Source organism: Bufo bufo, chromosome 3 (assembly GCF_905171765.1).
Source record: "Bufo bufo chromosome 3, aBufBuf1.1, whole genome shotgun sequence".
Taxonomy (NCBI): Eukaryota; Metazoa; Chordata; class Amphibia; order Anura; family Bufonidae; genus Bufo; species Bufo bufo.
In genome coordinates, this window is record NC_053391.1 from 704,348,513 (window position 1) to 704,479,894 (window position 131,382).

At 45.3% G+C, this 131,382-nt stretch overlaps 3 protein-coding genes across 3 annotated transcripts; all 3 read left to right on the forward strand.

The window, feature by feature from the left end:
• Positions 1 to 22,035: 22,035 nt before the first annotated feature.
• Positions 22,036 to 29,688, forward strand: LOC120994140 (homeobox protein 2-like). The gene is made up of 4 exons (XM_040422594.1): positions 22,036 to 22,075; positions 23,263 to 23,976; positions 28,913 to 28,920; positions 29,152 to 29,688. Exons 1-4 carry the CDS (start codon positions 22,036 to 22,038, stop codon positions 29,686 to 29,688), a joined length of 1,299 nt encoding a protein of 432 aa, XP_040278528.1.
• An 856-nt stretch (positions 29,689 to 30,544) lies between these two features.
• On the forward strand, positions 30,545 to 64,642 carry LOC120994141 (uromodulin-like). The gene is made up of 5 exons (XM_040422596.1): positions 30,545 to 30,584; positions 31,375 to 31,473; positions 31,575 to 32,288; positions 63,526 to 63,920; positions 64,517 to 64,642. Exons 1-5 carry the CDS (start codon positions 30,545 to 30,547, stop codon positions 64,640 to 64,642), a joined length of 1,374 nt encoding a protein of 457 aa, XP_040278530.1.
• Positions 64,643 to 73,648: 9,006 nt separating this feature from the next.
• LOC120994142 (uncharacterized protein K02A2.6-like) lies at positions 73,649 to 77,770 on the forward strand. Its single transcript, XM_040422597.1, has one exon. The coding sequence runs from the start codon at positions 73,649 to 73,651 to the stop codon at positions 77,768 to 77,770; it is 4,122 nt and encodes a 1,373-aa protein (XP_040278531.1).
• Positions 77,771 to 131,382: the final 53,612 nt, after the last annotated feature.

A 131,382-nucleotide genomic window follows, 5' to 3' on the forward strand; every position in this document is an offset into this window, starting at 1 on the left:
TTTCTTCTTGTAAATCTTCTCTCCTCTTTTACCTTGTTGATTTCCTTTATGTATTTAGCAGTTTCTCTCATCTCCCCTCTGTCTCGTCTTTCTTCCAAGCTATACATGTTAAGGTCCTTTAATCTTTCCTGGTAAGTTTTATCCTGCAATCCATGTACCAGTTTAGTAGCTCTTCTCTGAACTCTCTCCAAAGTATCAGTATCCTTCTGGAGATATGGTCTCCAGTACTGCGCACAATACTCCAAGTGAGGTCTCACTAGTGTTCTGTAGAGCGGCATGAGCGCCCCCCCTCTGTCTACTGGTAATGCCTCTCCCTATACACCCAAGCATTCTGCTAGCATCTCCTGCTGCTCTATGACATGGTCTGCCTACCTTTAAGTCTTCTGAAATAATGACCCCTAAATCCCTTTCCTGAGATACAGAGGTTAGGACTGTATCACTGATTGTATATTCTGCTCTTGGGTTTTTACGCCCCAGGTGCATTATCTTGCACTTATCAACATTACATTTTAGTTGCCAGATTTCTGACCATTCCTCTAGTTTTCCTAAATCCTTTTCCATTCGGTGTATCCCTCCAGGAACATCAACCCTGTTACACATCTTTGTGTCATCAGCAAAAAGACACACCTTACCATCGAGGCCTTCTGCAATTTCGCTGATAAAGATATTAAACAATATGGGTCCCAGAACAGATCCCTGAGGTACCCCACTGGTAACAAGACCTTGGTCTGAATATACTCCAGTGACTACAACCCTCTGTTGTCTGTCCCTCAGCCACTGCCTAATCCATTCAACAATATGGGAGTCCAAGCCCAAAGACTGCAATTTATTGATAAGCCTTCTATGTGGGACAGTATCGAAAGCCTTACTGAAGTCTAGATAAGCGATGTCTACTGCACCTCCGCCATCTATTGTTTTAGTCACCCAATCAAAAAAATCTATAAGATTAGTTTGACATGATCTCCCTGAAGTAAACCCATGCTGTTTTTCATCTTTCTATCCATGGGATTTTAGATGTTCCACAATCCTCTCCTTAAGTATGGTTTCCATTAATTTCCCCACTATTGATGTCAGGCTTACTGGCCTATAGTTGCCCGATTCCTCCCTACTACCTTTCTTGTGAATCGGCACAACATTTGCTAATTTCCAATCTTCTGGGACGACTCCTGTTACCAGTGATTGGTTAAATAAATCTGTTAATGGTTTAGCTAGTTCGCCGCTGAGCTCTTTTAATAGCTTTGGGTGTATCCCATCAGGCCCCAGTGACTTATTTGTATTGACTTTAGACAGCTGACTTAGAACCTCTTCCTCTGTAAAGACACATGCATCAAAAGATTCTTGAAGATCCAGTGGGGCTGATGGCTGTACTATACTTTGCAATGCAAAGTATAATACTTTCAAATGTCCTGTAGATGGCAACACCGGGCGATTTTGCAAAGCATCCGGTTGCCATGGCAACCATCGGGCGCTGCCATCACAGCGCGGCAGCCCCGATGGTTGAGAGAGGGAGCCCCCTCCCTCTATTAACCCCATGGATGCCGCTACCGCGGCATCTAAGGGGTTACAGAAGAGTGTCAGCATACAGCTGACACTCGCTGCTGATGTCGGCGGCTCAGGAATGGAGCTGCCGACATCAAATAAAGCAGGGGGACCGCATCGGGGGCAGGGGGCACAGATGTTGGCAGCGCTGTAAAGGGGGGGCATGGCCAGCAGGAGGGGGCACATTTGGGGGCAGGATGCATGCATTGGGGGAACGCATCAGGGGTACAATACATGGATGGGGGGGCGGGGACCGCATCGGAGGCAGGGCTCACAGGAGGGGTGGGGGGGTTGGAGGCATACAGGAAGGGGGCAAAGATCGGGGGCACAGATCGGGGGGCTTCATTACACATTACCTGATTTCAGGCTCTGATCTGCAGAGCGCAGATCAGAGTCTGGAACAGGCACTTTTTCACTGCCACAATCCGATTGGTTAGTCTGCACAGACTAACCAATCGGATCGATTGCTGGCAAGGAACCACTCTGATTGGTCCCTTGCCGGCATTACTGAACTGTGTGCTGTCCGTGACAGCAGCAGGGCAGGGAAAGAAGCTTCAATCCAAGCGCTTTGCAGCGCTTGGATTAAAGAGCTGTCTGACGTCTATACACGTGCTATCTGCACGGGGCATGTGCAAATAGCACGTATATAGACGGACTGCAGTCGGGAAGGGGTTAAGAACTTTATGATCTCTCTGAGAGGTATATATGAGGTCTAACCAATAGTTCACTTGCTCTACTTGGTTTGCAATTTGATCTATACAATTTCTTGTAAGAGCAGTTCGCATTTGTATCCAATTTGTTTGGATTGTATGATTGTATGGCTCAGTAGTTCGTTTGTATGGTGGAACTGTAAGTAAACATACATATAACCAGTTCAATATACAGTTCTAATCACTACATTAAAAGTAGGAACATTATATAACTGTTTTAAATACCAATTTTGGCCTCTTGCTTCCATAAAACACAGTGGAGTGTGTGTCTGTTCAGCTTCTCTCTCTGGTGAATAATGATTCCAGCAGCTCCTGCTAGGGGAATTTCCCACACAAGCTGTGTGTAAGTCTGTCAGTAATCGGTCAAAACTCCTCGGATGTGTGAGGCTAGCTAGTAATTGGTTAAGACTCCTGCCCAGCAACAACAGCTTAACTCTATGCTTTCTGTTGTTTTTGCTATGTAATTGAGCTTACCTTACATTATATAATGAATCTTAAAGGCATATTATCTTTTCTGCTTCTGTGAACACAATATATATAACAGTTTCATGACATCCAAACATGAAGTCACTGTAAATAACACTGCTTTTGTCTTTAACACACAAACATAAGAACTGTATTAAGGTTATTGGCAGGTTTAGCTGTATAAACATATAAGCTATATTAGCAACCTAGGACAGGTCTTAGCTGGCCAGCTAAGCTATGACTCCAGCACACCTATATCTATGACTCTAAGACACCTGTACCTATTTCTCCAGCACACCTGTACCTATGACTCCAGCACACCTGTACCTATGACTCCAGCACACCTGTATCTATGACTCCAGCACACCTGTATCTATGACTCCAGCACACCTGTATCTATGACTCCAGCACACCTGTATATATGACTCCAGCACACCCTGTACCTATTACTCCGGCACACCTGTACCTATGACTCAAGCACACCTGTATATATAATGCCAGCACACCTGTATCTATGACTCCAGCACACATGTATCTATGACACCAGCACACCTGTATCTATGACTCCAGCACACCTGTATCTATGACTCCAGCACACCTGTATCTATGACTCAAGCACACCTGTATATATAACGCCAGCACACCTGTATCTATGACTCCAGCACTCCTGTATCTATGACACCAGCACACCTGTATCTATGACTCCAGCACTCCTGTATCTATGACTCCAGCACACCTGTACTTATGACTCCAGCACACCTGTATCTATGACTATAGCACACCTGTATATATGACTCCTGCACACCTGTACTTATGACTCAAGCACACCTGTATCTATGACTGCAGCACATCTAAACCTAGTTGCTATGTTTCCTACATAACTTTATCTATGACTTCAGCAAACAACTCCCTATAACTCCAGCACACCTGTACCTATGAGTCGGGCACACCTGTATATATGACTCCAGCACACCTGTATATATAACTCCAGCACACCTGTATCTATGACTCCAGCACACCTGTATCTATGACTCCAGCACACCTGTACCTATTGTTGTAGAAATTTGCTTGTGTCAGACGCACATAGCCAATCTAAGCTTAAAGTGCGCCAAAGTACAACAACCACAAATAATTTCTCCCGTGCTTGAAAGCACGTGTATCAAGCTCTTTTGTGTAAGGAAAAGTAACACTCATCAAAAGTCAGACAAGGTTTTTCATCGTAGAGCATCTGTTGAGCACTCCTCCTCCTCCTCCTGCCCAGTCTCCTCACTTTTATTTTATAGCCACGAAAGGGGTAACAATAGAAAGGGGCAGGCTCGTCACCCGACCACTTCCTTCATGTACAGTAACAAACATACAGGAAGTGATGATATACAGGAAGTGATACAGGAAGATGAGAAACCACCATCACTTCTTCAATACAATAAAATAACATAGCCAGCTAACAAAACACATCTATACAATAATTTCCCATTACCACTGGCGTGAACTTTATCCAGCCTTGCTCAGTGATCAATGTCCAATAAAGTTACTATGATCCTCATGCATGCTTATTTACAGGGATGAGATCAGGCGCAGTAGAGACAACAAACGTACGTTCCTTTTATATATTGTTCTCTTAACAAATGTATCCACACCAAGCCAATAAATCTGCGCCTTGCGCGGGGGCCCTGGCCGGCTTCCATACATCAGCCAACAAAACACTGCTCTGCTGAACACATCAGTCTCCCCCGGCCCACAGCCCAGGGCATAGCACATGGACCGTTCACCAACGGAGACCTCTGCGCCCGGCGGCTGCGTCTCCACATCCACAGGAAGATATCCACTCCAATGGTTTACACATGATGACAATATATAATATATTAAACAAACATCCTAATAAAATATCCACAACAGTCCCTCCTCTTTGTCATATGCTCCCCAGTGTCCCTCGATGAATCTCGATCTTCTTCTTTGAAAAAAACAGTCTCTTTTCTACGAAAAGTCCTGAATCCATAAAACAAAACAGATAATGGAAAACAGAGTCAATCTTGACATGTAGTTATTTTTTTGGCAAAGAAAATCAATATTAAAAACAAATCTTGACTCAGAGATTCTTTTCTTCGGGAAGTGACTCAGGAGGTGGCGGGTTGCGTTGGTCGCCGGCTGGTTTGGAATCCTCTGCATCTGGTCCATGATTTGGTCTCCAGGGCGCCTCGTCTGTTCGGGCTTTGGTAACTCGGACAATTAGACATCAGGAACATCTCACTCCGGCGTATAGAAGGAATGGAAACAAAAAAAAATCATAAGTCCATGTCCTATTTCCATTAGCTCGGATCCAATGGAAAACCAGTGAGCCCCAAGACCTCCCAATCGGCTGCAACGTAAGATGCAGGGACAAGCTTCACCAGAACACATGGACCTCTGGCATCAGGGGGAATTACCTTATAAGCGGCTAACCCGCATAGGAAATAGTACGGACCTGTCAACTCCACACAAGAACTTCTGACGGTCACGGGCCTCCAGTAATAACTGAATAGACTGGGGGATTGCTCCCTCAGTCTCAACGTCACACCCTTCTTTCCAGAAGATATAATCTGGTCTATGGGTGTTAATAAAGAGATCGGGGGTTTCATTAGTAAGGTTGACCGTTATACCTTCCTCACAACTGGAGGATCCCACAAACCTATCTCCTTTACCATATCTGCGGACCGCCTAGCTGCCCGGACACCCATACAGGATTAACAAGCGAGGAGCCAGAGCTACTATTAAACCTATAGCTGATATTACCCTTTAGGAATGTATTGTTATGTGTTATCAACAAATGTCTGCTTGTGGCCCTGGCTAGTTTGAGGTGCGTTTCCCTCCCTAAAAACGAAACTAAACAAACGAAAGTGATACTCTTCATTCTTTGACGTATTGAGCAGCCTCTTGCAGTGACCGGAGTGCATCCAGTTGTCTCGTCCCTCGAACTTCAGAGAGGTTGGCATCATCAGCAGCACCTGTAACAGCCAATGATATCTCGTCTCTAGTCCCGTCCTCGGGTGTTTCTTTAGCATGACCCAATCACTTGGTTGACTAGAATGAACACTGGTTATTGAGTCTGGGTCTGGGAGAAACTCCCGGACACGGTGGTGGACACCGGGTGATAACCCGTGGGGCTGCCTGGGGGCATCCCTGATGGAATAAAGGGCTACAGTGGAACATTCAGGCCATGGATCGGCTGTGATTTTTTTCTTCTTTGCAAAAATCTGACCCAAGTACCGTCAAAGAAAAGGCAGTCGTGATAGTTCTCAATGTGATTCCCTACTAGGTTAGATAATTGATTGACAGTTGAGAGGTTAGAATGGTTAGTAAAAAGTTTGTAAATTGTTGTTTTCTGCACCACTCCCCCCCCCCCCTTCTCATTGTCCTCAAAACCAGGAAGAAGAGAAGCTGGATTCAACATGGTGCATCGTCTCAAGGTTAGATGGAGAGATGAGGGAGGGATGAGAGAGAGAGAGATGAGGGAGGGATGAGAGATAGAGAGAGATGAGGGAGGGGTGAGAGAGAGAGTTAACTGCATTGGTGACAGCAGAGACATCTGAAAAAACTACAACAGTCTAGGTGGATACAGCCTGCCTTAGCAGAGTTAGCTTAAAAAGAGCCTCTTCCGCTTCAGGAACTGAAATCGCCCTCTGTATCCCCTGCTGGTTTACCATTATTGTCTTCTGAAGCTACAGCTGAGCTACATACTTCCAGAGGGATACCCTGAGCGGTACCCTTGGACCACCTACTCCATTCTTTAAGGGGCTTTGTGGCATTTACCCCATAACTAGATCTCATGTACTGAGCAGCCATCTGACCCCTCGAGGGGACTATTCCCCCTCCCCCGAACATGGATCTGCCACAACCCATCCATGGTTAACCAAGCCGTTACTAGTGTTGCCTGCGTCCATGGACACGCTTTTGACAGTACACGGAGGGTACCGCCCGGCTCCTTCTCACGGTACGTCTGTCCGACTCAAAATTTTACACAGCCTATGTCGGAAAGCTAGAAATCTCGTGCACTGAGAGCGGCCTATTGCTACTCTCAATGCTATTTCCACTACCACAGGGCCTTCAGGCCAGAGCTCCTTTTGCTGGATTCCCAGTATGCCTCCTAAAGGGCTATACACACAGCTGAGCTGCCTGTGTTTGGCCAGCAAAGGCTACCCAATAAATGAGACCTGGTTTTCTCCAGCTCAGAGTGGCTCCTCCAGTATACAGTTGTTAATTGGGATAGCCTTCTGCTGTCTATTTACTAGTTGTACGATGTCTCAGTACAACACCTGAATCATTGTCACCCAATGAAAAAAAACGCCAAAATAATAAAAATATCAAACAGTCTGGGCGTAAAAACAAAAATTAATCTCTGCGTAAAGCAACTCTATTCCAATAAAAGCGTGTTATTCCCGCTTACACAATCCGCCTATGGAAAGTAAATATAAAAAGAAAGTTTTAAAACCAAATCCTTTCTTTTTTACCGCAAAACCCACAGTAATGCGATACTATACAAAACACAGCAAGGTTCTAAAACACAAAACAATGGGGGAGGGGGCATGAATTGCCCTCTCAAGAATCAAAAATGCCCAAAAAATAACATGAAAAAACCCCACCACTGAAGCCCATTCTCTACCCAAAAATATTGTTACAGGAAGTCTTGCTATATACATTCAGATACAGTAAAAAGTAAATTTTAACTTAAAAAAAAACCTTAGGAACACATAGAATTGTATAGGACTGAATTAACGCGTCAATGTCTTGGAGGGTTCACCTGAAACCGTAAACACTGGCAGGAGAATTTCTTCCCAACCAGTCATTGAAATGCCAATTTGCCCAGCCCAAAACCAACTTCAGATTCATTTTACCAAAGAAGCAGGATTTAACATTACAAGGTCCCAAAACCGGTTTCCAGGGGAAGGGAAAAGTCAATTTAGACTTAAACTCTACTGAATTCCAGGAACCGATCTCTTTCCTAGCTGAGCTTCACATTTTAACCGTTCATATTGGGATTTAAAATCTGCTTCCTGGATCCATGACCTTGGCTGTCCCTGGGGTCTCTGCCTTTGCAAAGAACCATGTCTGGGACCATTACCCCACCTTGCTGAATAAACCACTTTACTTCTAGGTGTGGTTCTGGGGTACTTAACATACCTGTGTCTGTTGCCATTAGCGACGTCACAATATCGTGCAATGTGCCCGACTTCCCTGCATGCAAAACAACGAATATCTTGTCTCCCTGCACAATACCTTCTCTGGACACATGGTGATCTGCCTTGCTGCACAATATTAACCATCCTAGCATGACTAGATCCCACACTACCATCTGTATTGAGTCCACTTACCACGGACTCATCTGAGGAATCTTCTGGCATTGTGTTAACACTTCCAACTCCAGGGTCAGACACATTGTCCATCTCCATCCCTGAGTCGGATCCACTATGTGACCCACAGTCCTCAAACTTCTCCATACTTACAGCCCATACATTGCCTCTAACCCCAGACACATTACTCTCTAACGGTTGTTTCAATGACTCTGGCTGCGCTAAGCACTTAGAATGTTCAACTTCTGTCCTCCTGCAGAGAGCAGACAATTCCCTTACAGCACCGCGTGCGTCAGCCTTTCAGACAACCATTCATTCTCCTTGCGCAGCTCAGTATTACACCTCACAGTACATTCATACTCAGGGCTAGCTTCAGCTGCCTGCTGGATATTAAGTTCTCAAATTATCAATTTCCACTTTTAAATCTTCCACTTCTCCTTCCAAACTCAGCTTCAGCCTACAAGACTCCTGATATTTATCCGCTATCCCCCCAGCAGCAAAAATCAGAGCATACTTGCCTTTTTGTTTGCGCCATTTTCTGGTACCGATCAGGTTTGCTACAGAATTCTGAGCCTGCAGCCATGGATCAGTAGATCTCTGCATAGCTTGAAGAATGGCCGCCTTGTCCATCAACTTTGCAACTTCTTTAGGCTACTTTCACACTAGCGTTCGGAGCGGATCCGTCTGATGTTTCATCAGACGGATCCGCTCCGATAATGCAGACGTTTGCATCCGTTCAGAACGGATGCGTCTGCATTAAAACTTAGAAAATGTTCTAAGTGTGAAAGTTGTCTGAGCGGATCCGTTCAGACTTTCCATTGTAAGTCAATGGGGAACGGATCCGCTTGAAGATTGAGCCATATGGTGTCATCTTCAAGCGGATCCGCCCCCATTGACTTACATTATAAGTCTGGACGGATCCGCTCGCCTCCGCACGGCCAGGCGGACACCCGAACGCTGCAAGCAGCGTTCAGCTGTCCGCCTGGCCGTGCGGAGGCGAGCGGAGCGGAGGCTGAACGCCGCCAGACTGATGCAGTCTGAGCGGATCCGCATCCATTCAGACTGCATCAGGGCTGGACGGAAGCGTTCTGCTCCGCTCGTGAGCCCCTTCAAACGGAGCTCACGAGCGGACAGCAGAACGCTAGTGTGAAAGTAGCCTTAAAAATGCTTTCCATTGTACAGGAATACAAACACCACAATGGTTGCTACAAAAAAAAAGCAAAACACTGGTACCAATTTCTAGGAGTTGTCCCAATACTTTTGGCACAGAACTACAAGCACCTCCTTTCTACACTGTAGTACCCGTATTAACTATGCCAAACGATTCTACAATCCAGTGTAACAGCCACAGATATACAAACATTAAGCAGAATCATCAACTATAGGTCAATTTCACCGCTAAACTGCCACTAATGCTCACACAATGATTCCTGTATCAGACTGGTCACTGAGCTATACCATAACCGAACACTCAACCGATATCCACCACAAAACTTACCAAAACAAAATCAAACTGTACATAGAAAGGTTACAAAAAGGTTACAAAAAGACAAAATAACTATTCTGGACAAAACTGACATTTGAGGAAAAAACAAACAAATCGCTTTCCATAGACACCAAAACTAACGTCACGGTGGGTAGGATACAAGATACAATAAACACACAGAAAACCTCAAAACAAGCATCTAGGCCAGAAGCTGGGGATAAAGGTCACCTCCTGACAATTCCCTACCAGCTCTCCCTGGACTTCTGTGCCCACGTTCAGACCCTAAAGGTGGGAATCAACGTGCCCCCGTGCCTAAGGCTGAAGATTCCCTAAAATCCCTAAGATGGTGGTAAGGGGGAAAGAGGCAGCCAGCTTCCTCAGGTCCTGGAGGAGGCAGGTGTCTCTCTAACAGCCTAGACAGAACACAAAAAGGAAACCAAAACCAACTTATCTTGTAGCAGAGCAGAAACAGAAAATCTACCTTTCCTCAGAGCAAGATAGAAGCTATAACCCGCACAGGACACTGGGAAGGAGCGTAATTTAAACTCACACAAACGACCCCACCCAGTGCACTTGAAGGGAGGCTGATACAGCTCAACTCCAAACCCAAAACAAACAAAAAACTACACACGTGCTGGCAGACCTCCGCACATAACCTGAGCAGGGCATGACAGTACCCCCCCCTTCTACGGGTGACCTCCGGACACCCCGGCCCAACTTTATCCGGGTGGGCCCTGTGAAAGGCCCTCACCAGTCGGCTGGCACTAACATCCACAGCCGGAACCCACATCCTCTCCTCGGGGCCGTATCACCTCCAGTGTACCAGGTACTGAAGGGAACCCCGGAGAACGTGTGAGTCGAGAACCCTAGAGATCTCGAACTCTAAATTGTCATCAACTAGAACAGGGGGAGGAGGCAATGGCGATGGTTCCACCGGTTTCACATACTTCTTCAGTAAGTACACATCATGGATCTTCCAGGTCTGTGGAAGATCCAGACGAAACGCCACTGGATTGACAACCGCAGATATTTTGTAAGGTCAAATAAATCTTGGACCCAGTTTCCAAGATGGTACTGTCATGCCCTGCTCTGACTATGTGGGGAGGTCGGCAGAATAGCAGCACGTGTTTAGTTTTTTGTTTTGTTTTGGAGTCGTGCTGGATCCGCCTCCCTTCAGGTGCACTGGGTGGGGTCATTGGGAAGGAAGGAAGGATTGTCTGTTCCAGCTCTGATAAGATAAGTTTGGTTTCTGTTTTTGTTGTTTGCTGTCTAGGCTGTTTGTGTGTCGTCTGTCCCTATTCCCCTTTCACCATCTCAGGGATTCTAGGGTATATTCAGCCCAGGCATGAGGACACATTATTCCTACCTTCAAGGTCTGAATGTGGGCTTAGCAGAGTAGGGAGAGAAGTCAGGGATGTGCTAGGAGGTGACCTTTCCCCAGCTTCTCGCCTAGGAACTTGTTGTTGGTTTATCTGTGTATCTGAGATCCCGTCCGCCGTGACATTATAACCCACCAATACTTTGACTGTCATTGCTCAGCGGTTTTGTGATGGCGTCAATTGATGCATTAGTTGACCGCATGCAGGGGCTATCCCTAGAGGTTGCGGAGCTACGTAATTCGGTCACACAGTGTCAGAATACTCTGGCATCAGGTGCAGGTCAAATTTGTGGGGAGCCTAAAGTCGCTCTTCCTGATAGATTTGCAGGGGGTACGGATGACTTTATCCATTTTAGAGAGTCATGCAAATTGTATTTTCGGCTGCGTCCATCGTCGTCTGGTGATGAAAGTCAGAGGATAGGTATAATCATTTCTCTGCTTAAAGGGGACGCGCAATCCTGGGCCTTTTCTCTGCTGCCCGGTTCTCGGGCCCTCCGGTCAGTGGAAGAATTTTTTAAGGCACTGGGATTAATCTACGATGACCCAGATCGGGTCTCAATGGCGGAACCGAAATTACGTAATTTATTACAGGGTGAACATACTGCAGAGGCTTACTGTGTTGAGTTTAGGAGATGGGCTACCGAGTCAGAGTGGAATGATCCCGCGTTACGTAGTCAGTTTTGTCAGGGGTTGTCTGAGAGATTGAAAGACGCCCTTGCTTTTCATGAGTACCCGGATTCTTTGGAGAATGCAATGTCTTTGGCAGTACGGTTAGATAGACGTATTAGAGAAAGGTGTAGGGCTCCCTCCTCGCAAGGGATCCCTTCTGTGAGTGGTATCGTGTCTACTGCCTCTCAGGGTGATGTTACAGGTAACTCTAGGGTAGGGGAGGAACCCATGCAGCTGGGTCAGGTTTCTTTCCGTTCTGGTAGTAGAGACTTTAGGAAATTGCACAAACTATGTTACTACTGTGGGAAAAGTGGTCATTTTATTTTTGCTTGTCCTTTTATTAAACCGCATGTGGAAGTGAAAAAGAAAAAAAAAACTTTCCTGACTCTTGGTAGCGTGAATGGTGTGGTAGAGCAGGCAGGTATGCAAGCTCCCTGTAATACCCGTTTTCTCCTTCCAGCTATGGTGGCTCTAGACTCCAGAGAATTTTTTGTTGAAGTATTCCTTGACTGTGGTGCTGGGGTAAACCTTATTGACTTTCTTTTTCTTCAAAATCTGGGTCTAAGTACTTGCACTTTAGAAAGAGAGATTCCGGTTTTTGCAATTGATTCTTCCCCTCTTTCTCAAAGGAGTCTCACTCATATTGCTCATGGTATTCACTTAAGGGTGGGTGATTCACATGTTGAAATTATGTCTTGTTTTGTCATGAAGGATTTGCCGGCTCCTATAGTTTTGGGGTTACCATGGTTGATTAAACATAACCCAATTATAGATTGGCAAGCGAGACAAATTATTGGTTGGAGTGAGTTTTGTTCGGACAATTGTCTTGGCACATCTATCTCTGGTGTGTCCACTACGGCTTTACCTCAGTATCTCTCAGATTTTGCGGATGTCTTTTCGGAGGGTGGGGCTCAGGAATTGCCCCCTCATCGTGACTATGATTGTCCAGTTAATCTTATCCCAGGGGCTAAGTTGCCTAAGTCTCGGCTTTACAATCTTTCTCAACCCGAAAGAGAGGTCATGCGAAAGTATGTCGCCGAGAGTTTGGCAAAAGGTCATATTAGGCCATCTAAGTCTCCGGTGGCAGTAGGTTTGTTCTTTGTAAAAAGAAGGAAGGATCGCTGAGACCTTGTTTGGATTTCCGGGAATTGAACCGTATTACGGTCCAGGATCCATATCCCCTGCCTTTGATCTCTGACCTTTTTGATCAGATTGTTGGAGCCAAGGTGTTCTCCAAGTTGGATTTGAGAGGGGCCTACAATCTGATCAGAATCAAGGAGGGGATGAGTGGAAAACGGCCTTCAATACGCACGAGGGTCATTTTGAGAATCTGGTTATGCCTTTTGGGTTGACGAACGCGCCAGCGGTATTTCAGAGATTCGTCAATGACATTTTTCATCACTTGGTGGGGAGGTTCGTGGTAGTTTACTTAGATGACATTTTAATTTACTCTCCTGATCTGAAGACCCATCAGGATCATGTGAGACAGGTTTTGACGATCCTTCGGGAGAATAAACTGTATGCCAAATTGGAGAAATGTGTGTTTTCGGTGCAGGAGCTTCCGTTCTTGGGATATCTGCTTTCTGACTCTGGTTTTCGTATGGACCCCGAAAAGGTCCGGGCGGTTCTGGAATGGGACCGACCAGAGAATCAGAAAGCTTTGATTTGATTTTTGGGGTTTACTAATTATTATAGAAAATTTATTTCGAATTATTCTACCATTGTAAGACCTCTCACTGATATGACTAAGAAGGGCGCTGACGTCTCTGTCTGGTCGGATGAGGCATTGCAGGCCTTTTCAGCTATTAAGGACTGTTTTGCGTCTGTTCCCATTCTGATGCAGCCCAATGTGTCTCAGCCATTCGTGGTGGAGGTTGATGCATCAGAAGTGGTGGTTGGAACGATGCTGTCGCAGGGTTCATCTCCTGGCAAATGGGTCCCGTGTGCTTTTTTCTCCAAGAAGCTCTCGGTCGCCGAGAAGAATTATGATGTTGGAGATAGAGAGTTGCTGGCTATCAAGTTGGCCTTTGAGGAATGGCGTCACTGGTTGGAGGGGGCGTCTCATCCCGTTACAGTATATACAGATCATAAGAATTTGGCTTAACTGCAATCTGCCAAGCGTCTGAACCCTAGACAGGCCAGATGGTCACTGTTTTTTACCAGGTTCAATTTTGTGGTTACCTTTCACCCGGGGGTTAAGAACGTCAAGGCAGATGCCTTGTCTCACAGCTTTCCTGGGGGAGGTGATTCAGAGGATCCTGCTCCGATTTTGGCTGATGGGGTGGTGGTCTCCGCTCTGTACCCCGAATTGGAGATGGAGGTGTTGGGAGCCCAGGAGGGGGCTCCTGGTTCTTGTCCCCCAGGGAGGTTGTTTGTTCTTGAATGTCTGCGATACAAGGTATTCAAAGAACATCACGATACTGTCCTTGCTGGACATCCTGGTGGTAAGTCCACCTGTGACCTGGTGTCCGGGAGGTTCTGGTGGCCAGGGTTACGTAAGAGCATTGAGGATTACGTGGCAGCTTGTGAACTCGACCGGCTGGTTCACTTCTTCTATTGTCTATTCCGTCTCGTCCTTGGACGCACTTGTCTATGGACTTTATTACGGATCTGCCGAGTTCCTCCGGGAGAACAGTAATTTTGGTGGTAGTTGACCGTTTCAGTAAAATGGCTCACTTTATATCATTAAGTAGTCAGCCTAATGCCAAGACTCTTGCGCAGATTTTTGTTGATAATATTGTGAAATTGCATGGTATTCCTTCGGATGTGGTCTCTGATAGAGGAACCAGTCTCAGAAAAGGTACCAAACTGAGGATGAACACCGTATGCGCCAAAAAATGGCGACTTACCCGTGGACTCCTGCCTACGGTTATTCAAAGCAAACTCTGCTAGAGATAAGAATGAGGACCAGTCCTCCTGGTTCTCAACCACAAACACCTCAAGTAGGTCTCCAGGTTTTGGTTAGTACGCTCTGTCTGCCCATTCGACTGTGGATGAAAAGCTGAAGAGAACGAAAGTTGAACACCAAGACGAGAGCAGAACGCCTTCCAAAACTTGGAAACAAACTGCATGCCCCTATCTTAAACCACATCCGAGGGAATGCCATGTAATTTCACGATGTTATCAACAAAAACCTGAGCAAGAGTCTTAGCATTGGGCAGACTAGCTAACGATACAAAGTGAGCCATTTTACTAAAACGGTCCACAACCACCAAAATCCCGGTTTTCCTGGAGGAACTCGGCAGATCAGTAATAAAGTCCATAGACAAGTGCGTCTTCAGTACGCCAGTCCTTCAGGGTGAGCGAATGTGAGGTCACGGGGTAATAGGCAGAACGAGGGTTGCTCTTATTACTCACAATTTGTAGAAGACCCTGGGCAGGCGTACAGCAGTGATAGAGAGGCTGGCACATAGATCCTCTGGGGCACTCTCTGAAATATAGGGAGCAGGCCGGGTGGTAGGTGAGGTGCCCTGGGTGTTGGAAGTTTAGTGTGCCGGTGGCAAGATCCCTTACAGTTCGTGACGCCAGTGCCGGTAACGGTGGCACACCGATTTGTTGGAGGAATAATTGAGGTACATACGTTTATGGTGAACTAGAACTCCTCTTTACTGAACAGTTCAACTATATACAGGCTTCAGACAGTTCCATATGAAGTAGATTTGGTAACAGGCAGGCTTTACATTAATGACAGGTATAATCCTAGCAAGATTACTCAGAGGGAATCAACTTACAGATCAGGCTGTACTTTCTGCAGAATCCTGTCTGACTTTCTCCAAGGCCCGAATGCCTGATAGCTGGCTTTATCCTTGGGTAGGGAAACCTTCCTCTGGTATAAATCCACTTGCTGCAAATAAACTTCTGCCCTTCAGCTTTCTACTTGGCTGGATACAATTAGCACTTCTCTGTACTTTGCTTGATGCAGGATAACTTCAGGAGGAAACTCCTTCTCCTGGAAACTGGTTAGGATCCTGTGCTATCTTGCTGCATGTTAGAAGCTGGACCTCAGCTCCTGCCTGGCTGAAGTAAATCTTAGCTTCTGACTACACACCCTTTCCCTGGACTGGACCTGTCTATATACACTCACCTAAAGAATTATTAGTGCCCCCATACTAATACGGTGTTGGACCCCCTTTTGCCTTCAGAACTGCCTTAATTCTACATGGCATTGATTCAACAAGGTGCTGATAGCATTCTTTAGAAATGTTGGCCCATATTGATAGGATAGCATCCTGCAGTTGATGGAGATTTGAGGGATGCACATCCAGGGGACGAAGCTCCCGTTCCACCACATCCCAAAGATGCTCTATTGGGTTGAGATCTGGTGACTGTGGGGCCATTTTAGTACAGTGAACTCATTGTCATGTTCAAGAAACCAATGTGAAATGATTGGAGCTTTGTGACATGGTGCATTATCCTGCTGGAAGTAGCCATCAGAGGATGGATACATGTTCTCATTCTGTTTACGCCAAATTCGGACTCTACCATTTGAATGTCTCAACAGAAATCGAGACTCATCAGACCAGGCAACATTTTTCCTGTCTTCAACAGTCCAATTTTGGTGAGCTCGTGCAAATTGTAGCCTCTTTTTCCTATTTGTAGTGGAGATGAGTGGTACCCGGTGGGGTCTTCTGCTGTTGTAGCCCATCCGCCTCAAGGTTGTGCATGTTGTGGCTTCACAAATGCTTTGCTGCATACCTCGGTTGTAACGAGTGGTTATTTCAGTCAACGTTGCTCTTCTATCAGCTTGAATCAGTCGGCCCATTCTCCTCTGACCTCTAGCATCCACAAGGCATTTTTGCCCACAGGATGGCCGCATACTGGATGTTTTTCCCTTTTCACACCATTCTTTGTAAACCCTAGAAATGGTTGTGCGTGAAAATCCCAGTAACTGAACAGATTGTGAAATACTCAGACCGGCCCGTCTGGCACCAACAACCATGCCACGCTCAAAATTGCTTAAATCACCTTTCTTTCCCATTCTGACATTCAGTTTAAAGTTCAGGAGATTGTCTTGACCAGGAGCACCCCCCTAAATGCATTGAATCAACTGCCATGTGATTGGTTGGCTAGATAATTGCATTCATGAGAAATAGAACAGGTGTTCCTAATAATTCTTTAGGTGACTGTATATTAGGGGGTTCCCTAGCTCCCTCTACAGCTTGGGAGGAGAAACTACACCCCTAACAGGCCTGGTACACAGGAAATAACATTAAAATACACATTATAATGTAATACAAAATACCATGACCATGTTCCACAGGAGGTGGAGAACAACGTGACCCAATTGACCCTTGAGTAGTGCCCACCCTTACGTAGTGGGACACTACATACCCCGCTACTTTGAGGTTGCCCGACCTCGGCGCAACATAGGGGGACCGCCCAGCTGGACACTGTGACCTGAAAGACAAAAATGCAAAGCAGGCATATACAACAATCACTACATTTGCAAGGAAAATATCAGGCATCTCCGCTGGCAAAGGACAAGTGCGGTGAAAAGGGGCGTCGTTCTCTTCATAAGTTGGTGCTTGGAATGGGGGCGCTGACCTGGTACAGCGTATCAGGAATAACCAGGATAGTCCATAATAAAATACAATAGTCCCATAAAACAGCATCTCAGAGGCCCACATGCATTGTGGTCATCTCTGGGCACAGTTCTTGAACTAATATTGCATATAAAAGTCACAGCACAGAACTCTACATCTCAGGAATACTTTCCCCTGGCAAGTCCTGGTAGATAATGCTATTATTGTGTAAAACTTAAATAAATAAGAAAAAGTAGACATATTAGGTATCGCCACGTCCGTAACGATCTGCTCTATAAAACTGTCACATGACCTAACCCCCTTAGATGAACGCTGTAAAAATAAATAAATAAAAACTGTTCCAAAACAGCCAATTTTTTGGTCATAAAGTGTAATAATGAATGATCAAGAAATCCTATGTACCCAAAAATGGTACAAATAAAAACCTCAATTCTTTCTGCAAAAAACGAGCCTCTGCAAAAGACGATCGGCAAAAAAATAAAAAAAATATGGCGTTCAGAAAATGGACACACAAAAACATAATTTATTTTTCAAAAATGCTTTATTATTTAAAACTGAAACAAACAAACAAAGAAAGTAAACATATTTGATATCACTGCGTCCGTAACAACCTGCTCTATAAAAATAGCACATGATCTACCCTGTCAGATGAATCTTGTAAAATATTAAAAATAACAAAACGGTGCCAAAACAGCCATTTTTTGGTTACCTTGCCTCACAAAAAACTTAATATAGAGCAATTAAAAATCATATTTACCCCAAAATAGTACCAATAAATCTGGCACCTTATCCCCCAGTTTCCAAAATAGGGTAACTTTTTGGGATTTTCTACTGTAGGAGTGCATCAGGGGGCTTTAAATGGGACATGGCATCTAAAAACCAGTCCAGCAAAATCTGCCTTCCAAAAACCATGCGGCGCTCCTTTTCTTCTGCGCTCTGCCGTGCGCCCTATACATCAGTTTACGACCACATGTGGGGTGTTTCTGTAAACCGCAGAATCAGGGTAATAAATATTGAGTTTTGTTTGGCTGTTAACCCTCAATGTGTTAAAGAAAAAAAATTAATAAAATGGAAAATCTGCCAAAAAAGTGAAATTTAGAAATTTAATCTCCATTTTCCTTTAATTCTTGTGGAACGCCTAAAGGGTTAACAAAGTTTGTAAAATTGTAAAAAGTCTTGAGTAACTTGAGGGGTGTAGTTTCTACAATGGGGTCTTTTATGGGGGTATCCACTATGTAGGCCCCACAAAGTGACTTCAGATCTGAACTGGTCCTTAAAAAGTGGGTTTTAGAGGGGATCCCTCCACCAATCGAGTCTCCACCTGCACCTATAGAAAACCCAGGGCAGGGAATACCACACTATATGCGACATCCTGTCATCCAAAACATGTAATTGCCAATATACCCAGGGGGGAAATAATACGTGCAAGAAGGAACTGCACGGAAGAAAAAAGCTTTTTTGATGAAGCTAGAAATATCTCCCATAGACTGGGTGGGTAAAAGAGCTTATGGCATAAAACATGTAGAGGAGGCCATACAACAGGTCTCAACCATTGAAAGGGGATCCCTTCTTCATCCTAGACAGGAAAAATCACTGCAAAAAGAAGGCTCACCGTGTAATACAGGCAAAAGAAATAATAAAAATGACAACACTAATGGCAGCGGCAGGAGAAACAATTTTTTTGTGACTCAATATAGTACAGAGTACCTACAAATATGTCACATTATAAAAAAACATTTTCCTGTCCTGGCACATGACAAAGAATGGACTGACGGTTGCAGATGGGGTTAAATGTGCAGCTAGAAGAGCGCCCACCATCGCAAACTATGTCAGCCCCAGCCTGTATCAGGAAGAGAAAAAATGGCAACCAGTCTGGCTTAGGACCAAGGGGAGCTATAGGTGCGGACACCACAGGTGCATCTGCTGCACACACATGTTAATATCCAAGACCTTTGCTTCAGCTTCAAATAATAGAGTCTTCCCAGTGAAAGCATATCTTAATTGTAATACAACCCATGCTGTCTATTTGATTACGTGCAAAAAATGTAATATTCAATACGTGGGTTGTACTGTCAACGCAATTAAGTCCAGAATACGAAAACACACATCTCTGATGTCCCCACCATGGCAATCGCAATGTATCTGCGGCTAGTCTGCATTCTGCTGTCTGCCATGGTGGGGACACATCCGACATGGTGGGACAAGGTATAGAAAAAGTCTTCTTGCCTAAACGTGGAGGAGACCATAGAAGAAAACTACTAAACAGAGAGTCTTTCTGGATTTTTGCTTTGAACACACGTCAACCAGACGGCCTAAATAATCGTTTAGATCTGATCCTGCAGCAATAATTTAAACACTATAGTTCTAGTGCAATAAAAAGAAGAATTTCCTGCCCATTTTTTGAGAACATTCCCAGGAGATTTTTTCCTTTTTCTCTTTGTATGTAATATGACTTTTATTATACCCCACTATTTTTCAGCAAAATAATTTGTATACTTCTAGCATATATATTATGCGTATCCCCTCATTTCTTTCTCTCCCTATTTGCATAGTTAATTTTCACTATGTATATGTATGGTTTAATGGTTCTTATGTGTTTTTTCTTTCATTTTATTTTTCATGAGAAGAGTTAATTGAAGGTGTGGCCCCTTTTCTTGGGGGCGGGTGCAGTGAAGACAGGTGCACCTTCCCCTTTAAAAGGTCTCATTTTTAATGTCTTACTGTGTCATGAGGAAGGGATGAAATTTATCTTTGGTAGCCCGAAACGCGTAGACATGACTGTCATTTTTGTAACTGATGGATGAGATTTTACCGCAAGCAAAATAAATTATTTCCTTTATCCAAGTGGAGCTGGATTTCTTTTTCCCTTTTTTTATATATGCTAACACTATCTAAAGAGTCTGATCAGGAGATCAGGAGAGGCATGTGTGGCGTGAAACGAACGCCATGCCTGTCAATGTGAAGGAGCCTTGCTGTTTCTCACTTTTAAATGGATGTAATAAAGTAGGAAGCTGGATATTAGGGCGAGTGCCATATTTTAAGTGAATTTTTCTGCTGGATGAACCATACTCTCAAAAGCATGCTCATTGTTACTCACAAGTGTAAGATGGAAGTGAAGTTTAACTTTACCAGCAGTGAAGGCTATTTGTGTAAGGAATTCAAGCAGGGGATACTAAATGATGTCTGCTGGAGTGTGGGGACCTACAGATTTTCACATTTTCATGTAACCTGAATTCCTGTAAGGTTCAGGCCACCTTCACCATCACATCACCTTCAAGGGATGAATATTATAGTAAATGTTCCTGACTAAGAAAGTGTTTTCTGATCTTGACTTTCACCTATTCCTCAGATATTCCAGTAACTAGAAGGAAAAGCCATCTACAGTATAGTACCCTCATGAATAGTAGCAGACAGTATGACTCCGTAAATAAACCAGCTACCGCATCCCTGTAAATAATGCCAGACGGTATGCTTTCTTAAAAAAGTACCAAGTTTCCAAGTCAGTACTCAATATGCCTGATATTTCTTTATTTCAGATCCAGTCATGAATTTCCCAACAACTACAACGACAACTACAACAACTACTAGACCAACCACAAGTACAACACCAACCACAACTACAACACCAACTACAACAACAACCACAAGTACAATACCAACCACAACTACAACACCAACCACAACTACATCAACGACAACACCAACCACAACCACAACACTAACTACAACTACAATGACTACAACACCAACCACAACTACAACAACACCAACCACAACTACAACACCAACCACAACTACTACAACACCAACCACAACACTAACTACAACTACAACACTAACTACAACTACAATGACTACAACACCAACCACAACTACGATGACTACAACACCAACCACAACTACAACACCAACCACAACTACTACTACACCAACCACAACTACTACAACACCAACCACAACTACTACAACACCAACCACTACTACTACAACACCAACCACAACTACAACACTAACTACAACTACAATGACTACAACACCAACCACAACTACTACAACACCAACCACAACTACAACACCAACTACGACTACAATGACTACAACACCAACCACAACTACTACAACACCAACCACAACTACAACACCAACTACGACTACAATGACTACAACACCAACCACAACTACTACAACACCAACCACAACGACAACAACTATAAAACCAACAACGAGAACAACTACTACAACAACCACAACTACTACAACAAGTAAGTCAACAAAAATGTTCTCCAACCTGTAGACAAGAAAAATGTCAACGAATTGTATCTCCAGTATAGATTATCCAACATATAAACAGCAAGTACCTCACTGCACCCTCACTGAATATAACAGTTATATGATTATATAATCTCTGAGGCTTAGATTATACCGAGCAGCATGAAGTGTCGGGGTTTGTTGTGTAGAGAACCTTTGTTTTATAGATTTACAGTAACCCGAATCTTCTCATTTTCTCTCTTTTTCAGAGTTCACATCATGTAAGTACCTGATCTTCCACCTCATGCTAAGGTTCTGAATGGAACAGTGTCTCTTGGAGGTGCAGCACATTATCTGGAACAAGGACTTCCATAACTTTGTTGCATATTTACCATTTGACATGGCTTGCAATTGTCCTTATATTACAAAGATTAAACAATATATTATTATTATTATTATTATCATAATGGCCTGTCAGATCTTCTATGGCCAAATTGTCTACAGTCTGTCCCTATTCTTTATTTTTTTTTACCATTGACTGTATTTGTGAGTTATAACCTCCCTTCTGATCCTCAGCTGTTTTATGTGACCAGCAATCTGACTTTCCAAATAACACAGCATCTTATGAGTGGAAAGGAAGCCGGTTTCTCTATGTATTCCTATGGGAGCCTCAATGTCAACCTCATTGGACATTGCTGAGGATCAGAAGGGAGGTTATAACTTACAAATACAGTCACTGCTAAGACGATTACCTTCACTACAGTTTGCATAATCTAACTTTCTAACAGGTCAGAGAATATTGTGGCAGTCCAGTGTCTCTAGAATGTACTGTCTTCTGTTCCACCAGAGTGCCTCTTCCAGTGTCTCTAGAATGTCCTGTCTTCTGTTCCACCAGAGTGCCTCTTCCAGTGTCTCCAGAATGTCATTTCTAATGTCTCTTGAATATCCCATCTTCTGTTCCTTCAGAACTTAGCATTTATTTTCATTTTCCATCTTGTCTGTCTATAAAATGTTACTTCTAGTATGTTTCCAGAATACTCTGTGCTTCTCCAAAATTTCTTATCTTACTGTATGTTCAACCAGAATGTTTCCTGTTTAATTGTATGTTCTTCTGGAATAGCCCGTCTTGCTTTCCTTCAGAATGACTTGTCTTGGGTTTCTTCTGAATATCCCATCTTGTGTTATCCCAGAAAGACCAGTCTTTTACTTCTTCTGAATATTCCATCTTCTGTTACTTCTACAAAAACATTTTATATATCCCCACAATGACCTGTTACTTCAAAATGTCCATCTTTTTTTTTATAATTGTGTTTTTATTGAAATACAATGGCACATATTCATTTCGCCATTTCAGAATGTCCATCTTGATTCTCCAGAACATTAAAGCTTGTGTTCCAGGGTCTTCTGTACTAACTGTATTCAGAATGTCTGTTTTGTTTCTCCAAAATGTCTCCATCTAGTGTTTCCCTGAAATATCCTATGTTGTGTTCTTCTTCTTCTGTCTAGTCATCTCAGAATGTCCTGTCTTGTTCTTGTCTATTCGTACTGTCTATGCTGTGTTTGTCCAGAATGGCTTTGTGTTTGTGCCGTATATAGAGGGCGAGAGTATCAGAAATATTGTCATTTGTGGTCCTTGTGTATAAATCATTTCATTTTATATTGGTACAGTCAGACCTTAGATGCATATTGCTTCCTAAAACATTCAGGCAGTTTGGTTTATTGGTCAGATAGCCGGTTGGTCAGCTCCTTGGTTGGTTGATGAGATGGTTGACCGGCTGCTGTTTGATGATTAGTCTTCAGTGCTCCGTTTTCTCTTTGCCTGAGTGGTTTTGGTTCTCATGTGACTCACCCTTTAATACAGCATACAAGTATTTTAATTATGTTTTTATGCCTCAAACAGATGCAAAATCCTGCAACTTCTGTAATTCTACAATTTCCACCATCTGTAACGTAAGGAGCGGCTACGTCATCTGTTCCTGCGCTGCTGGCTACATTGGAAATGGGGTGGACTGCACGAGGATGGTATTCTGTGATACAAACAAGTGCTGTCCTAAGGGATATAACTGGGACTTGAAGGTGAAGTTATGTGTGGATATCAACGAATGTCTAAGCCCAACTCTGAACACGTGTTCCCCAACAGAGACCTGCAAAAACCTCAATGGTGTTTACCTCTGTGTTCCCAACCCCTCAGCCCTCTGCTCCGGCACTGCTTGCTCCAGCGACCAGGACTGTCTGCAAATAAATGGCAAATATCAATGTGCTGATCCCTGTGACTGGAATTCTCTGCTGAATGGGGACGATAGACTGTCCTCCATTGATTCCGCTGGCAGATTCAGCACTGACAGATACAACTTTGGATGGTTCCGTTATGTTGGAAAAAACACTGCCAGCTTGAAAGTTGGAACCGTGGGGCCCTTAAAATGTGGCTCCCTTGAACCATTTTCTCTTGGGGACGTTCATCCAAATATTGGTGATGGGATCAAGTTGGTGCCCTTAATCAGCAATTCCCTGAGTGGAACTATAAATGCTGGTAATCTTCCAGTGAAGGCCTGCCCCAAAGGATACTACGTGTACAAGTTCTCAGGAATGCTCAAGCCTGATGTCTACTGCACAGGTAAGACCTCAGCACACCTGTATATATGACTCCAGCACACCTGTATGTATGACTCCATCACACCTGTATGTATGACTCCATCACATCTGTATGTATGACTCCATCACATCTGTATATATGACTCCAGCACACCTGTATGTATGACTCCAGCACACCTGTATATATGACTCCAGCACACCTGTATATATGACTCCAGCACACCTGTATGTATGACTCCATCACACCTGTATGTATGACTCCAGCACACCTGTATATATGACTCCAGCACACCTGTATGTATGACACCAGCACACCTGTATGTATGACTCCAGCACACCTGTATGTATGACTCCAGCACACCTGTATCTATGACTCCAGCACACCTGTATCTATGACTCCAGCACACCTGTATGTATGACTCCAGCACACCTGTATGTATGACTCCAGCACACATGTATGACTCCAGCACACCTGTATCTATGACTCCAGCACACCTGTATGTATGACTCCAGCACACCTGTATGTATGACTCCAGCACACCTGTATCTATGACTCCAGCACACCTGTATGTATGACTCCAGCACACCTGTATGTATGACTCCAGCACACCTGTATCTATGACTCCAGCACACCTGTATCTATGACTCCAGCACACCTGTATGTATGACTCCATCACACCTGTATGTATGACTCCAGCACACCTGTATATATGACTCCAGCACACCTGTATGTATGACACCAGCACACCTGTATGTATGACTCCAGCACACCTGTATGTATGACTCCAGCACACCTGTACATATGACTCCAGCACACCTGTACCTATGACTCCAGCACACCTGTATCTATGACTCCAGCACACCTGTATCTATGACTCCAGCACACCTGTATGTATGACTCCAGCACACCTGTATCTATGACTCCAGCACACCTGTATATATGACTCCAGCACACCTGTATCTATGACTCCAGCACACCTGTATCTATGACTCCAGCACACCTGTATGTATGACTCCAGCACACCTGTATCTATGACTCCAGCACACCTGTATCTATGACTCCAGCACACCTGTATCTATGACTCCAGCACACCTGTATGTATGACTCCAGCACACCTGTATGTATGACTCCAGCACACCTGTATGTATGACTCCAGCACACCTGTATCTATGACTCCAGCACACCTGTATCTATGACTCCAGCACACCTGTATGTATGACTCCAACACACCTGTATATATGACTCCAGCACACCTGTATGTATGACTCCAGCACACCTGTATCTATGACTCCAGCACACCTGTATGTATGACACCAGCACACCTGTATGTATGACCCCAGCACACCTGTATGTATGACACCAGCACACCTGTATGTATGACCCCAGCACACCTGTATGTATGACTCCAGCACACCTGTACCTATGACTCCAGCACACCTGTACCTATGACTCCAGCACACCTGTATGTATGACTCCAGCACACCTGTATGTATGACACCAGCACACCTGTATCTATGACACCAGCACACCTGTATGTATGACCCCAGCACACCTGTATCTATGACACCAGCACACCTGTATCTATGACTCCAGCACACCTGTATATATGACTCCAGCACACCTGTATGTATGACCCCAGCACACCTGTATCTATGACACCAGCACACCTGTATATATGACCCCAGCACACCTGTATATATGACTCCAGCACACCTGTATGTATGATTCCAGCACACCTGTATCTATGACACCAGCACACCTGTATATATGACCCCAGCACACCTGTATATATGACTCCAGCACACCTGTATGTATGATTCCAGCACACCTGTATCTATGACTCCAGCACACCTGTATATATGACTCCAGCACACCTGTATGATTCCAGCACACCTGTATATATGACTCCAGCACACCTGTACCTATGATTCCAGCACACCTGTAGCTATGACCACATCACATCTGTATGTATGACAGATGTTGAGCTGGTGTGTGGTCATCATCTGAGTTCCTGTTCATCCATTTTATATTAAAGATAAGTGTACTTCTCTTGGTATTTTGTTGCTCCCATTTGCTTGTTGTTTACTAGGTCTCAGGGAGATGCTGGTTCGTTCATCTGGGAAGAAACCAGTAGTCTCAGGCCCTGTCACTAATCTTAGGGCTTTTCAGGATTACTAGGGCCTAGATTTCTGGTGTATGAATATTCCCACCTTGAGGTTCTATTCATACTGACAGAAGTCAGGGCTAGGTTTAGGGTTTCCTTAGGTGGTCACCATTTCCCTTTCCCTAGCCTTGAGGCCTAGTTCCTGGTCATTTTCCTTCTGTTGTTATTCTGGTGTTCCTCCCCTCCCCCTGCACTGTGACAAAGGCCCAGTGTTCTACACCACTATAAACACTCTCTGCAGCCAGGAAATAGACTTTTTTTCTGTGATTCACTGTGAATATATTCGGATCGAACCAAATTTTTTAAAAAAAATTCGGCGGACCGACCGAATAAATTTTTAAAAAAATTTGCTTATCTCTAATGAATATGTAAGCTAAAACCCAAAGGTCCCGAATATGCTGGAGAATTACCTTCCAGTTTTATCTTCTTGTTCGGCAGAATATTTATAAAATTGTAATTTACGTAAGGACACAGACAGCTCCAAAGCCTACAGATCAAAACTATCAGAAATACAATCATCTAAACCTTTAGATGACAAGTCTATACAATCCTGTTGGGGGACAACCCCCTGATCTGCTTACTGCCACATTCAATCACTTCCATCCATCCAGATGTAAAGCCTGCATTTCATCTCCATCAACAGTCCCAGAGTCCATTGAATCCCCAACTAGTACTTTTCTTATTTTCTCTTCAGGTTCTTGGACCTCTACTTTTCCTACTTGCACCACGAGACTTGTTTCTGTTTCATACCTCTTCTTCTTTCCTTGTTTTCTCCTCCATCATTGTCTCCACTTCACGTCTTTCCCCACCACCTCAAGGGGCTCCTGCCACAATAATATCTTTTTTCTCCTATTGGACGTCATGATCCTCTGCAGCGTTTGAATCTGATCCTGAATTGGTCTTCCAGACTCCCAGGATTTTATTAATCCTTTGCCGTCGAGTTTTTTTCTTCTACGTCTATTGATATGAATAACATATTTCCCCACTTTTTGGACGGTCAAAGAGGGACACTTATGGTTCATTGTGTAAAAGATCCATTTTCCTGCACATCTATATACTTAGTTTTCTCTTCCAAAAAAATTCTCTGAATATAGACATTTCTAAAATTCAGATTGCATCCAATAATGAAATAATAAGCAAGGAAGGTTCTAATATGCCCATGGGAACCAGCCAAACACTTTCTGGATCCATATTGTAAATGCAATAATGAAAATCTATACCTCAGATCATAAAGAGGGACATTTATGGAGCAAAGAGGGACAGGGGGACTTGGGTCAAAAAGAGGGACTGTCCCTCCAAAAGAGGGACACTTGGGAGGTCTGGAATAAACACTCGAATTGTGTCAAAATCAGTTTAGTCTCATGAATTTGTCTCGTTCATTATGTCACTTTGTGTACAAATTAATCTCAACTCAAGTCTCTGACAGAATCCTTCATATTGTGACTTGTTAACCGGGATTGCAGCTCATTCCGTAATCTCCTCAGTTCAGCTGTAATTATTGTACATTCTCTCTCCGATCCTTGCAGGCAGGGGCGTAGCTATAGGGGGTGCAGAGGTAGCAGTCGCTACCGGGCCCAGGAGCCTGAGGGGGCCCAAAGACCCTTGTGCCGCATAAGAAGACACCAGTATTATAGAAAGTGCATGGAGGTCAAGTTATAGCTCTGGCTGGAGGAAAGGGGTTAGGTCAAGAATCACCGATACCTTCAGGCAGCATGAAGGCTATGTGCTTCCCTAGCCACAAAACACTGAGGGAAGGGGGGCCCAAGCTGAACCCTTGGACCAGGGCCCATGAGCCTTTAGCTACGCCCCTGCTTGCAGGACTATATGCCTCAGAGCCAGGGGATGTTTGAAATGGGTTTCGTTCCATTCTTCTACAAAATCCAAATCATCTGCATATTGGGAGACTTATTTGTCCATAAGAAATCCCTTTGAGCTACGACCACATTCACTATAAGATTTCAATGATTTAATAGTCCAAAGCAAACTTCCTTTTCTGCTCATTTACTTTTGCCCAATGTCCTCATACTTAAAGTAGGTAGACAATCTCCACTGCTGCCTTCAGAAAAAACAAGGCTGCGTCTTCAAGACCCGCTTGACTTATTCATCAGTAGTGGGTTTACCAAGAGGGCAGGACATCCGGTTTGAGATTTACAGGTCTACAAAGAGTTAAACATAGGAGCAGGAGACATGAATTGCTGCTAGAAAAGGATTCAGCCTTAGTTATACGTACTGAAGCATTGGGGCCAATAAGATTTAATCAGCGAAACTCACTGAATTCCCTTCTTCCCCTCTTAGTTTGGTGACTATGTATTGATCCTATATATGCTAACACTATCTAAAGAGTCTGATCAGGAGATCAGGAGAGGCATGTGTGGCGTGAAACGAACGCCATGCCTGTCAATGTGAAGGAGCCTTGCTGTTTCTCACTTTTAAATGGATGTAATAAAGTAGGAAGCTGGATATTAGGGCGAGTGCCATATTTTAAGTGAATTTTTCTGATGGATGAACCATACTCTCAAAAGCATGCTCATTGTTACTCACAAGTGTAAGATGGAAGTGAAGTTTAACTTTACCAGCAGTGAAGGCTATTTGTGTAAGGAATTCAAGCAGGGGATACTAAATGATGTCTGCTGGAGTGTGGGGACCTACAGATTTTCACATTTTCATGTAACCTGAATTCCTGTAAGGTTCAGGCCACCTTCACCATCACATCACCTTCAAGGGATGAATATTATAGTAAATGTTCCTGACTAAGAAAGTGTTTTCTGATCTTGACTTTCACCTATTCCTCAGATATTCCAGTAACTAGAAGGAAAAGCCATCTACAGTATAGTACCCTCATGAATAGTAGCAGACAGTATGACTCCGTAAATAAACCAGCTACCGCATCCCTGTAAATAATGCCAGACGGTATGCTTTCTTAAAAAAGTACCAAGTTTCCAAGTCAGTACTCAATATGCCTGATATTTCTTTATTTCAGATCCAGTCATGAATTTCCCAACAACTACAACGACAACTACAACAACTACTAGACCAACCACAAGTACAACACCAACCACAACTACAACACCAACTACAACAACAACCACACCTACAACACCAACCACAACTACAATGACTACAACGCCAACTACAACTACAACACCAACCACAACTACAACACCAACCACAACACTAACTACAACTACAATGACTACAACACCAACCACAACTACAACAACACCAACCACAACTACAACACTAACTACAACTACAATGACTACAACACCAACCACAACTATGATGACTACAACACCAACCACAACACCAACCGCAACTACTACAACACCAACCACAACTACTACAACACCAACTACAACAACACCAACTACAACAACACCAACCACAACTACAACACTAACTACAACTATAATGACTACAACACCAACTACAACTACAACACCAACTACGACTACAATGACTACAACACCAACCACAACTACTACAACACCAACCACAACAACCACAACTATAAAACCAACAACGAGGACAACTACTACAACAACAACAACAACTACTACAACAAGTAAGTCAACAAAAATGTTCTCCAACCTGTAGACAAGAAAAATGTCAAAGAATTGTATCTCCAGTATAGATTATCCAACGTATAAACAGCAAGTACCTCACTGCACCCTCACTGAATATAACAGTTATATGATTATATAATCTCTGAGGCTTAGATTATACCGAGCAGTATGAAGTGTCGGGGTTTGTTGTGTAGAGAACCTTTGTTTTATAGATTTACAGTAACCCGAATCTTCTCATTTTCTCTCTTTTTCAGAGTTCACATCATGTAAGTACCTGATCTTCCACCTCATGCTAAGGTTCTGCATGGAACAGTGTCTCTTGGAGGTGCAGCACATTATCTGGAACAAGGACTTCCATAACTTTGTTGCATATTTTCCATTTAACATGGCTTGCAATTGTCCTTATATTACAAAGATGAAACAATATATTATTATTATCATAATGGCCTGTCAGATCTTCTATGGCCAAATTCTCTACAGTCTGTCCCTGTCTTGTTTCTTCAGTGTGCCTTCTAACTTGTGTCTAGAATTTCACATTTTGTGTTCCTCTAGAAACTATCATCTTATGCTGCTCCAGAATGATTAATCTTTTGTTACTTGAGAATTTCCCATCATGCATTCCTCTTTAAAGAAGCACTTCCTACAAAAACTTTTATCCCCTGATCTATTAGAAAGATAGATGATGTAAATTGTAGTGAAGGGATTTTTATTTTTTTACCATTTACTGTATTTGTGAGTTATAACCTCCCTTCTGATCCTTAGCTGTGTTATGTGACCAGCAATCTGACTTTCCAAATAACACAGCATCTTATGAGTGGAAAGGAAGCCGGTTTCTCTATGTATTCCTATGGGAGCCTCAATGTCAACCTCATTGGACATTGCTGAGGATCAGAAGGGAGGTTATAACTTACAAATACAGTCACTGCTAAGACGATTACCTTCACTACAGTTTACATAATCTAACTTTCTAACAGGTCAGAGAATATTGTGGCAGTCCAGTGTCTCTAGAATGTCCTGTCTTCTGTTCCACCAGAGTGCCTCTTCCAGTGTCTCCAGAATGTCCTGTCTTCTGTTCCACCAGAGTGCCTCTTCCAGTGTCTCCAGAATGTCATTTCTAATGTCTCTTGAATATCCCATCTTCTGTTCCTTCAGAACTTAGCATTTATTTTCATTTTCCATCTTGTCTTTCTACAAAATGTTCCTTCTAGTATGTTTCCAGAATACTCTGTGCTTCTCCAAAATTTTTTATCTTACTGTATGTTCAACCAGAATGTTTCCTGTTTAATTGTATGTTCTTCTGGAATAGCCCGTCTTGCTTTCCTTCAGAATGACTTGTCTTGGGTTTCTTCTGAATATCCCATCTTGTGTTATCCCAGAAAGACCAGTCTTTTACTTCTTTTGAATATCCCATCTTGTGTTACTTCTACAAAAACATTTTATATATCCCCACAATGACCTGTTACTTCAGAATGTCCATCTTTTTTTTTATAATTGTGTTTTTATTGAAATACAATGGCACGTATTCTTTTCGTCATTTCAGAATGTCCATCTTGATTCTCCAGAACATTAAAGCTTGTGTTCCAGGGTCTTCTGTACTAACTGTATTCAGAATGTCTGTTTTGTTTCTCCAAAATGTCTCCATCTACTGTTTCCCTGAAATATTCTATGTTGTGTTCTTCTTCTGTCTAGTCATCTCAGAATGTCCTGTCTTGTTCTTGTCTATTCGTACTGTCTATGCTGTGTTTGTCCAGAATGGCTTTGTGTTTGTGCCGTATATAGAGGGCGAGAGTATCAGAAATATTGTCATTTTATGTGGTTTTGGTTCTCATGTGACTCACCCTTTAATACAGCATACAAGTATTTTGATTATGTTTTTCTGTCTCAAACAGATGCAAAATCCTGCAACTTCTGTAATTCTACAATCTCCACCATCTGTAACGTAAGGAGCGGCTACGTCATCTGTTCCTGCGCTGCTGGCTACATTGGAAATGGGGTGGACTGCACGAGGATGGTATTCTGTGATACAAACAAGTGCTGTCCTAAGGGATATAACTGGGACTTGAAGGTGAAGTTATGTGTGGATATCAACGAATGTCTAAGCCCAACTCTGAACACCTGTTCCCCAACAGAGACCTGCAAAAACCTCAATGGTGTTTACCTCTGTGTTCCCAACCCCTCAGCCCTCTGCTCCGGCACTGCTTGCTCCAGCGACCAGGACTGTCTGCAAATAAATGGCAAATATCAATGTGCTGATCCCTGTGACTGGAATTCTCTGCTGAATGGGGACGATAGATTGTCCTCCATTGATTCCGCTGGCAGATTCAGCACTGACAGATACAACTTTGGATGGTTCCGTTATGTTGGGAAAAAAACTGCCAGCTTGAAAGTTGGAACCGTGGGGCCCTTAAAATGTGGCTCCCTTGAACCATTTTCTCTTGGGGACGTTCATCCAAATATTGGTGATGGGATCAAGTTGGTGCCCTTAATCAGCAATTCCCTGAGTGGAACTATAAATGCTGGTAATCTTCCAGTGAAGGCCTGCCCCAAAGGATACTACGTGTACAAGTTCTCAGGAATGCTCAAGCCTGATGTCTACTGCACAGGTAAGACCTCAGCACACCTGTATATATGACTCCAGCACACCTGTATGTATGACTCCATCACACCTGTATCTATGACTCCATCACACCTGTATGTATGACTCCAGCACACCTGTATATATGACTCCAGCACACCTGTATGTATGACTCCATCACATCTGTATGTATGACTCCAGCACACCTGTATATATGACTCCAGCACACCTGTATATATGACCCCAGCACACCTGTATGTATGACTCCAGCACACCTGTATATATGACTCCAGCACACCTGTATCTATGACCCCAGCACACCTGTATGTATGACTCCAGCACACCTGTATGTATGACTCCAGCACACCTGTATGTATGACTCCAGCACACCTGTATATATGACTCCAGCACAACTGTATATATGACTCCAGCACACCTGTATATATGACTCCAGCACACCTGTATATATGACTCCAGCACACCTGTACCTATGACTCCAGCACACCTGTATATATGACCCCAGCACACCTGTATGTATGACTCCAGCACACCTGTATCTATGACTCCAGCACACCTGTATATATGACTCCAGCACACCTGTATCTATGACTCCATCACACCTGTATCTATGACTCCATCACACCTGTATGTATGACTCCAGCACACCTGTATATATGACTCCAGCACACCTGTATATATGACTCCATCACACCTGTATGTATGACTCCATCACATCTGTATGTATGACTCCAGCACACCTGTATATATGACTCCAGCACACCTGTATATATGACCCCAGCACACCTGTATGTATGACTCCAGCACACCTGTATATATGACTCCAGCACACCTGTATATATGACCCCAGCACACCTGTATGTATGACTCCAGCACACCTATATATATGACTCCAGCACACCTGTATATATGACCCCAGCACACCTGTATGTATGACTCCAGCACACCTGTATATATGACTCCAGCACACCTGTATATATGACTCCAGCACACCTGTATATATGACTCCAGCACACCTGTATATATGACTCCAGCACACCTGTACCTATGACTCCAGCACACCTGTATATATGACCCCAGCACACCTGTATGTATGACTCCAGCACACCTGTATCTATGACTCCAGCACACCTGTATATATGACTCCAGCACACCTGTATCTATGACTCCAGCACACCTGTATCTATGACTCCAGCACACCTGTATATATGACTCCAGCACACCTGTATCTATGGCTCCAGCACACCTGTATCTATGACTCCAGCACACCTGTATCTATGACTCCAACACACCTGTATCTATGACTCCAACACACCTGTATGTATGACTCCAGCACACCTGTATATATGACTCCAGCACACCTGTATATATGACTCCAGCACACCTGTATCTATGACTCCAGCACACCTGTATCTATGACTCCAGCACACCTGTATCTATGACTCCAGCACACCTGTATATATGACTCCAGCACACCTGTATCTATGACTCCAGCACACCTGTATCTATGACTCCAGCACACCTGTATGTATGACTCCAGCACACCTGTATGTATGACTCCAGCACACCTGTATCTATGACTCCAGCACACCTGTATATATGACTCCAGCACACCTGTATCTATGACTCCAGCACACCTGTATCTATGACTCCAGCACACCTGTATATATGACTCCAGCACACCTGTATATATGACTCCAGCACACCTGTACCTATGACTCCAGCACACCTGTATATATGACTCCAGCACACCTGTATATATGACCCCAGCACACCTGTATCTATGACTCCAGCACACCTGTATCTATGACTCCAGCACACCTTTATCTATGACTCCAGCACACCTGTACCTATGACTCCAGCACACCTGTATGTATGACACCAGCACACCTGTACCTATGACTCCAGCACACCTGTGCAGGTGGGCTGGAATCATAGGTACTATTGTGCTGGAATTATAGATACAGGTGTGCTGGAGTCATATATACAGGTGACCCCAGTACACCTGTATGTATGACTCCAGCACACCTGTATCTATGACTCCAGCACACCTGTATATATGACTCCAGCACACCTGTATCTATGACTCCAGCACACCTGTATCTATGACTCCAGCACACCTGTATCTATGACTCCAGCACACCTGTATATATGACTCCAGCACACCTGTATATATGACTCCAGCACACCTGTACCTATGACTCCAGCACACCTGTATATATGACTCCAGCACACCTGTATATATGACCCCAGCACACCTGTATCTATGACTCCAGCACACCTGTATCTATGACTCCAGCACACCTTTATCTATGACTCCAGCACACCTGTACCTATGACTCCAGCACACCTGTATGTATGACACCAGCACACCTGTACCTATGACTCCAGCACACCTGTGCAGGTGGGCTGGAATCATAGGTACTATTGTGCTGGAATTATAGATACAGGTGTGCTGGAGTCATATATACAGGTGACCCCAGCACACCTGTATGTATGACTCCAGCACACCTGTATATATGACTCCAGCACACCTGTATATATGACTCCAGCACACCTGTATATATGACTCCAGCACACCTGTATATATGACTCCAGCACACCTGTATCTATGACTCCAGCACACCTGTACCTATGACTCCAGCACACCTGTATCTATGACCCCAGCACACCTGTATCTATGACTCCAGTACATCTTGTTGTAGAAATTTGCTTGCAACAGACGCACATATCCAAGCTGCTCTAAAAGTGCGCCAAAGTACGGCAACCACAATGAATTTCTCTTGTGCTTAAAAGCACGTGTATCAAGCTCTTTTGTGTAAGGCAAGGTAACACTCAAGAGTCAGACAAGGTGTTTCATCGTAGAGCATCTGTTCAGCACTGCTCCTCCTCCTGCCCAGTCTCTTCACTTTTATTTTATAGCCACCAAAGTGGTAACATTAGAAAGGTGCAGGCCCGTCTCCCGACCACTTCCTTCATGTAACAAACATACACGAATTGATGATACAGGAAGATGAGGAACCACCATCACTTAACATGTCTCAGACCTTTTACTGGGCAATCCCCACCCTCCACGGCACATGGCCGCCCAATAATATTACAGATAGGCAGGTACAATCCACCTCATGCCTTGACCAATAGGAATACACTTCAGAACTAGAAGTGACATATTTGGACACCTCCTGAAGGTGCCGGTGGGTGGGGCTCAAACATGCTCATGTGGCCTGCTGATCACAATCCATCACCTCTCCCAGGACACGTGCAAATGCCTCCAAATGGATCCGCCTGTCCAATAATCAGACAACATCCATTTAGTCCAGTCCAAGTCTCCCACCGACCCAAAGTGAACCTCTGTTAGACATAGTTCCGAAAGGGGGGATCAGTCCCTGAGGAAGGTCTTTTAAAACAGGGTCGACCAAGAAAGATGATATAGCATTCACATGGACACCAGTCCCACCAACCAATGTTTAGCACTATGTTGGGGCCCCCATGGTTGAGTGAGACCGGCATCAGTGTGCTATACCCCACTGTTGCTGATGAGGACCCGCTGGCAGCTTTCACTAAGAACATTGCTCTGAGAGCCAGCAGCCATTAGATCCCCCTCAAACCAACGGTGGCGGCTTTCACATGGGGGAGTAGGAACCCGAGTGCTGATCTATAGAATTTCCCCAGTACCATCCTGACTAGGGATGAGCGAACCCGAACTGTATAGTTCGGGTTCGTACCGAATTTTGGGGTGTCCGTGACACGGACCCGAACCCGAACATTTTCGTAAAAGTCCGTGTTCGGGTTCGGTGTTCGACGCTTTCTTGGCGCTTTTTGAAAGGCTGCAAAGCAGCCAATCAACAAGCGTCATACTACTTGCCCCAAGAGGCCATCACAGCCTTGCCTACTATTGGCATGGCTGTGATTGGCCAGTGCAGCATGTGACCCAGCCTCTATATAAGCTTGGGTCACGTAGCGCTGCACGTCACTCTGCTGATTGAAGCATAGGGAGAGGTTGCAGCTGCGACGTTAGGGCGAGATTAGGCAGATTAACTCCTCCAAAAGACTTCATTCTGTGATCGATCTACAGCTGTGGATCATTGAAGTGCTAATATTGACTTGCTCACTTTTTTGAGGCTGCCCAGAGCGTTTTTAGATCACTTTTTTTCTGGGGTGCTCGGCGGCCATTTTGTGACTTGTGGTGCGCCAGCACGAGCTACCACCAAGTGCATTTAACCATCAATAGTGTGGTTATTTTGTGCTATATCCTACATCAGCTGCAGGCTGAGCCTGTGTCACCGAAGTGCATTTAACCATCAACAGTCTGGTTATTTTTTGGCCATATACTACATCTGGTGCAGGCTGAGCCTGTGTCACCCAAGTGCATTTAACCATCAATAGTGTGGTTATTTTTTGGCCATATACTACATCAGGGGCAAGTTGAGCCTGTCACCCAGCGCCTAAAAAATAGACCTGACATTTCTATTCAACCAAATCTGTAGTGTTTTAGCTGGTCAAGTTATTTGTAATGACCGTAAAAGCAGACTTCTTGTTCTGGGTTGAAAAAATATTCCCAAATTTGCCATTCTCAAAATAACTAGTTTCTGGTATTTGAGGCCTACTTGAAATCTATCCCAAAAAGGATATCTTACATTGAAGGTACTGATAGTGTCATTCAGAAAAACCTAAGACACACGCTACCGTGCAGATAGAAGTGTCATTCTGTGATTAAACCTATACCTGTCACACAGCGCAAAAAAAAACAGGTCTCACATCTCTATTCAACCAAATCTGCACTGTTTTAGCTGGTCAAGTTATTTGTAGTGACCGTAAAAGCAGACTTTTTGTTCTGGGTTGAAAAACTATTCCCAAATTTGCCATTCTCAAAATAACTAGTTTGTGGTATTTGAGGCCTACTTGAAATCTATCCCAAAAAGGATATCTTACATTGAAGGTACTGATAGTGTCATTCAGAAAAACCTAAGACACACGCTACCGTGCAGATAGAAGTCTGATTCTGAGATTAAACCTATACCTGTCACACAGCGCAAAAAAAAAAAAGGCCTCACATTTCTATTCAACCAAATCTGTACTGTTTTAGCTGGTCAAGTTATTTGTAGTGACCGTAAAAGCAGACTTTTTGTTCTGGGTTGAAAAACTATTCCCAAATTTGCCATTCTCAAAATTGTGGTGAACGGGAACAATGAGGAAAACATCTAATAAGGGACGCGGACGTGGACATGGTCGTGGTGGTGTTAGTGGACCCTCTGGTGCTGGGAGAGGACGTGGCCGTTCTGCCACAGCCACACGTTCTAGTGAACCAACTACCTCAGGTCCCAGTAGCCACCAGAATTTACAGCGATATTTGGTGGGGCCCAATGCCGTTCTAAGGATGGTAAGGCCTGAGCAGGTACAGGCATTAGTCAATTGGGTGGCCGACAGTGGATCCAGCACGTTCACATTATCTCCCACCCAGTCTTCTGCAGAAAGCGCACAGATGGCGCATGAAAACCAAGCCCATCGGTCTGTCACATCACCCCCATGCATATCAGGGAAACTGTCTGAGCCTCAAGTTATGCAGCAGTCTCTTATGCTGTTTGAAGACTCTGCTGCCAGGGTTTCCCAAGGGCATCCACCTAGCCCTTCCCCAGGGGTGGAAGAGATAGAATGCACTAACGCACAACCACTTATTTTTCCTGATGATGAGGACATGGGAATACCACCTCAGCACGTCTCTGATGATGACGAAACACAGGTGCCAACTGCTGCGTCTTTCTGCAGTGTGCAGACTGAACAGGAGGTCAGGGATCAAGACTGGGTGGAAGACGATGCAGGGGACGATGAGGTCCTAGGCCCCACATGGAATGAAGGTCGTGCCACTGACTTTCACAGTTCGGAGGAAGAGGCAGTGGTGAGACCGAGCCAACAGCGTAGCAAAAGAGGGAGCAGTGGGCAAAATCAGAACACCCGCCGCCAAGAGACTCCGCCTGCTACTGACCACCGCCATCTGGGACCGAGCACCCCAAAGGCAGCTTCAAGGAGTTCCCTGGCATGGCACTTCTTCAAACAATGTGCTGACGACAAGACCCGAGTGGTTTGCACGCTGTGCCATCAGAGCCTGAAACGAGGCATTAACGTTCTGAACCTTAGCACAACCTGCATGACCAGGCACCTGCATGCAAAGCATGAACTGCAGTGGAGTAAACACCTTAAAAACAAGGAAGTCACTCAGGCTCCCCCTGCTACCTCTTCTGCTGCTGCCGCCTCGGCCTCTTCTGCTGCTGCCGCCGCCTCGGCCTCTTCCTCTTCCTCTGGAGGAACGTTGGCACCTGCCGCCCAGCAAACATGGGATGTACCACCAACACCACCACCTGCGTCACCAAGCATCTCAACCATGTCACACGGCAGCGTTCAGCTCTCCATCTCACAAACATTTGAGAGAAAGCGTAAATTCCCACCTAGCCACCCTCGATCCCTGGCCCTGAATGCCAGCATTTCTAAACTACTGGCCTATGAAAAGCTGTCATTTAGGCTGGTGGACACACACAGCTTCAAACAGCTCATGTCACTTGCTGTCCCACAGTATGTTGTTCCCAGCCGCCACTACTTCTCCAAGAGAGCCGTGCCTTCCCTGCACAAACAAGTGTCCGATAAAATCAAGTGTGCACTGCGCAACGCCATCTGTGGCAAGGTCCACCTAACCACAGATACGTGGACCAGTAAGCACGGCCAGGGACGCTATATCTCCCTAACTGCACACTGGGTAAATGTAGTGGCGGCTGGGCCCCAGGCGGAGAGCTGTTTGGCGCACGTCCTTCCGCCGCCAAGGATCGCAGGGCAACATTCTTTGCCTCCTGTCTCCTCCTCCTCCTACTCAGCTTCCTCCTCCTCTTCTTCCACCTGCTCATCCAGTCAGCCACACACCTTCACCACCAACTTCAGCACAGCCCGGGGTAAACATCAGCAGGCCATTCTGAAACTCATATGTTTGGGGGACAGGCCCCACACCGCACAGGAGTTGTGGCGGGGTATAGAACAACAGACCGACGAGTGGTTGCTGCCGGTGAGCCTCAAGCCCGGCCTGGTGGTGTGCGATAATGGGCGAAATCTCGTTGCAGCTCTGGGACTAGCCGGTTTGACGCACATCCCTTGCCTGGCGCATGTGCTGAATTTGGTGGTGCAGAAGTTCATTCGCAACTACCCCGACATGTCAGAGCTGCTGCATAAAGTGCGGGCCGTCTGTTCGCGCTTCCGGCGTTCACACCCTGCCGCTGCTCGCCTGTCTGCGCTACATCGTAACTTCGGCCTTCCCGCTCACCGCCTCATATGCGACGTGCCCACCAGGTGGAACTCCACCTTGCACATGATGGACAGACTGTGCGAGCAGCAGCAGGCCATAGTGGAGTTTCAGCTGCAGCACGCACGGGTGAGTCGCACTGTGGATCAGACACACTTCACCACCAATGACTGGGCCTCCATGCGAGACCTGTGTGCCCTGTTGCGTTGTTTCGAGTACTCCACCAACATGGCCAGTGGCGATGACGCCGTTATCAGCGTTACAATACCACTTCTATGTCTCCTTGAGAAAACACTTAGGGCGATGATGGAAGAGGAGGTGGCCCAGGAGGAAGAGGAGGAAGAGGGGTCATTTTTAGCACTTTCAGGCCAGTCTCTTCGAAGTGACTCAGAGGGAGGTTTTTTTGCAACACCAGAGGCCAGGTACAAATGTGGCCAGACAGGGCCCACTACTGAAGCATGTTCACAGCGGGGTGGCACCCAACGCAGCTCGGGCCCATCACTGGTGCGTGGCTGGGGGGAAACACAGGACGATGACGATACGCCTCCCACAGAGGACAGCTTGTCCTTACCTCTGGGCAGCCTGGCACACATGAGCGACTACATGCTGCAGTGCCTGCGCAACGACAGCAGAGTTGCCCACATTTTAACGTGTGCGGACTACTGGGTTGCCACCCTGCTGGATCCCCGGTACAAAGACAATGTGCCCACCTTACTTCCTACACTGGAGCGTGATAGTAAGATGCGCGAGTACAAGCGCACGTTGGTAGACGCGCTACTGAGAGCATTCCCAAATGTCACAGGGGAACCAGTGGAAGCCCAAGGCGAAGGCAGAGGAGGAGCAAGAGGTCGCCAACGCAGCTGTGTCACGCCCAGCTCCTCTGAGGGCAGGGTAAGCATGGCAGAGATGTGGAAAAGTTTTGTCACCACGCCACAGCTAACTGCACCACCACCTGATACGGAACGTGTTAGCAGGAGGCAACATTTCACTAACATGGTGGAACAGTACGTGTGCACACCCCTCCACGTACTGACTGATGGTTCGGCCCCATTCAACTTCTGGGTCTCCAAATTGTCCACGTGGCCAGAGCTAGCCTTTTATGCCTTGGAGGTGCTGGCCTGCCGGGGGGCCAGCGTTTTGTCTGAACGTGTATTCAGCACGGCAGGGGGCGTCATTACAGACAAACGCAGCCGCCTGTCTACAGCCAATGTGGACAAGCTGACGTTCATAAAAATGAACCAGGCATGGATCCCACAGGACCTGTCCATCCCTTGTGCAGATTAGACATTAACTACCTCCCCTTAACCATATATTATTCTACTCCAGGGCACTTCCTCATTCAATACTATTTTTAATTTCATTTTACCATTATATTGCGGGGCAACCCAAAGTTGAATGAACCTCTCCTCTGTCTGGGTGCCGGGGCCTAAATGTGTGACAGTGGCCTGTTCCAGTGGTGGGTGACGTGAAGCCTGATTCTCTGCTATGACATGAAGACTTATTCTGTGCTGACATGAAGCCAGATTCACTGTTACGCGACCTCTCTCCTCTGTCTGGGTGCCTGGGCCTAAATGTGTGACAGTGGCCTGTTCCAGTGGTGGGTGACGTGAAGCCTAATTCTCTGCTATGATATGAAGACAGATTCTGTGCTGACATCAGGCCAGATTCTCTGTTACGGGACCTCTCTCCTCTGCCTGGGTGCCTGGGCCTAAATGTGTGACAGTGGCCTGTTCCAGTGGTGGGTGACGTGAAGCCTGATTCTCTGCTATGACATGAATACAGATTCTGTGCTGACATCAGGCCAGATTCTCTGTTACGGGACCTCTCTCCTCTGCCTGGGTGCCTGGGCCTAAATGTGTGACAGTGGCCTGTTCCAGTGGTGGGTGACGTGAAGCCTGATTCTCTGGTATGACATGAAGAATGATTCTGTGCTGACATAAGGCCAGATTCTCTGTTACGGGACCGCTCTCCTCTGTCTGGGTGCCTGGGCCTAAATATGTGACAGTGGCCTGTTCCAGTGGTGGGTGACGTGAAGCCTGATTATCTGCTATGACATGAAGACAGATTCTGCGCTGACATAAGGCCAGATTCTCTGTTACGGGACCTCTCTCCTCTGCTTGGGTGCCTGGGCCTAAATGTGTGACAGTGGCCTGTTCCAGTGGTGGGTGACGTGAAGCCTGATTCTCTGCTATGACATGAAGACAGATTCTGTGCTGACATAAGGCCAGATTCTCTGTTACGGGACCTCTCTCCTCTGTCTGGGTGCCTGGGCCTAAATGTGTGACAGTGGCCTGTTCCAGTGGTGGGTGACGTGAAGCTTGATTCTCTGCTATGACATGAAGACAGATTCTGTGCTGACATAAGGCCAGATTCTCTGTTACGGGACCTCTCTCCTCTGCCTGGGTGCCTGGGCCTAAATGTGTGACAGTGGCCTGTTCCAGTGGTGGGTGACGTGAAGCTTGATTCTCTGCTATGACATGAAGACAGATTCTGCGCTGACATAAGGCCAGATTCTCTGTTACGGGACCGCTCTCCTCTGTCTGGGTGCCTGGGCCTAAATGTGTGACAGTGGCCTGTTCCAGTGGTGGGTGACGTGAAGCTTGATTCTCTGCTATGACATGAAGACAGATTCTGCGCTGACATAAGGCCAGATTCTCTGTTACGGGACCGCTCTCCTCTGTCTGGGTGCCTGGGCCTAAATGTGTGACAGTGGCCTGTTCCAGTGGTGGGTGACGTGAAGCCTGATTCTCTGCTATGACATGAAGACAGATTCTGTGCTGACATAAGGCCAGATTCTCTGTTACGGGACCTCTCTCCTCTGTCTGGGTGCCTGGGCCTAAATGTGTGACAGTGGCCTGTTCCAGTGGTGGGTGATTCTCTGCTATGTCATGAAGACAGATTCTGCGCTGACATAAAGCCAGATTCTCTGTTACGGGACCTCTCTCCTCTGCCTGGGTGCCTGGGCCTAAATGTGTGACAGTGGCCTGTTCCAGTGGTGGGTGACGTGAAGCCTGATTCTCTGCTATGACATGAAGACTGATTCTGTGCTGACATAAGGCCAGATTCTCTGTTACGGGACCGCTCTCCTCTGTCTGGGTGCCTGGGCCTAAATATGTGACAGTGGCCTGTTCCAGTGGTGGGTGACGTGAAGCCTGATTCTCTGCTATGACATGAATACAGATTCTGCGCTGACATAAGGCCAGATTCTCTGTTACGGGACCTCTCTCCTCTGCTTGGGTGCCTGGGCCTAAATGTGTGACAGTGGCCTGTTCCAGTGGTGGGTGACATGAAGCCTGATTCTCTGCTATGACATGAAGACAGATTCTGTGCTGACATAAGGCCAGATTCTCTGTTACGGGACCTCTCTCCTCTGCCTGGGTGCCTGGGCCTAAATGTGTGACAGTGGCCTGTTCCAGTGGTGGGTGACGTGAAGCTTGATTCTCTGCTATGACATGAAGACAGATTCTGTGCTGACATATGGCCAGATTCTCTGTTACGGGACCTCTCTCCTCTGCCTGGGTGCCTGGGCCTAAATGTGTGACAGTGGCCTGTTCCAGTGGTGGGTGACGTGAAGCTTGATTCTCTGCTATGACATGAAGACAGATTCTGCGCTGACATAAGGCCAGATTCTCTGTTACGGGACCGCTCTCCTCTGTCTGGGTGCCTGGGCCTAAATGTGTGACAGTGGCCTGTTCCAGTGGTGGGTGACGTGAAGCTTGATTCTCTGCTATGACATGAAGACAGATTCTGCGCTGACATAAGGCCAGATTCTCTGTTACGGGACCGCTCTCCTCTGTCTGGGTGCCTGGGCCTAAATGTGTGACAGTGGCCTGTTCCAGTGGTGGGTGACGTGAAGCCTGATTCTCTGCTATGACATGAAGACAGATTCTGTGCTGACATAAGGCCAGATTCTCTGTTACGGGACCTCTCTCCTCTGTCTGGGTGCCTGGGCCTAAATGTGTGACAGTGGCATGTTCCAGTGGTGGGTGATTCTCTGCTATGTCATGAAGACAGATTCTGCGCTGACATAAGGCCAGATTCTCTGTTACGGGACCGCTCTCCTCTGTCTGGGTGCCGGGGCCTAAATGTGTGACAGTGGCCTGTTCCAGTGGTGGGTGACGTGAAGCTTGATTCTCTGCTATGTCATGAAGACAGATTCTGCGCTGACATAAGGCCAGATTCTCTGTTACGGGACCTCTCTCCTCTGTCTGGGTGCCTGGGCCTAAATGTGTGACAGTGGCCTGTTCCAGTGGTGGGTGACGTGAAGCCTGATTCTCTGCTATGACATGAAGACAGATTCTGCGCTGACATAAGGCCAGATTCTCTGTTACGGGACCTCTCTCCTCTGTCTGGGTGCCGGGGCCTAAATGTGTGACAGTGGCCTGTTCCAGTGGTGGGTGACGTGAAGCTTGATTCTCTGCTATGTCATGAAGACAGATTCTGCGCTGACATAAGGCCAGATTCTCTGTTACGGGACCTCTCTCCTCTGTCTGGGTGCCTGGGCCTAAATGTGTGACAGTGGCCTGTTCCAGTGGTGGGTGACGTGAAGCCTGATTCTCTGCTATGACATGAAGACAGATTCTGCGCTGACATAAGGCCAGATTCTCTGTTACGGGACCGCTCTCCTCTGTCTGGGTGCCGGGGCCTAAATGTGTGACAGTGGCCTGTTCCAGTGGTGGGTGACGTGAAGCCTGATTCTCTGCTATGACATGAAGACTGATTCTGTGCTGACATGAAGCCAGATTCTTTGCTATGGCATGAAGAGACTGATTCTCTGCTGATGTGAAGCCAGATTCTCTGCTATGGGACCTCTGTCCAATTGATATTGGGTCATTTTTATTTTTTTAATTTTTATTTTAATTCATTTCCCTATCCACATTTGTTTGCAGGGGATTTACCTACATGTTGCTGCCTTTTGCAGCCCTCTAGCTCTTTCCTGAGCTGTTTTACAGCCTTTTTAGTGCCCAAAAGTTTGGGTCCCCATTGACTTCAATGGGGTTCGGGTTCGGGACGAAGTTCGGTTCGGGTTCGGATCCCGAACCCGAACATTTCCGGGAAGTTCGGCCGAACTTCTCGAACCCGAACATCCAGGTGTTCGCTCAACTCTAATCCTGACCCGATCACGCTCTCTTATAACCATAATCCATTCAGACTTTACACAGGGAGGCATATACAAAATAAACCTACATAACATTCCTAAGCTAAAGAGAAAGACCAGTATAGACATCCTATGCTAATAAAAATGTCCACGACAATCTGTATCTATGACACCAGCACACCTGTATCTATGACTCCAGCACACCTGTATCTATGACTCCAGCACACCTGTATCTATGACTCCAGCACACCTGTATCTATGACTCCAGCACACCTGCATCTATGACTCCAGCACACCTGTATCTATGACTCCAGCACACCTGTACCTATGACTCCAACACACCTGTACATATGACTCCAGCACACCTGTATCTATGACTCCAGCACACCTGTATCTATGACTCCAACACACCTGTATCTATGACTCCAACACACCTGTATCTATGACTCCAGCACACCTGTATCTATGACACCAGCACACCTGTATCTATGACTCCAACACACCTGTATATATGACTTCTGCACACCTGTATCTATGACTCCAGCACACCTGCATCTATGACTCCAGCACACCTGCATCTATGACTCCAGCACACCTGTATCTATGACTCCAGCACACCTGTATCTATGACTCCAGCACACCTGTATCTATGACTCCAGCACACCTGTATCTATGACTCCAGCACACATGTATCTATGACTCCAGCACACCTGTATCTATGACTCCAGCACACCTGTATCTATGACTCCAACACACCTGTATCTATGACTCCTGCACACCTGTATCTATGACTCCAGCACACCTGTATCTATGACTCCAACACACCTGTATCTATGACACCAGCACACCTGTATATATGACTCCAGCACACCTGTATCTATGACTCCAGCACACCTGTATCTATGACTCCAGCACACCTGTATCTATGACTCCAGCACACCTGTATCTATGACTCCAACACACCTGTATGTATGACTCCAACACACCTGTATCTATGACTCCAACACACCTGTATCTATGACTCCAACACACCTGCACCTATGACACCAGCACACCTGTATCTATGACTCCAGCACACCTGTACCTATAACTCCAACACACCTGTATCTATGACTCCAACACCTGTATCTATGACTCCAGCACACCTGTATCTATGACTCCAGCACACCTGTATCTATGACTCCAGCACACCTGTACCTATGACTCCAGCACCTGTATCTATGACTCCAGCACACCTGTATCTATGACTCCAACACACCTGTATGTATGACTCCAAAACACCTGTATCTATGACTCCAACACACCTGCCCCTATGACACCAGCACACCTGTACCTATGACTCCAAAACACCTGCATCTATGACTCCAACACACCTGCACCTATGACACCAGCACACCTGTATCTATGACTCCAGCACACCTGTATCTATGACTCCAGCACACCTGTATCTATGACTCCAGCACACCTGTATATATGACTCCAGCACACCTGTATCTATGACTCCAGCACCTGTATCTATGACTCCAGCACACCTGCACCTATAACACCAGCACACCTGTATCTATGACACCAGCACACCTGAATCTATGACTCCAGCACACCTGTATCTATGACTCCAGCACACCTGTATCTATGACTCCAGCACACCTGTATCTATGACTCCAGCACACCTGTATCTATGACTCCAGCACACATGTATCTATGACTCCAGCACACCTGTATCTATGACTCCAGCACACCTGTATCTATGACTCCAGCACACCTGTATCTATGACTCCAGCACACCTGTATCTATGACTCCAACACACCTGTATCTATGACTCCTGCACACCTGTATCTATGACTCCAGCACACCTGTATCTATGACTCCAACACACCTGTATCTATGACACCAGCACACCTGTATATATGACTCCAGCACACCTGTATCTATGACTCCAGCACACCTGTATCTATGACTCCAGCACACCTGTATCTATGACTCCAGCACACCTGTATCTATGAATCCAACACACCTGTATCTATGACTCCAACACACCTGTATCTATGACTCCAACACACCTGTATCTATGACTCCAACACACCTGCCCCTATGACACCAGCACACCTGTACCTATGACTCCAACACACCTGTATCTATGACTCCAACTCACCTATATGTATGACTCCGACACACCTGTATCTATGACTCCAACACACCTGTATCTATGACTCCAACACACCTGCACCTATGACACCAGCACACCTGTACCTATGACTCCAACACACCTGTATCTATGACTCCAACACACCTGCACCTATGACATCAGCACACCTGTATCTATGACTCCAGCACACCTGTATCTATGACTCCAGCACACCTGTATATATGACTCCAGCACCTGTATCTATGACTCCAGCACACCTGTATCTATGACCCAGCACACCTGTATCTATGACTGCAGCACACCTGTACCTATGACTCCAACACACCTGTATCTATGACTCCAACACACCTGTATCTATGACTCCAACACACCTGCCCCTATGACTCCAACACACCTGTATCTATGACACCAGCACACCTGTATCTATGACTCCAGCACACCTGTATCTATGACTCCAGCACACCTGTATCTATGACTCCAGCACACCTGTATCTATGACTCCAACACACCTGTATGTATGACTCCAACACACCTGTATCTATGACTCCAACACACCTGTATCTATGACTCCAACACACCTGCCCCTATGACACCAGCACACCTGTACCTATGACTCCAACACACCTGTATCTATGACTCCAACACACCTATATGTATGACTCCGACACACCTGTATCTATGACTCCAACACACCTGTATCTATGACTCCAACACACCTGCCCCTATGACACCAGCACACCTGTACCTATGACTCCAACACACCTGTATCTATGACTCCAACACACCTGCACCTATGACACCAGCACACCTGTATCTATGATTCCAGCACACCTGTATCTGACTCCAACACACCTGTATCTATGACTCCAACACACCTGTATCTATTACTCCAGCACACCTGTATATATGACTCCAGCACCTGTATATATGACTCCAGCACACCTGTATCTATGACTCCAGCACACCTGTACCTATGACTCCAGCACACCTGTACCTATGACTCCAGCACACCTGTACCTATGATTCCAACACACCTGTTTCTATGACTCCAACACACCTGTATCTATGACTCCAACACACCTGTATTTATGACTCCAACACACCTGCACCTATGACACCAGCACACCTGTACCTATGACTCCAGCACACCTGTATCTATGACTCCAGCACACCTGTATATATGACTCCAGCACCTGTATCTATGACTCCAGCACACCTGTATCTATGACTCCAGCACACCTGTACCTATGACTCCAGCACACCTCTATCTATGACTCCAGCACACCTGTATCTATGACTCCAACACACCTGTATCTATGACTCCAACACACCTGTATCTATGACTCCAACACACCTGTATCTATGACTCCAACACACCTGTACCTATGACTCCAACACACCTGTACCTATGACTCCAACACACCTGTATCTATGACTCCAACACACCTGCACCTATGACACCAGCACACCTGTATCTATGACTCCAGCACACCTGTATCTATGACTCCAACACACCTGTATCTATGACTCCAACACACCTGTATCTATGACTCCAACACACCTGTATCTATGACTCCAACACACCTGCACCTATGACACCAGCACACCTGTACCTATGACTCCAACACACCTGTATCTATGACTCCAACACACCTGCACCTATGACACCAGCACACCTGTATCTATGATTCCAGCACACCTGTATCTGACTCCAACACACCTGTATCTATGACTCCAACACACCTGTATCTATTACTCCAGCACACCTGTATATATGACTCCAGCACCTGTATATATGACTCCAGCACACCTGTATCTATGACTCCAGCACACCTGTACCTATGACTCCAGCACACCTGTACCTATGACTCCAGCACACCTGTACCTATGATTCCAACACACCTGTTTCTATGACTCCAACACACCTGTATCTATGACTCCAACACACCTGTATTTATGACTCCAACACACCTGCACCTATGACACCAGCACACCTGTACCTATGACTCCAGCACACCTGTATCTATGACTCCAGCACACCTGTATATATGACTCCAGCACCTGTATCTATGACTCCAGCACACCTGTATCTATGACTCCAGCACACCTGTATCTATGACTCCAGCACACCTCTATCTATGACTCCAGCACACCTGTATCTATAACTCCAACACACCTGTATCTATGACTCCAACACACCTGTATCTATGACTCCAACACACCTGTATCTATGACTCCAACACACCTGCACCTATGACACCAGCACACCTGTACCTATGACTCCAACACACCTGTATCTATGACTCCAACACACCTGCACCTATGACACCAGCACACCTGTATCTATGACTCCAGCACACCTCTATCTATGACTCCAGCACACCTGTATCTATAACTCCAACACACCTGTATCTATGACTCCAACACACCTGTATCTATGACTCCAACACACCTGTATCTATGACTCCAACATACCTGCACCTATGACACCAGCACACCTGTACCTATGACTCCAACACACCTGTATCTATGACTCCAACACACCTGCACCTATGACACCAGCACACCTGTATCTATGACTCCAGCACACCTGTATCTATGACTCCAGCACACCTGTATCTATGACTCCAGCACACCTGTACCTATGACTCCAACACACCTGTATCTATGACTCCAACACACCTGCACCTATGACACCAGCACACCTGTATCTATGACACCAGCACACCTGAATCTATGACTCCAGCACACCTTTATCTATGACTCCAGCACACCTATACCTATGACACCAGCACACCTGTATCTATGACTCCAGCACACCTGTTTCTATGACTCCAGCACACCTGTATCTATGATTACAGCACACCTGTATATATGACCCCAGCACACCTGTATCTATGACTCCAGCACACCTGTATCTATGACTCCAGCACACCTGTATCTATGACTCCAGCACACCTGTATCTATGACTACAGAACACCTGTATATATGACCCCAGCACACCTGTACCTATGACTCCAGTACATCTTGTTGTAGAAATTTGCTTGCATCAGACGCACATATCCAAGCTGCTCTAAAAGTGCGCCAAAGTACGGCAACCACAAGGAATTTCTCCTGTGCTTAAAAGCACGTGTATCAAGCTCTTTTGTGTAAGGCAAGGTAACACTCAAGAGTCAGACAAGGTGTTTCATCGTAGAGCATCTGTTCAGCACTGCTCCTCCTCCTGCCCAGTCTCTTCACTTTTATTTTATAGCCACCAAAGTGGTAACATTAGAAAGGTGCAGGCCCGTCTCCCGACCACTTCCTTCATGTAACAAACATACACGAATTGATGATACAGGAAGATGAGGAACCACCATCACTTAACATGTCTCAGACCTTTTACTGGGCAATCCCCACCCTCCACGGCACATGGCCGCCCAATAATATTACAGATAGGCAGGTACAATCCACCTCATGCCTTGACCAATAGGAATACATTTCAGAACTAGAAGTGACATATTTGGACACCTCCTGAAGGTGCCGGTGGGTGGGGCTCAAACATGCTCATGTGGCCTGCTGATCACAATCCATCACCTCTCCCAGGACACGTGCAAATGCCTCCAAATGGATCCGCCTGTCCAATAATCAGACAACATCCATTTAGTCCAGTCCAAGTCTCCCACCGACCCAAAGTGAACCTCTGTTAGACATAGTTCCGAAAGGGGGGATCAGTCCCTGAGGAAGGTCTTTTAAAACAGGGTCGACCAAGAAAGATGATATAGCATTCACATGGACACCAGTCCCACCAACCAATGTTTAGCACCATGTTGGGGCCCCCATGGTTGAGTGAGACCGGCATCAGTGTGCTATACCCCACTGTTGCTGATGAGGACCCGCTGGCAGCTTTCACTAAGAACATTGCCCTGAGAGCCAGCAGCCATTAGATCCCCCTCAAACCAACGGTGGCGGCTTTGACATGGGGGAGTAGGAACCCGAGTGCTGATCTATAGAATTTCCCCAGTACCGTCCTGACCCGATCACGCTCTCTTATAACCATAATCCAGTCAGACTTTACACAGGGAGGCATATACAAAATAAACCTACATAACATTCCTAAGCTAAAGAGAACGACCACTATAGACAGTGCAGTTTCTAGGTAAAATTTCTCTCAGGGCGAGTGTCAAAAAAACTCCCCCCCGCTGGAGTAATATAACTAAGGGGTATCAGGGTACATTATTATACAGGGCAGGGTAATATAACCCAGGACTAGGCCTATCAGACATTATAGTTATAATGAGTAATGACACCCACAGCAGCCTCCATTCTAAATAATGTCCATAGTGATCCTTATTAAACTTAATGTCCCCCCACAGGCAGGCAGTGCGGGCGGCTGTACGTCACGCGCCGCGTGACGTACAGTAGTGATTTGAGCGCCGCCGCCCGCACTGCCTGCCTGTGGGGGGACATTAAGTTTAATAAGGATCACTATGGACCTTATTTAGAATGGAGGCTGCTGTGGGTGCCATTACTCATTATAACTATAATGTCTGATAGGCCTAGTCCTGAGTTATATTACCCTGCCCTGTATAATAATGTACCCTGATACCCCTTAGTTATATTACTCCAGCGGGGTAATATAACTAAGGGGTATCAGGGATGGGTACATTATTATACAGGGCATGGGCAGGGTAATATAACTCAGCTCAGGACTAGGCCTATCAGACATTATACAGTTATAATGAGTAATGACACCACAGCAGCCTCCATTCTAAATAATGTCCATAGTGATCCTTATTAAACTTAATGTCCCCCACAGTGACAGTGGCCCCCATTTTCATGTCTCCCACAGTGGCCCCCCCATTGTAATTAATGCCCCCCCCCATTGTAATTAATGCCCCCCCCCATTGTAGTTAATGTCCCCCCATTATAGTTAATGCGCCCCCCCCCATCACTCACCTCACAGCAGGCATCAGCACTGCTCAGGGGCTCAGGGCGGGCGGTAACAGGCAGGCAGGGAGGCGCTCACTCACTGTATGTCACGCGTCTGCGCCGCCTAGTGGGAGGAGCAGGCGCGTGACGTCAGTAAGTGCCGCCCGCACTGTCTGAAGAGTGAGAGGACTCGGGCCGGCACTCGGGCACAGGTCAGGCGACTGCGAGATGTCAGAGGGAGGGAGGCAGGGCGCACGGCAGAGAAATGACAAGAGGACGCCCCTGCTGGCGCCCCCCTTCTGCGGCCGCCCGTCCCTAGAAAAGTCACTGACTATAGACATCCTATACTAATAAAAATGTCCACGACAATCTGTAACTATGACTCCAGCACACCTGTATCTATGACTCCAGCACACCTGTATCTATGACTCCAACACACCTGTATCTATGACACCAGCACACCTGTATATATGACTCCAGCACACCTGTATATATGACTCCAGCACACCTGTATCTATGACTCCAGCACACCTGTATCTGACTCCAACACACCTGTATCTATGACTCCAGCACACCTGTATCTGACACCAGCACACCTGTATGTATGACTCCAGCACACCTGTATCTATGACTCCAGCACACCTGTATCTATGACTCCAACACACCTGTATCTATGACTCCAGCACACCTGTATCTATGACTACAGCACACCTGTATCTATGACTCCAGCACACCTGTATATATGACTCCAGCACACCTGTATCTGACTCCAACACACCTGTATCTATGACTCCAACACACCTGTATCTATGACTCCAGCACACCTGTATCTATGACTCCAGCACACCTGTATCTATGACTCCAACACACCTGTATCTATGACTCCAACACACCTGTATCTATGACTCCAACACACCTGTATCTATTACTCCAGCACACCTGTTTCTATGACACCAGCACACCTGTTTCTATGACACCAGCACATCTGTATCTATGACTCCAACACACCTGTATCTATGACTCCAGCACACCTATATCTATGACTCCAGCATACCTGTATCTATGACTCCAACACACCTGTATCTATGACTCCAACACACCTGTATCTATGACTCCTGCACACCTGTATCTATGACTCCAACACACCTGTATCTATAACTCCAACACACCTGCATCTATGACTCCAGCACACCTGTATCTATGACTCCAGCACACCTGTATCTATTACTCCAGCACACCTGTATGTATGACACCAGCACACCTGTATCTATGACTCCAACACACCTGTATCTATGACTCCAGCACACCTGTATCTATGACTCCAACACACCTGTATCTATGACTCCAACACACCTGTATCTATTACTCCAGCACACCTGTATGTATGACACCAGCACACCTGTATCTATGACACCAGCACACCTGTATCTATGACTCCAACACACCTGTATCTATGACTCCAGCACACCTGTATCTATGACTCCAGCACACCTGTATCTATGACTCCAACACACCTGTATCTATGACTCCAACACACCTATATCTATGACTCCAACACACCTGTATCTATGACTCCAGCACACCTGTATCTATGACTCCAACACACCTGTATGTATGACTCCAAAACACCTGTATCTATGACTCCAACACACCTGTATCTATGACTCCAGCACACCTGTATCTATGACTCCAGCACACCTGTATCTATGACTCCAGCACACCTGCATCTATGACTCCAGCACACCTGTATCTATTACTCCAGCACACCTGTATCTATGACTTCTGCACACCTGTATCTATGGCTCCAGCACACCTGTACCTATGACTCCAGTACACCTGTACCTATGACTCCAGTACACCTGTACCTATGACTCCAGCACACCTGTATATATGAATCCAGCACACTTGTTTCTATGACTCCAACACACCTGTATCTATGACTCCAACACACCTGTATCTATGACTCCAGCACACCTGCATCTATGACTCCAGCACACCTGTATCTATGACTCCAGCACACCTGTATCTATGACTCCAGCACACCTGTATCTATGACTCCAGCACACCTGTATCTATGACTCCAGCACACCTGTATCTATGACTTCTGCACACCTGTATCTATGGCTCCAGCACACCTGTACCTATGACTCCAGTACACCTGTACCTATGACTCCAGCACACCTGTATATATGAATCCAGCACACTTGTTTCTATGACTCCAACACACCTGTATCTATGACTCCAGCACACCTGTACCTATGACTCCAGCACACCTGTATCTATGACTCCAGCACACCTGTATCTATGACTCCAGCACACCTGTATATATGACTCCAGCACACCTGTATCTGACTCCAGCACACCTGTATCTATGACTCCAGCACACCTGTATCTATGACTCCAGCACACCTGTATCTGACTCCAGCACACCTGTATCTATGACTCCAACACACCTGTATCTATGACTCCAGCACACCTGTATCTATGACTCCAGCACACCTGTATCTATGACTCCGGCACACCTGTATATATGACTCCGGCACACCTGTATCTGACTCCAACACACCTGTATCTATGACTCCAACACACCTGTATCTATGACTCCAGCACACCTGTATCTATGACTCCAACACACCTGTATCTATGACTCCAACACACCTGTATCTATGACTCCAACACACCTGTATCTATGACTCCAACACACCTGTATCTATTACTCCAGCACACCTGTATGTATGACACCAGCACACCTGTATCTATGACACCAGCACACCTGTATCTATGACTCCAACACACCTGTATCTATGACTCCAGCACACCTGTATCTATGACTCCAGCACACCTGTATCTATGACTCCAACACACCTGTATCTATGACTCCAACACACCTGTATCTATGACTCCAACACACCTGTATCTATGACTCCAACACATCTGTATCTATGACTCCAACACACCTGTATCTATGACTCCAACACACCTGTATCTACGACTCCAGCACACCTGCATCTATGACTCCAGCACACCTGTATCTATGACTCCAGCACACCTGTATCTATTACTCCAGCACACCTGTATCTATGACTTCTGCACACCTGTATCTATGGCTCCAGCACACCTGTATCTATGACTCCAGTACACCTGTACCTATGACTCCAGCACACCTGTATATATGACTCCAGCACACCTGTATCTATGACTCCAGCACACCTGTATATATGACTCCAGCACACCTGTATCTATGACTCCAGTACACCTGTACCTATGACTCCAGCACATCTGTATATATGACTCCAGCACACTTGTTTTTTTTTACTCCAACACACCTGTATCTATGACTCCAGCACACCTGTACCTATGACTCCAGCACACCTGTATCTATGACTCCAGCACACCTGTATCTATGACTCCAGCACACCTGCACCTATGACACCAGCACACCTGTATCTATGACACCAGCATACCTGTACCTATTACTCCAACACACCTGTACCTATGACTCCAACACACCTGTATCTATGACTACAGCACACCTGTACCTATGACTACAGCACACCTGTACCTATGACTACAGCACACCTGTATCGATGACTTCAGCACACCTGTATAGATGACTTCAGCACACCTGTATAGATGACTACAGCAAACCTGTACCTATGACTGCAGCACACCTGTATATATGACTCCAGCACACCTGTACCTATGACTGCAGCACACCTGTATATATGACTCCAGCACACCTGTATGTATGACTCCAGCACACCTGCACCTATGACACCAGCACACCTGTATCTATGACACCAGCATACCTGTACCTATTACTCCAACACACCTGTATCTATGACTCCAGCACACCTGTATCTATGACTCCAACACACCTGTACCTATGACTCCAACACACCTGTATCTATGACTCCAACACACCTGTACCTATGACTACAGCACACCTGTATCTATGACTACAGCACACCTGTATCGATGACTCCAGCACACCTGTATAGATGACTACAGCACACCTGTACCTATGACTGCAGCACACCTGTATATATGACACCAGCACACCTGTATATATGACACCAGCACACCTGTATATTTGACCCCAGCACATCTGTATGTATGACTCCAGCACACCTGTACCTATGACCACAGCACACTTGTACCTATAAATGAGGCACACCTGTATCTGACTCCAGCACACCTGTACCTATGACGCCAGCCCACCTGTACCTATGATTGCAGCACACCTGTATCTATGACTCCAGCACATCTGTACCTATGACGCCAGCCCACCTGTACTCATGACTCAAGCGCACCTGTATCTATAATTTTATTACACCTTTATTTTGACTCCAGCACACCTGTATCTATGACTTTAGCACACCTGTACCTATGACTATAGCATACCTATATCTATGAATACAGCACTCCTGTACCTATTACTCCATTACATCTGTAACTATGACTACAGCACACCTGTATCTATGACTACAGCACACCTGTATCTATGACTGCAGCACACCTGCACCTATTACTCCATTACATCTGTACCTATGACGCCAGCACAACTGTATCTATGACTAAAGCACACCTGTACCTATTACTTCATTACATCTGTAACTATGACTCCAGCACACCTGTATCTATGACTACATCACACCTGTATCTATGACTGCAGCACACCTGTATCTATTACTCCATTACATCTGTACCTATGACTCCAGCACACCTGTACCTATTACTCCATTACATCTGTACTTATGACTACAGCACACCTGTATCTATGACTGCAGCACATCTGTAATTATGACTGCAGCACACCTGTACCTATTACTCCATTACATCTGTAACTATGACTCCAGCACACCTGTATCTATGACTGCAGCACACCTGTATCTATTACTCCATTACATCTGTAACTATGACTCCAGCACACCTGTATCTATGACTACATCACACCTGTATCTATGACTACATCACACCTGTATCTATGACTGCAGCACACCTGTATCTATGACTGCAGCACACCTGTACCTATTACTCCATTACATCTGTACCTATGACTCCATCACACCTGTATCTATGACTGCAGCACAACTGTATCTATGACTCCAGCACACCTTTATCTATTACTCCATTACATCTGTAACTATGACTCCAGCACACCTTTATCTATTACTCCATTACATCTGTAACTATGACTCCAGCACACCTGTATCTATTACTCCATTACATCTGTAACTATGACTCCAGCACACCTGTATCTATGACTGCAGAACACCTGTATCTATGACTGCTGCACAACTGTATCTATGACTCCAGCACACCTGTATCTATTACTCCATTACATCTGTAACTATGACTCCAGCACACCTGTACCTATTACTCCATTACATCTGTAACTATGACTCCAGCACACCTGTATCTATGACTGCAGAACACCTGTATCTATGACTCCATTACATCTGTACCTATGACTCCAGCACACCTGTATCTATGACTCCAGCACACCTGTACCTATTACTCCATTACATCTGTAACTATGATTCCAGCACACCTGTATCTATGACTACATCACACCTGTATCTATGACTGCAGCACACCTGTACCTATTACTCCATTACATTTGTACCTATGACTCCAGCACACCTGTATCTATTACACCATTACATCTGTACTTATGGCTCCAGCACAACTGTATCTATGACTGCAACACACCTGTAAATATGACTCCAGCACACCTGTAAATATGACTCCAGCACAACTGTACCTATGGCTCCAGCACAACTGTATGTATGACCCCAGCACACCTGTACCTATGACTCCAGCACACCTGTATCTATGACTCCAGCACACCTGTACCTATGACTCCAGCACACCTGTACCTATGACTCCAGCACACCTGTACCTATGACTTCAGCACACCTGTACCTATGACTCCAGCACACCTGTATCTATGACTCCAGCACACCTGTACCTATGACTCCAGCACACCTGTACCTATGACTCCAGCACACCTGTACCTATGACTTCAGCACACCTGTACCTATAACTCCAGCACACCTGTATGTATGAATCCAGCACACCTGTATGTATGACTCCAGCACACCTGTATCTATGACTCCTGCACACCTGTATGTATGACTCCAGCACACCTGTACCTATGACTCCAGCACACCTGTATCTATGACTGCAGCACACCTGTATGTATGACTCCAGCACACCTGTATCTATGACTCCAGCACACCTGTATCTATGACTGCAGCACACCTGTATCTATGACTACATCACACCTGTATCTATGACTGCAGCACACCTGTATGTATGACTCCAGCACACCTGTATCTATGACTCCAGCACACCTGTATCTATGACTCCAGCACACCTGTATCTATGACTCCAGCACACCTGTATCTATGACTCCAGCACACCTGTATCTATGACTCCAGCACACCTGTATCTATGACTCCAGCACACCTGTATCTATGACTTTAGATCTAGGCTTCAGGACAGTATGGAAATCTCTTCTTCTCTTCTTGCTTGCTGTGACACATAGAGGCTCTACCATTACATTAAGGAGAATGACACGGTGATAAGCTCATGTTTTTCTTCCCCATTTACATGACTCTTTTCCAAAGCTTTGCTCCAATCAAAAATCTACAATCTTCCGTTGAACACAGTATTCATGATGTCACAGAAAGGGCTCCTCTAAACAATTCCCCATATCCCACCTTTCTGGATACTCATAGTAACCTAGTTTGTAAAGCTGAATAAAACCCTCCGCCATCCAGTTCAGTTTGTTATCCTGCAAGTTTATCCAGAGGAAGGAAGAAAAAAAACTGTGAGATAGAAGCCAATTTGCCTCACTTTAGGGGAAAAAATTCTCTTCCAAACTCCAATCAGGCATCAGAATAACTCCCTGGATCAACAACCCCTCTCTAGTAACTATAACCTGTTATATTATTACACTCCAGATATACATTCAGGACCTTCCTGAACCTCCTCAGGCAGAGAATGCTATAGACTTTCTGCTCTTACAGTAAAGAGTCCATAGTCTCACTGCTCTTACAGTAAAGAGTCCATAGTCTCACCGCTCTTACAGTAAAGAGTCCATAGTCTCACCGCTCTTACAGTAAAGAGTACATAGTCTCACTGCTCTTACAATAAAGAGTCCATAGTCTCACTGCTCTTACAGTATAGAGTCCATAGTCTCACTGCTCTTACAGTAAAGAGTCCATAGTCTTACTGCTCTTACAGTATAGAGTCCATAGTATCACTGCTCTTACAGTAAAGAGTCCATAGTCTCACCGCTCTTACAGTAAAGAGTCCATAGTCTCACTGCTCTTACAGTAAAGAGTCCATAGTCTCACTGCTCTTACAGTAAAGAGTCCATAGTCTCACTGCTCTTACAGTATAGAGTCCATAGTCTCACTGCTCTTACAGTAAAGAGTTCATAGTCTCACTGTTCTTACAGTAAAAAGTCCATAGTCTCACTGCTCTTACAGTATAGAGTCCATAGTCTCACTGCTCTTACAGTAAAGAGTTCATAGTCTCACTGCTCTTACAGTAAAGAGTCCATAGTCTCACTGGTCTTACAGTATAGAGTCCATAGTCTCACTGCTCTTACAGTATAGAGTCCATAGTCTCACTGCTCTTACAGTAAAGAGTCCATAGTCTCACTGCTCTTACAGTAAAGAGTCCATAGTCTCACTGCTCTTACAGTATAGAGTCCATAGTCTCACTGCTCTTACAGTATAGAGTCCATAGTCTCACTGCTCTTACAGTAAAGAGTCCATAGTCTCACTGCTCTTACAGTAAATAGTCCATAGTCTCACTGCTCTTACAGTATAGACTCCATAGTCTCACTGCTCTTACAGTAAAGAGTCCATAGTCTCACTGCTCTTACAGTAAATAGTCCATAGTCTCACTGCTCTTACAGTATAGAATCCATAGTCTCACCGCTCTTACAGTAAAGAGTCCATAGTCTCACTGCTCTTACAGTAAAGAGTCCATAGTCTCACTGCTCTTACAGTATAGAGTCCAAAGTCTCACTGCTCTTACAGTAAAGAGTCCATAGTCTCACTGCTCTTACAGTAAAGAGTCCATAGTCTCACTGCTCTTACAGTAAAGAGCCCATAGTCTCACTGCTCTCACAGTAAAGAGTCCATAGTCTCACTGTTCTTACAGTAAATAGTCCATAGTCTCACTGCTTTTACAGTAAAGAGCCCATAGTCTCACTGCTCTTACAGTAAAGAGTCCATAGTCTCACTGCTCTTACAGTAAAGAGTCCATAGTCTCACTGCTCTTACAGTAAAGAGTCCATAGTCTCACTGCTCTTACAGTAAAGAGCCCATAGTCTCACTGCTCTTACAGTAAAGAGTCCATAGTCTCACTGCTCTTACAGTAAAGACTCCATAGTCTCACTGATCTTACAGTAAAGAGTCCATAGTCTCACTGCTCTTACAATAAAGAGTCCATAGTCTCACTGCTCTTACAGTAAAGAGTCCATAGTCTCACTGCTCTTACAGTAAAGATTGCGTAGTCTCACTGCTCTTACAGTAAAGAGTCCATAGTCTCACTGCTCTTACAGTAAAGAGCCCATAGTCTCACTGCTCTTACAGTAAAGAGCCTATAGTCTCACTGCTCTTACAGTAAAGAGTCCATAGTCTCACTGCTCTTACAGTAAAGAATCCATAGTCTCACTGCTCTTTCAGTAAATAGTCCATAGTCTCACTGCTCTTACAGTAAAAAGAGTCCATAGTCTCAATGCTCTTACAGTAAAGATCCCCATAGTCTCACTGCTCTTACAGTAAAGAGTCCATAGTCTCCCTGCTCTTACAGTATAGAGTCCATAGTCTCACTGCTCTTACAGTAAAGAGTCCATAGTCTCACTGCTCTTACAGTAAAGAGTCCATAGTCTCCCTGCTCTTACAGTATAGAGTCCATAGTCTCACTGCTCTTACAGTAAAGAGTCCATAGTCTCTCTGCTCTTACAGTAAAGAGTCCATAGTCTCACTGCTCTTACAGTATAGAGTCCATAGTCTCACTGCTCTTACAGTAAAGAGTCCATAGTCTCATTGCTCTTACAGTAAAGAGTCCGTAGTCTCACTGCTCTTACAGTAAAGAGTCCATAGTCTCACTGCTCTTACAGTAAAGAGTCCATAGTCTCACTGCTCTTACAGTAAAGAGTCCATAGTCTCACTGCTCTTACAGTAAAGAGTCCATAGTGTCACTGCTCTTACAGTATAGAGTCCATAGTGTCACTGCTCTTACAGTATAGAGTCCATAGTGTCACTGCTCTTACAGTAAAGAGTCCATAGTCTCACTGCTCTTACAGTAAAGAGTCCATAGTCTCACTGCTCTTACAGTAAAGAGTCCATAGTCTCACTGCTCTTACAGTAAAGAGTCCATAGTCTCACTGCTCTTACAGTAAAGAGTCCATAGTCTCACTGCTCTTACAGTATAGAGTCCATAGTCTCACTGCTCTTACAGTAAAGAGTCCATAGTCTCATTGCTCTTACAGTAAAGAGTCCGTAGTCTCACTGCTCTTACAGTAAAGAGTCCATAGTCTCACTGCTCTTACAGTAAAGAGTCCATAGTCTCACTGCTCTTACAGTAAAGAGTCCATAGTCTCACTGCTCTTACAGTAAAGAGTCCATAGTGTCACTGCTCTTACAGTATAGAGTCCATAGTGTCACTGCTCTTACAGTATAGAGTCCATAGTGTCACTGCTCTTACAGTAAAGAGTCCATAGTCTCACTGCTCTTACAGTAAAGAGTCCATAGTCTCACTGCTCTTACAGTAAAGAGTCCATAGTCTCACTGCTCTTACAGTATAGAGTCCATAGTGTCACTGCTCTTACAGTATAGAGTCCATAGTCTCACTGCTCTTACAGTATAGAGTCCATAGTCTCACTGCTCTTACAGTAAAGAGTCCATAGTCTCACTGCTCTTACAGTAAAGAGTCCATAGTCTCACTGCTCTTACAGTATAGAGTCCATAGTCTCACTGCTCTTACAGTATAGAGTCCATAGTCTCACTGCTCTTACAGTATAGAGTCCATAGTCTCACTGCTCTTACAGTATAGAGTCCATAGTCTCACTGCTCTTACAGTATAGAGTCCATAGTCTCACTGCTCTTACAGTAAAGAGTCCATAGTCTCACTGCTCTTACAGTAAAGAGTCCTCAGTCTCACTGCTCTTACTGTATAGAGTCCATAGTCTCACTGCTCTTACAGTAAAGAGTCCATAGTCTCACTGCTCTTACAGTAAAGAGTCCATAGTCTCACTGCTCTTACAGTACAGAGTCCATAGTCTCACTGCTCTTACAGTAAATAGTCCATAGTCTGGAGCCAATCCGTATGATTCATGTGAAAGTGGCCTAAAGCCCGAGCTTGGAGCAGATTGGAGGAAGGGTGGTCACACCAAGTTTTGTGACACTGTATACGAGGTGTGTAAGCAGTGTCCATCTACTAATCAACAGTCTGGTATATGTTATGTGGTAATGTGAACAGTGCTGGAAGGCGTGTTGTCCCACTCAGGTACCTCAGATGGGTGAGACAGATAAAATCCAGAGAGTGGCAGTGGCCTCAGTAAAAGCAAAGTTTGTTGAGACAGTTTTGTATACATTTTCTGGGCTGGATTTTACTTGGACTGGCAGTTAGGCTTGGCAGTGGGAACTGCCAGAGCACACCCTTCCGGCACAGGTATTGCCTTTCACGTGAGGTGATCGCAGGTAAGGCCTGCTATAATCAGGCTGCGATAAAGTACCTCCCAGGATGTCAGTGTGCGGGAGAGAGATTCTTTGTGCAACACAGTCCTGCTGGAGGCTCTGTAAGAGTGGTCCCAGCCGGGCTGGATGAGGGGCCGGGGCTAGGTGATAGCCTGAACTTTGGGGGACTCCGCGATGTCTGGGAAACGACGGTCGCAAGGTCAGAGTAGGCAGGACTGCTAGACCACATACCCCCGAAGGTACTGGACTTGCTACAGCCTGAGAGGCTGGAAAAGCCGCATGTTATTACCGTGTGTGAACAGTGCTTTAAGTGAGGTAGGGATATTTCATGTTTAGTTAGAGCCCAGACGGGCAAAGTGTTAATTTATGTTTGTTCTGTGAAAATAAAGCTCACGTTTGGACCTTTAACATGGTGTCTGGCGAATATACTTGTGAGAGTGACCTCCGGAAGAGAGCTAATCCCTTACATATGGTGGAGGATGCGTGCAATGTCCGTGCTGAAAGGACAACACAGAAAGTAAAAGGCAAAGTGGTTGCTAGGGTCAACGACATCGCAGCAAAGGGCAGCGTCGGTGCTGTTCTGGCCATTTTTTGGCTAGATTGTAAAGGAAATTGCTGTGTGGATTTAAAGGGCCAGCAGCCCTGTGAAAGAAACTGTGAATGCTGAAATTATTTCTAGAGAGTGAGACACCTGGAGCCCAGGGACTTTGTGCAGGTGCTTCTGAATACTGCTGTATGGGAATTAAAGGGCCAGAAGCCTGTTTGTCCGGTGGAGCAAGTGCTGCTTGGGTTATGCTGGACACTTCTACCGTGTTTGCAGTTAAAAGTGTGCAGTGAATTATAGGGCCAGTAGCACAGCAAAAGTGGACTTGTTGCTGAAAATTTTTCCTGCTGTCATTGGGCTCATGGCGGTTGTGGCGCATAAAGCAGGGAGAAGAAATGGCCACAGCGATAGGTTACTCCCAAAGTAAGACTTTGGGGGTGCAACTGCAGTTGGCCCTGAAGAGAGGGTCCTAAAAGCTGTATGGACACTTTGCAACATTCCAAGAGTCCAGTGGTGAGAGTACTTCACATTCTGCAGTTGGAGTTCCAGTGGAAAAGCGGATGTGTGCCGTTGCCAAGGGCAACCGTCGGGAACACAAGAAGATGGAGAACAGTGCTGTTTTCCAGAGTTCCTATATTACCTGCGACTGTGCACAGAGTCCTAAAGGGTGCTGCTGGAGAGACCGCCCAGAAAAAGTCGGGACACCAGGCCATGCTGTTTCCGGTGGCAACGGTTGCAGTAAGGAGTCTGCCGGTGTTCGGGATACCAGGAACCAAGAGAAGGCTGGGGATCTGGGTAGAGATGTCCTGGTAATATCTTTGTCTCCTGAGACTACCGAATCCACAACGTCAGGCGGTAAGACTGTTCCTGTTGATAATTTTGTGGCAATCCCACTGACGGTGAGCCGGCCGCAGTGGAAACCAGCTGGGCCGGTGAGTGATAAATCACCGAGGCAAGAAACTGTCTTGGAAATGTGTGACATTGGGAAAAAAGCTGTGTCTGAACAGGCGGGTAAGCCTGTTGCGGTTGCTCCCTCGCAGGAACCTGCAGGGGAGGTTTCTGGGTCGCCCAAAGAGCCTGATTGGGGTGGTGAAAGTCAGAGATCCCATGCTAGCCCGGGTAAGAGGTCGCATGAAAGCCACTCGAGAGACTGATAGAATGTTAAATGTTCAGGACAATTATGCGGATAATACGGACTATCAGGTGGTTCTCACTGAGGGGGAGACTCCAGTAAGAATGGGGTCTTGTCAACTTGATGTTACAAATACGCTCATACATGAGGGAATGTTGGGCCGGAATTTCCCCTTATGCTTGGAGGTTTTGAGTAATGGAGACACTTCTGCAGAGGGTGACAAATCTCCTGTAGAACCTGTACCTGTCCCTTTAAATGATAATGTAAAGGAGCTGCACATTGAGAACAAGGGTGCAGATAAGATGCAAAGTGAAAGTGTCAAGTTACTTGAACCGCCATAATGACAATGCGGATTTTTGTAAAAGATGTGAGCATGCGATGCCTTTTCCATTTCAGGTCATGGACATGGGAGAAGCGTCCCCTGGTGGAAAACATATAAATGATGCAGAAGTGCAGATAAATGTTGTGAACACAGAGTGGAGCGATCCTACTCTGGTGAACGTGCAAGAAAGGGTGGCTTAGAGGGTGTACCACACGTACAAGAGGTGGATATGCAGTCTCCACAGTGTTCTAGGTTCAATAAGCTAATGTCCCAGGTGGGGATTAACTCGTCAGTGCCCCTAGAGGTCAGCGTTAATAATGACACGAGCAGTATAGGTGACGTATGTGCTGTGACCATTAGCAACTCGGAGAGGGAAGCTACCATGTCGAAGTCTTGTGAAGTTGAGGTGGTTACTAGTAGCGACCAGATGACAGTTGTATCTGACGAGACGAGGATTAAGTCAGGAGATGTCAGCCTAGTGTCTAAGACCCATACCCAGGCAATGATAGTTGACCTGACAGGTCAGTAGAGCTACAAACTTGAAGATGTTTTCGCTCGCTCCGCACAGTCCCTAGATGCACTAGAGAAGGGGCTAGATGTTCTCACAGAGCAATTGGAGAAAGCTCCAGAGGAGTCAAAGGAGGAGACTCAGAAAGAGATGAATGGACTGAAGGATCTGGAGTCACAAATAGAAGCGGAAATTCTCCAACTTCAAGAGGAACTTGCAGCTGCTGAGCGATCCAGACGTCATGCGCAGCAGGTAAGGGATGAGTTGGCTCAGGAGCTCTCAAACAGCATCTCAGGAAAATCTGCACTCTTGGAGGAGAAAAGACATTTGGAAGCTGGGATTGCTCAACTTGACCAAGAGTTACGTGATCGAATGGTGGAACGGGACCACCAGAGACAAATTATGTTTATGTTGGAGAAGAAACAGAAGAAGGTCAACCCGCTCCTGGCTGAAGAGAAATACATCTCGGTTCGATATGCCAAAGAATGTGACCGAGCAGAGGCTGATGCTCGGGAAAAGGAGACCAAGGCCCTCTCCTTCGCTAGAGACCTTAAAGAAGCGCTTAAAGAGCGAGAAAAGTCTGAGAGGCTGAACAAGCAACTTATATCAGAGATAAAGGGTCTCATGAGCTCAAAGGATGACGTCAGGAAGTCTAAGCCAGAGTCTGTTAAGAATGGGTCTGGAGATGGTGGCGTTGCAGTGCTGGTCGAGTCAGAGAAGATGGAAGATCTTTCTGCTGAACCCGTTGATGGGGCTGAAATGGATGCAGAGGCCAAGAGACTTATGGCAGAGTGTAGCCAGGTCGTGAAAGACATCCCCTACGCCTACAAGACCTTCAAAGTAGTTAGCAGCATGCTGGGGAAGAAATACGAGGAGATGGACGACCAGTATGTGGATCCTGTTTACTACGATGGGTCGACTCTCCTGAAGGCCTCCCGAAAGGAGAACAGTGTCCTGAGTGAGCCTCTGGAGAAAAGACCAGAAGTTGAGTCTGGTAAAGACCCCGGTGTTCCCGGTGACTCCTACCTCGGTGAGAAAGAGGAGGAGTTAAGAATACAAGTATATGATACCATGTCCGAGAAGGATGACAAAGAGACCAAGGCTGAAGAAGAGTCTGCTGAAGTGGGGAGAGCCACTGGAGAAGCAGAAGACCCTGAAACTGAGGAAAACACTGTGGAAAAAGAAGTGAGCGGGAACAAGCACGCTCCGTAAAGTAAAAAAATAGATGCGATCTTTTGAAAAAATAAAGAATCAAGGAATGCGAGGGCGTGTCATCGTCACCCTGAAAATAGTAGAGAGAGTGTGTATCTGGCCGTTAGTTTGGCACCGAAGACTCTTAGGCAGTTTCTATTGGGTGGAAGGTCAGTGTTTATGACAAACCAAGCTCGGCTGGCCTGGGTGTGGCAAAATGAAGGGAAACCTGTGACGCTGGCCACATCTTCCAGGGGGAACGTTGAGCCGGAAGGTGGCAGGATAATGCAGATGCCCGGTCACGAGCATCCGGTTGGTACAAGTGTTCACCCTCACAGATTTGAACAGAGGGGGGGGGGGGGATATGTGGTAATGTGAACAGTGCTGGAAGGCAAGTTGTCCCACTCAGGTACCTCAGATGGGTGAGACAGATAAAAGGCGGGCATAAAGTACCTCCCAGGATGTCAGTGTGCAGGAGAGAGATTCTTTGTACAACAGAGTCCTGCTAGAGGCTCTGTAAGAGTGGTCTCATCTGGGCTGGCTGAGGGGCCCGGAGCTAGGTGATGAACTTTGGGGGACTCCACGAGGTCTGGGAAACGACGGTCGCAAGGTCAGAGTTGGCAGGAAGGCTAGACCACATACCCCCAAAGGTACTGGACTTGCTACAGCCTGAGAGGCTGGAAAAGCCACATGTTAGCTATAAGTGAGATAGGGATATTTCATGTTTAGTTAGAGCCCAGACAAACAATGTGTTAATTTATGCTTGTTCTGTGAAAATAAAGCTCACGTTTGGACCTTGAACTTGGTGTCTGGTGAAGATACTTGTGAGAGTGACCTCCAGAAGAGAGCAAATCCCTTACAGTTAATAGTGCAAAGAGCAAGGATAAAGACTATGGGGGTCATTTATTAAGACCAGTATTTTAGACGCAAGTATTTTAGACGCCGATCAGTATTTTAGATTCGACGAAGTTATGAAGAGGCACCAGTGGTGTATCCAGTGCCAGAATGTCAGACAGCCTCTCTGCTGGCTTACATTTAGTCCATTTTCTTCCCCGCCCTCGCCACACCCAGTTTTTTAGACCTGGCGCGAGCGGGGAAAATGGAAGATTACAATATAGACTTATTTCTGGATAGTAAATGACCCCCTATATACTAACATAAGCTATCTGTGCAGCAAGCTAATGACTATATCTAATCGACTAACATTACTGAAGACTGGGCAGGAAAATCATTTACCAACAACTGTGATATCTGACTAATGTTGGAACTAAGGATGAGGGAACCAGTTCACACCAAACCAAGTTCGGTCCGAACTTTGATATTTTTCGGACAGCAGGTGAACCTGAATATTTTCAGGTTCATCTCAGACAAATCCACTACAAAGGTGTGTAGCGCTATTTTAGTGTACATGTCAGTGGGAAAGTAGTGGAAGAAGAAGGTGTAACGAATCTCCTAGCACCCCGACCGGGTACCTCCGTTGATAGTTGCTCCTAGTGCTTCCAGAGGTCCCCAAGCAATCTACTTGACACCGTAAGCGCTGCAGACCCCACGAACCGCCGAAGCTTGGTTGAGGTCTCACCGTCTCCTACCCACCCTGGACCTACCACAAGGCTCCAGGCTCCAGTGGGTGAACCTCTCCCAAATCCCGAGAGAAGGAACAGCTCTTACAAGAGCTAGTAGTTATGTCAGGGGAGTATAGCAAATCTTCAGCGTATAGCAATCCCCCAGTGTCGATCAGTTACCCAAACACCTGCCTCAACATGGTAAAGGGTAAAACAGGAACTCTTTATTTGAACACACAAGCATTGATTTATACACATTTTCCAGCAAGGTTACCACCCACAGGGTTTTGTAAAAACAGCCAATAACCACGTACAATACACTCAGACACTCCCACACAAAATCCTCCCCTCTGCCCGTGATACAATTACCTCACTCTGGGTTGATGCAATCATCACAGGCAGGAGAATACACAATGTCTTCTGTCCTGGAGACAACCGAGACGTAATTCAATTATCTCTCAGGACAAAGGACATCACCAATACACACAGAGAGACAATGGAACAGACCTCACTACTCAACGTATACAATGTCCCACCCTTTTTAGTACACATAGTCATTTAACATCCCAAAATGGCACGAATTAGACCAGGGGTTCAAGTTAGTACAAGTCCTTTGTGAACAAAGGAAGCCTGGCTGATGAGAGGGCCCATAATCCTGGGGCAAGAGGCTGGTAGCCAGGTCCCTCCAAAACCCAGTGGCGAGGTTGGTTTCGCCACACATCTCCCCCTCCCAGGGAAGACTAACCAGATACCTGACCTCACGCCGGTCGGTATCTGAGTTAGTCTGGCAGTCCACCCACAACCCAATACTGGACCTGTTGAATTTTGGGGCCTGGCTCTGTTCTGTATGTCCCCCGCTGTTGAGTGGGCATCTTCTCCCAGGATTTTATTAATCCTTTGTCGTCGAGTTTTTTTCTCTTCTATGAATAACATACCTCCCAACTTTTTGGACGGTCAAAGAGGGACACTTATGGTTCATTGTGTAAAAGATCCATTTTCCTGCACATCTATATACTTAGTTTTCTGTTCCGAAAAAATTCTCTGAATATAGACATTTCTAAAATTAAGATTGCATCCAATAATGAAATAATAGGCAAGGAAGGTTCTAATATGCCCATGGGAACCAGCCAAACACTTTCTGGATCCATATTGTAAATGCAATAATGAAAATCTATACCTCAGATCATAAAGAGGGACATTTATGGAGCAAAGAGGGACAGGGGGACTTGGGTGAAAAAGAGGGACTGTCCCTCCAAAAGAGGGACACTTGGGAGGTCTGGAATAAACACTCGAATTGTGTCAAAATCAGTTTAGTCTCATGAATTTGTCTCGTTCTTTATGTCACTTTGTGTACAAATTAATCTCAACTCAAGTCTCTGACAGAATCCTTCATATTGTGACTTGTTAACCGGGATTGCAGCTCATTCCGTAATCTCCTCAGTTCAGCTGTAATTATTGTACATTCTCTCTCCGATCCTTGCAGGCAGGGGCGTAGCTATAGGGGGTGCAGAGGTAGCAGTCGCTACCGGGCCCAGGAGCCTGAGGGGGCCCAAAGACCCTTGTGCCGCATAAGAAGACACCAGTATTATAGAAAGTGCATGGAGGTCAAGTTATAGCTCTGGCTGGAGGAAAGGGGTTAGGTCAAGAATCACCGATACCTTCAGGCAGCATGAAGGCTATGTGCTTCCCTAGCCACAAAACACTGAGGGAAGGGGGGCCCAAGCTGAACCCTTGGACCAGGGCCCATGAGCCTTTAGCTACGCCCCTGCTTGCAGGAATATATGCCTCAGAGCCAGGGGGTGTTTGAAATGGGTTTCGTTCCATTCTTCTACAAAATCCAAATCATCTGCATATTGGGAGACTTATTTGTCCATACGAAATCCCTTTGAGCTACGACCACATTCACTAGAAGATTTCAATGATTTAATAGTCCAAAGCAAACTTCCTTTTCTGCTCATTTACTTTTGCCCAATGTCCTCATACTTAAAGTAGGTAGACCATCTCCACTGCTGCCTTCAGAAAAAAGAAGGCTGCGTCTTCTAGACCCGCTTGACTTATTCATCAGGAGTGGGTTTACCAAGAGGGCAGGACATCCAGTTTGAGATTTACAGGTCTACAAAGAGTTAAACATAGGAGCAGGAGACATGAATTGCTGCTAGAAAAGGATTCAGCCTTAGTTATACGTACTGAAGCATTGGGGCCAATAAGATTTAATCAGCGAAACTCACTGAATTCCCTTCTTCCCCTCTTAATTTGGTGACTATGTATTGATCCTATATATGCTAACACTATCTAAAGAGTCTGATCAGGAGATCAGGAGAGGCATGTGTGGCGTGAAACGAACGCCATGCCTGTCAATGTGAAGGAGCCTTGCTGTTTCTCACTTTTAAATGGATGTAATAAAGTAGGAAGCTGGATATTAGGGCGAGTGCCATATTTTAAGTGAATTTTTCTGCTGGATGAACCATACTCTCAAAAGCATGCTCATTGTTACTCACAAGTGTAAGATGGAAGTGAAGTTTAACTTTACCAGCAGTGAAGGCTATTTGTGTAAGGAATTCAAGCAGGGGATACTAAATGATGTCTGCTGGAGTGTGGGGACCTACAGATTTTCACATTTTCATATAACCTGAATTCCTGTAAGGTTCAGGCCACCTTCACCATCACATCACCTTCAAGGGATAAATATTATAGTAAATGTTCCTGTAATGGACCGTTTCAGCAGACAAGGGGTTAAAATCAGTTTAGGCAATGTGCCCCTTTCTGAGAGACAGGCACAGCTACTGCAGAACACCCAACTCCCGAACTGGATACAAAGTAGCACTCCAAACTGGAACCTCACGAATAGCTGCTAGCAGACGAACAGGAATCAGCTTACACTCCTGGCAATCAGTCTCTAACAGCATACAGCGGATCCCCCCAATAACGAGACAAGGCTCCGTGTTGAGGGTCAAGCAGTGGTCTGAGGTGCTGGCACACCCAGCCTGGTTTTTATTACAGTTGTTTGCAAATACAGGTCCGCCCACAGGGAGGTATAAAACAACCAAGCCCATCTGGTGTACACGCCCCTAGGGGACCAGAATGAAGACTGTGACATAGGACAGATATGCAGCACTGTAGGATACACAGAGACAGTACATCTCCACAATGCATCATGGTTTCCTCCTCTCTGCCCTGGAGACACCCGAGGCGTAATCCAATTATCTCTCAAGACAAAGAGAAATCACCAATACACATGTGGATATAACAGGACAGACATCACCATTTAAACACACAATGGGACAATGGCACAATAGAAACACACCCAGCATATTCCTCCCAAGCTGACAAGTTACACTTATTATAAATTGTTACAACTTTGTGAGTTTACATTGGCCATACATATAACTTACATCAATTTAAACAGTATAACTTGGGGACAAACCTATCCAAAATTCACTTGAATAGGTTCAGGGGTTTAAAAGTTAGTATGGGCCATAAGCCTGAAGCAAGAGGCTGATAAACAGGCCTCTCCAAAACCCAGTGGCGAGGTTGGTTTCGCCACACATCTCCCCCCCCCCCAGGGAAGACTAACCAGATACCTGACCTCACGCCGGTCGGTACCTGAGTTAATCTGGCAGCCCACCCACAACCCAATACTGGACCTGTTGCATTTGGTAGCCCGTCTCTGTCCAGTGAGTCCACCAAGGTTATGTTGGAAGCTGGTACTCCCGGTCTCTGTGTTGCTCCCTGGCTTAGAGTCTGGTTGTTGGAGGGGGAGACCGACTGTCTCTACCCCCTGTGCTGTAGGTGCAGAGACCACGGTCCCATCTGCACTGTTGTGGGGGTTACTGTCTCCCCCTGGTGCGTTAAGCTGCCGCTGGGGAGAGGGGGTAACGAGCTCCTCTCCCATACATACTTCCAGCCGCTGGGGAGGGCGACCGACCGTCTCCGCTCCCAATACAGTGTCCTGCTGCTGGGGAAAGGAGACTGGGCTCTCTATTCCCTGCTGGACACTCTGCCGCTGGGGAATGGAGACTGGGCTCCCAATTCCCAAAAAATCACTCTGCTGCTGGGGGGCAGGAACAACTACCTCTGCCCCCTGTAACTCAGCCTGCCGCTGGGGAGGGAGGACGCTGCGCTCCTCTCCCTGCATTTCACACTGCCTTCCCGGCATATCACTCTGCTGCTGGGGGGCAGGAACAACTACCTCTGCCACCTGTAACTCAGCCTGCCGCTGGGGAGGGAGGACGCTGCTCTCCTCTCCCTGCACTTCACACTGCCTTCCCGGCATATCACTCTGCTGCTGGGGGGCAGGAACAACTACCTCTGCCCCCTGTAACTCAGCCTGCCGCTGGGGAGGGAGGAAGCTGCTCTCCTCTCCTTGCACTTCACACTGCCGCTGGGGAATGGAGACTGGGCTCCCAATTCCCTGCAATTCACACTGCCGCTGGGGAATGGAGACTGGGCTCCCGATTCCCTGCTGGACACTCTGACGCTGGGGAGGGGAGACTGAGCTCTCTCTGTCCCGCAACTGTAACTTCCGGTGGAGGTCCACCCAACGTGGCAGCTGACCGTCACCTTCTGCCCGGTATAGTAGGGTCTTGAACACTAGACTCCTCACGAACTTCACGTATTTCTCAGCTGGATTGGGTCCGAAGAAGTTCAGCCGCAACCACATTATACGGTCAAATTCCTCCACAGAGTATCTGTACTCCACTGCTGGTTCCATCCTGGTGCTTTTAGGGTCGCTGTACTGAGACATGCGTTGCCCTTAAGTTGTAAAATCCAAAGAAATGGTGTCTCCTGTAGCTGTCCTTCTGGCTGTAGGAACGATCCCGCTGCTTGCCACCAATGTAACGGACCGTTTCAGCAGACAAGGGGTTAAAATCCGTTTAGGCGATATGCCCCTTTCTGAGAGACAGGCACAGCTACTGCAGAACACCCAACTCCCAAACTGGATACAAAGTAGCACTCCAAACTGGAACCTCACGAATAGCTGCTAGCAGACGAACAGGAATCATCTTACACTCCTGGCAATCAGTCTCTAACAGCATACAGCGGATCCCCCCAATAACGAGACAAGGCTCCGTGTTGAGGGTCAAGCAGTGGTCTGAGGTGCTGGCACACCCAGCCTGGTTTTTATTACAGTTGTTTGCAAATACAGGTCCGCCCACAGGGAGGTATAAAACAACCAAGCCCATCTGGTGTACACGCCCCTAGGGGACCAGAATGAAGACTGTGACATAGGACAGATATGCAACACTGTAGGATACACAGAGACAATACATCCACACAATGCATCATGGTTTCCTCCTCTCTGCCCTGGAGACACCCGAGGCGCAATCCAATTATCTCTCAAGACAAAGAGAAATCACCAATACACATGTGGATATAACAGGACAGACATCACCATTTAAACACACAATGGGACAATGGCACAATAGAAACCCACCCAGCATATTCCTCCCAAGCTGACAAGTTACACTTATTATAAATTGTTACAACTTTGTGAGTTTACATTGGCCATACATATAACTTACATCAATTTAAACAGTATAACTTGGGGACATACCTATCCAAAATTCACTTGAATAGGTTCAGGGGTTTAAAAGTGTGATGTTGTGATAGATCACTGTGACCTTTAGCCTCTTTCTCCTGATGCATGATGGGGGAGGAGGAGCTGTACCAGGAAGTCAGACGGTGTGTGAGGGGAACTGGAAGCAGACACATGAGGCTGAGAAGGGATTACATCTGATAAGGACAGAAGCTGTTTGGAATAAGACTCCTCCATGTAAGAATGCCATAATGTTCTGAGTAATAAACCTTGCTCTGGTTAAGTAGTACATCGGCCTGTGTGTGTAACTTGCTGAGCAGATACTGGCAGCATTGCCAGCAGTACCTGAGAGACACAGAGTGTCCAGGGGACATAACAGTGGCGACGAGGATTGTGGATTTTAGCACACATGGCCTTCATAGGGTTTATTCAACCATTTGATCCTGCAGCTGAGTCATGGATCTCCTGGGTGGAGAGGCTGGAACAGTATATGGAAGCAAATAATGTGACTGTTGAAAAGAAAGTTGCAGTGTTTCTCACTGCATTGGGTCAAGCTGCATATGGAACCCTCAGAGACCTTGTTTCTCCAGACAAGCCAGCCTCTAAGTCCCTGCCTGAATTAATTCAGACTCTACATACACACTACAACCCGAAGCCGTTAGAAATCGCAGAGCGGTTTAAATTTTACAGTAGAAGGCAGCAGGTCGGGGAGGATATAAAGACATATATCATTGCTTTACGTAAACTAGCTGCCACTTGTCAGTTTGGAGACTACCTACAGACGGCTCTCCGTGACATGTTCGTCATGGGACTCTGCGACCCAGCCATACAGAAACGTTTACTCACAGAACCCGACTTGACTCTGACGAAAGCCACTGACCTTGCTACGGTCATGGAGTTGGCAACACGGGACGCCACCCTACTGAAGGCACCACCTACAACTCCTGCAAGCCAGGGTGAGGAAATATTCCACACTGCTATCACTCAACGCTCGAGACGCCCGTCCCCTGCCACTCAGCTTAAACCTCGCCACCCTAATTCTTCTGTCTCTGGGACCCCGACTTGCTACCGTTGTGGTAACACTACTCACAGTGCGCCGGCTTGCAAGTTCAAGGATGTCGTTTGTTTTCGCTGTGGAAAGACTGGTCATATTGGGCGCGTTTGCCGCAGCTCTCGCTCCCCGAACGCTACCGCAAAAGATAGACGTAAACAGACATTCCGTGTGGATATGGACAATAACGGTTTTAGCTCTGATGAGGAGACATGTGTCCAGCATGTTGGACTGTTTCGAGTAACTGGGAGTACTCCTGCGATTAAAGTGGATGTCACACTCAATGGCTGTCCTGTCTCCATGGATGTTGATACAGGGGCAGCTGTGTCTGTCATTTCATGGACTGATTTAAAAGCATCGGGTCTGTCCCTGCCGCTAAAACCTACAAAGCTCACACTACAAACCTACAGCAAGGAACTACTACAGCACTTGGGTTATGTAAAACCCCTTGTTACATTAGGCAACCGCAGTCAAAGTCTACGCCTTTATGTTGTAAGGAATGGAGGTCCTCCGCTGTATGGAAGGGACTGGATCAAAGCCCTGGGCATGCCTCCTTTTACCATTGCCCAATGTACATTGCTTTCTAAAGTAGACAATTGGGTGGAATCCCTGAAGTCACGTTTTAAAGAGGTTTTTGAGGACTCTTTGGGCACCGTAAAAGGAAAGATGGCCCACCTCCTCTTGAAGCCTGGTGCTACACCTCGTTTTTGTAAGGCAAGATCAGTACCTTTTGCCTTGCGAAAAAAAGTGGAAGCAGAGCTGGACCACCTATTGGCTGAAAAGATCATAACGAAAGTGGATAGAAGTGAATGGGCATCACCAATTGTGCCTGTCAAGAAAAAGAATGGAGACATTAGGATTTGTGGTGATTTCAGGGTAGCTCTGAACAACCAACTTCTTGTGGATCAATACCCATTGCCTCGACTTGAAGATTTATTTGGCTCACTGGCTGGGGGGCAAAAGTTTACAAAAATAGACTTAAAGCAAGCTTACCTGCAACTGCAAGTACACCCAGATTCACGCCATCTGTTGACCATTAACACTCATAAAGGATTATTCCAGTATAACCGCATGGTTTTTGGCATAGCCCCAGCTCCAGCCATCTGGCAGCGGATCATGGATGAGGTACTGGCAGGAATACCTTTCACCCAATGTCTACTGGATGACATGCTCATCACTGGTCCCACTGATGAAGAACACAGAAAGAATGTTGAAGCTGTGCTAGAGAGACTCCAAAAGTATGGTTTACGTGTCAATCTTTCAAAATGCGAATTTCTCAAGTCTCAGCTGGAGTTTTGTGCCCAAAGGGTGGACCGACATGGGTTACACACTACTGAAGAAAAGGTTAGAGCCCTTACCCATGCCCCTACCCCCCGGAATGTCACCCAGCTCAGGTCTTACCTTGGCCTCCTAAATTACTACCACCGTTTCTTGCCGAACCTAGCACACCAGCTCTACCCATTACATCGCTTACTGGATGCAAGAGCTAAATGGATATGGACAGACAAATGTGAAGAAGCTTTTCGGCTTTCTAAAGAACTCATTCTGTCTTCTCGAGTTCTGGTCCACTATGATTTAAAGAAACCCGTCATCCTGGCTTGTGATGCCTCGCCTTATGGACTGGGTGCCGTGCTTTCCCATGTCATGCCGGATGGCACGGAGCGCCCCATTTCTTTTGCCTCCAGGTCTTTAACCTCAGCGGAACAAAACTACTCCCAGATTGACAAGGAAGCTTTGGCCATTATATGGGCCACAAAAAAATTTCACGCGTACATCTATGGTCGGGAGTTCACACTTATCACTGACCACAAACCTCTGTTGTCAATACTGAACCCTCAGAAAGGAATTTCTACAACAACTGCATCTCGCTTACAAAGGTACGCTTTATTTTTAGGAGCTTATGCTTATTCTATCAGATACCGCTCCCATGATACCCATGGCAATGCAGATGCTTTTTCCAGATTGCCACTAAGAGATGACCACCCACTAAGAGAGGTACGTGTAGTGGAAGTACACAGGCCACAATCTTGCATGTCCACCTCCCTGATTGCCAGACATACAGCCACAGATCCTTTCCTGTCTCAGATATTCTCTTATGTTCAGACTGGATGGCCAGAGAGAGTTTCAGGTGAATTTCGTCCGTACTTTGCCATAAAATGTGAGCTTGTGACTAATGCTGGTTGCCTACAATGGGGCAATAGAGTGATTGTACCCCAGTACTTGCAATCAACCATGCTAAGGATACTGCATGAAGGCCATCCTGGTGTGGTGCGCATGAAGCAGCGAGCCCGGAGCTATGTTTGGTGGCCACAAATGGATACAGCAGATGAAGATTATGTTGCTCAATGTCCTGGGTGCTGTCAAGCCCAGCGACCCCAAAAGAGAGGAACCCTGCAACCTTGGCCATGGCCAACAGAACCGTGGTCCAGACTCCATCTTGATTTTGCTGGCCCCATCCAGGGTAAAATGTATTTGATCGTGGTAGATGCGCATTCAAAATGGCCGGAGGTTTTTCAAATGCCTTCTATTACCTCAGCTGCTACCATTCTAGTCTTAAGGAAGCTTTTTGCTCAATATGGCTTGCCAACAGCCATAGTCTCCGACAATGGAACTCAATTTACATCGCATGAGTTTCAATCCTTCCTTAGTGGCTTGGGCGTCCAACACTACAAAACAGCTCCTTATCATCCAGCTTCAAATGGACTGGCAGAACGATTTGTGCAGACATTTAAGAAGCACTTACTGTCCACTCTGGACCAGGTTGGACTGTCAGAAGAGAAGCTGCTGGAATTCTTGATCATGTACCGTAACACGAAACACGCTACTACTGGGCTGTCACCGGCTTTTCTTATGTTTGGCAGGCATCTCCGCACCAAACTTGATTTAGTTCGTCCGCAGGAACAGTCACCAACACCTCCTCCGCCGGGCCGTCTGGGATTCCGTGCCGGTGATCTTGTATGGTCTCGGAATTACAGAGCTTTGCCTCCTTGGCTTCCGGGCGTTATTGATGGAACTCTTGGCAGAAGAATGTACCTTGTCCGCCTGGAGGAAGGCATTTGTGTTCGGCGACACCTTTCACAATTGAGGAAACGCATTTGCCGGCCACTAGTGACAAAACCGACCCCTCTTTCTAACCAATCACCAGAGTCTACTCTGAACTCTGCTGGTGACATATGGCATGGTGTCTGGCATGATCCCACAAGTTTACAACCAAACCCTGAACTGGTTGGTGACCATATTCCTGAGGAGCCCGGACATGTGCCTGGAGTTACAGAGACTGATTTGTCTGTGGGACGCCCACTGACATCTCCAGAACCCTTGACTGACTCTATCCCTCCCGGTGCTGTGCCTCTGCGTAAGTCTACCCGTCAAAGACGTCAAACGCCTCGCTGGCAAAGTGCTGAAATCTTACGGGACACATTGGAGGTCAGGGAACAGAGACAAAGGGCTCATGAAGTGCTGCGGAAATCACAGAACTGAGTTGGGGATACTACTTGCTGAACTGATCTCGCTTGCCTTGTTATGTTATGTTCTCTTGTTATGTTTTTGTGTTGTTTTTTTTTTGTTTTTTTTTGGGAAGGAAAGGAGGTGTGATGTTGTGATAGATCACTGTGACCTTTAGCCTCTTTCTCCTGATGCATGATGGGGGAGGAGGAGCTGTACCAGGAAGTCAGACGGTGTGTGAGGGGAACTGGAAGCAGACACATGAGGCTGAGAAGGGATTACATCTGATAAGGACAGAAGCTGTTTGGAATAAGACTCCTCCATGTAAGAATGCCATAATGTTCTGAGTAATAAACCTTGCTCTGGTTAAGTAGTACATCGGCCTGTGTGTGTAACTTGCTGAGCAGATACTGGCAGCATTGCCAGCAGTACCTGAGAGACACAGAGTGTCCAGGGGACATAACAAAAAGTTAGTATGGGCCATAATCCTGAGGCAAGAGGCTGATAAACAGGCCTCTCCAAAACCCAGTGGCGAGGTTGGTTTCGCCACACATCTCCCCCCCCCAGGGAAGACTAACCAGATACCTGACCTCACGCCGGTCGGTACCTGAGTTAGTCTGGCAGCCCACCCACAACCCAATACTGGACCTGTTGCATTTGGTAGCCCGTCTCTGTCCAGTGAGTCCACCAAGGTTATGTTGGAAGCTGGTACTCCCGGTCTCTGTGTTGCTCCCTGGCTTAGAGTCTGGTTGTTGGAGGGGGAGACCGACTGTCTCTACCCCCTGTGCTGTAGGTGCAGAGACCACGGTCCCATCTGCACTGTTGTGGGGGTTACTGTCTCCCCCTGGTGCGTTAAGCTGCCGCTGGGGAGAGGGGGTAACGAGCTCCTCTCCCATACATACTTCCAGCCGCTGGGGAGGGCGACCGACTGTCTCCGCTCCCAATACAGTGTCCTGCTGCTGGGGAAAGGAGACTGGGCTCTCTATTCCCTGCTGGACACTCTACCGCTGGGGAATGGAGACTGGGCTCCCAATTCCCAAAAAATCACTCTGCTGCTGGGGGGCAGGAACAACTACCTCTGCCCCCTGTAACTCAGCCTGCCGCTGGGGAGGGAGGACGCTGCGCTCCTCTCCCTGCATTTCACACTGCCTTCCCGGCATATCACTCTGCTGCTGGGGGGCAGGAACAACTACCTCTGCCCCCTGTAAATCAGCCTGCCGCTGGGGAGGGAGGACGCTGCTCTCCTCTCCCTGCACTTCACACTGCCGCTGGGGAATGGAGACTGGGCTCCCAATTCCCTGCAATTCACACTGCCGCTGGGGAATGGAGACTGGGCTCCCGATTCCCTGCTGGACACTCTGACGCTGGGGAGGGGATACTGAGCTCTCTCTGTCCCGCAACTGTAACTTCCGGTGGAGGTCCACCCAACGTGGCAGCTGACCGTCACCTTCTGCCCGGTATAGTAGGGTCTTGAACACTAGACTCCTCACGAACTTCACGTATTTCTCAGCTGGATTGGGTCCGAAGAAGTTCAGCCGCAACCACATTATACGGTCAAATTCCTCCACAGAGTATCTGTACTCCACTGCTGGTTCCATCCTGGTGCTTTTAGGGTCGCTGTACTGAGACATGCGTTGCCCTTAAGTTGTAAAATCCAAAGAAATGGTGTCTCCTGTAGCTGTCCTTCTGGCTGTAGGAACGATCCCGCTGCTTGCCACCAATGTAACGGACCGTTTCAGCAGACAAGGGGTTAAAATCCGTTTAGGCGATATGCCCCTTTCTGAGAGACAGGCACAGCTACTGCAGAACACCCAACTCCCGAACTGGATACAAAGTAGCACTCCAAACTGGAACCTCACGAATAGCTGCTAGCAGACGAACAGGAATCATCTTACACTCCTGGCAATCAGTCTCTAACAGCATACAGCGGATCCCCCCAATAACGAGACAAGGCTCCGTGTTGAGGGTCAAGCAGTGGTCTGAGGTGCTGGCACACCCAGCCTGGTTTTTATTACAGTTGTTTGCAAATACAGGTCCGCCCACAGGGAGGTATAAAACAACCAAGCCCATCTGGTGTACACGCCCCTAGGGGACCAGAATGAAGACTGTGACATAGGACAGATATGCAGCACTGTAGGATACACAGAGACAATACATCCCCACAATGCATCATGGTTTCCTCCTCTCTGCCCTGGAGACACCCGAGGCGCAATCCAATTATCTCTCAAGACAAAGAGAAATCACCAATACACATGTGGATATAACAGGACAGACATCACCATTTAAACACACAATGGGACAATGGCACAATAGAAACACCCACAGCATATTCCTCCCAAGCTGACAAGTTACACTTATTATAAATTGTTACAACTTTGTGAGTTTACATTGGCCATACATATAACTTACATCAATTTAAACAGTATAACTTGGGGACAAACCTATCCAAAATTCACTTGAATAGGTTCAGGGGTTTAAAAGTTAGTATGGGCCATAATCCTGAGGCAAGAGGCTGATAAACAGGCTTCTCCAAACCCAGTGGCGAGGTTGGTTTCACCACAGTTCCTGACTAAGAAAGTGTTTTCTGATCTTGACTTTCACCTATTCCTCAGATATTCCAGTAACTAGAAGGAAAAGCCATCTACAGTATAGTACCCTCATGAATAGTAGCAGACAGTATGACTCCGTAAATAAAACCAGCTACCGCATCCCTGTAAATAATGCTAGACAGTATGCTTTCTTAAAAAAGTACCAAGTTTCCAAGTCAGTACTCAATATGCATGATATTTCTTTATTTCAGATCCAGACATGAATTTCCCAACAACTACAACGATAACTACAATGACAACTACAACAACTACTAGACCAACCACAAGTACAACAACAAACACAACACCAACAACAACCACAACACCAACCACAACTACAACACCAACCACAACTACAACACTAACTACAACTACAATGAGTACACCAACCACAACTACAACACCAACCACAACTACTACAACACCAACCACAACTATAACACCAACCACAACTACTACAACACCGCTCACAACTACAACACCAACCACAACTACTACAACACCAACCACAACACTAACTACAACTACAATGACTACAACACCAACCACAACTACTACAACACCAACCACATCAACTACAACACCAACCACAACTACAACACCAACCACAACTACAACACTAACTACAACTACAATGACTACAACACCAACCATGACTACAACACCAACCACAACTACAACACCAACCACAACTACTACAACACCAACAACAACAACTATAAAACCAACAACGAGGACAACTACTACAACAACCACAACTACTACAACAAGTAAGTCAACCACAATTACCCCAGAGGCAACAACTGATTCCCAAGAAACAACTACTTTAGAGGCAACATCTACTGGCCAAGTGACATCTATTTCAGAGTCAACAACTGCTCTAGACGCAACAACCACTCTCCAAGACACAACTACTACTGAGACAACTACCCCTGAAATAACCACTACAGATAAGACCACAACCATAGAGACAACCACAACTGCACCAGAGACTACTACTACAACCCAAGACACAACTACAACTGTCCAAGAAACAACCAAAATTACCCCAGAGGCAACAACTGATTCCCAAGAAACAACTACTTTAGAGGCAACATCAACTGGCCAAGTGACATCTATTTCAGAGTCAACAACTGCTCTAGACACAACAACCACTCTCCAAGACACAACTACTACTGAGACAACTACCCCTGAAATAACCACTACAGATAAGACCACAACCATAGAGACAACCACAACTGCACCAGAGACTACTACTACAATCCAAGACACAACTACAACTGTCCAAGAAACAACCACAATTACCCTAGAGGCAACAACTGATTCCCAAGAAACAACTACTTTAGAGGCAACATCTACTGGCCAAGTGACATCTATTTCAGAGTCATCAACTGCTCTAGAAGCAACAACCACTCTCCAAGACACAACTACTCCTGAGACAACTACCCCTGAAATAACCACTACAGCTAAGACCACAGACATAGAGACAACCACAACTGCACCAGAGACTACTACTACAACCCAAGACACAACTACAACTGTCCAAGAAACAACCACAATTACCCTAGAGGCAACAACTGATTCCCAAGAAACAACTACTTTAGAGGCAACATCTACTGGCCAAGTGACATCTATTTCAGAGTCAACAACTGCTCTAGACGCAACAACCACTCTCCAAGACACAACTAATCCTGAGACAACTACCCCAGAAATAACAACTACAGATAAGACCACAACCATAGAGACAACCACAACTGCACCAGAGACTACTACTACAACCCAAGACACAACTACAACTGTCCAAGAAACAACCACAATTACCCCAGAGGCAACAACTGATTCCCAAGAAACAACTACTTTAGAGGCAACATCTACTGGCCAAGTGACATCTATTTCAGAGTCAACAACTGCTCTAGACGCAACAACCACTCTCCAAGACACAACTACTACTGAGACAACTACCCCTGAAATAACCACTACAGATAAGACCACAACCATAGAGACAACCACAACTGCACAAGAGACTACTACTACAACCCAAGACACAACTACAACTGTCCAAGAAACAACCACAATTACCCTAGAGGCAACAACTGATTCCCAAGAAACAACTACTTTAGAGGCAACATCTACTGGCCAAGTGACATCTATTTCAGAGTCAACAACTGCTCTAGACGCAACAACCACTCTCCAAGACACAACTACTACTGAGACAACTACCCCTGAAATAACCACTACAGATAAGACCACAACCATAGAGACAACCACAACTGCACCAGAGACTACTACTACAATCCAAGACACAACTACAACTGTCCAAGAAACAACCACAATTACCCTAGAAGCAACAACTGATTCCCAAGAAACAACTACTTTAGAGGCAACATCTACTGGCCAAGTGACATCTATTTCAGAGTCATCAACTGCTCTAGAAGCAACAACCACTCTCCAAGACACAACTACTCCTGAGACAACTACCCCTGAAATAACCACTACAGCTAAGACCACAGACATAGAGACAACCACAACTGCACCAGAGACTACTACTACAACCCAAGACACAACTACAACTGTCCAAGAAACAACCACAATTACCCTAGAGGCAACAACTGATTCCCAAGAAACAACTACTTTAGAGGCAACATCTACTGGCCAAGTGACATCTATTTCAGAGTCAACAACTGCTCTAGACGCAACAACCACTCTCCAAGACACAACTAATCCTGAGACAACTACCCCAGAAATAACAACTACAGATAAGACCACAACCATAGAGACAACCACAACTGCACCAGAGACTACTACTACAACCCAAGACACAACTACAACTGTCCAAGAAACAACCACAATTACCCCAGAGGCAACAACTGATTCCCAAGAAACAACTACTTTAGAGGCAACATCTACTGGCCAAGTGACATCTATTTCAGAGTCAACAACTGCTCTAGACGCAACAACCACTCTCCAAGACACAACTACTACTGAGACAACTACCCCTGAAATAACCACTACAGATAAGACCACAACCATAGAGACAACCACAACTGCACAAGAGACTACTACTACAACCCAAGACACAACTACAACTGTCCAAGAAACAACCACAATTACCCTAGAGGCAACAACTGATTCCCAAGAAACAACTACTTTAGAGGCAACATCTACTGGCCAAGTGACATCTATTTCAGAGTCAACAACTGCTCTAGACGCAACAACCACTCTCCAAGACACAACTACTACTGAGACAACTACCCCTGAAATAACCACTACAGCTAAGACCACAGACATAGAGACAACCACAACTGCACCAGAGACTACTAGTACAACCCAAGACACAACTACAACTGTCCAAGAAACAACCACAATTACCCTAGAGGCAACAACTGATTCCCAAGAAACAACTACTTTAGAGGCAACATCTACTGGCCAAGTGACATCTATTTCAGAGTCATCAACTGCTCGAGACGCAACAACCACTCTCCAAGACACAACTAATCCTGAGACAACTACCCCAGAAATAACCACTACAGATAAGACCACAACCATAGAGACAACCACAACTGCACCAGAGACTACTACTACAACCCAAGACACAACTACAACTGTCCAAGAAACAACCACAATTACCCCAGAGGCAACAACTGATTCCCAAGAAACAACTACTTTAGAGGCAACATCTACAGGCCAAGTGAAATCTATTTCAGAGTCAACAACTGCTCTAGACGCAACAACCACTCTCCAAGACACAACTACTACTGAGACAACTACCCCTGAAATAACCACTACAGCTAAGACCACAGACATAGAGACAACCACAACTGCACCAGAGACTACTACTACAACCCAAGACACAACTACAACTGTCCAAGAAACAACCACAATTACCCTAGAGGCAACAACTGATTCCCAAGAAACAACTACTTTAGAGGCAACATCTACTGGCCAAGTGACATCTATTTCAGAGTCATCAACTGCTCTAGACGCAACAACCACTCTCCAAGACACAACTACTACTGAGACAACTACCCCTGAAATAACCACTACAGATAAGACCACAGACATAGAGACAACCACAACTGCACCAGAGACTACTACTACAACCCAAGACACAACTACAACTGTCCAAGAAACAACCACAATTACCCTAGAGGCAACAACTGATTCCCAAGAAACAACTACTTTAGAGGCAACATCTACTGGCCAAGTGACATCTATTTCAGAGTCATCAACTGCTCGAGACGCAACAACCACTCTCCAAGACACAACTAATCCTGAGACAACTACCCCAGAAATAACCACTACAGATAAGACCACAACCATAGAGACAACCACAACTGCACCAGAGACTACTACTACAACCCAAGACACAACTACAACTGTCCAAGAAACAACCACAATTACCCCAGAGGCAACAACTGATTCCCAAGAAACAACTACTTTAGAGGCAACATCTACAGGCCAAGTGAAATCTATTTCAGAGTCAACAACTGCTCTAGACGCAACAACCACTCTCCAAGACACAACTACTACTGAGACAACTACCCCTGAAATAACCACTACAGCTAAGACCACAGACATAGAGACAACCACAACTGCACCAGAGACTACTACTACAACCCAAGACACAACTACAACTGTCCAAGAAACAACCACAATTACCCTAGAGGCAACAACTGATTCCCAAGAAACAACTACTTTAGAGGCAACATCTACTGGCCAAGTGACATCTATTTCAGAGTCATCAACTGCTCTAGACGCAACAACCACTCTCCAAGACACAACTACTACTGAGACAACTACCCCTGAAATAACCACTACAGCTAAGACCACAGACATAGAGACAACCACAACTGCACCAGAGACTACTACTACAACCCAAGACACAACTACAACTGTCCAAGAAACAACCACAATTACCCTAGAGGCAACAACTGATTCCCAAGAAACAACTACTTTAGAGGCAACATCTACTGGCCAAGTGACATCTATTTCAGAGTCATCAACTGCTCGAGACGCAACAACCACTCTTCAAGACACAACTAATCCTGAGACAACTACCACAGAAATAACCACTACAGATAAGACCACAACCATAGAGACAACCACAACTGCACCAGAGACTACTACTACAACCCAAGAAACAACTACAACTGTCCAAGAAACAACCACAATTACCCCAGAGGCAACAACTGATTCCCAAGAAACAACTACTTTAGAGGCAACATCTACTGGCCAAGTGACATCTATTTCAGAGTCATCAACTGCTCTAGACGCAACAACCACTCTCCAAGACACAACTACTCCTGAGACAACTACCCCTGAAATAACCACTACAGATAAGACCACAACCATAGAGACAACCACAACTGCACTAGAGACTACTACTACAATCCAAGACACAACTACAACTGTCCAAGAAACAACCACAATTACCCTAGAGGCAACAACTGATTCCCAAAAAACAACTACTTTAGAGGCAACATCTACTGGCCAAGTGACATCTAATTCAGAGTCATCAACTGCTCTAGACGCAACAACCACTCTCCAAGACACAACTACTCCTGAGACAACTAACCCTGAAATAACCAGTACAGCTAAGACCACAGACATAGAGACAACCACAACTGCACAAGAGACTACTACTACAACCCAAGACACAACTACAACTGTCCAAGAAACAACCAAAATTACCCCAGAGGAAACAACTGATTCCCAAGAAACAACTACTTTAGAGGCAACATCTACTGGCCAAGTGACATCTATTTCAAAGTCATCAACTGCTCTAGACGCAACAACCACTCTCCAAGACACAACTACTCCTGAGACAACTACCCCTGAAATAACCACTACAGCTAAGACCTCAGACATAGAGACAACCACAACTGCACCAGAGACTACTACTACAACCCAAGACACAACTACAACTGTCCAAGAAACAACCACAATTACCCTAGAGGCAACAACTGATTCCCAAGAAACAACTACTTTAGAGGCAACATCTACTGGCCAAGTAACATCTATTTCAGAGTCAACAACTGCTCTAGATGCAACAACCACTCTCCAAGACACAACTACTACTGAGACAACTGCCCCTGAAATAACCACTACAGATAAGACCACAACCATGGAGACAACCAAAACTGCATCAGAGACTACTACTACAACCCAAGACACAACTACAACTGTCCAAGAAACAACCACAATTACCCCAGAGGCAACAACAGATTCCCAAGAAACAACTACTTTAGAGGCAACATCTACTGGCCAAGTGACATCTATTTCAGAGTCATCAACTGCTCGAGACGCAACAACCACTCTCCAAGACACAACTAATCCTGAGACAACTACCCCAGAAATAACCACTACAGATAAGACCACAACCATAGAGACAACCACAACTGCACCAGAGACTACTACTACAACCCAAGACACAACTACAACTGTCCAAGAAACAACCACAATTACCCCAGAGGCAACAACTAAATCCCAAGAAACAACTACTTTAGAGGCAACATCTACTGGCCAAGTGACATCTATTTCAGAGTCATCAACTGCTCTAGACGCAACAACCACTCTCCAAGACACAACTACTACTGAGACAACTACCCCTGAAATAACCACTACAGATAAGACCACAACCATAGAGACAACCACAACTGCACCAGAGAATTCTACTACTACAACCCAAGACACAACTACAACTGTCCAAGAAACAACCACAATTACCCCAGAGGCAACAACTGATTCCCAAGAAACAACTACTTTAGAGGCAACATCTACTGGCCAAGTGACATCTATTTCAGAGTCATCAACTGCTCTAGAAGCAACAACCACTCTCCAAGACACAACTACTCCTGAGACAACTACCCCTGAAATAACCACTACAGATAAGACCACAGACATAGAGACAACCACAACTGCACCAGAGACTACTACTACAACCCAAGACACAACTACAACTGTCCAAGAAACAACCACAATTACCCTAGAGGCAACAACTGATTCCCAAGAAACAACTACTTTAGAGGCAACATCTACTGGCCAAGTGACATCTATTTCAGAGTCAACAACTGCTCTAGACGCAACAACCACTCTCCAAGACACAATTACTCCTGAGACAACTACCCCTGAAATAACCAGTACAGCTAAGACCACAGACATAGAGACAACCACAACTGCACAAGAGACTACTACTACAACCCAAGACACAACTACAACTGTCCAAGAAACAACCAAAATTACCCCAGAGGAAACAACTGATTCCCAAGAAACAACTACTTTAGAGGCAACATCTACTGGCCAAGTGACATCTATTTCAAAGTCATCAACTGCTCTAGACGCAACAACCACTCTCCAAGACACAACTACTCCTGAGACAACTACCCCTGAAATAACCACTACAGCTAAGACCTCAGACATAGAGACAACCACAACTGCACCAGAGACTACTACTACAACCCAAGACACAACTACAACTGTCCAAGAAACAACCACAATTACCCTAGAGGCAACAACTGATTCCCAAGAAACAACTACTTTAGAGGCAACATCTACTGGCCAAGTAACATCTATTTCAGAGTCAACAACTGCTCTAGATGCAACAACCTCTCTCCAAGACACAACTACTACTGAGACAACTGCCCCTGAAATAACCACTACAGATAAGACCACAACCATGGAGACAACCAAAACTGCATCAGAGACTACTACTACAACCCAAGACACAACTACAACTGTCCAAGAAACAACCACAATTACCCCAGAGGCAACAACAGATTCCCAAGAAACAACTACTTTAGAGGCAACATCTACTGGCCAAGTGACATCTATTTCAGAGTCATCAACTGCTCGAGACGCAACAACCACTCTCCAAGACACAACTAATCCTGAGACAACTACCCCAGAAATAACCACTACAGATAAGACCACAACCATAGAGACAACCACAACTGCACCAGAGACTACTACTACAACCCAAGACACAACTACAACTGTCCAAGAAACAACCACAATTACCCCAGAGGCAACAACTGATTCCCAAGAAACAACTACTTTAGAGGCAACATCTACTGGCCAAGTGACATCTATTTCAGAGTCATCAACTGCTCTAGACGCAACAACCACTCTCCAAGACACAACTACTACTGAGACAACTACCCCTGAAATAACCACTACAGATAAGACCACAACCATAGAGACAACCACAACTGCACCAGAGAATTCTACTACTACAACCCAAGACACAACTACAACTGTCCAAGAAACAACCACAATTACCCCAGAGGCAACAACTGATTCCCAAGAAACAACTACTTTAGAGGCAACATCTACTGGCCAAGTGACATCTATTTCAGAGTCATCAACTGCTCTAGAAGCAACAACCACTCTCCAAGACACAACTACTCCTGAGACAACTACCCCTGAAATAACCACTACAGATAAGACCACAGACATAGAGACAACCACAACTGCACCAGAGACTACTACTACAACCCAAGACACAACTACAACTGTCCAAGAAACAACCACAATTACCCTAGAGGCAACAACTGATTCCCAAGAAACAACTACTTTAGAGGCAACATCTACTGGCCAAGTGACATCTATTTCAGAGTCAACAACTGCTCTAGACGCAACAACCACTCTCCAAGACACAATTACTCCTGAGACAACTACCCCTGAAATAACCACTACAGCTAAGACCACAGACATAGAGACAACCACATCTGCACCAGAGACTACTACTACAACCCAAGACACAACTACAACTGTCCAAGAAACAACCACAATTACCCTAGAGGCAACAACTGATTCCCAAGAAACAACTACTTTAGAGGCAACATCTACTGGCCAAGTGACATCTATTTCAGAGTCATCAACTGCTCGAGACACAAAAACCACTCTCCAAGACACAACTAATCCTGAGACAACTACCCCAGAAATAACCACTACAGATAAGACCACAACCATAGAGACAACCACAACTGCACCAGAGACTACTACTACAACCCAAGACACAACTACAACTGTCCAAGAAACAACCACAATTACCCCAAAGGCAACAACTGATTTTCAAGAAACAACTACTTTAGAGGCAACATCTACTGGCCAAGTGACATCTATTTCAGAGTCAACAACTGCTCTAGACGCAACAACCACTCTCCAAGACACAACTACTACTGAGACAACTACCCCTGAAATAACCACTACAGCTAAGACCACAGACATAGAGACAACCACAACTGCACCAGAGACTACTACTACAACCCAAGACAAACCTACAACTGTCCAAGAAACAACCACAATTACCCTAGAGGCAACAACTGATTCCCAAGAAACAACTACTTTAGAGGCAACATCTACTGGCCAAGTGACATCTATTTCAGAGTCATCAACTGCTCGAGACGCAACAACCACTCTCCAAGACACAACTAATCCTGAGACAAATACCACTGAAATAACCACTACAGATAAGACCACAACCATAGAGACAACCACAACTGCACCAGAGACTACTACTACAACCCAAGGCACAACTACAACTGTCCAAGAAACAAACACAATTACCCCAGAGGCAACAACAGATTCCCAAGAAACAACTACTTTAGAGGCAACATCTACTGGCCAAGTGACATCTATTTCAGAGTCAACAACTGCTCTAGACGCAACAACCACTCTCCAAGACACAACTACTACTGAGACAACTACCCCTGAAATAACCACTACAGATAAGACCACAACCATAGAGACAACCACAACTGCACCAGAGACTACTACTACAACCCAAGACACAACTACAACTGTCCAAGAAACAACCACAATTACCCTAGAGGCAACAACTGATTCCCAAGAAACAGCTACTTTAGAGGCAACATCTACTGGCCAAGTGACATCTATTTCAGAGTCATCAACTGCTCTAGACGCAACAACCACTCTCCAAGACACAACTACTCCTGAGACAACTACCCCTGAAATAACCACTACAGCTAAGACCACAGACATAAAGACAACCACAACTGCACAAGAGACTACTACTACAACCCAAGACACAACTACAACTGTCCAAGAAACAACCAAAATTACCCCAGAGGCAACAACTGATTCCCAAGAAACAACTACTTTAGAGGCAACATCTACTGGCCAAGTGACATCTATTTCAGAGTCAACAACTGCTCTAGACGCAACAACCACTCTCCAAGACACAACTACTACTGAGACAACTACCCCTGAAATAACCACTACAGATAAGACCACAACCATAGAGACAACCACAACTGCACCAGAGACTACAACTACAACCCAAGACACAACTACAACTGTCCAAGAAACGACCACAATTACCCTAGAGGCAACTACTGATTCCCAAGAAACAACTACTTTAGAGGCAACATCTACCGGCCAAGTGACATCTATTTCAGAGTCAACAACTGCTCTAGACGCAACAACCACTCTCCAAGACACAACTACTACTGAGACAACTACCCCTAAAATAACCACTACAGATAAGACCACAACCATAGAGACAACCAAAACTGCACCAGAGACTACTACTACAACCCAAGACACAACTACAACTGTCCAAGAAACAACCACAATTACCCTAGAGGCAACAACTGATTCCCAAGAAACAACTACTTTAGAGGCAACATCTACTGGCCAAGTGACATCTATTTCAGAGTCATCAACTGCTCTATACGCAACAACCACTCTCCAAGACACAACTACTCCTGAGACAACTACCCCTGAAATAACCACTACAGCTAAGACCACAGACATAGAGACAACCACAACTGCACAAGAGACTACTACTACAACCCAAGACACAACTACAACTGTCCAAGAAACAACCACAATTACCCCAGAGGCAACAACTGATTCCCAAGAAACAACTACTTTAGAGGCAACATCTACTGGCCAAGTGACATCTATTTCAGAGTCAACAACTGCTCTAGACGCAACAACCACTCTCCAAGACACAACTACTACTGAGACAACTACCCCTGAAATAACCACTACAGATAAGACCACAACCATAAAGACAACCACAACTGCACCAGAGACTACTACTACAACCCAAGACACAACTACAACTGTCCAAGAAACAACCACAATTACCCTAGAGGCAACAACTGATTCCCAAGAAACAACTACTTTAGAGGCAACATCTACTGGCCAAGTGACATCTATTTCAGAGTCAACAACTGCTCTAGACGCAACAACCACTCTCCAAGACACAACTACTACTGAGACAACTACCCCTGAAATAACCACTACAGATAAGACCACAACCATAGAGACAACCACAACTGCACCAGAGACTACTACTACAACCCAAGACACAACTACAACTGTCCAAGAAACAACCACAATTACCCTAGAGGCAACAACTGATTCCCAAGAAACAACTACTTTAGAGGCAACATCTACTGGCCAAGTGACATCTATTTCAGAGTCATCAACTGCTCTATACGCAACAACCACTCTCCAAGACACAACTACTCCTGAGACAACTACCCCTGAAATAACCACTACAGCTAAGACCACAGACATAGACACAACCACAACTGCACAAGAGACTACTACTACAACCCAAGACACAACTACAACTGTCCAAGAAACAACCACAATTACCCCAGAGGCAACAACTGATTCCCAAGAAACAACTACTTTAGAGGCAACATCTACTGGCCAAGTGACATCTATTTCAGAGTCAACAACTGCTCTAGACGCAACAACCACTCTCCAAGACACAACTACTCCTGAGACAACTACCCCTGAAATAACCACTACAGATAAGACCACAACCATAGAGACAACCACAACTGCACCAGAGACTACTACTACAACCCAAGACACAACTACAACTGTCCAAGAAACAACCACAATTACCCCAGAGGCAACAACTGATTCCCAAGAAACAACTACTTTAGAGGCAACATCTACTGGCCAAGTGACATCTATTTCAGAGTCAACAACTGCTCTAGACGCAACAACCACTCTCCAAGACACAACTACTACTGAGACAACTACCACAGAAATAACCACTACAGATAAGACCACAACCATAGAGACAACCACAACTGCACCAGAGACTACTACTACAACCCAAGACACAACTACAACTGTCCAAGAAACAACAAAAATTACCCCAGAGGCAACAACTGATTCCCAAGAAACAACTACTTTAGAGGCAACATCTACTGGCCAAGTGACATCTATTTCAGAGTCATCAACTGCTCTAGACGCAACAACCACTCTCCAAGACACAACTACTCCTGAGACAACTACCCCTGAAATAACAACTACAGATAAGACCACAACCATAGAGACAACCACAACTGCACCAGAGACTACTACTACAACCCAAGACACAACTACAACTGTCCAAGAAACAACCACAATTACCCTAGAGGCAACAACTGATTCCCAAGAAACAACTACTTTAGAGGCAACATCTACTGGCCAAGTGACATCTATTTCAGAGTCATCAACTGCTCTAGACGCAACAACCACTCTCCAAGACACAACTACTACTGAGACAACTATCCCTGAAATAACCACTACAGCTAAGACCACAGACATAGAGACAACCACAACTGCACCAGAGACTACTACTACAACCCAAGACACAACTACAACTGTCCAAGAAACAACCACAATTACCCCAGAGGCAACAACTGATTCCCAAGAAACAACTACTTTAGAGGCAACATCTACTGGCCAAGTGACATCTATTTCAGAGTCAACAACTGCTCTAGACGCAACAACCACTCTCCAAGACACAACTACTACTGAGACAAATACCACAGAAATAACCACTACAGATAAGACCACAACCATAGAGACAACCACAACTGCACCAGAGACTACTACTACAACCCAAGACACAACTACAACTGTCCAAGAAACAACAAAAATTACCCCAGAGGCAACAACTGATTCCCAAGAAACAACTACTTTAGAGGCAACATCTACTGGCCAAGTGACATATATTTCAGAGTCAACAACTGCTCTAGACGCAACAACCACTCTCCAAGACACAACTACTACTGAGACAACTACCCCTGAAATAACCACTACAGATAAGACCACAACCATAGAGACAACCACAACTGCACCAGAGACTACTACTACAACCCAAGACACAACTACAACTGTCCAAGAAACAACCACAATTACCCTAGAGGCAACAACTGATTCCCAAGAAACAACTACTTTAGAGGCAACATCTACTGGCCAAGTGACATCTATTTCAGAGTCATCAACTGCTCTAGACGCAACAACCACTCTCCAAGACACAACTACTCCTGAGACAACTACCCCTGAAATAACCAATACAGCTAAGACCACAGACATAGAGACAACCACAACTGCACAAGAGACTACTACTACAACCCAAGACACAACTACAACTGTCCAAGAAACAACCACAATTACCCCAGAGGCAACAACTGATTCCCAAGAAACAACTACTTTAGAGGCAACATCTACTGGCCAAGTGACATCTATTTCAGAGTCAACAACTGCTCTAGACGCAACAACCACTCTCCAAGACACAACTACTACTGAGACAACTACCCCTGAAATAACCACTACAGATAAGACCACAACCATAGAGACAACCACAACTGCACCAGAGACTACAACTACAACCCAAGACACAACTACAACTGTCCAAGAAACGACCACAATTACCCTAGAGGCAACAACTGATTCCCAAGAAACAACTACTTTAGAGGCAACATCTACTGGCCAAGTGACATCTATTTCAGAGTCATCAACTGCTCTAGACGCAGCAACCACTCTCCAAGACACAACTACTCCTGAGACAACTACCTCTGAAATAACCACTACAGCTAAGACCACAGACATAGAGACAACCACAACTGCACAAGAGACTACTACTACAACCCAAGACACAACTACAACTGTCCAAGAAACAACCACAATTACCCTAGAGGCAACAACTGATTCCCAAGAAACAACTACTTTAGAGGCAACATCTACTGGCCAAGTGACATCTATTTCAGAGTCAACAACTGCTCTAGACGCAACAACCACTCTCCAAGACACAACTACTACTGAGACAACTACCCCTGAAATAACCACTACAGCTAAGACCACAGACATAGAGACAACCACAACTGCACCAGAGACTACTACTACAACCCAAGACACAACTACAACTGTCCAAGAAACAACCACAATTACCCTAGAGGCAACAACTGAATCCCAAGAAACAACTACTTTAGAGTCAACATCTACTGGCCAGGTGACATCTATTTCAGAGTCAACAACTGCTCTAGACGCAACAACCACTCTCCAAGACACAACTACTACTGAGACAACTACCCCTGAAATAACCACTACAGATAAGACCACAACCATAGAGACAACCACAACTGCACCAGAGACTACTACTACAACCCAAGACACAACTACAACTGTCCAAGAAACAACCACAATTACCCCAGAGGCAACAACTGATTCCCAAGAAACAACTACTTTAGAGGCAACATCTACTGGCCAAGTGACATCTATTTCAGAGTCAACAACTGCTCTAGACGCAACAACCACTCTCCAAGACACAACTACTACTGATACAACTACCCCTGAAATAACCACTACTGATAAGACCACAACCATAGAGACAACCACAACTGCACCAGAGACTACTACTACAACCCAAGACACAACTACAACTGTCCAAGAAACAACCACAATTACTCTAGAGGCAACAACTGATTCCCAAGAAACAACTACTTTAGAGGCAACATCTACTGGCCAAGTGACATCTATTTCAGAGTCATCAACTGCTCGAGACGCAACAACCACTCTCCAAGACACAACTAATCCTGAGACAACTACCCCAGAAATAACCACTACAGATAAGACCACAACCATAGAGACAACCACAACTGCACCAGAGACTACTACTACAACCCAAGACACAACTACAACTGTCCAGGAAACGACCACAATTACCCCAGAGGCAACAACTGATTCCCAAGAAACAACTACTTTAGAGTCAACATCTACTGGCCAAGTGACATCTATTTCAGAGTCATCAACTGCTCTGGACGCAACAACCACTCTCCAAGACACAACTACTCCTGAGACAACTACCCTTGAAATAACCACTACAGCTAAGACCACAGACATAGAGACAACCACAACTGCACAAGAGACTACTACTACCACCCAGGACACAACTACAACTGTCCAAGAAACAACCACAATTACCCTAGAGGCAACAACTGATTCCCAAGAAACAACTACTTTAGAGGCAACATCTACTGGTCAAGTGACATCTATTTCAGAGTCATCAACTGCTCGAGACGCAACAACCACTCTCCAAGACACAACTAATCCTGAGACAACTACCCCTGAAATAACCACTACAGATAAGACCACAACCATAGAGACAACCACAACTGCACCAGAGACTACTACTACAACCCAAGACACAACTACAACTGTCCAAGAAACAACCACAATTACCCTAGAGGCAACAACTGATTCCCAAGAAACAACTACTTTAGAGGCAACATCTACTGGCCAAGTGACATCTATTTCAGAGTCATCATCTGCTCTAGAAGCAACAACCACTCTCCAAGACACAACTACTCCTGAGACAACTACCCCTGAAATAACCACTACAGCTAAGACCACAGACATAGAGACAACCACAACTGCACAAGAGACTACTACTACAACCCAAGACACAACTACAACTGTCCAAGAAACAACCACAATTACCCTAGAGGCAACAACTGATTCCCAAGAAACAACTACTTTAGAGGCAACATCTACTGGCCAAGTGACATCTATTTCAGAGTCAACAACTGCTCTAGACGCAACAACCACTCTCCAAGACACAACTACTACTGAGACAACTACCCCTGAAATAACCACTACAGATAAGACCACAACCATAGAGACAACCACAACTGCACCAGAGACTACTACTACAACCCAAGACACAACTACAACTGTCCAAGAAACAACCACAATTACCCCAGAGGCAACAACTGATTCCCAAGAAACAACTACTTTAGAGGCAACATCTAATGGCCAAGTGACATCTATTTCAGAGTCATCAACTGCTCTGGACGCAACAACCACTCTCCAAGACACAACTACTCCTGAGACAACTACCCTTGAAATAACCACTACAGCTAAGACCACAGACATAGAGACAACCACAACTGCACAAGAGACTACTACTACCACCCAAGACACAACTACAACTGTCCAAGAAACAACCACAATTACCCCAGAGGCAACAACTGATTCCCAAGAAACAACTACTTTAGAGGCAACATCTACTGGCCAAGTGACATCTATTTCAGAGTCAACAACTGCTCTAGACGCAACAACCACTCTCCAAGACACAACTACTACTGAGACAACTACCCCTGAAATTACCACTACAGATAAGACCACAACCATAGAGACAACCAAAACTCCATCAGAGACTACTACTACAACCCAAGACACAACTACAACTGTCCAAGAAACAACCACAATTACCCTAGACGCAACAACAGATTCCCAAGAAACAACTACTTTAGAGGCAACATCTACTGGCCAAGTGACATCTATTTCAGAGTCATCAACTGCTCGAGACGCAACAACCACTCTCCAAGACACAACTAATCCTGAGACAACTACCCCAGAAATAACCACTACAGATAAGACCACAACCATAGAGACAACCACAACTGCACCAGAGACTACTACTACAACCCAAGACACAACTACAACTGTCCAAGAAACAACCACAATTACCCCAGAGGCAACAACTGATTCCCAAGAAACAACTACTTTAGAGTCAACATCTACTGGCCAAGTGACATCTATTTCAGAGTCAACAACTGCTCTAGACGCAACAACCACTCTCCAAGACACAACTACTACTGAGACAACTACCCCTGAAATAACCACTACAGATAACACCACAACCATAGAGACAACCACAACTGCACCAGAGACTACTACTACAACCCAAGACACAACTACAACTGTCCAAGAAACAACCACAATTACCCTAGAGGCAACAACTGATTCCCAAGAAACAACTACTTTAGAGGCAACATCTACTGGCCAAGTGACATCTATTTCAGAGTCAACAACTGCTCTAGACGCAACAACCACTCTCCAAGACACAACTACTACTGAGACAACTACCCCTGAAATAACCACTACAGATAAGACCACAACCATAGAGACAACCACAACTGCACCAGAGACTACTACTACAACCCAAGACACAACTACAACTGTCCAAGAAACAACCACAATTACCCCAGAGGCAACAACTGATTCCCAAGAAACAACTACTTTAGAGGCAACATCTACTGGCCAAGTGACATCTATTTCAGAGTCATCAACTGCTCTGGACGCAACAACCACTCTCCAAGACACAACTACTCCTGAGACAACTACCCTTGAAATAACCACTACAGCTAAGACCACAGACATAGAGACAACCACAACTGCACAAGAGACTACTACTACAACCCAAGACACAACTACAACTGTCCAAGAAACAACCACAATTACCCCAGAGGCAACAACTGATTCCCAAGAAACAACTACTTTAGAGGCAACATCTACTGGCCAAGTGACATCTATTTCAGAGTCAACAACTGCTCTAGACGCAACAACCACTCTCCAAGACACAACTACTCCTGAGACAACTACCCCTGAAATAACCACTACAGCTAAGACCACAGACATAGAGACAACCACTACTGCACCAGAGACTACTACTACAACCCAAGACACAACTACAACTGTCCAAGAAACAACCACAATTACCCTAGAGGCAACAACTGATTCCCAAGAAACAACTACTTTAGAGGCAACATCTACTGGCCAAGTGACATCTATTTCAGAGTCAACAACTGCTCTAGACGCAACAACCACTCTCCAAGACACAACTACTACTGAGACAACTACCCCTGAAATAACCACTACAGATAAGACCACAACCATAGAGACAACCAAAACTGCACCAGAGACTACTACTACAACCCAAGACACAACTACAACTGTCCAAGAAACAACCACAATTACCCTAGAGGCAACAACTGATTCCCAAGAAACAACTACTTTAGAGGCAACATCTACTGGCCAAGTGACATCTATTTCAGAGTCATCAACTGCTCTAGACGCAACAACCACTCTCCAAGACACAACTAATCCTGAGACAACTACCCCTGAAATAACCACTACAGGTAAGACCACAACCATAGAGACAACCACAACTGCACCAGAGACTACTATAACAACCCAAGACACAACTACAACTGTCCAAGAAACAACCACAATTACCCCAGAGGCAACAACTGATTCCCAAGAAACAACTACTTTAGAGGCAACATCTACTGGCCAAGTGACATCTATTTCAGAGTCAACAACTGCTCTAGACGCAACAACCACTCTCCAAGACACAACTACTACTGATACAACTACCCCTGAAATAACCACTACTGATAAGACCACAACCATAGAGACAACCACAACTGCACCAGAGACTACTACTACAACCCAAGACACAACTACAACTGTCCAAGAAACAACCACAATTACTCTAGAGGCAACAACTGATTCCCAAGAAACAACTACTTTAGAGGCAACATCTACTGGCCAAGTGACATCTATTTCAGAGTCATCAACTGCTCTAGACGCAACAACCACTCTCCAAGACACAACTACTCCTGAGACAACTACCCCTGAAATAACCACTACAGCTAAGACCACAGACATAGAGACAACCACAACTGCACAAGAGACTACTACTACAACCCTAGACACAACTACAACTGTCCAAGAAACAACCACAATTATCCCAGAGGCAACAACTGATTCCCAAGAAACAACTACTTTAGAGGCAACATCTACTGGCCAAGTGACATCTATTTCAGAGTCAACAACTGTTCTAGACGCAACAACCACTCTCCAAGACACAACTACTACTGAGACAACTACCCCTGAAATAACCACTACAGATAAGACCACAACCATAGAGACAACCACAACTGCACCAGAGACTACTACTACAACCCAAGACACAACTACAACTGTCCAAGAAACAACCACAATTACCCCAGAGGCAACAACTGATTCCCAAGAAACAACTACTTTAGAGGCAACATCTACTGGCCAAGTGACATCTATTTCAGAGTCATCAACTGCTCTAGACGCAACAACCACTCTCCAAGACACAACTACTACTGAGACAACTACCCCTGAAATAACCACTACAGCTAAGACCACAATTATACCAGAGACTACTACAACAACCCAAGACACAACTACAACTGTCCAAGAAACAACCACAATTATCCCAGAGGCAACAACTGATTCCCAAGAAACAACTACTTCAGAGCTAACATCTACTGGCTAAGTGACATCTATTTCAGAGTCAACAACTGCTCTAGATGCAACAACCACTCTCCAAGACACAACTACTACTGAGACAACTACCCCTGAATTAACCACTACAGCTCTGACCACAACCATAGAGACAACCACAACTGCACCAGAGACTACTACTGCAACCCAACCCACAACTACAACTGTCCAAGAAACAACCACAATTACCCCAAAGGCAACAACTACTTACCAATAGAGAACAACAACCTCAGAGGCAACAACTACTGCCCAAGTGACCTCTACTTTAGAGTCAACAACTTTTCCAGAGGTAACATCAAACCAAGACACAACTACTAGTATCCAAAACATAGCTACATCTGCCGAAGAGACAACCACTACAAACTCACAGGCAACAACTACCTCAGATGCAACCACAACTATTTTCCAAGAAACGACTACCTCAGAGGCAACAACTATTGGCCAAGTGACATCTACTTCGCAGTCAACAACTAATCCAGAAGTAACAACTAACCAAGACACAAGAACCACTATGCAAGACACAACTACCACTTAGACAACTACCTCTGAGATAACCAATACAGCAAGGACAACAACACAAGACACAACCACTATCACCCAAGAAACATTTACAACTGTCCAAGAGACAACCACAATTACCCAGAGACAACAACTGAATCCCAAGAAACAACTACTTCAGAGGCAATATCTACTGGCCAAGTGACATCTATTTCAGAGTCAACAACTGCAACAACCACTCCCCAAGACAACTACTACTGAGACAACTACCCCTGAAATAACCACTACAGCTAAGACTACAACCATAGAGACTACCACAACTACACCAGAGACTACTACTATCACCCAAGACACAACTACAACTGTCCAAGGAACAACCACAATTACCCCAGAAGCAACAACTACTTACCAAGAGAGAACAACAACCTCAGAGGCAACCACTACTGCCCAAGTGACCTCTACTTTAGAGTCAACAACTATTCCATAGGTAACATCAAACCAAGACACAACTACTAGTATCCAAGACATAGCTACATCTGCCGAAGAGAAAACCACTACAAACTCACAGGCACCAACTACCTCAGAGGCAACCACAACTACTTTCCGAGAAACAACTACCTCAGAGGCAACAACTACTGGCCAAGTAACATCTACTTCGCATTTAACAAGTAATCCAGAAGTAACAACTAACCAAGACAACTACCACTGAGATAACCAATACTGGAAGGACAACACAAGATACAACGACTGTCACCCAAGAAACAATTACAACTATCCAAGAGACAAACACAATTAGCCCAGAGGCAACAACTGATTCCTAATAAACTACTTTAGAGGCAACATCTACTGGCCAAGTGACATCTACTTCGCAGTCAACTAATCCAGAAGTAACAATTAACCAAGACACAACTACCACTGAGACAACTACCTCTGAAATAAGCACTGTAGCTAAGACATCAACCAGAGAGACAACCACAACTACACCAGAGAATACTTCTACCACCCAAAAGACAACTATATCTGCCCAAGGACAACCACTACAACCTTAGAGGCACCAACTATTCCAGAGACAACCACAACTTCCTCTGAGTTACCAATTACTTCCCATGAGACAACTACTGGCCAAGTGACATCTAGTTCAGTCAACATCTACTCCAGAAGCAACAACAAACCAAGACACAACAACCAGTAGCCAATACACAACTACCATTAAGACAACTACCTCTGAAATAACTACTACAGCTAAGATAACACAAGAGACAACCATAACTATACCAGATACAATACCTACCACCCAAGAATCAACTACAACTGTCCAAGAAACAGCCACTGCAACAAATAGAGGCAACAACAACCTAAGGGACAACCACTACAACCTCAGAGACAAAAACTACTACTCAAAAGACAAGGACAATATCTCCTGAGACGACCACGGCTGCCTCATAGGCAACATCTACCTCAGATGCAACAACTACTACAGAAACAACAAGGACACAACAAACACTCACAAATGTACAACTATTACTGCCCAAGAGACATCCACTGCTTACTCAGAACCAACTCCAACTACCTATGTGACAACCACAACCACCTCAGAGCCAACATCTACTGCCCAAGAGACTATTACTACTTTAAAGGCCTCAACTTCTGCGGAGGGACAACAACCTAGGACACAACTAACCAAGTTACAACTACCACTGAAACAACAATCCCTGAAATAACCATAACTACAACTAAGGCAACAGTCTAAGAGTCAACCACAACAACACCATAGATACACATTCCTAACCACTGTAGTATAGGTATGCAAGACACAACTGCTACTAAAGATAACCACATCTAGCTCTGATGCAACAACTACGCAATATAAAAACTACCCATAAGAAAACCACAACTACTCCTGAGATAGCCACTACAATTCAAGACACAACTACATAAGATACAACCACTACTATATCAGAGGCAACAACTACTGCCCAAGAAACTACTTCACAGCCAACATGTACTCTGTAGGCAACAACAACCCATGACTCTACAACCGGTACCCAAGACACAACTACTACTGACAAAATCTTTACTTCAGCTGAGACATCAAGCCATGAAGCAACTGCAACTACTCCTTAGACAACCGCTAGTACCCAAGATTCAGCAACCACCAAAGACAACTAATACTACTTCAGAGGCAACAACTACCCAAGACACCAAAACTATACAAGATGCACCAAGAGATTACTACTACCACAGAGGCAACAACTACTGCCCAAGAGACACTATTTAAGGCTACTTTCACACTGGCGGAAGCAGGGTCAAAGTAGCCTTAAATAGTTGTCTCTTGGGCAGTAATTGTTGCCTCTGTGGTAGTAGTGATTTCTTGATGTTTTGCAGTTTCAGTTGCAGGGAAACAGCCTGCCAGATCCGTGCTAACACTAGCCCACCATGCTAACGGAAGTCCGCTCTGGCCCTATTCCTTATAATCGGGGCGGGCCGGAAGTCCGTCCGCAGCACGGCAAACATGCTGACAGGAGGCCGGACAAAAACCGCACCATGTTTTAGTTTTTGCCCGGCCGCCTATCGGCATGTTTGCCGTGCTGCGGCTGGACCTCCGGCCAGCCCCCATTATAGTGAATAAGACAGGAGCGGACTTCCGGTGGCACGCTGGGCTAGCGTTAGCACGGATCTGGCAGGCTGTTCCCCCGCCGGAACAGCCTGCCTAAGAGGCATCAATTACTGTAGAGTCAAGCCCAACTATAACTTCCACCCTGTCCCCAAATCAGCAACTCATTTTGTTAGTTAACTGCCTCCAAGATATTATCCCATCTGACTTGTCTCAGAAACTTAAAGACTTATCCAGTAGACTCTCTAACCTGCCTTTTGAACCTGTCACTGATGTCAAGACCAGTGATCAGTGTTATGGCATATTCACTTCTCTCCATCCCTACTATGTGCTGTAGTCATGCAATGGAAATACAGACTGTGCTATTATAATCTGGACCCTCCTGAAACATCTCTGATGGCTGATATTGGAGGACCCTCAGTGGACTTATTCAACTGCTTAGAATGCGTTATCATGAAATTGCTCATATAGCAACTTAAAGGGGTTTTCTGGGAGTATTATACTGATGACCTGTCCTCGGGATAAGTCATCAGCAGAGATGAGCGAATCAACTTCGGATGGTACATCCACAGTAGATTCGCTAAAAACTCCATTGTAATGCTGTACAGAGTTCCCGCTCCGTACAGTATTAGAATGTATTGGCTCTGATGAGCTGAAGTTATTACTTTGCGAAATCTCGCGAGAATTTGTGTAATAACTTTGGGAATTAATTATAACTGTAAAAAACCTAGATACGGAACTCGGGTTAGGTTCCAAGGTATTTTACAGTAAAAATGTATTCCTAAAGTTATTACACGAAGTCTCGTGAGACTTTGCAAAGTAATAACTTCAGCTCATCAGAGCCAATACATTCTAATACTGTACGGAGCGGGAACTCCGTACAGTATTGCAACAAAGTCGACTTCGGATGGTACATTTGCTCATGTCTAGTCATCAGTATCTGATCATTGGGGGCCGACAACTCAGCGGTTTGAGAAGGCACCTCCTGTGAGCACTGTGGCCTTCTCGCTGCTTTTCCTAGGCCAGTGACGTCACGTTCTTCGTTCACGTGACCTGGGAGAAGCTCTGCCCCATTCAGGAGAACGGGGCTGAACGAGATATGAAGCAGGGCCACTATACAATGAACGGCGCTGCGCTTGGTGAGCGGGGAGAAGACAGCGGTGCTCACAGGAGAGCCAGTGCCTGAAGACAGCTGATCAGATACTGAGGAAAGGTCATCAGTATCAACATATCAGAAAACCCTTTTAAGTCCTTTCACGTGGGCCAATGATTGATCCAGTTATTGGGAATGTATGGACAGTTCAACCAGAGGCAGCTCAGGAAAAGCAGGTAATTCAGGCCTGTTAATTGCTGCTTGCGCTATTCCCTGCCTGTGAGCACAATTCAGTCGTGTCAGTAAATTACTGACGTGCAAACTCAACATAGAATCAACGGGCAACTCTGGACGGAGAAGGGATCCACCCTGTTATACTGGTGCTGGGTCTGAGGGATCCCTGGGAAGAAGCATCCTCTCTGCATCCGTACCCTATAAATATCGAATTATCTTCTGTGTTTTCCTATACTAATTCTAATAAACGTATGTAAAAGCAGAAAATCAAGTGAAAGTTTTATAATGATCAATAAACTAGCTGGAGGTCGCGGGTTCGCACGGGTAGATTTAATCTATTTCATTTAACAGTTGCCTCTACAGCAATCTACCCCTTAACACTGGCCTCCTTAACTGTGACAGTAGCCTGCCCCTAGGGTGCAGGACCTGGACAGACACAGGGATGTCTTTTTGAACAGCTCACTCTCAGACAGCAGCACTGTGCTGTCTGAGAGTGAGCTGCAGGGAGAAAGTCACCCTCTCTCCCACCCTTGCAGCTGACAGAAGTTGACTTTTACCTTCATTTTTCAATACCCATCAGCTGCGGAATGGGACAGGGGTGTGGCCTAACCAGATAGAGGTGTGGCTTAGCAGGACTGGGGGCAGGGTTTTTAAGTCGGTCTTTTGAGGGTTGCCTGAATGGCCACCCTACCTGCCCCCTGAAATGTGACCTCCACAGCACTCCGCTCCCTTAACAGTGTCATCCACAGTGCTCTGACCCTTTAAGGCTGACCTAAAGCAGTGAAGAAAAATGGCTGGGTTGTTATGGAAACCTGGTGTAAAACTGTGTGTATGTGGAGAATAAGGATCTGCGAGCTTCTATTGGCTGCTGAGGGTCATGTGACCGTGTGTATGGCAGTTGGGATATGAGGAGAAAGACCTGCAGACTTCTATTGGCTAATGTGGGTCATGTGATGTGCCATATTTGCATCTTTTGGCAATATCTCAGGAACGGTACATGCTAGAGAGCTGAGACCCGGTCTAAAACCTTCCCGGACACCTGATGTACCTGTGTGCCAAATTTCGTGATTGTAAATGCGATGGTGCAGATTCCTTTAGTGGACATACATACACACTCAGCTTTATATATTAGATGTTTCTATCTATTCCCGGCCTCTCAGAGATTCATTGCGAAAATGTTGAGCACCTGATATAGTCCACAGCTGAGACATAGTCTTACCTTGGGAGGAGGCAAATATGTGGTGGGGGAGGACGACGACTGTGCATGGTGGGGGAATCGGCAATGTGTGGTGAGGTGACAAGGTGAGGAAAGTGGCAAAGAAAAAACAAGGTAAGGTGTGTGGATAGCAGTGTGTGGTGGCATGGACGGTGCGATAAGGTGACAGGGTGTGGTAGACTGGTGCAGTATCCCAGGGGGTCCGTAGTGTAGCCTTAGGTATGCTGGGCTTTGTAGTGCAGGGCGACCCACTAACCTGGGATTCACTGTCGTCTTCAGTCGGGTCACTACTGGAACAGGCAGTTGATAAATGTCGTGACGCCAGTGCCAATCGAACGGTGACACACCGTGTAGTGATAGGTGGAATAATGGAGCAATCCGGATATTTATATAACAGGTCAACTTTACTGAACGAATTTGTAGTTGGATGAACAGTCAGTAAAAACAGTTCCAGAGTTATTCCACACTTTACCATACAGTTACAGCAGTGGTTCAGGCTTTTACTCACAGTCACAAAAAGACTAACTTCCAGGCAGGCCTCCTAGGATCAGGGATTTCCTCTTACGCTAAATGCAGCAATACCCTCAAGGTCCAGACACCCAAATCCTGGTGATAACCCTTGAGCAAAGGTTCTGTAGAGGTTTCCTTCTCTCCTGATGGCAGGCTCTATCTTTGGAGTTCTTCAGGTATAATTAACCTGGAAAACTGGGTGGGAATGACCCTCCACACCAGTGGTGCAATTTCTGCACTCCTTAATGAGTCCTGAATCTCACAGCACCCACTCTAGCAACTTCCAACTCCCCCCCTAGGCTAGGCCCTAGCCTATTTATACTGAACTGGGGGCTCCCTCTGCTGGCTGGAATAAGAATTGCCTGCAGCAGGCCTAACTTTCTTAAAGGGAGATACACATTATAATATAGCAGTGTCGGGTAACCTACCCGTATGCTGCACACCCCCAGACTTTAACGTGAGTAAGGCCTTGTACTCACACACACGCCTTCCTGAACCGGCATAAAATGGTACATAATTTAAGCACTACATTATAAATATGATAAATAATTATTTCACACAGAAGATATAACATTTGTAACTCAATGAACAAATGACGCAAGGGAAAGGGGTGTTTTCTTGCTTCTTAGACACGGCCGCTGACCTGGCACAGCGGACTTAAGGTGAACCAGGTTAGTCCATTTTTTCTTGGTTGCAGGAGAATAACGGAACTACACAGGGGTTTCCTGCGGATGTATAACAGGCAAGGACTCACGTGGAGGAGTCCATTCTTGCGCACAAACGTCAAGCAAGCTATTTCCAGTAGTAACTGCTCAGGAGGAGACACCACCAGCATAGTCAAAGTCCCCTAAACGGACTGGCGGACGTCCCCTGTTCATCCGGGTGGACCTTCTCAACACAGGGGTCTCCTCTTCCCTTAGCATCGAGGTAGAAGAGAGAGAAGCAACAGGAGAGTCTCCATCAGTGAGACCCTGGTCAGGAACAACAGGAACAACTAGATCCCCTAGAAGGGGGACTGGATCCGGGGCATCTTGAACCGGCTCTTCTGGAGGTGAAGATACAGTAGGTGCCGGAGCGGGCACCAACAAATTCAACCACGGTGTCAGAAGCCAATGCATGGGATCAGAGTCATACCTTAGATTACTGACAGCCTGCATAGGATCCTCGGGCTGTATTGATGGCTCTGACACAGGTGATTCAGATCCAGAACTCTCAGCACTGGGTTCTTGCGTCAGGCAGAGCTTTAACCAGTTTCTGTGCACAATTTGGGATCCCCTGCCTTCCCGGGTGATCTCATAAGTGTGGGTCCAAGCATTTGGGATTGCAGTGACAACATAGGGACTCTGCTCCCATTTACTGTCCAGTTTACTTGTACGGCGGTTATTTTTCAACCACACCACAGCCCCTATTGTCAAGGGTTCTGCATGGGCTGCTTGATCATAGTCTCTCTGCTGTCGGTCTCTAGCATAATCCATACGTTCCTGAACAATGGCTTTGGCCGTATTCAATCGCCTTTGGTGCTCAGCAACCCAGTCGGTATTAGGTAAGGGGTTGATGCAATCAGGTACGTGTATGTCCAATGAATGATCAGCAGGCAATGTCCCTTGGCGCCCAAACATCAAATAAAAAGGGGTATACCCGGTGGAACAATGGATGGTATGATTGTATGTGAACATGAGCTGTGGCAACAGACTGGGCCAATCTCCTCTGGTTTCAGGAGGCACGGCCCTCAGCATCTCTATCAAGGTCTGATTCATCTTTTCACACAATCCGTTACCTTGAGGATGGTAGGCTGTTGTCCGGATCTTCTTGCAGTTGTGTAAGCGGCACAGTTCATGGAACAGATGGGACTCAAAAGCAGGTCCTTGATCGGTGAGGATCTTTTCTGGACATCCGTAGGGCAGGAGGAAGTGTTTCCAGAACAGTTCGGCTGTAGTCTTGGCTGTCTGGTCTCTCACAGGCACCGCTACAACAAACTTAGTGAAGTGGTCAATAATAGTCATGGCATAAGCATACCCTGAGCGACTAGGCTCCAGCTTCACATGGTCGATGGCGACAAGTTCAAGAGGACGGGTACTTACAATGGGTCTCAGTGGTGCCCTCTGGTCGTGGTGCTCACTTCGTTTTAAGGCACAGGCTACACACTCTCGACACCACCTCTCAATGTCTTCTCTCATGCCCACCCAATAAAACCGCTGGCGGATATTAGCCTCAGTCTTTTGGACCCCAAAATGACCGGATTGATTGTGGTACATCTCCAACACCATACCTGCATCTCATCGGGGTATGAGAATCTGGTGTACTCTTTCGTTGGACACTGGGTCTAGGCTTCTCCGTAGCAATAGGCCCTTTTGTATGAAGAGCTGATGGCGCTGTCTCCACAGTTTGATGAGCTCTGGATCTGCACTCTTACGTCTAATTCTCTCAGGGGCTCTGCCACTAGTAATGAAGTCCAACAACTCACCCAGCACTCTACTTTCAGACTGTAATTTCACCCACCTTTCCTCTCTGGGCTCAGGCCTATTGGAGGATGAAGGAACTGCAGCTCTGTCATGGGTAGCTCGAGCCTGATCCTGTTGAGCAAACTTGTTATAGAAAGCCAGCATTTCTACATCTTCCCAAGCATCTCGCACATCATCAGGAGCTGTCTCTGTGGGAGGCCTGGATAAAGCATCAGCGTTATCATTAGTACGTCCAGCACGATATTTTACAGAGAAATCATAGTTGGCAAGGCGAGAGGCCCATCTCTGCTCCAAGGCCCCCAATTTAGCTGTATTTAGATGTGCCAGAGGGTTATTGTCAGTGAATGCAATGAACGGGGTGGCGGCCAGATAATCCTTGAATTTCTCCGTCACTGCCCACACTAATGCCAGGAACTCTAGTTTGAAGGAACTATAATTCTGGTCATTTTTCTCAGCTCCTTTCAGGGAGCGGCTTGCATACGCTATCACTCTCTCTTTTCCCTCTTGGATTTGGGCTAACACAGCTCCCAGGCCTCGCTTGCTAGCATCGGTATAAAGATGGAAAGGCTTGCTGTAGTCTGGATAACCTAACACAGGAGGCTCGGTCAGTTTTTTTTTTAACAATTGGAACGCTATCTCTCTTTCCTCATTCCACTCAATGGGCACAGGAGTTCTAGGACTTTTCTTGGGTTGCCCCCTCAAGAGTTCTTGGATAGGATCAGCTATTTGAGCAAAATGGGGGATAAAACGTCTATAGTAGCCTGCAAAACCAAGGAAACCCCTCACCTCTTTGACGGTAGTGGGGACCGGCCAATTACGGACAGCCGCTAGCTTATCAGGGTCAGGCTGCACGCCCTCTCCGCTTACCACATGCCCCAGGTATCTTACTGCAGGTTTGAGCAAGTGACACTTGGATGGCTTTACCTTCAAGCCATATTTGATAAGGATTTCAAATACTTCTGCCAAATGTTTCAGATGGTCCTCATATGTTTTTGAGTACACAATGACGTCATCTAGATACAGCAGCACTGTTTCGAAGTTTTTGTGACCCAAACACCGCTCCATTAGTCTCTGGAAAGTTCCTGGGGCATTACATAGCCCGAACGGCATACAATTGAATTCGAACAGGCCCATGGGAGTAGTGAAAGCAGTCTTTTCCCTATCTGCAGGGGCCATGGGTACTTGCCAGTAGCCACTGGTCAAGTCCAATGTGGAGAAATAGGCAGAGGAGCCCAGAGCAGTTAGTGACTCCTCAATGCGGGGCAATGGGTATGCATCTTTGTGGGTTATTTGGTTAATTTTCCTATAATCCACACAGAAACGGATACCACCATCCTTCTTCTTTACAAGGACCAGGGGTGCAGCCCACGGACTACGGCTGTCCCGGATTACATTAGAGTCTTTCATCTCTTGGATCATTTCCTTTACAGTCTGATATGAAGTAGGCGGTAAAGGTCTGTACCTCTCCTTGATAGGAGGATGAGAGCCAGTAGGTATAGTGTGTTGTATGGCACTCACCTCTCCATAATCAGTGGCATGCTTACTGAAGGCCTGGTGGTGCTCCTTGACAAGCTGTATAATCCCTTCTTGTTGTTGTTGGGGGGTAGTCTCGTCCCCGACATGGAGCTCTTCCCACCAGGGCACTTGTGGCTGGGTCACCGACGGACGTCCACTGACTGCAGCTGGCAGCTTTTCTGTCACTGTAAGACGAATGATGTCTTGGAAGGACACCTGGGACAGCTGAGCAACACGGCAATGCTTAGTAAGCGCAACAGGATGATCACTCAGGTTAATCAGACGGACAGGTACTTTACCTTGGGAGACGTTCACCAGGCACTTGGCAGCTCTCACATAAGGGTAGTTCTCCATCTGGATTGGTTCCACCAGGGCTGGATAATCTCAGCCTTGGACTCCCAGGACAGCACGACACCATAAAAGAGTTTGAGAATTAGGAGGCAAAGTCACAGGCTTAATATCACGGATCCTGGCAGTACAAATTTCTCCTTTCCCATTAGCAAACCTCTGCTGGGCACTTAACACAGTAATAGTCTTCTGAATCACCCTCTTGGATGCAGAGGAAGCAGTGGGCAAAGTCTGGTGTAATACGGCAAGTATTTCTGAATAACAGTTTTTGAAGACATTGGTGCCTAGAATGACAGGATGTCCCCCTCTGTCGCCGGCCTGCACTACTATCACTCCCTGTTGAGGCAAGGTTACTTCTCCCACCTGCAGGGTGGGTTCCCAGTATCCGTGAATCTTTACCGGTTTGCCATTGCTGGCGATAATCTCTACCCAGGATTCAGGCGGCTGGGTTAACTGGTTGGTGTCCCAGAACTTTTCAAATGCGGGCAGCTGAATGGTAGTGACCTGGGACCCAGTATCTAATAGGGCTTCAAAGGAGACCCCGTTGATCTCTATATTGATTTTAGGATGGGATCCTACATACCGGGGCATCCAACTTGGATCCTTTGGACCTAGTGTTCTACCTCCCGAGGAGCGGTCCTTAGCCTCGAGGGTAGCCCGTTTAACTGCCAGCACGTGGATTCTGTGTGTCCCACCTTTTTACAGTATTTACACACGGGCCGCTTGTGATCTTTGGAACGATCTCTATTACGCCTCCCAGGATCCCTGGGGTGAGTCTCTTGGTATGGAGGTGGGAACGGCCTAGGAGGAGACAGGAACTCTTCCTCTGACATTATGGGTTTTTCCCATTCCTCTATTTTTCTGCACACTCTCTCTAGACTTTTGGTGAGGTGATTTACTTGCTCTGTCAGCATGGCGATAGTATCGGTAGCTGAAGCTTGAACAGCTTGACCGGCCTGAGCCTGGTTAGTGATAAGCGGTTTTGGCCTGCAGGCTGATGACTCAGGCGGGGTGCTCAACTCAGTAGATACTGCTGACCCCAGAATTTTTATAGCAAGCTCTTTAAAGTCCAGAAAGGTACTGTTAGGGTGCTGGGCGGACAGCATCTTTAATTGGGTCCTTATTTGCTCACTAGACACCCCGGTGATAAATTGTTCCCTCAGGGTCTGGTCCTGATTATCAGCCTCCTTGGGATCTATCTGGATTACAGCCCCTAAAGCCTCCTGAAGTGATAGGGCATAGTCACGGAGGGACTCACCGGACTTCTGTTTCTTGCCAAAGAAGTGCATCTTTATCTCTGAGGCAGTCCTAGTTTCAAAAGTGGCTCTGAGGCGGGTGAATATCTGTTCTAGAGTACTCCGCTCAGTAGCAGGCCAGGATAACACTTCTCTACGGGCAGCTCCCTCCAGTTGTGCTAGCAGGATTTCCATTTGCTGGTCGGCATTTATAGGGTACAGTTTGAATAATGCCAGCAACTTTTCTTTAAAGTCTCTTAGGGTATGGGTCTCCCCTTTATAGCGGGGGAACCATGGGGCCCCAAAATAGTAAGGCATGGTAAAGGGCATCATGCTGGGGGCTATAGGATGATTAGGAGCCGCAAGCTCTCCCGGGGCCGGCTGCTCGGGAACTCCCGGTTCTGACATGTTAGTTTATTAAGATGTGGCCGCTGGCGACTAAAGGGGCCGGAACAATCCCCTTCCCTCCGGTTACAAGTCCTTACCGGTATCGCCGGGCTTGCGCAGGCCAAGTCTCGAGAGATTCCGGACGTCCTGTGTACGCGGTGACGTTGCTGACGTAGAAGAAGTCGGGCCACGGCGGTGCGATGATGAAGAGGGGCGGGATTCTCTATGTCTTTGAAGGGATCCGCCCACGAAGGTCCTCAGCAGCGCGGGAAACTTTACTCCAGGCGGCCGGTGGCCATCTTGGTCACCATTCCCTGACAGCAAGCAGGGTTGTTGACAAGTTAATAAATTGTAATCCACAAACACGATTTTCTTTCCCTGGGGGTAGCGCAACACAGCACAGCGCCTCCGATTCCTCCCAGGCACAATTGTAATCCACCGACTTGGAAATAAAGGCTACAGTCCTTGCAATACGGTGGTGGAATAGTTAAAGCACACAGTTCACACTTCTCTGCACTCCAGAAGCATGCGGATCCTGTTCGTGACGCCAAAAAGAGCGATGCAGTATCCCAGGGGGTCAGTAGTGTAGCCTTAGGTATGCTGGGCTTTGTAGTGCAGGGCGACCCACTAACCTGGGATTCACTGTCGTCTTCAGTCGGGTCAATACTGGAACAGGCAGTTGATAAATGTCGTGACGCCAGTGCCAATCGAACGGTGACACACCGTGTAGTGATAGGTGGAATAATGGAGCAATCCGGATATTTATATAACAGGTCAACTTTACTGAACGAATTTGTAGTTGGATGAACCGCCAGTGAATACAGTTCCAGAGTTATTCCACACTTTACCATACAGTTACAGCAGTGGTTCAGGCTTTTACTCACAGTCACAAAAAGACTAACTTCAAGGCAGGCCTCCTAGGATCAGGGATTCCCTCTTACGCTAAATGCAGCAATACCCTCAAGGTCCAGACACCCAAATCCTGGTGATAACCCTTGAGCAAAGGTTCTGTAGAGGTTTCCTTCTCTCCTGATGGCAGGCTCTATCTTTGGAGTTCTTCAGGTATAATTAACCTGGAAAACTGGGTGGGAATGACCCTCCACACCAGTGGTGCAATTTCTGCACTCCTTAATGAGTCCTGAATCTCACAGCACCCACTCTAGCAACTTCCAACTCCCCCCCTAGGCTAGGCCCTAGCCTATTTATACTGAACTGGGGGCTCCCTCTGCTGGCTGGAATAAGAATTGCCTGCAGCAGGCCTAACTTTCTTAAAGGGAGATACACATTATAATATAGCAGTGTCGGGTAACCTACCCGTATGCTGCACTGGCATGGTATGGTAGGAGGTGACAGGGGTTGGTAGATGGCAGGATGTGGTTAGGTGGTGTAACGGACAGTGGATGTGGACCCATTGTACCAACTGGTTTGACTTTGAGATTCCACTAGTTTTCATCCATTAACCACTACACAGGATAAGGAACCCCTAGGCTGCTACCTCTTAGAATGGTCCCTGTGGACTAGGAAGCTGACCCACAGAGGTCAGAGGCACTAGTGCAAAGCACCAAGGGGAGAGGCAGTACTTATAGTGAGGAAACGGGCCGAAATCAGAGCAGACGGTATTCATGCACATCCGTTAAACAAGTCCAAGGTCAGGCAGAAGTCAGGACAGCCAGTGGAGTGTTAGGGTTGGTAAACAGGCAGAGTACATGTGCAGACCTTCAAAATAAGCACCCCTTCAGGACTAGGACTAGCATGCAAGAATACCTACTGCTCAGCCACCCTCCCCATAAGGGAGGTTGCCTCAAGTACCCTGAGATGGCCAGCCACAGGTTAGGGTTAAAGCACATGTGCCCTACAGGAAGACACGAGACCAAGAAGAGGAACCACTAGACTCCAGCAGCCGGACCCACTGGAGTGAGCAGAGGAGGACCAGACAGTCTGGGCCGATGGATTCCGAGGCAGTAGCAGCATGGTAAGAGATGCGGCACCAGTGCTGGCCCAGGACAGCACAACAGCGGTGGCTAAGGATCGCCAGCATGGTGGCAGGGTATGGTGAGGTGACCAGATGTGGGACAGGAGTGATAGAATGGTGGGGGATGACAGGGTGTGGCGAGGGAGCGACAGGGTGTGGCGAGGGAGCGACAGGGTGTGGCGAGGGAGCGACAGCACGTGGCGAGGGAGCGACAGCACGTGGCGAGGGAGCGACAGCACGTGGCGAGGGAGCGACAGCACGTGGCGAGGGAGCGACAGCACGTGGCGAGGGAGCGACAGCACGTGGCGAGGGTGTGACAGCACGTGGCGAGGGTGTGACAGCATAACAGGGTATGTTAAGGTGACAGTGCATACAGGAGGTTTAGGAGTGTGAGGTAGGGAATTGGAATGGTATAGAAAGTGAGAAAGGAAAAACATGATATGGTGGGGGATGGCAAAGTGTGGTAATGGGATGACAGATGGCTGGATGTGGTGGTAGAGTAATAGGATGGTTTAGGGTAGGCGGCTGGAGGATGTTTATTTACTCACTTATATCACTGACATATTCCACAGCGCTGTACAGACATTCTCATCTCTTATATATCTCTGACATATTCCACAGCGCTGTACAGACATTCTCATCACTTCTATATCACGGACATATTCCACAGAGCTGTACAGACATTCTCATCACTTATATATCACTGACATATTCCACAGCGCTGTACAGACATTCTCATCACTTATATATCACTGACATATTCCACAGCGCTGTACAGACATTCTCATCACTTATATATCACTGACATATTCCACAGCGCTGTACAGACATTCTCCTCACTTATATATCACTGACATATTCCACAGCGCTGTACAGACATTCTCATCACTTATACATCACTGACATATTCCACAGCGCTGTACAGACATTCCCATCACTTATATATCACTGACATATTCCACAGCGCTGTACAGACATTCTCATCACTTCTATATCACTGACATATTCCACAGCGCTGTACAGACATTCCCATCACTTATATATCACTGACATATTCCACAGCGCTGTACAGACATTCTCATCCCTTATATATCACTGACATATTCCACAGCGCTGTACAGACATTCTCATCTCTTATATATCTCTGACATATTCCACAGCGCTGTACAGACATTCTCATCACTTATATATCACTGACATATTCCACAGCGCTGTACAGACATTCTCATCCCTTATATATCACTGACATATTCCACAGCACTGTACAGACATTCTCATCACTTATATATCACTGACATATTCCACAGCGCTGTACAGACATTCTCATCACTTATATATCACTGACATATTCCACAGCGCTGTACAGACATTCTCATCTCTTATATATCTCTGACATATTCCACAGCGCTGTACAGACATTCTCATCACTTATATATCACTGACATATTCCACAGCACTGTACAGACATTCTCATCACTTATATATCACTGACATATTCCACAGCGCTGTACAGACATTCTCATCACTTATATATCACTGACATATTCCACAGCGCTGTACAGACATTCTCATCAATTATATATCACTGACATATTCCACAGCGCTGTACAGACATTCTCATCACTTATATATCACTGACATATTCCACAGCGCTGTACAGACATTCTCATCACTTATATATCACTGACATATTCCACAGCGCTGTACAGACATTCTCATCACTTATATATCACTGACATATTCCACAGCGCTGTACAGACATTCTCATCACTTATATATCACTGACATATTCCACAGCACTGTACAGACATTCTCATCACTTATATATCACTGACATATTCCACAGCGCTGTACAGACATTCTCATCACTTATATATCACTGACATATTCCACAGCGCTGTACAGACATTCTCATCACTTATATATCACTGACATATTCCACAGCGCTGTACAGACATTCTCATCACTTATATATCGCTGACATATTCCACAGCGCTGTACAGACATTCTCATCACTTATATATCACTGACATATTCCACAGCGCTGTACAGACATTCTCATCACTTATATATCACTGACATATTCCACAGCGCTGTACAGACATTCTCATCCCTTATATATCACTGACATATTCCACAGCACTGTACAGACATTCTCATCACTTATATATCACTGACATATTCCACAGCGCTGTACAGACATTCTCATCACTTATATATCACTGACATATTCCACAGCGCTGTACAGACATTCTCATCTCTTATATATCTCTGACATATTCCACAGCGCTGTACAGACATTCTCATCTCTTATATATCTCTGACATATTCCACAGCGCTGTACAGACATTCTCATCACTTATATATCACTGACATATTCCACAGCGCTGTGCAGACATTCTCATCACTTATATATCTCTGACATATTCCACAGCGCTGTACAGACATTCTCATCACTTATATATCACTGACATATTCCACAGCGCTGTACAGACATTCTCATCACTTATATATCACTGACATATTCCACAGCGCTGTACAGACATTCTCATCACTTATATATCACTGACATATTCCACAGCGCTGTACAGACATTCTCATCACTTATATATCACTGACATATTCCACAGCGCTGTACAGACATTCTCATCATTTATATATCACTGACATATTCCACAGCGCTGTACAGACATTCTCATCACTTATATATCGCTGACATATTCCACAGCGCTGTACAGACATTCTCATCACTTATATATCACTGACATATTCCACAGCGCTGTACAGACATTCTCATCACTTATATATCACTGACATATTCCACAGCTCTGTACAGACATTCTCATCACTTATATATCACTGACATATTCCACAGCACTGTACAGACATTCTCATCACTTATATATCGCTGACATATTCCACAGTGCTGTACAGACATTCTCATCCCTTATATATCACTGACATATTCCACAGCGCTGTACAGACATTCTCATCACTTATATATCACTGACATATTCCACAGCGCTGTACAGACATTCTCATCACTTATATATCACTGACATATTCCACAGCACTGTACAGACATTCTCATCACTTATATATCACTGACATATTCCACAGCGCTGTACAGACATTCTCATCACTTATATATCACTGACATATTCCACAGAGCTGTACAGACATTCTCATCACTTATATATCACTGACATATTCCACAGCGCTGTACAGACATTCTCATCACTTATATATCACTGACATATTCCACAGCGCTGTACAGACATTCTCATCACTTATATATCTCTGACATATTCCACAGCGCTGTACAGACATTCTCATCACTTATATATCACTGACATATTCCACAGCGCTGTACAGACATTCTCATCACTTATATATCACTGACATATTCCACAGCGCTGTACAGACATTCTCCTCACTTATATATCACTGACATATCCCACAGCGCTGTACAGACATTCTCATCACTTATATATCGCTGACATATTCCACAGCGCTGTACAGACATTCTCATCACTTATATATCACTGACATATTCCACAGCACTGTACAGACATTCTCATCACTTATATATCACTGACATATTCCACAGCGCTGTACAGACATTCTCATCACTTATATATCTCTGACATATTCCACAGCGCTGTACAGACATTCTCATCACTTATATATCACTGACATATTCCACAGCGCTGTACAGACATTCTCATCACTTATATATCACTGACATATTCCACAGCGCTGTACAGACATTCTCATCCCTTATATATCACTGACATATTCCAGAGCGCTGTACAGACATTCTCATCACTTATATATCACTGACATATTCCACAGCACTGTACAGACATTCTCATCACTTATATATCACTGACATATTCCACAGCGCTGTACAGACATTCTCATCACTTATATATCACTGACATATTCCACAGCGCTGTACAGACATTCTCATCACTTATATATCACTGACATATTCCACAGCGCTGTACAGACATTCTCATCACTTATATATCGCTGACATACTCCACAGAGCTGTACAGACATTCTCATCACTTATATATCACTGACATATTCCACAGCGCTGTACAGACATTCTCATCACTTATATATCTCTGACATATTCCACAGCGCTGTATAGACATTCTCCTCACTTATATATCACTGACATATTCCACAGCGCTGTACAGACATTCTCCTCACTTATATATCACTGACATATTCCACAGCGCTGTACAGACATTCTCCTCACTTATATATCACTGACATATTCCACAGCGCTGTACAGACATTCTCATCCCTTATATATCACTGACCTATTCCACAGCGCTGTACAGACATTCTGATCACTTATATATCACTGACATATTCCACAGCGCTGTACAGACATTCTCATCACTTATATATCACTGACATATTCCACAGCTCTGTACAGACATTCTCATCACTGATATATCACTGACATATTCCACAGCGCTGTACAGACATTCTCATCACTTACATATCACTGACATATTCCACAGCACTGTACAAACATTCCCATCACTTATATATCACTGACATATTCCACAGCACTGTACAGACATTCTCATCACTTATATATCACTGACATATTCCACAGCGCTGTACAGACATTCTCATCCCTTATATATCACTGACATATTCCACAGCGCTGTACAGACATTCTCATCACTTATATATCTCTGACATATTCCACAGCGCTGTACAGACATTCTCCTCACTTATATATCACTGACATATTCCACAGCGCTGTACAGACATTCTCATCCCTTATATATCACTGACATATTCCACAGCGCTGTACAGACATTCTCATCACTTATATATCACTGACATATTCCACAGAGCTGTACAGACATTCTCATCCCTTATATATCACTGACATATTCCACAGCGCTGTACAGACATTCTCATCACTTATATATCTCTGACATATTCCACAGCGCTGTACAGACATTCTCCTCACTTATATATCACTGACATATTCCACAGCGCTGTACAGACATTCTCATCCCTTATATATCACTGACATATTCCACAGCACTGTACAAACATTCCCATCACTTATATATCACTGACATATTCCACAGCACTGTACAGACATTCTCATCACTTATATATCACTGACATATTCCACAGCGCTGTACAGACATTCTCATCCCTTATATATCACTGACATATTCCACAGCGCTGTACAGACATTCTCATCACTTATATATCACTGACATATTCCACAGCGCTGTACAGACATTCTCATCACTTATATATCTCTGACATATTCCACAGCGCTGTACAGACATTCTCCTCACTTATATATCACTGACATATTCCACAGCGCTGTACAGACATTCTCATCCCTTATATATCACTGACATATTCCACAGCGCTGTACAGACATTCTCATCACTTATATATCACTGACATATTCCACAGCGCTGTACAGACATTCTCATCCCTTATATATCACTGACATATTCCACAGCGCTGTACAGACATTCTCATCACTTATATATCACTGACATATTCCACAGAGCTGTACAGACATTCTCATCACTTATATATCACTGACATATTCCACAGCGCTGTACAGACATTCTCCTCACTTATATATCACTGACATATTCCACAGCGCTGTACAGACATTCTCATCCCTTATATATCACTGACATATTCCACAGCTCTGTACAGACATTCTCATCACTTATATATCACTGACATATTCCACAGCACTGTACAAACATTCCCATCACTTATATATCACTGACATATTCCACAGCACTGTACAGACATTCTCATCACTTATATATCACTGACATATTCCACAGCGCTGTACAGACATTCTCATCCCTTATATATCACTGACATATTCCACAGCGCTGTACAGACATTCTCATCACTTATATATCACTGACATATTCCACAGCGCTGTACAGACATTCTCATCACTTATATATCTCTGACATATTCCACAGCGCTGTACAGACATTCTCCTCACTTATATATCACTGACATATTCCACAGCGCTGTACAGACATTCTCATCCCTTATATATCACTGACATATTCCACAGCGCTGTACAGACATTCTCATCACTTATATATCACTGACATATTCCACAGCGCTGTACAGACATTCTCATCACTTATATATCACTGACATATTCCACAGCTCTGTACAGACATTCTCATCACTTATATATCACTGACATATTCCACAGCACTGTACAGACATTCTCATCTCTTATATATCACTGACATATTCCACAGCGCTGTACAGACATTCTCCTCACTTATATATCACTGACATATTCCACAGCGCTGTACAGACATTCTCATCACTTATATATCACTGACATATTCCACAGCTCTGTACAGACATTCTCATCACTTATATATCACTGACATATTCCACAGCGCTGTACAGACATTCTCATCACTTATATATCACTAACATATTCCACAGCGCTGTACAGACATTCCCATCACTTATATATCACTGACATATTCCACAGCGCTGTACAGACATTCTCATCTCTTATATATCACTGACATATTCCACAGCGCTGTACAGACATTCTCATCACTTATATATCACTGACATATTCCACAGCACTGTACAGACATTCCCATCACTTATATATCACTGACATATTCCACAGCACTGTACAGACATTCTCATCACTTATATATCACTGACATATTCCACAGCGCTGTACAGACATTCTCCTCACTTATATATCTCTGACATATTCCACAGCGCTGTACAGACATTCTCATCACTTATATATCGCTGACATATTCCACAGCGCTGTACAGACATTCTCCTCACTTATATATCACTGACATATTCCACAGCGCTGTACAGACATTCCCATCTCTTATATATCACTGACATATTCCACAGCGCTGTACAGACATTCTCATCACTTATATATCACTGACATATCCCACAGCGCTGTACAGACATTCTCATCACTTATATATCACTGACATATTCCACAGCGCTGTACAGACATTCTCATCACTTATATATCACTGACATATTCCACAGCGCTGTACAGACATTCTCATCACTGATATATCACTGACATATTCCACAGCGCTGTACAGACATTCTCATCACTTATATATCACTGACATATTCCACAGCGCTGTACAGACATTCTCATCACTTATATATCACTGACATATTCCACAGCGCTGTACAGACATTCTCATCACTGATATATCACTGACATATTCCACAGCGCTGTACAGACATTCTCATCACTGATATATCACTGACATATTCCACAGCGCTGTACAGACATTCTCATCACTTATATATCACTGACATATTCCTGTACAGACATTCTCCTCACTTATATATCGCTGACATATTCCACAGCGCTGTACAGACATTCTCATCACGTATATATCACTGACATATTCCACAGCGCTGTACAGACATTCTCATCACGTATATATCACTGACATATTCCACAGCGCTGTACAGACATTCTCATCACTGATATATCACTGACATACTCCACAGCGCTGTACAGACATTCTCATCACTTATATATCACTGACATATTCCACAGCGCTGTACAGACATTCTCATCACTTATATATCACTGACATATTCCACAGCGCTGTACAGACATTCTCATCACTTATATATCACTGACATATTCCACAGCGCTGTACAGACATTCTCATCCCTTATATATCGCTGACATATTCCACAGCGCTGTACAGACATTCTCATCACTTATATATCTCTGACATATTCCACAGCGCTGTACAGACATTCTCATCACTTGGAGAAAGTTGAGATGGAAAGTTTTGGAGCAATTTTTCAACAAGGATCTTCTGGTATTACACCGTTTTGCTCGTCCTCTCCACCATAGGAATGAGAGATGAGAAGTTCTCTTTGTAGCGGGGGTCGAAAAGGGTGAACAACCTGTAATCCGTGTTGTCCAAAATGCGTATAACGCACAGATCAAGGGAAAGGCAGCCTACCATGAAGTCAGCCATGTGTGCCAGAGTACCAATAGGCAAGACGTCGATGTCGTCATCATGAAGATCACTCTCAATCTCCTCATCCTATTCCCCCTCTTCTGCCCACCCATGCTGAACAGATGGAACTACCCTCTGTAGCAGAAGAAACCGTCTCCTGCACCTCCTCTTCTTCATCGTCCATTTCGCGCTGATAAGACGAACTGAGGGTGGTCTGGCTATCACACTGTGCAATGTCTTCCCCCATTTCCACCTCTCCCACATGCAAAGCGTTGTCCTTAATTGTGAGCAGCGAGCGTTTGAGTAGACACAGAAGTGGGATGGTGACGCTAATAATAGCGTTATCGCCGCTCACCATCTGTGTTGATTCCTCAAAGTTTCTTTTAACCTCACAGAGGTCAGACATCCATGCCCACTCCTCGCTTGTAAATAGCGGAAGCTGACTGGAAAGGCGACGACCATGTTGCAGGACGGCCACGGATATCAGGCTGCGGAAGGCCTCAGTGTCCACGAGCCTAAATGGCAACATTTCCAGGGCCAGTAATTTGGAAAGTTGCGCATTTAGTGCTATGGCCTGTGGGTGGGTATTTGCGCTTGAGTTCAAATGCCTGGGGTAAGGACATTTGTACGCTGCGCTGGGACACAGAAGTGGATGTGGTCTCTGATGGTGCTTTCGAAGGTCCAGGTGCAGGGCGGGAGGCATCCGGGCCTACGTCTTGGACAGGGGATTGGCCAGCGCGTAACACAGGGGAAGAGGAGGCAGTGGTGTGACCCGTAGACACAGAATGTGGACCCAGGCGTTCGGCCTACCTATTACGGTGCTTTGATGCCATGTGGCGGATCATGCTGGTGGTGATGAGGTTGCTAGTGTTCACGCCCCTGCTCATTTTTGTATGGCACAGGTTGCAAATTACAATTGTTTTGTCATCCGAACTTTCCTCAAAAAAGCGCCAGAATGCGGAACACCTAAAACTTGTCAAGGGAGATTTCCGCAAGGATAGTTCGGGGCCTGTTTGGTGTGGCCCGCCTTCTCCCTTTGGCCACCCCACTGCCTCTTCCAGCCTGTTGCAGCGGTGCGAACCCCCCCCCTCTGTACTGCTGTCCTCGCCCGGCTTTCCACCTTCCCAGGTCGGGTCAGTGACTTCATCGTCCACCACCTCCTCTTCCACTTCCTCACTCTGCTCATCCTCCTGACTTGTTGACCTAACCACTACCTCAGTTATTGACAACTGTGTCTCATCCTCTTCATCAACCTCTTGAGACAGTAATTGCCGTTGAGTTATTGGCAACTGTGTCTCATCATCATCTACCTCATTAAACAGTAACTGCGTTCCCCACCATCATCTTCTTGTGATTGTGGATGCTCAAGAGTTTGGGAATCATGGCACAAGATCTGTCCCTTTTCAAGCGTGCTTGGCGATAGGGCCAAATCAAGGAATGGCGCAGAAAATAGCTCCTCGGAATATCCAAGTGTGGGATCACTTCTTTGCCCAGACTCTCCATGGTGGGAGGAAGGAGGATCAGGGTGAGGATTGTGTTGACCAGACTCTTGGCTACTGAGACTGGACTTTGTGGAAGACAGGGTGGTGCTTAACCGACTGGAAGCATTATCTGCTGCAATCCAACCGACCACCTGGTCGCACTGGTCTGACATCGAGAGCGCTGTCCTGCGGCGACCTGCAAACTGGGACATGAAGCTAAGTATCGTGGATGACTGTGTTTCTTGTGCTCTGGCAGCAGGCACAGTTTCACCGCGCCCAGGGCCACGGCCTCTGCGTGCACCATCAGCATCATGGCCACTTCCCCGTCCCTTACTTCTCGCCTTCTTCATATTAAATGTTATATATGCTTGAAAGTCTGTCCCACGTACAGTAGTGTAGGATTTGGAAGTGTATGCGCAAACATATTTAAAAAGGTATTTGGGATGTGGAAACGTCACACAGGAGAAATACCGCAGATAATGTCAATGCTGTCACCAGCGGCTAATGCAAAATTACAGGGAGTGTCACAGGTAATTGGGATAAGGAAATGTTATACAGGCGAGGTACCACCGGTAATGTCACTGTCCGCAGCGTCTATGCAAAAAAAAGTACACTGGATATCATAAATAAATTTGAAGCGCACACATTACACTGCAGATGTGGCCCTGGTTAGGACACTGACTGTGGAAAAAGTACACTGTATGTCAGATAAATTTTTGAAGCGCACATGTTACACAGGAAATGTGGCCCTGGTAAGGTCACTGTCAGAAGCAGACACAGTCTATTGAAAAAGTACACTGTATGTCACAGATATTTTTTGGATGTGCACACTTTAAACAGGAGATGTGGGGCGGATAATTTAACTGTCCGCAGCGGACACCGTCCGTGGAAAAAGTGCACTGGATGTCACTGATATTTTAGGGATGCGCACACTTTACACTGGAGATGTGGCGCAGCTAATGTCACTGTCCGCAGAGGCCTATTAGACGCTATTTAGCGCAAGATGCGCTAAAAATATATATTGCTGCTGTCACACACAATAGTCCTTAAAAAGGCTTTTGGGTCTCTGAAAAGTTTTTCACATAGAAATCATCCAATAACACTTTCTACGCTGGCTGTCCCTTCCTATGCCCAGCTCTCCCTGACTACGACTGAGCCGAATATGTGTATACAGCACCCAATGACGCGTTCCGGCCAGACAATCACTGTAATGCCAGCAACCAACATGGCTACGGCATTACAGTGAGGGCAGCACCGACATGCACGTTTATTGGCTGCGTAGCAGCTGTGCTGAGCAACAATGCTCAAGCCGAACTAGTCTTCGGCCAAGCATGCTCGATCAATACTAATTCTCATCACTTCTATATCACTGACATATTCCACAGCACTGTACAGACATTCTCATCTCTTATATATCACGGACATATTCCACAGCGCTGTACAGACATTCTCATCACTTCAATATCACTGACATATTCCACAGCGCTGTACAGACATTCTCATCACTTCTATATCACTGACATATTCCACAGCGCTGTACAGACATTCTCATCACTTATATATCACTGACATATTCCACAGCGCTGTACAGACATTCCCATCACTTCTATATCACTGACATATTCCACAGCGCTGTACAGACATTCTCATCCCTTATATATCACTGACATATTCCACAGCGCTGTACAGACATTCTCATCACTTATATATCACTGACATATTCCACAGCGCTGTACAGACATTCTCATCACTTATATATCACTGACATATTCCACAGCGCTGTACAGACATTCTCATCACTTATATATCACTGACATATTCCACAGCGCTGTGCAGACATTCTCATCCCTTATATATCACTGACATATTCCACAGCGCTGTACAGACATTCCCATCACTTCTATATCACTGACATATTCCACAGCGCTGTACAGACATTCTCATCACTAATATATCACTGACATATTCCACAGCACTGTACAGACATTCTCATCACTTATATATCACTGACATATTCCACAGCGCTGTACAGACATTCTCATCACTTCTATATCACGGACATATTCCACAGCGCTGTACAGACATTCTCATCACTTCTATATCACGGACATATTCCACAGCGCTGTACAGACATTCTCATCACTTATATATCACTGACATATTCCACAGCGCTGTACAGACATTCTCATCACTTATATATCACTGACATATTCCACAGCGCTGTACAGACATTCTCATCACTTATATATCACTGACATATTCCACAGCGCTGTACAGACATTCTCATCCCTTATATATCACTGACATATTCCACAGCGCTGTACAGACATTCTCATCACTGCTATATCACTGACATATTCCACAGCGCTGTACAGACATTCTCATCACTTATATATCACTGACATATTCCACAGCACTGTACAGACATTCTCATCACTTATATATCACTGACATATTCCACAGCGCTGTACAGACATTCTCATCACTTATATATCACTGACATATTCCACAGCGCTGTACAGACATTCTCATCACTTATATATCACTGACATATTCCACAGCGCTGTACAGACATTCTCATCACTTATATATCACTGACATATTCCACAGCGCTGTACAGACATTCCCATCACTTATATATCACTGACATATTCCACAGCGCTGTACAGACATTCTCATCCCTTATATATCACTGACATATTCCACAGCACTGTACAGACATTCTCATCCCTTATATATCACTGACATATTCCACAGCGCTGTACAGACATTCTCATCACTTATATATCACTGACATATTCCACAGCGCTGTGCAGACATTCTCATCCCTTATATATCACTGACATATTCCACAGCGCTGTACAGACATTCCCATCACTTCTATATCACTGACATATTCCACAGCGCTGTACAGACATTCCCATCACTGATATATCACTGACATATTCCACAGCGCTGTACAGACATTCCCATCACTTCTATATCACTGACATATTCCACAGCGCTGTGCAGACATTCTCATCACTTATATATCACTGACATATTCCACAGCGCTGTACAGACATTCTCATCACTTATATATCACTGACATATTCCACAGCGCTGTACAGACATTCTCATCACTTATATATCACTGACATATTCCACAGCACTGTACAGACATTCTCATCACTGATATAGAGCTGACATATTCCACAGCGCTGTACAGACATTCTCATCACTTATATATCACTGACATATTCCACAGCGCTGTACATTCTCATCCCTTATATATCACTGACATATTCCACAGCGCTGTACAGACATTCTCATCCCTTATATATCACTGACATATTCCACAGCGCTGTACAGACATTCTCATCACTTATATATCACTGACATATTCCACAGCGCTGTACAGACATTCTCATCCCTTATATATCACTGACATATTCCACAGCGCTGTACAGACATTCTCATCACTTATATATCACTGACATATTCCACAGCGCTGTACAGACATTCTCATCACTGATATATCACTGACATATTCCACAGCGCTGTACAGACATTCTCATCACTTATATATCACTGACATATTCCACAGCGCTGTACAGACATCACTTATATATCACTGACATATTCCACAGCGCTGTACAGACATTCTCATCACTTATATATCACTGACATATTCCACAGCGCTGTACAGACATTCTCATCCCTTATATATCACTGACATATTCCACAGCGCTGTACAGACATTCTCATCACTTATATATCACTGACATATTCCACAGCGCTGTACAGACATTCTCATCACTTATATATCACTGACATATTCCACAGCGCTGTACAGACCTTCTCATCACTTATATATCACTGACATATCCCACAGCGCTGTACAGACATTCTCCTCACTTATATATCACTGACATATTCCACAGCGCTGTACAGACATTCTCATCACTTATATATCACTGACATATTCCACAGCGCTGTACAGACATTCTCATCACTTATATATCACTGACATATTCCACAGCGCTGTACAGACATTCTCATCACTTATATATCACTGACATATTCCACAGCTCTGTACAGACATTCTCATCACTTATATATCACTGACATATTCCACAGCACTGTACAGACATTCTCATCACTTATATATCACTGACATATTCCACAGCACTGTACAGACATTCTCATCTCTTATATATCACTGACATATTCCACAGCGCTGTACAGACATTCTCATCACTTATATATCACTGACATATTCCACAGCGCTGTACAGACATTCTCATCCCTTATATATCACTGACATATTCCACAGCGCTGTACAGACATTCTCATCTCTTATATATCACTGACATATTCCACAGCACTGTACAGACATTCTCATCACTTATATATCACTGACATATTCCACAGCGCTGCACAGACATTCTCATCCCTTATATATCACTGACATATTCCACAGCGCTGTACAGACATTCTCATCCCTTATATATCACTGACATATTCCACAGCTCTGTACAGACATTCTCATCACTGATATATCACTGACATATTCCACAGCGCTGTACAGACATTCTCATCACTTATATATCACTGACATATTCCACAGCACTGTACAGACATTCTCATCACTTATATATCACTGACATATTCCACAGCTCTGTACAGACATTCTCATCACTTATATATCACTGACATATTCCACAGCGCTGTACAGACATTCTCATCCCTTATATATCACTGACATATTCCACAGCGCTGTACAGACATTCTCATCACTTATATATCACTGACATATTCCACAGCGCTGTACAGACATTCTCATCACTTATATATCACTGACATATTCCACAGCGCTGTACAGACATTCTCATCCCTTATATATCACTGACATATTCCACAGCGCTGTACAGACATTCTCATCACTTATATATCACTGACATATTCCACAGCGCTGTACAGACATTCTCATCACTTATATATCCCTGACATATTCCACAGCTCTGTACAGACATTCTCATCCCTTATATATCACTGACATATTCCACAGCGCTGTACAGACATTCTCATCCCTTATATATCACTGACATATTCCACAGCGCTGTACAGACATTCTCATCACTTATATATCACTGACATATTCCACAGCGCTGTACAGACATTCTCATCACTTATATATCACTGACATATTCCACAGCGCTGTACAGACATTCTCATCCCTTATATATCACTGACATATTCCACAGCTCTGTACAGACATTCTCATCCCTTATATATCACTGACATATTCCACAGCGCTGTACAGACATTCTCATCACTTATATATCACTGACATATTCCACAGCACTGTACAGACATTCTCATCACTTATATATCACTGACATATTCCACAGCTCTGTACAGACATTCTCATCACTTATATATCACTGACATATTCCACAGCGCTGTACAGACATTCTCATCCCTTATATATCACTGACATATTCCACAGCGCTGTACAGACATTCTCATCACTTATATATCACTGACATATTCCACAGCGCTGTACAGACATTCTCATCACTTATATATCACTGACATATTCCACAGCGCTGTACAGACATTCTCATCTCTTATATATCACTGACATATCCCACAGCGCTGTACAGACATTCTCATCACTTATATATCACTGACATATTCCACAGCGCTGTACAGACATTCTCATCACTTATATATCACTGACATATTCCACAGCTCTGTACAGACATTCTCATCACTTATATATCACTGACATATTCCACAGCGCTGTACAGACATTCTCATCACTGATATATCACTGACATATTCCACAGCGCTGTACAGACATTCTCATCACTGATATATCACTGACATATTCCACAGCGCTGCACAGACATTCTCATCCCTTATATATCACTGACATATTCCACAGCGCTGTACAGACATTCTCATCCCTTATATATCACTGACATATTCCACAGCTCTGTACAGACATTCTCATCACTGATATATCACTGACATATTCCACAGCGCTGTACAGACATTCTCATCACTTATATATCACTGACATATTCCACAGCACTGTACAGACATTCTCATCACTTATATATCACTGACATATTCCACAGCTCTGTACAGACATTCTCATCACTTATATATCACTGACATATTCCACAGCGCTGTACAGACATTCTCATCCCTTATATATCACTGACATATTCCACAGCGCTGTACAGACATTCTCATCACTTATATATCACTGACATATTCCACAGCGCTGTACAGACATTCTCATCACTTATATATCACTGACATATTCCACAGCGCTGTACAGACATTCTCATCCCTTATATATCACTGACATATTCCACAGCGCTGTACAGACATTCTCATCACTTATATATCACTGACATATTCCACAGCGCTGTACAGACATTCTCATCTCTTATATATCACTGACATATTCCACAGCGCTGTACAGACATTGTCATCACTTATATATCACTGACATATTCCACAGCGCTGTACAGACATTCTCATCACTTATATATCCCTGACATATTCCACAGCTCTGTACAGACATTCTCATCCCTTATATATCACTGACATATTCCACAGCGCTGTACAGACATTCTCATCCCTTATATATCACTGACATATTCCACAGCGCTGTACAGACATTCTCATCACTTATATATCACTGACATATTCCACAGCGCTGTACAGACATTCTCATCACTTATATATCACTGACATATTCCACAGCGCTGTACAGACATTCTCATCACTTATATATCACTGACATATTCCACAGCGCTGTACAGACATTCTCATCCCTTATATATCACTGACATATTCCACAGCGCTGTACAGACATTCTCATCACTTATATATCACTGACATATTCCACAGCGCTGTACAGACATTCTCATCACTGATATATCACTGACATATTCCACAGCGCTGTACAGACATTCTCATCACTTATATATCACTGACATATTCCACAGCGCTGTACAGACATCACTTATATATCACTGACATATTCCACAGCGCTGTACAGACATTCTCATCACTTATATATCACTGACATATTCCACAGCGCTGTACAGACATTCTCATCCCTTATATATCACTGACATATTCCACAGCGCTGTACAGACATTCTCATCACTTATATATCACTGACATATTCCACAGCGCTGTACAGACATTCTCATCACTTATATATCACTGACATATTCCACAGCGCTGTACAGACCTTCTCATCACTTATATATCACTGACATATCCCACAGCGCTGTACAGACATTCTCCTCACTTATATATCACTGACATATTCCACAGCGCTGTACAGACATTCTCATCACTTATATATCACTGACATATTCCACAGCGCTGTACAGACATTCTCATCACTTATATATCACTGACATATTCCACAGCGCTGTACAGACATTCTCATCACTTATATATCACTGACATATTCCACAGCTCTGTACAGACATTCTCATCACTTATATATCACTGACATATTCCACAGCACTGTACAGACATTCTCATCACTTATATATCACTGACATATTCCACAGCACTGTACAGACATTCTCATCTCTTATATATCACTGACATATTCCACAGCGCTGTACAGACATTCTCATCACTTATATATCACTGACATATTCCACAGCGCTGTACAGACATTCTCATCCCTTATATATCACTGACATATTCCACAGCGCTGTACAGACATTCTCATCTCTTATATATCACTGACATATTCCACAGCACTGTACAGACATTCTCATCACTTATATATCACTGACATATTCCACAGCTCTGTACAGACATTCTCATCACTTATATATCACTGACATATTCCACAGCGCTGTACAGACATTCTCATCACTGATATATCACTGACATATTCCACAGCGCTGTACAGACATTCTCATCACTGATATATCACTGACATATTCCACAGCGCTGCACAGACATTCTCATCCCTTATATATCACTGACATATTCCACAGC

Bases quoted from the DNA above. Each gene is read 5' to 3' on its own strand.
- LOC120994140 (XM_040422594.1), top strand. From the start codon at position 22,036: ATGTCAACCTCATTGGACATTGCTGAGGATCAGAAGGGAG. The intron at 22,076-23,262 runs GTTATAACTTAC...TGCCTCAAACAG, and splicing joins TGCTGAGGATCAGAAGGGAG to ATGCAAAATCCTGCAACTTC.
- LOC120994141 (XM_040422596.1), top strand. From the start codon at position 30,545: ATGTCAACCTCATTGGACATTGCTGAGGATCAGAAGGGAG. The intron at 32,289-63,525 runs GTAAGACCTCAG...CACATTCTGCAG, and splicing joins GCCTGATGTCTACTGCACAG to TTGGAGTTCCAGTGGAAAAG. The intron at 63,921-64,516 runs GTGAGTGATAAA...TTTCCATTTCAG, and splicing joins AGTGGAAACCAGCTGGGCCG to GTCATGGACATGGGAGAAGC.
- LOC120994142 (XM_040422597.1), top strand. From the start codon at position 73,649: ATGGCCTTCATAGGGTTTATTCAACCATTTGATCCTGCAGCTGAGTCA.